Here is a 103706-nt window from a genome sequence, read left to right on the forward strand (position 1 = left end):
AGACCCAATAATGGCTGAGCTTCTGCGGAGAGCTGGACAGCTTTTGTTCACACACTGGTGTTTGAGTGGAAGTGCTCACTTGCTCCTGCAGTGGCCGCCGTCCATTGTTGGGAGGGGAGGGGGGGGGGTCAAGCTGGCTGCAGCTTCAAATCTCTCGTCCCATGCAAACAAAGGAGCCCTGGCATTATTATAGCTTATTTTCAGCATGGAATTCTGCAGATAAGGTCATTCTGAGTGCTTCCCAAACACACATCAGAGACCCGCTATTGTAGTTCTGGATGATTGCCTTGTTGGCGCCGGTGACAGTCACCGCAGAGTTCAGCCTTTTCTCTCTGGCTGAGTCACGTCCAGCCGATGGCACAGCTTAGAACTTCATCATCAAACACAATGAGGATCAATTTCTATACGCAAACAGTTTGGGGAGTTTCCGTGATCCGTTTTGTCATTCAGTAAATGCAGAGTGTGATCTGGAGCCTGGGCCGGCACGGGAGTGAGCGTCTCTGCTGCAGTACAATAAACCTGATTAGATATGACATGGGGGGGCTGTTATCTGACCTTCCACCTGGGGGTCTGGATAATCTCCCAGGTCAGCATCAACTCATCTCTCATGATAGCGCAGAGTTAAACACAATAATGTTGCCTCCCGGCAGCCCTCTGGTGAGAAACGCCAGTGGAAGTCCAATCCCTCAATCCTCTTACAGCCTGAAATGTGTGTTTATTATGTTTGCCTTTGAGTGGAACAATGAGCTCATAAAAGACTTTTATGAACCTGAACATAAAAGGGATTCATGTTTGGAAAATGCGACACAAGTGAAGGCCAAAAGAGAACTTTGAAGGGACACGTGCACGCAGAAAATGTTTGTTTATGCGAAAAACACCCCCCCCCCCTCCACCCCACTCCAGTTGGATTGTGACTTGAGCTCAGACTGGTTGCTGTAATGTAGTGAATTAGCTTCATGTGAAAGACCCTGTCTGACCCCCATTATACAGCCAGGGACACATTTAATTAGCAACAACTCGTGTGAAACGACAAAATGTATTAATATTAATGGAGGTTTAATTGAGGTCGTTTTGGTCCCCCGCTGAGGCTTTCAACCTCCAAAATGGCTGACGTGTGATACTGTGAGGAGAAGGGGACCCACAGTCCGGTTCACCATTTTGTACGTGACCCCGCAGAAGATGACAACCAGTCCCCATAATTCATCCGAGGATGTCACCTTCCTGACAGATGAACAGGCGCTGTGGGCTGCACGTGTGAGTGTGTTGCAAGCTGGCTTTGGTCACACTTGCAGGGACGCGTTGGCCCGCGCTCTTAGGGACCCGATTGATTTTTAGGTTGGATCGTGCGCAGGCATAGATACGTGTGGGGTGTCCAGACATGAAGGTCAAATCCACCAGGATAATTAATGTCACCACTTTTTATATAATGTTAAATCAAACCTTGGAACTGCTTCCTCTGGAGGATCAACTGTTCAATTTAATTTAGGCTGCAGAGCGAGTCAATGAAAGCAGAAGAGCCATTTCTCTTTACCCTTGGACACTGTCCCCATACCTTTAATCTTATTTTCATCAAGACCCAACAACAGGTAGACAGGGAATCTGTCATGTTTCAACAATCAGCCCCAAAGGAGCCGTTGTTTCAGAAGAGAGTCATGGTAAGGATAAACACAATCCCAGACGCCCGCTGCAAAATAAGTTTTCTTTCTTGACTTTTTCATCACTGCAACATTTTAACAAAAAAGACAGAATTCACTTGCTCTAAATAAATCAGTGGTTGTCAATTATTTTTTGCAAGGCCCCCCCCTATGAAAAAGAAAATGCCCCCCCCCCACACACACACACACACACACACACACACACTCGCCATGTTGACAATAAATAAGATCAGTATCTATAAAAATTGTGTAAATATACCTAAAATTGTCTCTTTTAACATTAACAAAAAAAGAAAGCAATGAAAATCCACTTTCAACAAATATTAACTTTATTTTGCCACACAGAAACCCTGTTATAGTCTAAAACAGAAATAACCACTGGTTACAATCGAAGTCTGCAGGAGAGCATCTCTGAACATACAAACCTTGAAGCAGATGGACTACAGCAGAAAACCACACTCCTGTCCTGGTGCCACTCCTGTCAGCTAAGAACAGGAAACTGAGACTCTAATTCACACAGGCTTACCCAAAACTGGACTCTAAAAGATTGGAAAAGCGTTGTCTGGTCTGATGGGTCTCCATTTTTGCTGCCACATCCAGCTGGTAGGGTCAGAACTAGACTTCAACATGAAATCATGGATCCATTGGGTAAAAAGTGAATAAAATAGTTGAGCTCGGAGGCGTGAGTCTGTCCGGTATCAGCACCACTGCTTTTCCCTCTATCTCCCATGATGCATTGGGTTAATGTGACGGTGTCTGTTACTGCACTGCTGTTAACTGTAATAAAGCACAAAAAACACAAACATCTGCTCTAACAGTTTGCAAATATTTATGATGACAGGAGGAAAAGAGTTTATTTCTCTTTCAAGGTTTTTGTTGGAGCACAAAAGAATTAAAGTCAAGGATTCCAGGTTTGGTCCTAGTCATCTTTAAAAAAGAAACAGTTGCTTCCTAATAATGTCTGGACTAAAGAATAAATTCAATTTCAGACTTTATTCACTGTTGAAAAACTTGAACTTAAGTTTAAAAATATGAGTAATAACAAGATCAAAGAAACAGCATTACGATTAAGTGGGCAACAGACAAATTTAACTAACAACTGACAAAATTTAATAACTAAAATGAAACAATTTAATCACAGAAAAATAAAAATACATTTTTGTTAAAGTTACATTGTTGATTTCGACAAAAGAAAAATTGATAAAATGTCAGCATGTTCACTTTTCCTGTAGTTAAAATTAAACTTATAAACATGAGTATAATGTTGTTCCTTTTGCTGTAAAATTTATCAAGCATGTTGTGATTATTTATTTGTTTAAAAATGGCTTTTGCACAGTCATAAAAAATATTTTAAAATAAATTACAGTTTAGTTTAAAAAGAATTTCATTTTATTTGTTGTTTTTGTTGTGAGGTTTACATGAAATTCCATTTTTAAAAAACTGGGGGTGAAACAACTACCTGGGCAAATTTAGTGAAAATTTAGTTGAAAATTATTATTGAAAACTATTGCAACTTCTAGGAAAATCAGGTGCAACTTGAAATTTTTTGTGCCTCGATTATTATGTTAGTTGCTGGTGTGCCGGGGGTTTTTTGTCAAGGAAAAAAGCATACCTTGAAAAACACTAATCTAGAGAACAGTAAAGCATGGAGGTGGTTCCTTGCACGTTGAGGGCTTTTTTCCTGTAAATAGAGTTGCAGATTTGGTCAGGATTATTGGTGTTCTCAATGCTGAAAATTAAGGTAGATACTCTTTCATCATGCAATACCATTGAATGCATTTGAGGCCAGCATAGGATAAATTTACACAGCAGCAGGACGACCCCAAACACACAGCCAAAGTAATTGAGAAATGTCTTCAGAAAAAACAAGAAGTTCTGGAAGTGATAGAATGGCTCCCACAGAGCCGTGATCTCAACATGATCGAGTGTGACTGTGATTACACAAATCAACGAAGGGATGTGAGAAAGTCTCCGTACAGAGAAGGTTATAGGTTTAGTATTCCAGGATGATTGGAACAATACTAGCCAGGTTCCTTCAAAAACTGGGTGTAAGTGTACCATTATGCTGATTTGAGGGGGATCAGACTGAAAATGATTTGACTTAGATTTCTATTTCCCTCATCTAGTGTGTTGGTTTTTGATTGATGGTTGTGAACATGTAGGTATTCTGGAGTGGGAAATGAGTATATGCGAGGGTCAGAACAAATTATATCGTATGTTCTGTTGCATAATTATTAGCTAAATTTCACACCCACAGGATATGGAAATGATTCCATTTGAACACTTTGTTGAAAAACACGCAGCACAGAGCAAAGAGGGAGAATTAAAATAAAAGAAATCTGTGTTTTTTGTAGCAATAGGAATTGCTTGTTTTGCGACATTAAACATTTTTGAGGTTTAATCATTTGCTTTTTTTGAAACAAGGCTTCTTGGCACTGCAGCCCGTCACATTTGCATGTTACTAACAAATGTGTTACCACACAAACGCTTTCCGATTGTATAATGTATTGCCAAGGAAAAGTGTTACAACAAAGAAACACTACCAAATGCAACATTCACTGGATTTTGTGCAAAGTTACGGGGGTAGTGGGGGGTGGGTGCTAACGAAGAGGCAAAAAGTAAAAACTACAAATGTAAATACCACTATTTTAGTTTACTGTTTTTTTCTTTTTGTTTTTTGTTTTTTTTATTAGAACTTCAAAAGATGACACACATATTCACATAACTATAACAGAAAGAAATAAAAAATTAAGAAAATAATAAAATACAATAAAATAACAGTAGAATTGTAGTCCACAATACTAGGGATTGTCATACAACTTGCGATCTTCAATGAAAATGGACAGTTTTAATTCAACAATTATAAAGAAATCAAATTCCCAGAATTGTTGTATCAGAAATGCATTTTCTAAGAAAAGTTTTATTAAATCTACGTAGGTCAAGAATTTTGATCAGGCAGTGTCGGCATACCTATCGATGATGACAGGAGGACCCTTCCAGGCTCGCGAATCACGGAAGCTACAGAGCCGGCTTTGCTATTAGGAAGACAATTATTTGTTTATTTCTGCTGTTAAACCTCAAATGTTTTATTTTAAAATTGATATCATTTTTTCATAGGAACCATGAGGTCTATTGTCTTATAATAAGGAAAAAGAGCCTAAATATCTTCATTCTTTAGCAGACTGAGTTAGCTAGTAGCACCTGCGGTTGTGAAACTAACTAGCGGCAACACTCAGGTAACGTTAGCTCATTTCGAATTCATATATCTGACTTATTTGAATACGTGCTTAACGCACCACTGGGACTTCCACTGCTGTTATGGATTATTGTGTTTGTGGTTAGGGTTAGATTCCTACTTAAATGACAGCTGCTACGATAAAACAGTCCGGATGTTTAAGCTGAATGCTTATTGGATATAGAGAATCCACGCTCAACTTTTCTATTGGACCCTTTTGTTTACTATAAGAGAACACTGAACATCCAAGACATTGATTTAGTTTTAAAATATCTACAACTTCTATTAAGAGTTTGTGATTTCGCAGTTTCTCGTCATTTTTATAGAAATATGTTTTAAAATAGTTTAACTCAGATTGAATCTTCAGATGTAAAACGATCTTGCTATTAGATCTGTATAGAGCTAATAGACTTTGGGTTTGTGTTGCTTAACCCTTGTGCTATCTTAGATGACCCCCCCTTCCATTGACGTGTTCTCCCTACCATGACAAAGGCGGATAAAGGTGGAAAGATTTCATGTAATCCATGGACACCAGTGAAGATCACAAATCATTGAAGAAAAAGGTTCAGAGCACTGTCTAGTGGGTCTAGATGACCCAACTCCCAATGTTAAAGTGCCTAGTATAGCACAAGGGTTAAGAAATCAAGAGCAATGATAGAATTCCTAAACTAAGAGGGCAAAATATATATATATAAATAATAATAATAAAAAGTCCTGAATAAGAATTATTGTACTGGGCATGGATGATAAAATATTTTGATTGTTTGATCAATTGTTTTTTAAGAAAAAAGTAACAATTGGGGGTATAATTTGAACTAAAAAGAAACCAGTGAGTGGGCCAATGGGGTATGTTTTAGCTATGAAAAAAGTATTAATAAAAATAAAGAACAATTAGCTGCATTGATTGTGGCTGTTTTTCCTGACTTGTATCACAAGGAACGTATGTCATAAATGAAACACAAAATTAGTAAATAAAATAAATAAAATGACTGGTGGTGGTGGTGGTAAAAAGAAAACCTGTTTGCAACATTAAACTTTGGTCTTGTTATTTACTTTAGTTGTTGTGGACAAAAGCTTTCCTTTTGCAGCTAAGCTAGCCCTATTTGTATAGAGAAGCTCTGTCAATAAGGCTAGTCTAAGCTTTATGGTTGTGCAGTACGGTAATCTTTTTTGCTGTGTAGAAATGCACACTATCGACATTATAAGAGTATTCAATCAATAGGAATTTTTTTTATTTAGTCTGTGTTTCCATAGTTATTAAAAGTATCACTAAATACTTTTTGGATTATGACCTTGTTGGGCTGTGTGGTGGCACAGTGGTGTCCTCACAGCTTCCTCCCATTATCCAAAAACATGCTTCATAGGTTAATTGGTCACTTTAAATTGTCCCTATAGGGGTGAATGATTGTGTCAGATTAGCGACCTGTCCAGGGTGTACCCTGCCTTCGCCCACGGGAGGCCGGGTTAGGCTTCGTGACCCCAAAAGGGGCAAACCGGGTTCAGAAAGTGGATGGATGGACCCTGTTGGTTCACTGATTGATTAAAAGACGCCAACCAGATATTGTTTTAGGAATAATGCATTGTGGCAACCAAAGCACAGAGCCATCACTCCCTAAAATATTTGTTTATATGATAAAAATCTTCATTAAACAGAAAAGCAAACATTGTATTTTTTTCTAATATATGATGCATCATTGATCTGTCTGACGGCTTCCTCCCTGGTGTAGGTTGGAGGATGTGGTTCTGCTGTGTTCTGCTGCTTTCGTTGTTATCTGATGTTTCTGGGGCTTCAGATTCAAAGGCAATCACAACCACGCTTACAACCAAATGGGCAAATACACCACTGCTTCTGGAAGCCAGGTATGACCTTGCTCTGCTGCACTAGTCTCCTGTTTTGACTGTACTTTGGGGCCAGAGTCACACATTTTGTTTCAGCCCTGTGGTGAAATGACAATAAAATATAATTGAATCGTTGAATCCAGTTTTTGCAACACTTCGTAAGTTAATTAATGTCCAAAGACAACTTAAGTTGTCTGCTGTGACCGTGTTTGAACTGCTGTCACACCTAAGAGAGAACAAGAATTTGATTGGTTTACAGTGTTAGATTTTGTGTTCTTTGACTTATTTTCTGACTTTGGAAGGCAAATTGAAAACTGTATATTTTAATCTGCACATTTTCTGCTTTTGACACTGACACGCTTGGTTTCTTTTTCTTGTCAGTGAGTTTCTGGCTGAGGAAAGCCAGGAAAAGTTCTGGGATTTTGTGGAAGCCAATCAAAACATTGAAGGAGAGCATGATGGTAAATTGGACTTTGACATCCAGTTTTCACTTTCGATCTGTGCTGAGAGCAGCTGCGTAAACGATGCGTGCGCTGTGTCCTGGCAGTAATTACAGTGTCGGTGCATCCTTGCATGGAGCTGAACGCTGTAATTTCATTTCTATCAAACCATGACAGCTTTACTTCTTTTAAAATATCAAATTAAAGTTTAAAAAGGAATGTGTTGCTTAATATAAGACATCAGGGTGTTGACTCTTACCTTTTTTTGGACACAGATACAGATCAGGCCTACTATGAGCTGATTGTGAAGAAAGCTGGTGCCTTGCTCACCTCCGTCCAGTTGAACATGCTGAAGTTTGCCCTCTCATTGAGAGCGTACTCTTCCACAGTACATACCTTCCAGCAGGTAACCGGAGGATCACTTGAAACATCTTATTTGCCTATTTGCTAGCATTTTGATCACACAACTCATATTTGTAGATAGCTTCTACCGAGCCTCCTCCTTCTGGCTGCTCAGCTTTTATCAGCGTCCATGGAGAGAAGACGTGTGATGAAGAAAAGTTGGAATCACTGTTGAAAACTGCATCTGAAAGGTGAAAACGACAACAAGCAAGTAACGCACATGTGCACACGCTTCAAGCATTGAGGCTAAATTGTGAAATTATGTGTTTCTTTTAGGCCAAAGCCGTACTTATTCAAAGGAGACCATAGATACCCCGGGTCAAATCCAGACGCCCCTGTAGTCATCCTCTATGCTCAGATCGGAAAATCCGATTTCCAGCAGTTTCATCGAGTCTTAACATCAAAAGTCAATGATGGTTCGGTCACATATGTGCTCCGTCATTATGTGCCTGTAAGTGAGAACAGTGCCGCTTTAGATAATATTTGTCCACACAACCTGAAATGAACACAATTTTCCTGTTGCTGGTGCCAACTATACTATATTTTGGTAAAGTAACACAAGTTATTTGACTAGAATATGGTCTGTTTCTGAACAGTCTGTCATTCTAAAATATCATCAGTTTTTTTTTTCAGTAAAGGAGCAAATTTGTTTACATTTTGTGAGTGGATCCATACAGGCATCACAGAGCCTTTGTTTTCTGATACCTAAAATATTGGCTTCTATGGGGCAATCATGCATTAAATATTTGCTGCTTACTGTACTGAAAGTCTCATAATTGAGTTTTCATAAAAAGTTAAATAAAGCAACCTGATTGTTTAACTACTGGATAATTTAGTTGATCTTATCTCATCTAATAATCTAAATAATATGTAATTTATTATATGTAGGTTTCCTGTTGCAAACAGAACTTTGTCATGATCTAAACAGAAAACCTTCTCATAGATGGGGATTATTGCACCTTAGATGTCTGTTAGTTTGATTTCATGAAATACAGAGTTTACAAGTTTCATAGAAACATCTTTTTTTATTTGAAATTCATGTAAAACTTTTTTTTTTACAAACAAGCAAACATGAGTTGAGCTGTTTTACAAATTAAAATTGCAACAATTCAGGATCAAATCTGAGAAAGAATAAAATTCCAAAATTTGTCAAAAATTAGCTAAAGAAAATACTTAAGACACGCAGATAATTATAGTTAAAAAAAAAGCGCTTAACACTTTTTAGAAAAAAAAATCATACTTTGGTTTAAAGTACACAGAGAGTAAACATTTTACACCAAAACAGGGAACTTTAGAAGAGCGGGACCTGAAATCCGAATATCCTGCAGCTGATTCTGGACCTAAGGGTCCTGTTTAGTGATGATGCAATGATGAGGAGATGAAATGTATTTGATGTGGTGTGGAGTGAGATGATTGAGAGCTTTAGAAGTCATAAGGAGAATTTGAATTAGATTTCTGCGCAGAGGCAAAAAAAAAAACAGGTTATGTTTGGCTTCTTGAAGACCATCGCTGCTGCACTCTTGGTTAAGTGGAAGAGTTTTATTCTTAATCAGATTTTATTGACATTTTTACTCATGTATACAAAACAAACATACAGAGCACATAAAGAAGTCTGAGGTAAGACAAAAGAAAAGCAAAATAAATGAAGCTAATCTTTATTCGAACATAGTACAAATACCTGCATATATTTCAGTCTCATATGTATACAAAACTTGAGAAATATTCTAGTTAAAATTGAAGTTGATAAGGATATGTGAGACGGGTTTAGCAATCAGTCAAACTCAAACCTCTTTAGATAATTCCAGTTGATTACTGAACAAGTGTTCCTATAGAGGCCACCACAAACCCATAAAGATATCATCATTAATATTTAACTTTTTTCATTTTGGTTTTAATAAGTATAGCTTACAAAGTAATTTAGATGTATTTGTATCTGCTAGTTTGTCTAAAGATGGCAGCCCAAGTAAGATCTGACCCGGTTCGTAATAATAGAAGATTTGCATTACAGTGTGGATCCGATTTCTTTTATAGCACATTGCCAGAATTTTGAGATTTTTATGGCAAGTCCACAAGCAGTGCATGCATGTCCCAGTGGAAACTGAAAGGGATTTTTACTGACTTCTACATCCTTATGGACTTGCACTTGTGTCCTTAAAGGAAAGCCAGAGAAGATTTCTGGTTTTCATCCCAACTTTTTCTCTTTTTTGTTCAGTCTAAGTATGCTAAAATATTCTCAGCAGCTGAGAATATTCAAGTCAAGTTTCTGACTATGACTCTGCATATCTCTGAAGGTGATGAGGTGTCGGCTTCTTCATCGCTTAGCAAGCAACAGCTGACATTGATCGTTGAACGTTGTTGCTAAATCATCCTCCACGAGTGTTTCTGTTGTAGGTAAAAGAACGAAGACGTTGATGGAACTTTTTACAATAAAAACTTTGTTAAACGCAGGTGTGGAAAATTAGACAGCGACGTGGTTTCTGTCACAGTCCACCAACTACTGTTCAATCCTCTTTTTTTTAAAATTATATTTAAGCATTTCTTTAATTTAAGGCACCAGTTGCTTGTCAAGACGAATCCAGGGATATGACATGCATGCATTAAGGACCTATTCCTCCTCTTATTATCCCCTCCAGAACTCAGATGGAAAGAGAGTCCATCTGTCTGGATATGGAGTGGAGTTGGCCATCAAGAGCCAGGAGTACAAAGCAAAGGATGACACACAAGTCCAAGGTGAACTAACTAGGGATAATACACTCTTAATACATACATTGCTGTTGTTCTGACACGATATTTGGGTTTATTGATCCTTGTTTAGGGGAGGAGGTGAACGCCACCGTGATCGGGGAGAACGATCCAGTGGATGAGGTCCAGGGATTCCTGTTTGGAAAACTCAAGTCAGTGACTTTATGTTAGCTGGAATATCAAAATCTCACCATATCCCATCTTTGTATTATTTTTGTCTAATCTTTTGATCTCTTCAAATATGTCAACTGCTCACCTCATCTGCAACAAACTGCATCAGTCAACTAATTTCACCTCTTCTTAAGCACTGTATTTCATGTTTCCCTGTTGTTTCTCTCCAGAACCCTTTATCCAGAGCTGAAGGAGCAGCTAAAAGAGCTGAGGAAGCATTTGGTGGAAAGCACCAATGAAATGGCTCCTCTGAAAGTCTGGCAAATGCAAGGTAGACCTCCCTCCAAGCCATGTTTCCCTTTATGCCTGTGCAAATGTTATGGTCGTTCCCTTTGATTGACTAGATTTGTACGTTCAAACAGACCGCGGTGGGAAGTATTTGCTTGTGGGATTATAAATATGTTCAACAGACCAAAGTGTAAACTGTGAGGCTGTGTTCTCTTACAGTAAATTCCTACACTTTTTTTTCCTACTTACATTTATGAAATCAGCCCTAGAAACGTGACAAATATAAGAACTGCAATGTTCTAACCTTCATAACAACCAATGTAGATGGTTTTTTGAAACCTGTAAAGTTAAAGATTTATTTACTGTCATATGTGCAGTATATTTTAACCTATGGCACAGATAACATTACTGTCCTTGCAGACTCTGGGGCAAATAATAAGTGCAAATCTTAAATATTAAATACATATCCAATCTGGAGGCTTAGCAAATGTCAGTTTCTTTTTCTTTAAATGATACAAACCTGATATGGTTTAGATTTGTTTGTAGCCTGGAGCCGTTTTGATCTTTTTGTTCTACTTTACAATTTGCTTTATTGAGTTAGCATTAAAACGTTTTTGTGGTTTTGTGTGCTTGAAATTCATTTTTTTAGTACAACCCCAGCTTCTGTTTTCTTTTACAGATACTTTTTAGATTATACTATAGAATAATTTCACAATGAGCCTAAAACTATTTAAAAATAAATCTTAATTCCTAGAAGTGAATTTTGTCTTCTTTTTTTTTTTGCTGCAAAAATTGAGATTAAACGGTTTTTATAACAAAAGATCAAATTGAAGAGACAGATTTATAAATGTATTAATCCACAAACAAAGCAAAGTAGAGGTCAAAACAATTTAAAAAATGCCTTAATAAACAGGCAAAGCTACAAGGTTTCAACGATGAATCCAATGGAAATCACAATTGTGTCCTGCGATGTCCACATTTCTGCGTCCCATTATGTTTAATTTAAACCAAACATTCGAACAAAAACAATGTTAATTTAATTCCTGCGTCATTGTGAACAGTCAATGTGTTTGGAAAAACCCACCAGTGAGCTGTGGGGGTTAAACTATCAATGCAGTATACGCATAATATGAGCTGAAAATAATGTTTTTGAGAACACAACAGTGGCAAACGTTGCACATTTATTATTTCGTTTATTTCCATTAAACTTGATTGTTTTCTGGTTTGAACCACTGAAGGAAAAAGTCTTTTTAGAGATGAACAATTGAGTTCACCTTAATTGCAAGCTCATAGTTTCTAAAAGAATGAAGTGAATCATGAAGTGTGGTCAGGATGTGAGCCTGCAGCTGCTTTGATTGAGCGGAAGAAAGGATGCGAGGTGATGAGGGGGCTGAGCTCGACTGTCAGACTGACATGCCTGCGCCTGTCTTTATCTTCCAACCCACTGGGGCTCATTAGCTCAGCCTGTTTACAAAGAGAGGGGGACCTCAAGGGGCTGATAATCACACAGGCTACAACACCATTACAGGGATGCTCGCTGCATCGAATTAATCCTCACTGCATCTTTTCTTTTCTTAAAAACTCAGCTTCTTTGTGCGTCTTATACTTCTAGACCAGGGGTATTCAATTAAAATTCAAAAAGGTCCAGTTACTAAAAATCTTTCCCAGCAAAGGTCCGGATCTTATGTTTTCACTTAACATAATGTACCCTCATGTTAATAAAATCAATAACGCACATACATTTCTACATAATTTATTGTTACATTTCAAGTGTTTTCAAAGTAATATGCTTTTAACATACCGAAAAGTCTGAACTTGTATGGTACTTGAATGGAAAACAATACTGTAGTTCTCTTTACTACATGTCAATTAACAGACACTGAAATTATTCTGAATAACATAAATAAAAAGTGCAAACACAGCTTTGAGCAGCCTGAACTTAGGGCCTATTTCAAGTAATGTAAAACATTCAGAATATTTTGAATAAAATAAAAGTGCTTTTAATCTTCAAGAAAAAAATAAACAAGACATTTGAACTGCCACCTTTTTAAAAAATGAACTACATTTTAAATAAAATAACACAGGAAACTTTTCAAGTAAAATAGAACAGGGCAGAATTTACTGAATAAAAAAAGTGCAGAACTTTGAGCAGCTCCCTTTTTCATCTCTCCTTTCAACCTTTCCTTACTCCCTTTCAATCTTTCTTTCCTAGTGAGAGAAATGGGCATGTAACTGTCCTGCCAGCAGTTTGAATCTTGGCTTAAATGGGGTTAGTGCAAGTCTCATGCTCATGTGGAGATGCTCATTGGTGAGCCTAGAACGGTACTTTGTTTTAATAATATTCATTGACGAGAAAGCTGTCTCACAGCTGTAAGTTGATCCAAACATGGTCAAGGTGTGTAGTGCTACTTTGGTTAGACCAGGGAACATCGTTTCTGGCACAATCTGTAACCAGAAAGTAGCAGAGTCAGTTGTTTCAAAATGCCTCCTTAGAGCAACATCTGCTTGCAAATCAGTGAGCTCTAACTGTAAAGATCCAGGATGTGCCCACTTGAAGGTCTGTGTCACCTCCTTTGAAAATCCTCTGATTTCTCTGATAAGGAATGGATTCTCAATTAGCAGGAGGAGCTCGTGTCCAAGGTTGAAGCAGTCAAATCGTTGACAGAAGTTTCCAATCAGCTTGTCTATGAAGCCGACATAAGGGGAAATGTCTCTCTCACCCTGAATTTGTTCACGCATTTGTGGGAAATGCTCACAATCTGCTTGGAGATCTTCTTTGAAAATGTCCAGCTTAATCTGGAATGAGCGGACAGTTTTCATCAAATCGCAGATAGAATTTTTCTGACCCTGCAGCTTTAAATTGAGCTCATTAAGGTGTCCTGTGATGTCCACCAAAAAAGCCACCACATCCATCTTGTGCTGATCTTGCAAAAAGTTTGCAAACTGTGTTGCTTTTTGACTCTTGAGCTGCTGTAAGAAAGCAGCTATTTCCTTTCGGATGGACCAGAAGCGTTCCAGTGCATTGCCTTTACTCAGCCATCTCACGTTGTTGTGGAGTAGTAGGTCATTTGCATTTGCATCCATTTCCTTCAAAAATTCTCTCAGCAGTCGATGCTGATGGGATGAGGAAGCCCTCAGGAAGTTTATAAGTTTCATCATGGTATTCATTACTTCAGCAAATTCTTCAGACAGAATGGCACAGAGAACAGTCTGATGTATGATACAGTGGTAGGCTATGAGATCAGGGTTGTCTTGTTTCATCCGCGCAACAGCCCCCTTCTCTGTCCCAACCATGGCAGGTGCACCATCCGTGGTGACTGACACTACTTGCTTCAGATTAATCTTTCTTTTTGTGAGCATCTCCTTTATCCCCTCATATATATCCTCTCCTCTTGTGTGTGTCTCAAGTGGTGTTGAACCTAACATGTCCTCACACATCTCTTTCTTCTCTTTGTGAGGAAATCTCACATACACCAAAAGCTGGGCATTATCTGTTACATCTGTGGACTCATCAATGGCTAAGGATATGCATGCTGCGTTCTGAACAGCTGCATCAAGCTGTGCCAGCACATCCTCTGCTAATAGTTCAGTTTTTCTAGTTGTTGTTGTAGCTGACAATGGGATTTTTTTTATTTTTTCACACATGTCATCTTTTAGTTTACCATCAAGTAAGGTTTCTGCAGCCGCATTTAAGCACTCCTTTACAACTGTCACATCGCTGAATGCTTTCTTGTGTTGCGCCAAAATCCACGCGATCTTTAACGAACACTCATTTGCACGTTGCTGCCCGGTAAATGCATGCGTGATGACACGAGTAGACCTGTCATACTGTGCTTTCAATTCGATGATTTTACTTGCCCTCACTGCGGACTTCTGCAGGTACATTTCCTCAAACGACCCGTGTTTGGTCTCATAGTGACGCTTAACGTTGCCACTTTTGATTAACGCCACATTTTCACAGCATATGAGACACAAAGGTTTAGAACTGGCTGCAGGCAGAATAAACATGTATTTGTCCGTCCATTCATCTTTAAAAGTTCGGTTTTCAGCATCTACTTTTTTCATTTTTGAGCAAGCCATTTTCTCTCATCTCCTCTCCATCTCTCTCTCACACTCGCTGTTGCTGAAAGGTAAACAATCGATTTGATTGGCTTGGCTATTGATGACGCTCCTGTCATAATTACTAGATTAGCTGCGCATGAACAAATGATTTATATTTTTATTAATATCAAAAGTTTTAACGGGTCCGGGCAGACTCGTCACTCGGTCCGGACTCGGACCGCGGTCCGCCATTTGACGATGCCCGTTCTAGACTATAAAGGAGGTGTTTGTGTGTCTGTGTGTGTATGCTGCATGTAAACCACTAATGAGGAAAAACTGCCCCTTTAGGTTTGATTCTTTGCCCTTTTGCATTCAAATTCTTACACTTTCTCAGAATTATTTCAGGTTTTGTTGATCTTGAAGACAAACAATGGTTTGAAAAAATTGTATTTTTGGAAGAAAAATATGAACTGTAAGCATTAAGGATCTTGTTTTAAAACTACCTGCAATGATTTCTAAATTGGGATATAAAGTTGAATTCATTTTTAATTTGCTTTTACAACCTTTTTACTGCTTTGGGATTGTAAACTTTAGCACGCATTTTTAATTGAGCCTCCCATGTTTTCATGCTTAAGGATAATTTTAATTAAGATGTGAAGACAAGCATGATAACTTGAAAAAATTGTCTTATTAATATGGTAATTTTGTTGAATTATGACTATTTTAGTCATGGATGTCCATATGGAAGTGTTTTAACAGCAGTTAGATGAATTACCATGACATTTCTAAACTTTAAATTGACTGTAAGCCTAATATTTTCAAGGCATCCTAGTTAAATGTATCCAGAATGCTTGTTTAAAGTAAAAAAAAAAAAAAGAACCTTTGTTTCACTTTTTGACATTTTCTTTTGTTTGTCCCTCCTTTTTTCCTGTCTTTTACTATTTTCTTTTGCAGATCTGAGTTTCCAGACTGCGGCTCGCATTCTTGCTGCTCCTGCAGTCGATGCCCTCAACGTGATGAAAGACCTTAGTCAGAACTTCCCCACCAAAGCCAGGTAGAAGAGAGGGACAGAAATGAAAAAAGGTTTTTCCGTGTTTCAAACTTAAAAGCCGGCGTGCTTCTTTTGTCGCAGGTCCATCACTAAAACAGTCGTCAACTCTGAAATCCGCAAAGAAATAATCGAAAACCAGAAGGTAAATGCTTGTTCAATCTGTCTATTTATCCATCTATGTCAGTGTTTCTGAATTTCTCTTTTTTTATTTTTAAAGTAGTAAAATATTCCTTTTTTATGGCCATTAAAAATCAGGTAAGGATGCACAGCTGTTGAGCTACACATTTATTTATTTTCAAATGTCTGTTAGCTTTGCACATGAATATCTTATTGATTTTAAAGCAATTGAAAGGTTTTCTTTCTTTTACTAAAAGGCGAATGACCCCACATCAACACTTTCCCTTTGGACTAATTGGAAGGGACTCTTAGAAAGCAGAGCTGCTTACAGTTCCTCAAATGTGTTCTTGGTTAGCATTTTTAATGCTGCTGCTGCACAAAAACTCACTGTTGCAAGAATTGTTTCTAGATGAACCTTTAAACTCATTTTGGTCTGAAAAGGGTTTTTATATATGTGTGTGTGTTTTACAGTTTTAGTGCTCTCGGGATCATAAACCTTTAGAGATTTGTTGTTAGCCAGTGAGCAGCACAGCAGACATGATTCATCTTTGGATGCTTCACCTCAGCCTAAAGGTGAAGTGAATAGGCGTTGGATAAAAATACAACATTTTTTTCCTTTCTTTTATAATGACTTATTGATTAAGGAAGTAGTTGAATTGTTCATGTTTTAGTCGACATCTCACTCATTGTGGGATGTTTCCACCTTTTAAACTAACTAAAAACAAACCTTTCTGTAAAAACCCACTCCACTGAAGAAGTTTTTAAAATGTTCACGTAGCATTTTTCTCACTATGAAAGACATATGTTGTAGAATTTAAGCTTAAAATTGCATTTCTGAGTATTTCTTTATTCAAATCGTTGTGAATCAGGAGCAGAAGAAATAAACGTCATCTAAAAAAAAAATTCTGATGCTCCATTCTGATGCATCCACTTGCGGACAAATAGATGCATTCAAGTCTTAACTTTCCTCATCTGAGCTGGGATCTGGTTTGCTGCCCGCTCGGCACGTTTTCTACCCCACAAATATGATCTTTTTCAAACAGCATTTTTTCGTCTTTTCCTGATTAGATTTTAATCAGATTTTATTGTGATTTTAAGATTAATTTTCTTAATACATCTCCTCCATCATCAGAAAAATGCCCCAAGAACATGTAAAAAACACCCAAAACACAATTTTCGTTGGTCTGGGCCTTTATATCCCAACTTCTCATATCCCTTCTTTTTCTATGATACGGCGTGTTCTTATTTAGCTTTTTCCTTCCTGTTGGCTGGGTTTTCTGGCAGTCGAGACTCATTTGGATTTGGCCATTAATCAATGTGAAGAACGGCATGATTGCAGACGAGCAAAAGCACAGCTCTTCTGGCTCCCGGCTTCAGTCTTTAGGGACATTTCTCAAAATGAGAAACTCCAGTTTTCGTTTTTTATTTGCCTGCTCCGTGTGAAAAATTGTAAAAAACGTCTGACTGCAGAAGCATTTCAGCTCTGACAATGGCTATGACTTTGCCTTGCTAATGATGAACAGATGATTACCCCCTTTTCTTGTTGCGCTGCGTTATCTCGCGGCCAGCGTGGGTTCAGACCGACATCCTAATTACTAAAGCGGTGGTTCATTCAGCAGGTGTGCTGGATCCTGCAGCGGGAAATGATTATTGATTGAAACAGTTTGGACAACAGCACTTCTTCCTCTCATATGCATGCAGACACACACAGCTAAGTGGGATGAACAATATTTGTGTTGATCATGTCTTCTTGTAATTGCTGTGTCTGGAGTATGATTAATCTGATGTCTTTGTCTTTCTGTAATGAGATTTGACTGTGCCAGGATGACTCTGTTTTTGCCCATGCAGACAAACTGGGTTAACACACTTTCTCTAATAATTGCATCTGTTTCAAGGGCTCCGATCGCTCCAAACAGACTGACTTTGAACGGAGCCGGCAGCGCTTGTTTGAAACTGTCAACCTGCCTCATTACATCTTTCTGTTGACTGCTGCCTTGAGTTTTACAGCCTAATTGACTCTGTGACTGTGTGGCGATCTGGACTGTGTTGTGTGGGAGCTTTTATCTTTGATGACAACAGGCCTCAGTCATTTTGACTTTTTTTCTTTCCTCTCCTCAGTTCTTCAAAGGAAATCTGGGGCTGCAGCCAGGGGACTCGGTTTTGTTCATCAATGGACTACATATAGATCTGGAAACGCAAGATATCTTTAGGTAAACACACAAGAACCGTAGCTAAATTTAGCCCATTTGTCTCCATTCTAACTCCAGCACAGAAACGAAGCTTTACTCTTGTAAGTCCCACTCCGATCATCTTTTGATCTATTTGAAAATCTTTCCTGGTGGTCTTTTAATTATGATGATGTCGTTTTTAGCCACAAAAAAAGGAAAACAGTCATTTTCTAGGACATAGTTTCTGCAGAGCGGCAGTAGTTCATTAGAAATGTACTAAGACTGTTGGCATGGAGCAGCCCCACCGCCCTTTCCCTCCCCGTTGCTGAGAGCTCCATGTTTACGTGCTCTCTCGTTAGTTTACTGCCCCATCACTGCCCGAACCTAACATTAGCGGTGCAACAATAAGCTTAATTTTCTTTATAAATGTCCGATTACCCATCGGAGTGGGTCTTAGTCAAACAAAAATACTTTTAGCCATCAAATGAAGAACTATTATACAGTTTCTGAGTATTTCAAATGTTTTGATGCAAATGAAGTGTTGCTGTTGGGGCGAAAGCTTTAGCTTGGTCTCTAGCAGCATGTTTGAGGCTAAATGATTATTTTGTCCCTCAGCTTTGACCCTTTGGCCCCTCATTCATAACACTGAAACCCTGAAGGCTATGCATGCATACATGCAAGCAATTCAGACTTGCTTCTAGTTTTGCGCTGTATGTTCCCTATGTTGTTTTATACACAAATTCCCAAAAAAAAAAAACTTAACATGGGATTTCACTGTTAAAGGTTGAAATGTCTGCACGCGGTAAGATGTTCTTCACTGAAATAAGACCACTATTTTGTTAACTAATAAAAATTATAATGATTAGATATTAGAATAAAAATGTAAATAATAGTAATGTTGTCAACTTTACCTTACCTTAAGTTATTCTTCTGACCATATTTCCAGAAAGGTCCAACTAGGTTTGAGTTGAGGTGAGCAGATGTCTGGTTTGAATGTCAAAACTATTCTGTGTTTTTTACTTTTTGTAATTTATTTTACAATTTCACTAACTAAAAACTTAAATAAATACAATTTAAAAAATATATATTTTTAGTAAAATTACAATTAAGAGTTTAGTTTATAACTCACTCAACAGAAAGGTGTATTTATCAAACAATGCAGTAAGTTTTGTACAGTAATCAGTAAAAAAAAATTAAACAATTCTGAAAGTGAATAGTTATTGAAATCATTCTAACCCTCATCAACATCAAGCACGGCATTCTTCGGCCCTTTAAGCTCTCAAGTTTTTAGTGGATCTTTTACTTGTATCTTAATTCTTCTGTATGTCCTACGTCTCTAATGTTTTGCTGACTCTTAATTACAGTGCGATGAAATTGAGATGTCAGAGTATCCGTTTGCACACTGACTGAACTCTGCGGTGTTTCCTGCAGCGTGTTCGACGTGCTGCGCAGTGAAGCGCGGGTCATGGAGGGTCTGCGCTCGCTGCTCATCGAGACGCCCTACATCCACGATATCTTAAAGCTCAACGTCCAGCCTGCTGACTCCGACTACGCAGTCGACATCCGCAACCCCGCCATCTCTGTAAGAATGCAGTCATCTGTAACGAAACATCTTTTACTGGAGGCAGATTTTCATGCATTTCTTCCAGGTGACAATGTCTTGAAGTGGAGACTCATCTTCAGGACGAAACTTCTTTTTTTTGAAAACTTTTAGGCATTAATTCCGTTTTTTTTTACCCAGAAATCCTAGCTTCTTTCAATTTCTACTTCACAGCTACCAGCAGTTTGAAGCTTGTACTTTGGTTGCCATTATTTCACTTATACAACCTTTTTCTTTTTTCTTTTAGTGGATTAACAATTTAGAGACGGACCACAGGTACAGTTCCTGGCCCTACAACGTCCAGGAGCTGCTCAGACCCACTTTTCCTGGAGTCATCAGGCAAATACGCAGGAATTTTCACAACCTGGTAACCTTGTTGGTTCATAATCCCCAGCTAAATCCAAACAAACTTGAATCCTTAAAAGTACCAACAAATGAATTTTTTTCTAGGTGGTAATTTTGGACCCAACTCAAGAAAATTCTGCAGAACTGCTGAGTGTGGCTGAGATGTTTTACTCCAACAACATCCCGCTCAGGTGGGTGTTTGCATCATCTATGTCAGTCTAAACAACAGTCTTCGTGTGATATGGAGCCACACAGTTTAAATGAGTAAAATTGATTTTTTTTTTTTATATTTGACGTTATGTATATTTTACGGTGTAACAGTTGAGGGAAAAAAAGCATTGAAATGAGATGTTGCAGCTCAATGAAACATGAAGTTAAAATGTGCTTTAGAGTTGGAACAAGATTGGAGAAACAAATTGACTATTTCTGTGCAGTGAAGCATTTTTAATGGATTCTGAAGACAGGACTCAGAACTTCAGCTGTTTTTCAGAATCTAAACTGATCTCTGCTTTAGGATCGGGCTGGTGTTCGTCGTGTCCGATGAAGATGACATTGACGGCATGCAGGATGCAGGAGTGGCGCTCGTCAGAGCCTACAACTACATCAGCGAGGAGGTGGACAGCCAGGCTGCATTTGATGGTGTGATCACGGTGAGATCATCAGAGTCCGAAGAACTGAAACTTTTCTGTAAGAATGTAGACACCATCAGGGATGAGACTTCACTGCTGCTTTCTGCCTCGGCATGCTTCTCTCCAGATGTTCAACCGAGTGCCGGCTGGTGGAAAGTTGAGTGTTAGTGATGTAGTTAAGGTGCTGGAGAAGAGGTTTCCATACGTAGAGGTCAGCAGCATCCTAGGAGCCGATTCCAGCTACGACAACAACAGAAAGGTGAGTCTGGAAAAGCAACCAAAACAGGAAGTTCTAGAAAAAGTTAGGGATGGAGGTATTGTGCCGCAGTAATATCTGAAATGAAATAAAATTCTTTGTCTAATTTCTGGCACATACTTTTTTGTTTCCAATGTTCTTTTATATATATATATATATATATATATATATATATATATATATATATATATATATATATATATATATATATATATATATATATATATATATATATATATATATATATTTTGTGAAACCAAAAATAAATAAATGAAGTAAGAAATGAATGCTCATTTCACACATTTAAAACAAAAAGAGGACTTTCACCAAACCAATACTCCTTAAATTAATGTTGTTTCACCTGGTCTGGATCCATAAATTGTCTAAGATTTTAGGTGTGTGTTGAATGGTGAGCTTTAAATATTGGCATAAACATGTTCCATTACCCATAAGCCCTTACAGATGGAGGGACTATTAAAACTTATTTTCTAAACAATATTTAAGGGCCAAACCTCCATCAGTGTTCTATATTAATACGGTTATCATTATTTTTCTGTCTTCTAATCTTTTACATCAAAGAGAGATTAATATAGTTGGCCTCTCTTGTGAATCTATCATCTTTGTTCTTCATTAATCAATTGTAAAAATGCAAAGCATCATGGATTTTGGTCTCTTGCAGGAAGGTCGGGCGTACTACGAGCAGACAGGCGTGGGCCCACTGCCCGTGGTCATGTACAACGGCATACCTTACAGAAAGGAACAGCTGGACCCGGATGAGCTGGAGACCGTCACCATGCAGAAAATCCTGGAGACCACCTCCGTATACCAGAGAGCCGTCTACCTGGTCAGTCAAAACATGCACATGTTTACTACATGCTACTACATGCTACACGACAGTCTGACTTTATTGAAGTGATCTGGACTCTATTACATTATAATCATAATTAATAGTCTTGCCTGAAGTTTTAGACCTTTTGTGCAGCACTTTATCTAGAATATTGAATTGAAAATCAAACTAAATATAAAAAAGCAGAAGATATAAAGATATAAGTATGAAATCCTGTAAGTATTAATACATAAAGTAGCCATACTTTATTCTAACGCTGCAGTAAAGTTAGATCAGATGTGCCCATTTGCAACTAAACGATATTTATAACTACAACGGATCCATCTAGTAGAACAATAAAGTTTGAATATTAACACTGTGTAGAATTAAAATTGAACATGCTTGCAGAAATATCTTTAGGTTGTTTAATTTAATAAACTTCCTCCCTGGATTTCCCTGAGGAAGTCATCTGCTCATCACTGCAGAATTTACTTCATTTTAACCAGAAATCTAAACTTACAAACTTGTAAAAGTCCACTTTAAAAACCACTGACATTTGAGAACTCTTAAAACAGGTTTTTAAGCTCAGTAGAAAATGACCTCCTCCATCATTGTCAGCTCTGCGCTCAGCCAAAACGTATTATCCTCACTTCTGTAGTGAAATGAAATGTGTCTTTCCGCCTGTAGGGGGAGCTGGCTACAGACCATGACGTTGTGGACTTTGTCATGAATCAGCCCAACGTAGTTCCTCGAATCAACCCCAGGGTTTTGTCCACCAGCAGAACATACCTGGACCTGTCTGATACCAGTGAGCTCACGCCGCATGCATCACTCTTTATCATAAATGTTTTCTCCTATTGCAAACTGCAAATGATGTACAAGTATCCTGTCTGCAGGAAAGCAGTGCAGCTACTTGATAAAATGAACATTTGATATTATTAATGCACTAAAGACTGCAAAAATGGCTTCTTTATGATCAAGTACCCATGTTTTAAACTTGTTTTCAGATTTTAACATAAAAATACATGCTGCATTTTGAGTAGCACCGACAACCAGCCTAAAATGGGTTCATATATTTCACTTGATGATGTCATCAAGCTTCTGTTTTTTACAAATCAGAGTAATAAAAGTTTTTATTCATGAATCCAATCCGTTGCAGAGCATTTTTCTTTCTCTTTTTCCAGACAACTTCTTCATAGACGACTATGCTCGTTTCTCGACGCTAAGCTCAAAGAAGAAGAACGGCGCTGTTGCCAACAGCATGAACTACATGACTAAGAAAGGTATGGTTAGGAGGAAAAATATGTTTGGATTTTTAAACCCCCATAAGCTCAAACTCTCCTTGTCCGTCTTCTAACCCGTTTGGTTTTTCAAACTTCCCTGCATTAGGAATGACCGCTGCCAACAGGCACGGTAATCATCCTTTTCCTCTCCTCGGCTTCCTGTTCTCACACATGGCAGTATGACTTTTTAAATCCACGTCACTCCTGAACACACCATACTGCTTTTCTCTGAGAACACCAGTCATTATGCATGTTGGTTCCGTGCATCAGTGCTTAAACCTGTTTATGGAGCTGGAATGCCTCTATCTTTTTGCCGCTCGGAGGAAAGCGCATGATGGCTGATTCAGCATCTGCTAAACAAATCTGACAGGAAAAACTTACAGCTGGGAGACACACTACCACATTTTTGTGTCAACTCCTTTTTTTCAGCTACAAATTTTTCCTCTAAGGTTGAAGTCTGGATCCAAACAATTTAGCTAAAAAACAGAAATAGTCTCAAATTGTGAATATCTGGGCCAGCGATCTCGTGATGACCATTACCGGTCGCTGACCGGTAATGGTCCGTAATATAATCTGATTCTGAACAAATTTTAATATTGAACTAAGGGATTCCTCCCCCCCACAGACGAGTCATTCGAAGTCGCTCGGTCACGTTTCAAAAATCCATCCCCTACCTTCTGAAAGCGGCGGCTTTGACCGCTAAATTGCAACCTCCCAGATAGAAAGTCAAAAAAAATAAACATACGGTATTTGGAAAGTTTCTTTTAGCAAAAAAAGGGCCAGTGAGGAAACAGAAGAAAAGTCTTTGACTTAAAACCATAAAGCTCCATTTAACAGACAAAAAACAACAAATTTATTGTGACAGTTGTTTTCACATACCCTTTTATTATCACAACTTACCAGGTTTTAAGGCAGTTTTTCATGTATTTGTATTAGGCTACATTCACACTGCAGGGCTTAGTGCTCAATTCCGACTTTTGTTTTAAATTCAATTTTTTTTGCAAGGCCATTCACATTTCCAATTAAATGCAAACTTTTGTGATCTCCTGTGTGACCGTGAAATGACGCGGAAGTGACCTGCATGCGCAGAAGAGTTCTCAACAGGTAACGACGTCACTCGTTGTTTGCAGAAGTAGCTAACGTTAACAATGGATGTCAACAACAGTGTTGTCAACAGCGGAGCTCTTTTTGCATTATTAAATTCATTTATTTTCACAAAGGAGCCAGCAGAATTACAATCTTCTCATTTTAAGAAGGCATTGGAGGTGGGATCGTCTGTACCCACTGTTGTGGAATGGGGATGTTTATGTGCTGAGGCCGCGCGCTCCTGTGTAAGAGAGAGGAGAGAGCGCGTGCAGCGCAGGAGGAAGTGAGAGGGCAGCTTTGGGGGCGCGGATTCATGTTGTGTGTTACAGAGGAAGGAGAACGATAATAAAAGAAGGCTCCCCCCAGCAGAACTGCTATTGACTCTTTATTAACCCGCTCTGGAGAATCCAAGGGTTCGAACGGGGAAGTGAAGCCCGAAGGAGGATCCGCCTTCTGTCCCCCGCGCTTCTGACCACGGTCGGAAAGGGGGAAAAAAGTCATTGCGGGAAAGGTTCAACGCCATTTCGCTGGAAATGTTTTCTAAATCGTCCACCACGGTTGATGTTTATTTTCTCGTTCCCGCCTACTACAACACTGAATGATGACGTTTGTATCCGGGTCGGATACATGTGGCCTGGCCGTTCAGACGGATGTCGTATTTCAAAAGATCGGATATGTATCGGATTCAGGACCATATACCCAAGTACCTGGGTCACATTTGAAAAGATCGGATCTGTGTCGTTCAGACTGTCATGAAAAGATCAGATACGGGTCGCATAGGGGCAAAAAATTTGGAATTGGGTCGTTTCAGCCTGCAGTGTGAACGTAGCCTTAGATTAAGAGAAAATTGATATCATGTTTGAACGTTTCCATTCAAAATCTAGTGCACAAAGGAAATTTTAAACCACCTGCAAAGAGTTTACAGAGGATGAAGATAAACGTAACCCTCAAAAATTAAGAGAAACCCGAAGCTTAAAAAAAATCTGGTGCACTATTTGGCCTCGTACAGGCCGATCCTTGAAAGTTTTGTCTGCCATGAAAGCGGTTTGTGGCCTGAATAAGTGCGTCAATCTGTTCTGTCTAAAATGCGGTACAGTCTAACATTTTAGGTTAAATGTTTATTGTTATTTAGAAATGAAAGTATAGTAGTACTATTAGTGTACAAACAACCATGAAGAACAGAAGAAATGGGTGAAAGAAATTGATTTTGATAGAATATCAGAGCGTTGAAATCACATTTTATTCATTTTGGGGTGTTATGGTTGATAGGAATGCACCTTGGAACCCTTTAAAGCATGCTGGTGAAAAGCAGCTTTTGCTCCATCCCCTCCATTCACATGAAACCAGTCCGTCGCTGTAAATCCCACTTTTAACATTTGCTTTTTCTCCTCGACAGATGATGGATACATCCGTCCTGTCACCTTCTGGGTGGTCGGAGACTTTGACAAGCCTTCGGGACGCCGACTCCTTTATGATGCAATCAGGCACATGGTGAAAACTTTATTTTTCAACTCTTTTGTTGACAGAAATGTGACTGTTTCAAAGCTTTTTAAACAGATTTCTAACCAGGCTTGTGCAACACAGTTGTTTATTGGTCTATTTGATATTCTGGAAAAAGTGAACCAAAGCCACAAATGAAATGTTAGTTTAATGGTTTCCAAAATGTCAAACTTCAGAGGAAAAAATGAATAAACAATAGTGTTTCCCAAAAACTCTAATTAACTGCTGTACAGTTGTAGCATTCACTGTTGTTTTTCTCTGACCTGCCTCAAAACAGAAAACCAGCAATAATGTCCGCCTGGGAATGATCAACAACCCATCAGCCAATCCCTCTGCAGAGACGAGCCGGGTCACGCGGGCCATCTGGACCGCCATGCAGACGCAGTCGGCAAATAACGCCAAGAACTTCATCACCAAGATGACAAAGGAGGAGACTGCCGCTGCGCTTGAGAAAGGCGTGGACATCGCAGACTTCAGTGTCGGGGTAAAGAGAGACGCGCCCCCTTTGACTTTACCTAACTGGCTGAGCGGCTGCCACACACACCGTTTTCCACCCCTTTGCCCCCGCCATCCAGGTCAGATCTGCATGTGAGAAATTCATGGAGGAAAAAAAAAGTTTTTCAAAATGGCAGCTATTCTGTTAGTTTTAACTCTATAGCAACCATTTTATGTTTTGATCATCTGGAAATGACAAATACGTCATTTATACGAGCTTTGGCAAAAGTACATTTTTTATTTCCTTGGCAACTGAGGTTTTTTTGTTAACCACGCCCACATTCCTAATGTGTTCATACTGTATATTATGTCGTTTCATTCAGCTTTAGCCAACGATTCATGTATGACATTTTTTAAATAGCCTGATTCGGTTATTTTTAACAGTTGAGTGAGTGGCGGGGGTGAAATTTTGCAATAAGAACTGTGAAAACAATTGAGGACCAGATTGTCTTCACAGTTCTGGACTGCTGCGGCCCATAAAAATGTTGTGTCATCATCAAAACATTTAATTCTCGAGTCATTTCTTCTTTTTTCTTGATCAGGGAATGGATTTATCGCTCTTCAGAAGTGCATACGACAGTCCCAAGTTTGACTTCCTGCTCTCCCACGCCGCCTACTGCAGAGACGTTCTCAAGCTGAAGAAAGGCCAAAGGGCGGTGATCAGCAACGGAAGAGTGAGCCCGTTTTTCAACTACGACCTATAAAATCGTTTTTGTTGATGAGAAGAACATTCGCGTTTTTAAAAATGCAGTTATTCCTGTGTCTTCACTCCATAGGTCATTGGTCCGCTGGAAGAGGAGGAAGTGTTCAACCAGGATGACTTCCTGCTTCTGGAGAATATCATCCTGAAAACATCTGGAGAACGCATCAAGAGCAAAGTCAAACATTTTGGGATTGAGGAGGACAGGTATGTTCTCCTCATGTTCTCCTCTATACAGAGGAGCCGCTGGGCGCTAATGTGGCGTTTCCCCTCAGGGCCAGCGATCTCGTGATGAAGGTGGATGCCCTGCTCTCCTCTCAGCCTAAAGGAGAAGCTCGAGTGGACTACGGCTTTGCAGATGACCGTCACAGGTACTGATGGACCTCTTGTGATTTTGTTTTTTTTTTTTAGAGATATTGAGCCGCTTTACTGAAACAATGCAGATTCACTTCCACTACTGCTATAGAGAAAGGAAGAAAGGAAAATAATTAAAGTCAATGTTATTCTTAGCAGAGCAGGACTCTTCTTTTTGTTTTACTTCACTCATGCATTGATTTGCTTCTCCTTGGCAGTGCTGTGAAGATCCGCCCCAAAGAGGGAGACATTTACTTTGATGTGGTCGCAGTGGTGGATCCAGTAACGAGGGATGCTCAGAAACTGACGCCACTTCTGCTGGTGGGTCGCCCACCGTCTCTTTGTTCATAGAGAGACCCTTCTTCTTTTCTTCTTTCTGTAACGGGTTGATCTGAAGTCTGTCTGGTTCTGCTGCAGTTTTTGTTCTAACTTTTCTTGTTTTTTAGGTTCTGAAGCAGCTGGTTAACGTCAACTTACGCGTCTTCATGAACTGCCAGTCAAAGCTGTCAGATTTGCCCCTAAAGAGGTGAGAAACGCTCCTTAGCCACACCTGCCATACACCTTTTTTTTTAACCAAGTTTCTTTTTATTTGAGTATTCAGCAACATATATGCAGCTGCATTTTATTTTGAAACCAAAGGTCCTTCTTCTGTTTCCTCGCTGGCTATTTTCTGTGAAAAGAAACTTTCCAAATATTGATGGGTATCAATTTAGCGGTTGGTGCTGCTGCTTTAAGAAAGCAGTGGTTGGATTTTCAACACGTGACTGAACGACTTCACATGCATCAAGAATGAGTCGGATGCGGTGGGGGAGAATCCAGTAGTTTTTCAAAATAAAACTTCCTTCAGAATCAGATTGTAAATAAAACGGGTAAAAAATAGGTTGTGTTTTTTTCTTTCTTTCTCTGTGGCTCGGTACCACCTGTCCCTTGGACTGGTACTGGTACCGGTACCAGGGGGGGTTGGGGACCTCTGTGCTAACGCCTTCATGCCACATTCTAGCTTTTACCGCTACGTGTTGGAGCCAGAGGTGGCGTTCCAGGCGGACAGCAGTTTCTCCTCCGGCCCCATGGCCACGTTTCTGGACATGCCTCAGTCTCCGCTCTTCACCTTAAACCTCCACACTCCCGAGAACTGGATGGTGGAGTCCGTTCGCACCCGCTACGACCTGGACAACATCTACATGCAAGAGGTAAACGGTCTCGTTTGATCAGGATTTGTTGGGCACATTTAGGCCGCATTTACACTGCAGGTCTTGATGCTCATATCCAAATTTCTGACTATATCCGATTTTTTTGATGACCCGCTTACATCATCTTTTAAAAGTGACCCGTATCTGATTTTTGCATTTACACCATACAATGCTGAAACTATCAAACGTAGACGTTCTGAGGACTACTTAGCAGTATTTCCGCCTTCCGCGGACATCCTTCTGACTTTTGTGACTGTGGTTGTCATGGAGGCAAGGCAGCGACGGAAGGAGGCGTTGTCTTGGGCGCTCCTGAGGGGATGCACAGGAGAGTAAAAGGGAGGGCTGGTCGGCTCTCTCTGAGTTTTGAATGAGGAAGTGTTTGCAGATGTGCTTTACTAACAGTTTGATCCAAGTGTTGAAGCTTTCCTGCGCGACGACTTCTCTTTTCCGACCGTAGTCAGAAACACACGGGAGATTTCCTCGGGGTTCACTTTTCCGTTCTGAACCCTCAGCCTCCAGAGTGGGTTAAGAAAGACTCCAAAACTTTTGGGCGAGACACCTTATTTTTAATTTACGGTTCTCCGACACTCTCCTGCTCCGCGCTCACACCCCCTCTCCTCTCCTTACACACACACACGCACGCGCTCACACACACACACACGGTCCCCATCATACACGCCCCCCAAAGAAATAAACGGTTCTAGCCTGTTCCATAGCAACGGTGTCCCGCTTCATTAGTTACCGTTTGCGTCCCGACCGGGATCGGGCCGGACATAACAGCGGTTTCCGACTACGGTCTGAAGCCTGAGGCTGAAAGGTAACACGCTGACAGCAAAATCAGCGCACAAAAAGCACCTTAATAAGTCATGTGATCTCAGTTGGTGGTGTCCTGAATTTACGTCACTGACGTACGACTCGTATTGACGGGAATATCCGATTTGTCTGCTTACATGGCACACGCAAATGCACGTATCCGATTTGTTTCCGATTTATTTCCACATATGAGAGAGGCCTGTATCCGATCTGAGAAAATCGGAATCCATGCGCTTTTGTCCTGCTTACACATTCACCGATCAGATCCGATCTGTGCCGCATGAGAGGAAAAAATCGGAATTGGGTCACTTGAACCATGCAGTGTAAATGCGGCCTTAGTCATTTTAGTCTTTTTCCACATTCTCTGACACATTTATTCCAGAAAGCTGTTAATATACTAAATAGCCAAGAAGACTTTCTTCTAAATGTAAAAAAGGAGAATTTTAGCACTAACTTTATATTCTATAACCTCCACATGAAATTCTGTGTTTCTTTATTTTGTTCCATCTCTACTGACTTTTTTCTAACCTCTTGTTCCTGCCAAGAAAAAACACTTTTTGTCTTGCAAAGTTCAAAGTTTCTCCTGCTGTCTTTTCTTTCTCACACATAGTTTAGAAAGCCTCCTCTGTCTGCATGCCCCCCTAACAACCCCTTCTTCCTGGAGAGGACCTTCACTTTCCTTTGCCTCTGCGCTCACAGGTGGAGAACATTGTGGCAGCTGAGTACGAGCTGGAGCATCTTCTGTTGGAAGGCCATTGTTTTGACGTGAGCTCAGGCCAGCCTCCACGTGGCCTCCAGTTCACCCTGGGAACTGCCTCCGAGCCGGTCATCGTGGACACAATCGTCATGGCAAATCTGGTGAAAAGTCAATTCTTTGTTTCGATTTCTTTGTCTTAAAAATACAATTTTCTGGCATTTAAAGCTTATTTTTATGATTTTGTTGTTGTTTTCTTTCTCTGCAGGGTTACTTTCAGCTGAAAGCCAGTCCTGGCGCCTGGATGCTGAAGCTGAGAAAAGGGCGCTCTGATGAAATCTACAAGATTTACAGGTCAGGCATAGAGTGGAAGGGTTTTTGTAGCTCCTTCCATGCTGCAGAGCCTCCGTTCTCATTTCCCGTGTCTCCCTCTGCAGTCATGATGGCACAGACTCTCCCACTGACTCTGATGACATCATAGTGGTGCTGAACAATTTCAAGAGTAGAATCATTAAAGTAAAGGTCAGTTCACCTGGGTTGTTGCCATGACGACCACTCCTGTTTTTTAAATTTTTTATTTTTAAATGTGCATCCACACAGCAATTTACCAGCTTGACAATAAACTTGAAAGAGCTAAAGGCTGACTGTCAACACAGCAAAAGGAAGTTTTTTATTATTAGATCACAATTTTAAGCTTAAATTTATGAGTAAATTTAGATATTTTTAAAGTGGAATCATAAACTAATAAGGTAGAACGCAGAATTTTAGGTGTTTAATTTTCAGACTTTCTTTCTTAAATGCTATGAAGCTTTTTCTGAACTGAACACTTTAAATTAAACACTGATATTGCTCCTTGTCCAAACTGCATTTCTGAGTATTTCTTGATTCAAGTACGGTAGTTGGGAATCAAGAGCAGAAGGAAAGACGTCGTTTGAAACAGAGCTTAGTTGTGATAAAGAAAATACACCGGCCGGACCACAAGCCTCGGCTGGATAGCTCCAATAGTGCATGCCATTGTGTTTCACCGGTGATGTTAGGTTCAAGCAGGAACGCGCGTAGACAGATAGCTTAGTGCAGAAAGCGACACTGGTTTTTTGGATTTTGGCTAAAACTGTCATAATCCTGATAAAAAAGACCACTGGGAACACTTTTAAAATAGATCAAATGATAATCTGACAAAATTAAGTGAAGAAAATCTGTTTTTACTAAGAGTTGATGTTTTTGTCATCTTAATAAATTGCTGTTGTTTGTTTTGTTAACTGAGTTAGATCTGTTTGCTGATGATTAGGTCCAAAAGAAGCCGGACAAGTTCAACGAGGAGCTTCTGAGTGATGGAACAGATGAAGATGACACGGGCTTCTGGAAGTCTTTAGCCAGGTGTGTCTCAAAAACTGTTTTAAAAATGGCATTTCTCTGTTATTTATACTAGGTGAACTGCTTCTATTGACTTGAAAAAACTCAAATGTTGTTAGCTTTGTCTTCTTTTTTCCTACGAGCTGGCACCTCATGTTGCAAATGTTATTTTATGTCCAGAAAGACGATACAGACCACAAAAAAAGCATGGAATAAAAGATGAAATGACTTTAAATGATGTCTTTCAGAGGTTTTACAGGTGGAGGAAAGGCAGAGGAGCCAAAGCAGGAGAAGGATGACGTGATCAACATTTTCTCTGTAGCTTCAGGGCATCTGTATGAGAGATTCCTCAGGTGAGGCTCCACATTCTCCAAACCTGACATCCCTGCCTCCTCTGCACAAAGACCTTATTGATCGGGCTGCTCCTTTGTTCCCAGTCCTGTCCGAACCATTATTTTCATCCTGTTCTGCTTCCCTCAAAGGATTATGATGCTGTCTGTTCTAAAAAACACCAAAACGCCTGTCAAGTTCTGGTTCCTAAAGAACTATCTGTCCCCAACTTTCAAGGTTGGAGTTTTTTTTTTTCTGTCATTAAAATTCAATTATAATTTCCTTTAATGCAGATTTTTTTGGTTTTTTTTTACCAGCTGGCGTTGATTAAATTCTCTTTAACATGGTTCTGTTTGCATATGACCTGACAGGATTTCATCCCACACATGGCAAAGCAGTATGGTTTCCAGTACGAGCTGGTCCAGTACAACTGGCCGCGCTGGCTGCACCAACAGACGGAGAAGCAGAGAATCATTTGGGGCTACAAGATCCTCTTCCTGGACGTGCTGTTCCCGCTGGCTGTCGATAAGATCCTCTTCGTGGATGCTGATCAGGTTCGGCCTCAGAAAGCTTCATCTTTCCTCTTGTAGTTGAATTTGCGTGAGTGGACCTCATGAGCTCCTCTGACTTCTTGCTTCTGATCTTCAGATTGTGCGCACAGACCTGAAGGAGCTGCGTGACTTTGACCTGGAGGGAGCTCCATACGGCTACACTCCGTTCTGCGAGAGCCGCAGGGAGATGGACGGATATCGCTTCTGGAAGTCTGGCTACTGGGCGAGCCACCTCGCCGGGCGCAAATACCACATCAGGCACGTGCCAGCTCACATTCCCGCTTGCCGTCCGTGTCGTAGCGCCTTTACTTCATGGTCTGTTCCCCCTCGCCGTGTGCCTCTGCAGCGCCCTGTACGTGGTGGACCTGAAGAAGTTCAGGAAGATCGCCGCCGGAGACAGACTCAGAGGACAGTACCAAGGCCTCAGCCAAGACCCCAACAGCCTGTCCAACCTTGACCAGGTGTGTCTGTCTGCTCAGCCTCATGGCTACAACCCTTTAGACCTTCCCATGAACTGATCTTATGACATTGTTTTGCTCCAGAATGAAAAGAGCTGGGAAATGTTTCCTCTGAAAGTATCTGGAATCTCTGAACAAAAAGATCACTTCAGTTCTGTACATGTCAAACAAATCTACATTTTCTGTACTTCATCCTTGCCTCAGTCTCCTGCCAGTATTCTGTGCATTCTCATATAACGGTTCCTGTGTTGTTGGTATTTTCTCAGGATCTCCCCAACAACATGATCCACCAGGTCCCCATAAAGTCTCTGCCGCAGGAGTGGCTGTGGTGCGAGACCTGGTGTGACGACAGCTCCAAGAAGAAAGCCAAGACGATAGATCTGGTGAGTGTGTGTTTGTGTGCGGGTCTGTTCACTGTGAAACACACAGACCAGACTTTATTATAACATTTTATTTTGATTTCTGTAAATAACTCTTTTCTTTTTAATTTCTTTTTGTTTTGACGGGAACAGAAAAGGTTGTTACTATGGGAGTTTATCCATCATTTCAACCAAACCTTATTTGGCATGAAGCGATACTGAATATACTAATCATGAAGCCTTTATTAGTATCCGGACACTGAAGATGCCTTTGAAACAACTGAAACTTCAAAAAGCTAACAGCATTATCCTATCAGCGATGTCCCATAAGTATTGTCTTTCATTTTTTAACATTTACCTTTCATTTCTGGACATTTTTAATCTTTTTTATTTCATTTCATTTTTTTAGAAATTTGTTTTGATTTCTAAAATGTTTTATTTTTTTTTATTTTTGTTGTGCTTTGATAATTGTCGTTGTGATCTTTAATATGTTTTTGTGTTAAGTGATTTGTTGATGTGATTTCCAGATACGGAAACTGCAGTGCATCCAAACAGCCACTAGAGGGCAGTACAGTTTAACGTGAAGAACCAAATGAGTTATTAAATCCAAAAAGAAGCCATTAAAGAAAAAGAAGCCATTAAAGAAAAAAATATTGTTTTTAACACCAAGCCAAGATAATGAAACAAAGATTGAATCAGAAAACAAATACGACGGTTTATATCAGCAGATCAAACTGATCTGATGTCTTCGTTTCAGACTAAATAGACTTAAAATGTGTAATAAATTTACAGAAGTTTTTTCCGTTTCTTACCCAACAACAGTGTAACAACCCCATGACGAAGGAGCCCAAACTCCAGGCTGCAGTGAGGATCGTGGCGGAGTGGACCAACTATGACCAAGAGATCAAACGCCTGCAGACGAGGGTGCAGGAGGGAGCAAACCACACAGCAAGGCAGCAGAGCACAGGTACCCAGCATTCATCGCAGCAGCAGAGAGCTGCAGCACACCCGTGTCCTCACACTCACACCTCTGTTTTGACTGTCCCTCTGTCAGACGTCCACACAGAGCTGTGAGGGTCGCCGTGATGCGCCAGGGAGGACTCTGTTTAAAGAGTCTGCGTCTCGAAGAGTATCCTCGTGTGCCTCTGGACTGCTGACACACTCACCACAAAGAACTGATAAAGAACGGATTTTTCTTTTTTTGGGTAAAGGAGTAAAGCTTTTTTTTTAAGTCAATCTTTTTTTTTTCTGTAACTGATTGTCAGACTTTTTCCTCTGAGGTTGAAGCACAATAGGAAAACTTGACAAAAATGTCCTAATGTTTTCAACTTCTGGTTTTAGGAGGCCAAAAAAAAACACTGGAAGAAATCAAAACAACTGCGTATTGGTACAAAACCTGCAGAATGAGTGATTATCAGTTACGAGTTGTAACTGTTGTCATCCAAAACTAGACTTTACAACATGAAAGGGAGCCATGACTATCTGACTTTTCAAACACCTGTTTTCACTGTAATTTTCCTGGGATAATAATCATCATCATCCTGTTTAAAAAAAGAAAAAAGTCTTTAACTCTGGGTGTTATTACTTTTTTGGGGCATTTTTCCTTCATTTACAAACTTCTTTCCATCACAGCCTTTATGTTGATCCATGCAATCTGTCTCCCGTCCACTAGGGGGCATAAACAAATCAAAGTCACATGTTTAGGGCATTTTTATGGTTAGTTGCTCAGTTTGATTCTCGTTACGTTTCTGACGACGTAAACAAAAGTTGGGAAAGAATACTTTTGTGTCTTTTCACAAAGTGAAAGCCGTCTGTGGAAGGTTTCAGACTTTTATTGTGATCCAGTTGAAAAAAGGTTTTACAAAAGGTAACATTCAATTTTTACACCAATTCATTAAAAAAAAAAGTAAAATCACTTAAAATAAGGTTTGGTACAACAAATTCTGTTAACTAAGTAATGGCTTCTATAAACATGGTGAAAACAAGAGAATATACATGTAAATGATGCTACAGACAAGAGAACAAACTGAGGAAATGATTACATTAGTTCAAATAAAACGAGCTTTTCCTTTTGCTTGACATCTGGCCAGAACTCCCGATGTAGACATTTTTTTTACAAAACTATTCCATTTTTGTAAGTGGCGTCCGACTGGAATGATGGCTGACAGAGAAAACTAAAAAAAACGCCTCGGTGGAGTTTCCTCCACACTTTAGTGCATGCTCTCCACCTGCAGCAGCCCACTTCCTTCTGGGCCTTAAAAACGAGTCGGACGCTGTCCAGAGCAGCATGGAGACGTGGAAAACCGAGACGTGGGGGTGAATACAACAAAAACACAGGAGAAAACTCAAAAGTGTTTCTGTGAACAGAGACAAAAGGACGGAGTGCTCGTGAGGACAGATGGGACATTCTGCTCAGAATGACCAGAGAAGAAGCTCTTCCTCTGAGCGGCTTGCATCCGTGTTCCCCCCTCCCTCCCTCCAGAACTGTGGCACCGCCGTCCGGTTCTGACAGACACCTGCGCTCTGCTTGCAGCCGTGCATTATGGGAAACCTGCTGCCTGCTAATAATGGCTAAAACGAGGCTTTGCATCGATAAAAACTGACATCGTGCACTACTGAATAGGATGTAAGCATGAACTCACGTTTGAGGACAGTTTAGAGAGCTTTTTTTTTTAAAAATAACCTTTTAGAAATGAGTCTAAAATGTGTTTCTGGAGGAGCTGCACTAAAAACAGACTGTTGGGGGAGGGGAGGGGCTGCGCTGCTTCAAGCAGAGAGCTGGGTTCAGTCAGAACACGCGTGACATAAACATGATCCCGCTGAGGTTCTACCGCCCGCCCCCCCGCCCGCTCTTTTTACAAACACGATTAACTCTATTACAGTTACATTTCCTGCAAAGCTTAAAAACACATGCACCTCCAGCATCTTATACAAGAGTATCATACAAATTAAGGCATTTCATCTTCTTGAGTATTCACGTTGGGTTTTGAGTGTTAACTTTCTTGTGTTTGTTTACGCTTGAGTACATAGCAACCACAATTTAATGTTCTTTTTGCCCCCCTATAAAAAGACTGCAAAAAACAAAGTAAGATAACTCTCACTTAAAATATATATATATTTGTCATATATATTTACGTATATATTCATATTAAAAAACAAAAAAAAAGGAAGGTAAGAGGGGAAGAAAAGCCTAAGAGGTCCCTGTGATTGGCCAGTTTGTGGAAAAAGCCCCCCCCCCCCTTCTTATTCCATGACCTCACCCGGCGCCACAGTGACCAGCTGCAGAGGGATCTCCTGATTGGCTACGAGGTCGTGGGCAGTGGTGGTCTGGAGGATGAGCGTGGTTCCGTCTGCGGTGATGACGGTGTCCGTGGTGGGCGGGGACGTGGTGGAGGGAACCACGCCCTTTTTGTTCTGGTGAGTCTTTATGTGCTTGGCCAGGTGGTCGCTCCGCATGAACCTCTTGGCGCACTCCGTGCACACGAACCTCTTCTCTCCTGCAGAGGAGGCGGGAGAGAGGAGGAGTCACGCATCAGCGAGGAAAAGAAACTTCCGTCAGGATAAAATCTTCACCCATCAGGGGACAATACATCAAAACTGATAAAATAAAGAGTTCAAAATATGCCATTTTTACGCAATCTAATCTTAATTTCAATTTAAAATCAATATATATTGATTTTAAGTTTAAAATACCTAATTGTTTCAAAAATACTATTACAGATTTCGCGTCAAGCGCCTCCTAGTGGCCATTTGTGCACATACATCCAAAATACTTTAACTTAACCCTTGTCCTATCCTAGGCACTTTAACTCCGTGAGTTGGGTCATCTAGACCCACTAGACAGTGCTCTGAACCTTTTTTTCTTCACTGGTGTCCATGGATTACATGAAATCTTTCCACCTTTGTCATGGTAGGGAGAACATGTCAATGTAAGGGTGGAGTCATCTAAGACAGCACAAGGGTTAAACTCATGTTGGGCCGTTAAAAGTTTTTCAAAACGTGTTATTTGAAAACAAAATGCACAAATATACATTTTACAGTACTTTGGACATAATAAACGACTTGAATGTGTATTTTAAATCTATAAAGGCTGCCAAAACAACCCAAATGTTCTCCATCTGCGGTTCAGTCGTGGAGTTGGATCACCTGTTGTAACTCCATGTTTTTTACTTTTAACCTTTTGTAAAATTACTTATTTTGAAATCTCAGTTATTTCATTTTTTCTCCCTCTTAATTTTTACTGTTTTATTTTTTATAAGTTCACAAAATAAACCATTAAATCCAGATTGAACCGTTTCTAAACCTTTTCTGTGAAAACGATGGTTCTTCCGTGAAGCTGCTTCTAACATCTGCAGATGAGCTTCAAACTGTTTCCTTCCAATTAAAATAATACATTTCCTACAAATATCAGAACAGTTGTTCTGGGTTTTTTCTGACTTTCAGAGCTCAAAATCAGACAAAACAAAACAACAACAAAACTATTACATACTCATTATTGAAGGTTTTTTGAAATAATATTTCACATTTAGAATCCATTTTGCACTTTGCTTTGTTTTATCTTAAACCTAGAGAAAAATAAAGATGGTCTCATTCAATCGTATATTTATAAAACTTAAATTATCTAGGATGTTGATCTAAAACCTGCATTTTAAATCCTTCAGCACAATTTCCATTCATGGGAGTTTATTTCATTGTAAGATTCTAGCATTTAAGGTTCAGCTTTAGGAAATTTTTGGGAGAAACTTTTCATATTTATAAGAAGGTTGTATGAAATTAAAGTGGCGATTTCATTTAAAACATCCTTTTATAGAATGTATTTAAAGACAGTTGGTGATATAGATGAATAGAGAACATTATGAGCAAATGAAAAGCTCCACTCCGCTAACCTGTAGTTCTAGTTCTAAGTGAAGGAATTTAAATCTCTTCAATTCTTTGGTTTTCCCTTCAACCTGAAATGACGGATCTATGGACAGGTAACCTTCAGCCCCGTAGGAATGTTGATGCCCCGCCCCCTGAGTCTGTCTGTGAGGAGGGGCTGACCTGTGTGTGTCCTCCTGTGCCTCTGCAGCTCGTCGCTCCTGGTGAATCTCTTCCCACAGTACACCCAATTGCAGACGAAGGGCCTCTCTCCACTGTGCCAGCGCAGGTGAGCTCTCAGGTGAGACGTTTTGCCGTACACCTTCCCACAGCCGGCAATGTGGCAGATGTGCTGCTTCTTCTTCCCCATGCCGGAGCCTCTGTGAGACGGAGAGCCGGCGTGGAATGAGCGACGTATATTTGTGACGGAGAGGACGCGCTTCAAAGTTCAACATCGGGGATGGTTTCTGCAGAGACCCACCTTCCTCCGGACTCTTTGCAGTTGGGGCAGGTACAGGCTACCCTGCGGAGCCTCTTGCCCTCCCCGCCGGGATTCTCCATGTCCTCGTCTCCCATCTGGACCCGCAGGTTGTTCAGGTCGCTGGGGTTCAGCGTGGAGTCTCCGCTCAGCTGCCACTCCTCCGAGTCCGGCTCCTCTTTTATCTGGATACCTGAACAGGACAGAAGCAGGATGACTGAATGGACTGTTGCCATGGAAACATAATAACCAAGACCTTCTAGATGCATCCGTACCAACGGGACTGCCGGAATTTTCTCCCTGTGTGTACTGAATTCCAGATTGCGTCACAGAGTTTACTGTGACCGTCTGCAGGTTGGGCAGGCTGACCTGGCCCGTCTGGGTTAAGGGAAGGGTCTGGACTGGGGCGAGGGTCAACTGCTGGGCCTGGCCCTGGCCCTGGGGTAACTGCAGGCCCTGGAGTGACTGGACGCCCTGAACCTGTTGGGAGACCAGGATTAAGTCTGTGTTCTGCAGACTTCTGCTGTGGAATTAGAGGATTCAAACTACCTGAAAGGTTTGCCATTGGATCTGTCCAGTAGCCGTGACAGTTTGGGCCTGGATGAGGAAGGTCCCAGGATTGACCAGCTGCACGCTCTGCAGAGTCTGGCCTGTCGCAGTCAGGTCCTGGGCCTGTGCCTGACTGTCCCCGGACAGCTGCAGGATGGGCTGGGAGATTGTGGAGGCGCTGGACGACGATACCTACAGAGAAAAAAAACAGATTCCAATTAGAAACCGGAACAAAAACAACATTTGTGTCAAGCTTTTATCAGAGAGGCCTTGAAGGATGGAAAAAAGGCTTTTAGTTGATTATTTAGTGATAGCCAAACAGTTCTGATGCTCAAAAATACAAACTGAAATAACTGAAAGTGAGTATTTGGGATAGGCTCCAGCAACCCCATGACCCCAAAAGGGACTAAGTGGGTTCTTGATACTTTAAAGCTGGTTGCAACTTAAAAAGTTCAAGATAAGGCTGAAGCTTTGATGAGCGTTAAGTTATTTACAAATATGTAGTTATCTCTTCAAGTGTAAACTAAAAACCCAACAGCAGAGACTAAACCTTTATTATCCAGACCCTGAAGCACTCAGTATGACATTGATGGCTGCAATTTTAAATTTCCAATCATATCAGACTGTCATTGACTATTTTCAATAACTATCTTATCTTATAACTATTATTTTTTTAAGTATTTGCATAAATACATGTTGTTTTATAGGTTTTGTTTTACATTCTTGGTTTTGTTTGTATTATTAACATTAAAATGTAAGTTTAAAACCATTTTAACTTACATTTTTCGTTTAAACTTTGTAACCAAATTTTTTTTTTCCATCTCAGGCAAAAAGTTAACCAAAAATTTCAACTTCAATTCCTTTTCTTGTCAATTTTGTCATCTAAGTTGTGTGAAGACATGACTTGACGCACACGCGTGTATCGTTTAAGTGTCTGTAATCAGAAGCACGTGCTGACCTGGATTTGCTGCATGTGATTGTGGGAGTGGAAGTTTTCGGAGGATGAGGGGTCAGACACGCCTGCAGACACGGCTGTTGCCTGGGTGAGCACCCCGGTGCCGTCGATGGTTTCCGGAAGCTGAGAGGAGTTGGAAGAAGAAGAAGCGGTGGTGGTTGGCACATAGAGATCTTGGTTGGCGTTGGCATCGCTCTGTTTGGCACCACCCTCCTGTCCCTGACTCTCCAGCGTCTGACCGCTCATGATCAGCTGGCCCTCCGCAGTTACCCCCGTTGCAATGGGGACCGTCTGAGCCCCCGTTAGCCCCAGAGACTCCAGGTCCACGCTGTTTATGGGGACGAATGTTATGTTGCCGGGCAGACCCACGGGTACGGTGCCCGTGTAAGCCGAACCCCCAGCCAACGAGACGCCTTGGATTGACTGAACTTGACCCGCCTGTGTCAGGAGATCTGAGGTCGCTGTTGTTGCGCCGCTAATTCCAATGGCGCCCTGGCTGCCATCTTGGAGGAGCTGTATTTGCCCTGTACCGTCGTCCAACCCTTGTGTCTGGAATCCTGCAATTGTCCCGTCCACATTTTGGATTTGGGGGATGACCTGCAAGACAAATGGACACCCGTGAGCCCCTTTGAGTAAATTCAACTCCATTTGGACCAAATGTACGAGCGGGTCTCTTTGGTTCTACCTGATACTGAATGCCGGACAGGCCGTTGGGGGCAGCCTCGCCCCCCGATGCTGTAACATAAATGGGCTGGCTGGGAAGACTCCCGATTGGAAGCACGTACTGTCCATTGGACGTGACGATGCCAGAGTTCGGAATGTGGACAACTCCTTGGTCTTCCTTCCCAGATGAAACGGGGGTCAGAACTTCCCATCGGTTTGAAGCGGTCAGCTGAACGGCAGACATATCTGACGCCTGCAAGAGAAATGGAGCCTCCACTTAACAAAATAAGAGCGCTCTTCCAATTGGAACAATCACGTCAGACAGCAAGTTTATTATTTTGTCATTTGAAAAAAAAAATTAAAAATCACTAAGGCTTAAGCAGATAGTTGGATTTTGAAGTGCAGAGTGAAAAGTCACAAAACAGAAGTGGCCATTCAAACGTGGAGAAGATAAAAGCAGAGTGGGGGATGGGCGGCTATTACAACACTACTGAACGCTACTGTAACGAATATGCTATAATATTACATCCTTAGTCTACGGTAGACGGGCTATCTTCCAGAGAGCCGACCCAAGCGACTGACTTCGGTGTCCTACCCACTATGGGCGGGTTTTACAGGAGTAAAGTGGGTGGCCGTTATTGAGGGGAACACAGGAAGTGTACGGCTTTCACCCCATGCCATCAAAATTGTAAAACGTGTGAACTTCATGCTCTCATAAATCACAACCAGAACCCCGATAGCGATCGAGCTAGAAAACATGGGATACCTGTGTTTCCGCTGCGCCGCCGGCTTGCAGAAACTCGCTTTGACTGCTGTCCACGTCCGCGGACGCCATTTCTCCTTGTTTCAGAGGCTGCTCTGGCGCTAACAGGGAGAGGGGGGGAAACTCAGCAAAACTCTGTAATCTTCAACTCCTGCTTGCCAGAAAAGCCCACAAAGCATCCCCACTCTCCAATCCAAAGGGGGCTGACAGCAAAAAATCTACTTTGCAGCGGAGATTCACGGGGAATTTTGGCCCAGATCGACTGTTTACTTTGTCAACTCCGAGGCCAGCCAGCTAGCTGTGTTAGCTAACCATATCTAGCTAGTTAGCAATAGCGCTAGCGATGAAAAAAGACGCAGCTCGCTCCGCCGCAGCGCTCAAACTCACCGATTAGTTGCAGATTCGATGCGCTAAATCTTTACGTACCAGTCATATCGTGAATGGTAGTAAGCGGAAAGATTACCAGTTGAACTAAACTCCGAACATGATTATTTTATCAAAGGCGGGCTAGTGTTGATTCGGTGAATTCGGGTCGATTTTTTTCTATTTTGATTGACGGTGCGGGAAACACAAAAAGGTGGGACTAACAAAGCTTCACCGTCGAATGTGCATCGCATTCCAGGAAGTCCCGCCTTTCTCCTTTAATCCTATTGGCTAAGTACGAGATTGACTAAAATATAATTGGCTAATAGAGACGTCAATCACTTTTTGTAGGACGTGTGTTTCCTGTTTATTAAACTACACGAAAAGGAATGCAGTTTAAACCCTAACAGACATTACTGCATGTAATGAGGTGTTCTTCAAATGGATAGTCTTTTTACACGTTTTCAAGAACATAAAAGTTAAGCGAGCGACTTTTAAACATTCTTATATGAGCAAAATGCCTTTTTTCCCGGCTAAGTTCCAATAAATGAGCGACAAGAGTTCTTTAAGTAATTAACCTGATGTTCTTTGTTGCTCGCATTTCCCTGAAGCAGAAAATCACTCACGCTCTCTGTTCTTAAAGAATGTGAAGAAGAAAAACGGACACAAAGTTATATCAATTATTTAGAAAACAATATTTTATGATGTTTAAGGTTTCCAACAAAGACATAAGTTACTGGTTGTAATCCCAAGGATATTGTGAATAAAAGCTACAAATAATGGATTATTATAAAAACTTCTTTTCTATAAAGACAACTGCCATATGACCTAATTTATTATTTTATGCTGCGATTTACATCATGTTTTTGGTAAATTACATTTTCCTGACAGTTATAAAGTCTTGTTTTGTACATATGTGATGAAAAACTTTTAATGTTTTCTGCTGCATTGCTTCAGCAATGTTACACTTTTGTATAAGCAATCCTTTCTGATTTGTTTACATATTTAAAGGTTTCAATTATTTATTTCCAAGTTTACAGCAACCTATTTAAATGTCAGGTTTTTGCCTTTTTTCTATTTGATGAGGTTAGTGTGCATGCAAAGCTGGATAGTTTTTAGATTTTTGGTTTGAAGAAATACGTCAAGACGTGTGTATTATGTGCCCCGTCTTCCATTCACTTCCCATTTCTTTAATTTAGATCAAACTGTTTTCAATTTTTTCCAAAAAATATTAACAAATGAGATGTTACCAAAGCAGGAACTACCCTAGACAACCCTCATTTTTATTTTTTTTAAATCACTACTTTTTCCTGAATAGGAATAAAGATGTAAAAATAAACCCTCAAGAAAACACAACCTGCTATGCTGCATCTACAGTTACCAAAACATGTAACTAAAGGAATGCTTCCCCTGAGTGGATTCCTCAGTACACAGCAAGCTCTTCTAACAATCCAAACTAAAAGAAGTACTTGATTCCTAAAGTCTTACCTTGAAAATAATCAATACTTTTTTAACATTTAAAAAGATGTTCCACCCACTTTCTATACCTGCTCAATCTTTAGTCATTGGATCATACCCAGCTACTGTTGGGCAAAACTGGGGTACATCTTGGACAGTTTACCAGTCCAATCCAGGGCCACAAACACCAAAAGGGACAATTTATCAATAATTGATACTTTATCCCACAATGGAGAAATTCTGCTCCGCATTTTGACCCATCCCTGGGGGGTTGGGGCGGTGAGCTGCAGGCTAGCCGCGCTCGGGGGGGCGACAGCTGGCTAAGGAAAGCAGGGATCGATCCGCCGACCCTTCAGTTGCTGGACAATCTGCTCTACCGCCTGAGCTAAACTGCGGCCCAAAGTCATTATTATGTCTTTGGACTGTGGGAGGAAGTCAGAGTGCCTGGAAAAAAAAAAGACCATAAATACACACGAACATGCAAACTCCACACAGAAAGAACTCAACTGGGATTTGAACCAGCGCCTTCTTGCTGTGATGGAAGTGCTAACCACTAGACCCACTATTTAGCCCAGTTTAAATAGTCTTTGCTGTAAAAGAGCTTCAAGCTCCAGTACTTGTTCTCTTTTGCTTTAATCTTCAAAATAAGGAAATTTTCCGGCACAAAAAAAGCACATTTTTAGCATGACCTCGTTTTTGTTAGTAGTTAATAAAAATAAAATAAGAGAAAAAAAACAGATTTTGTTCCCTCTTTTTTATTGGCACATGCACCTTGATCAGCTGACATTACTTTTTTTTTTCTCCATTTGAATCCAGGATGTGCCAGGAGGTTTGAAAGGTGATCGAGCGTAAATAAACACATTCACACAGCGGATGCAGCCAGAACCTACATCAGTGGCTTTTCTGTTCTGCAGTCCGATACAGACCCAACCGGCCGGGTGAGGTTAACGTGAAAAAGTGTTTTTCTTCTAAACCAAAAAGGAGTCCATAAAAGCAGCTTATCTAACATTTCAGTTTGGGCATTTGATCAAGCACTGCTTGGAAGGCCAGACTTGCTCTTTTAAAAACTCATAGCACAGCATTTTCCTCAGCCATACAAGGAATGATGGTTTTCATTCTTTTCTATATAAAAAAAAATAATAATAATTCTGTGACGTTTTATTGGTTATTTATTTTAAAATTTGCTAAATCAACTGAGTCACAATCGAAATGTAATAAAGGAGATCAGAAGAAGTGAGCTTGGAAAAGAAAACGGCTGAATAAAACTTATTTGATCATTCTGGTGTCAATTCATGGCGAGCATTTGGTCTTAAATACTTACAAATGAACAGAAAAAGAAAAGCAGATGACCTTCATGATAGTCAGGAACTTCAGAACAAACAGTGGCTTCCTTTCTACCACACTAAATTTATACTCACACTCTTAGCTCACCTAAGTTGTTCCCTCAGACTGTAGAGTTAAACAGTTTAAGTGACAGACGGACAGGTTTGGTTTGGAAATTGGAAGTCCGTTTACCTGTTCTCAGAACCACGACCACTCAAAATTCAAAAGAGAAGAGTGAAAACCAACACCGCACAACTCCTTGGGATTCAACTAGACTGTACTGAGAGTTCCTCCCCAGGTAAAAAGGCTGTTATTTCTTCTTGGGTGCGTTGGGTGTGTTGAATTTGAAAAAGATAATGTCGCCGTCCTCCACGGTGTAGTTCCTGCCCTGTTGTCTGTATTTCCCAGCAGCCTGAAAGGATGAGGTTCAGATGAAACCGCGAATTGAACAGGAGAATGTTAGACGGGCGGGAACACAACGAGCTCCCGTCCAAACACCAACCTTAACTGCACTTTCGCTGCCCTCCTCTTTAAAGTCGGAGTACTTCATCACCTCAGCCATGATGAAGCCTTTCTCAAAGTCTGTGTGGATTTTTCCTGCAGCCTGAGGAGCTTTGGCACCTTTCTGTTGGAGCACAATATAATTCAAAAGTACATCAGTACCATTACATATTTATTCATTTTATTTAGGTTAAAACTTGTTTTTATTCCAAGGGTTTGTAGATCATCATTGAAAGATCATATGTTGTATGTCAGGGGTGTCAAACTCATTTTCACCGAGGGCCACATCAGCATAGTGTCTGTCCTCAAAGGGCCAGATATAACTTATAAATGTCACTAAATGTATGAAAAATAAATGTAACTACTACTTAATGTTAAATAACTCATTATTTATTTATTGTAACTTTTTAAAATGACAATTACAGTTGCATAGAAAACATGTGTTTGCTTGTTACTTTAGCATAAATCCTTTTAAGTTTGATTCTGTGAGGTTAGGTTATATGCACAGTGTTTAAGTCCTAATGTAAAGTTGCCCAATCTGATATTTCAAGTCAGATTCCCCCTAGATATGAATAAATACACACCAATTTTTTTTTTATTTCAAGAAATTAAAAACTTTTATACCACGGCCCGGGTGAATACTCTATTCTGATTTGCTGCTGGGTGTGCATTAAAAAGTGATATACAACAGGATAACCGCACGGTGAAAAAAGTTTTGTATCAATGTGCCGGTTTCTTTAAAACAACCTTTAGCTTCATCATTTGGACAAAAACAAGCGGTAAAAGGTGAACTTTCTCTCTGAACTGATGCTTTATTCAACCCATCGGGATGATCAGCATGTATATATCGCTTTATAATCACAGAATCTTGACTGCAGCGGTGGTGCGGCGCGAGGCGGACTTTTGCACAACGTAACAAATAGTCCACTTTTTGTGAGAAAAGCAATCCAAATCGGAAAAAAAAAAAAAGAATTAAGGACTAAAACTGGTTACTATTTATTTCTTTTGTAAGTGACCATGATATAAGCAGGTTAATGGCCTTCGAAGTATGCATTATTACTTTTTAACGCACTCCGCGAAAGCAACCGACCGAAGTGAAGGCTTCCACGGCGTGTTAAAAAGTGATAATGCACACTTTGTCGCCATTAACCCTTACTTATGCTCTCCCGGGCCACATATAATGCCATGGCGGGCCACATTTGGCCCGCGGGCATTGAGTTTGACACATGTCTTGTATATGATCTTATTTATTATTCCTCTGCTTTTGATTTAATTCACATACAATTATAAATCTTGCATTCAATTCTTAAACGGATCTTTTAGAAACACCTCACAACTGCTTTTATTACATTAACTTCAAATGAGCTTGGTTCTAAAAAGATCAATCAGCTCAATTACAAAAAAGTCTTACATACGAATTTAACATTTTAGGTCAATATTTACTTTTTTTTTTTCTTACCCTGATGGTCCACGCTCGCACCTCATCTGGCCCCGCTGTGAAGAAGTATTCCAGCTGCAGCGCGGCATAACCAGTCTTTATTATTTTGGTCAAAACACTAGAGATAAAAAAACAAAACAAAAGGAATATAAAAACTATTAAACCTGCAGTGTAGCCAAAAGTCTCTGTCAGAGAAAAATCATTTAGAAGTGTTTAGAGTGTTTTATTGTCTGTCTTTATTTTATTCAAAGTACCGGTATCTGCACTGATTTATAAACTTCCTTCCTAGTTCCATAGTTCACAATGATGCTCTTCAGAACAGTGAAAACTTAATGAAATCCCCTCTTAATAATTTCCCCATCATCAAAAGTCCATTTTCCGAAGCCTACATAAATGTCAGAGTAAAATATAAGATTGAATTGCTTTTAAGTTTTGGTTTTTAAAGACCCACTGAAATGTAAATTGTGTTTCAAGTCTTAACGCATTCTTGTGGCATTTTTCTGACGATGGAGGACATGCGTACAGAAAATTAACCTTCAAATTGCATTTCAGAGTATTTCTTTATTCAAATTGTTGTAATAAGGAGAAAAAAGAAAAATGGAGTCGGAAAAAGAGCTTATCCGTTATGTAGAAAATACGGTGGGCGTGCCACAAGCTTCCTGCTCCACTCCATTCTGATGCATCCACTGTCAGACGACTAGATCCGTGGACGTCTTTATGTTCCTCGTCCCACCTAACATCTGGCTCTAACCCGTGCGGCTGGATAGCTCAGATATTGCTAGCCATTTCTTTTGCACCACTAATGTTAGTTTGGGGCTGTGTGGGGACTATAAGCTAGTAGGATAACATGTAAACAGAGAGCTCTCAGCAACGGGGAGAGGAGAATTTCTAATGAACAAATGGCACACACATCTTAGAAAACAGGTTTTTTGATTTTGGCTAAATAACAGCATAATTATAATTTAAAAGACCACTTTGAAAATAGATCAAAAGATGATTGGAGTGGGACCTTCAACGGAATCTGTGAAACAAACTAGCACTGTGCTTTCACAGACAAAAAGTCAGACAGTTGGAATAAAGTTTGAAGTATAGAGGCATCCGTTGTCTTACCTTTGTGTTTTTTGTTCCTCGCAATACTTATCCCTGTCCTCCTCCTCCATGTCCAGCAGTTTGGACTCCAAAGCTCCACTCAGGGGAATGACCATGGCACCAGGATCATGAACGTCTACCCATTCTTTGATTTTTGCCAACCTGAAAATAAAAAAGGTCCCATATATGCATCACATATATAAAAAAATAATTAAACAATCAGTTTTTTTAGAACATCCCAAACATACCACTTGTTCTTTTTTCTGATGTAATCCTTCTCTGAAAGATTAACCAGGTAGATCATGGGTTTAGATGTCAGAAAAAGGTATTTGTTCAAAACCTCGATCTGCAGAGACAGTCAGAAAAATCATGACTTGGACTGTTCTGGATCTGAAACTTTAGACAAATATTGTGTAAGATTCTAAGAAATCAACATAAGAAAAAACAGAAATGAATAAATACCTCTTTGTCATTCCAGTCATGGTAAAATCGGACGTGCTTCTTCTCATCCACCACCCAGTTCTTTACCTTCATCATGATATCCTACAGGGGAGAAATGACAGATCACAGGCTCCAAAGCTGATGCAGATGGGAACAGGAAAGTTGTTGTACTCACATATTCAGGTTTGAGTTTCTTATCTCCTCCCCTCACAGCCGTTTTCTCGAGCTTGTCGATAATCGGAGCGATCATTTCTTCATCCTTTAGTCGTAACTCCTCGTGGATGATCTCAATGTCTCTCACTGGGTCCACGTTGCCCTCCACGTGGACAATATCTTCATCGTCGAATGCACCTTAAATACAAAGACGTTTCAAAATCCCCTAAAATCACTCTAAACCGACGTAAAGCTGAAGGGTGCATTAATGGCAACTCACGAGTCATGTGAAAGATGGCATCACAGGCACTGATGTGGGACAGGAAGGCGTTTCCAAGTCCCTGCCCCGCGTGAGCTCCTTTCACCAAACCAGCAATGTCCACGACATTCAGGAAGGCAGGAACTTTACTGAAGAGATGGACGGGATCAGAGGCGAGGCCCACCAGGGCAGCCGAAATACAGCCGGCTGTCAGAACACTCACCTGGCTGGTTTGTGATACTGGCAGAGGAAATCGTAGCGTTCATCCGGTACCGGCACCCTGCTCTCATTTGGGTCGATTGTGCAGAATGGGAAGTTTTCTGCTGCCGCTTGACTTTTAGTCAGAACGTTGAAAAATGTTGATTTTCTGCAACAATGAAGAGGTTTCACAGACAGTCAAGCAGCCTAAGCAACCTGATTTAAGCATACAAAACGTCACCACAAATGTCCATTTACCCAACATTAGGCAATCCCACAATTCCAATTTTCAGAGATGTTCCAAACCGACCGATTAATGGAGGCTGTTTCGGGGCTTCGGTCTTTTTCGGAGGCATCTGCAAGAATTGATTTAACTAACAAATTGTTTGTCTCATCTTCTTATTACAACATTGAGATGACAATTTAGTCTAAACTGACCAAGCAAAGGCTTCATTAATATTTATCAACACTGCGGACATGTGGACGCAGCTCATTCATACAGCATGATGATGCTAGCATTAGCTCGTAACTAACAGGAGCCACCCATCTCCAAACAAGAAAATAGGACTAAACGTTCTAATTTTTGTGTCTTCCAGTCGTTACAAATAACTTAAGTTTTCTACATCTGAAATACACACGTGTCTGTTACCTTTATGAGTGTTTTTAGCCTCAGAGCTACGTGGATGTTCAACTCAGATGTGTGCTCACACCGACAGTTACGCTGGAAAGGCAAACTGGTTAGCAAAGCGGAAGTGTTTTGACGAGGACGACGCTGATTGGTCAGATGGAGTCACACGTTACGTAAGACGCGTGCCAACCACCGTCTATAATGATGCAGACGAAATTAAAGGAATAAAATAACAATAGTGCCAACTGTTGAAACCTACATAAAATCACATTTATGTGGCTTAATATCTAAATACTCTATAACTGATATGCATAATATCGGAGATAAAAGTGCATTTTTGTCAGGCCGTTGCACGTTTGATGGAAAATATGCACAATTGGTCAAACGGAGTTAAAGCTTAATTTTCATGTTTAAAAACTTTTACAATATACATTCATTTTAGATTCTAATTTAATGATGTTGCATTGTTGAATTAGTCTGCATTTTAGTAGTAACATTGTTTAAATTTACAGTCCCACTTTGACAACTCTTACTGGATTTTGTTTTCTGAAATATTTGACCTCTCTTTAACCCTTGTGCTATCCTATGACCCACCCTGACATTGATGTGTTCTCCCTACCATGACAAAGGTGCAAAAAGGTGAAGAGGATTTCATGTAATCCATGGACACCAGTGAAGATCACAAGTCATTGAAGAAAAAGGTTCAGCGCACTGTCTTGTAGGGTCTAGATGACCCAACTCCCAATGTTAAAGTGCCTAGGACAGCACAAGGGTTACATAACTGTAAATAATGTTAAATTTAGACTGTAAGAATAAAAGGGGGGCTTTTAAAATAAGATGACTTTTACTAGCAGTAACAGCTGCATGTCTACCTAACATTTTTTTTAAATGTATATCTTTGTTCTTACCATTAACAAATCGATAATTTACATAAATATTTTACAATTATAGAATGTTTTGCTAAAACAATAAAAATTGTATTTTTTTTTACTTTTAATAAGGGCAACACTGGCAACAGGATGACAGCTATTGACTTTATTTACTTGTGTACAAAAACAAAGAAAAAATAAAACAAACAACATCTAAAATATGACAAACTAGGACCATGACACTTATCGTAAAAAAAAAAAAAGGAAAAAAAAGAACAAGTGACAAAAATGCGTGAGATAAAAAGAAAATCGGTAGAGCGAATGTTTAACAAATTCAGCAATTTATTTTACACATGGTAACAGGTTCCCTGACAAATATCTGTCTTATATCCACTTTAAGAAAAAAAGACTTATTTAGGAGATAAGGGGCACACCTGATCCACACCATGACCGGTTCTCACATGATCCACTGTTTTCCCACAATAAATTTGTGACATTGAGCGACTATGTGTAACATTTTAATGAAAACATTCGCATGTTTTATATACCAACATGTCCAAAATGACTTTCCATGTAAAATCTGGTCAAAACACTGAAAAAAAGGAAAAAAAGCATTGAGAAGTAACACCGATGGCCACTGAGGTTCAGTAGTGACCTGCAAAGAAATAGTCAACAAGTTAGTAAAATAACAATATTTCATGAAATGAGTCCATAACTAATTAAAACTAGCATTTCTGCAGTTTTACTGGTGTTAAAAATAAAATACATACGTGGTGAATAGGATCGAGATCTGGATCGGTATCCCCTGCTGTAGTATGGAGACGGAGATCTGCGCCTAAAACCAACAAAACAAATCTCATTACAAAACTATTTCTTTTTTCACAGAAGTACTACAATGCGATAAACTAACCTGTATGATCGGTACTCCCGATCATCATATCGATCATAGTCACGATCATACCCTCTATCATAACCTCTGTCGTAGCCCCGGTCATACCCTCTGTCATAATCTCTTGAACCACGACGAGAACCACCACCACCTCCACCGCCTCCGCCACTGAAAATGGAAAAGAGGGTCATTATTACTCCTCACCAACAAAAATGATATATTTTTTTTTATATGTCTGATTCTAGAACACTCACTACGTGGGACGTCCCATGTAGATTCCAGGGGTTGGCGTGTGGGCTCTTTTGGTAATGGAAAAATCCACCCGGATCCTGCGCCCATCAAGTTCCATTCCATTAGCTTGCTCCTTGGCCTAGAACAAATCATTGCAACTAATGTTTTTAAACGATTAAATTAATAAAAAATACACATGTTTGGGTTCAGTTTCTTTTTTTTTACCTCCTTGGAATCCTCAGAATTTTCAAAATAGACGAAGGCAAACCCCCTCGAGCGACGAGACTGTTGGTCATAAACTATGTTCACTTCGCTCAGTGGGCCGTACTTGGAGAAAACTTCGCGCAGGTCTCTCTCTGTGGTGTACAGGCTCAGACCAAACACACCCAGACAGCAGCTAGGGTCCGGGTTCCCCTGTGGGATAAGAACATGGAAGGAAAAGATGAGACAAAAGATAAAACGCTTCATGACTTTACTTAAGAAATATTTATATATATAGAGAAAAATACCAATTCAGTGGACAAACATTTTACCCTGTTGCCAATATGTCTGCGGCGATTTGACATCGGAGAGCGGCTATGGCTCCTATGTCGCCGGCGGTAGTCTGAGCTACGAGACCGGCTTCTGGAACGCCGGCGACGGGAATGGGAACGAGAACGGGAGTAGCGCCTGCGCGAACTGCGATGAGACCGAGACCTAAAAAAGAAAATTATTTAATAATCAAAACACATTATTTAAAACAAAAAAGCTTTAAAACAGAAAGGAACAGTTGAAACTGTTATACCTAGATTTTGATCTTGAACGAGAACGAGATCTGGACCTCGAATGGTGGGAGCCATCTTTTGAACGCGCTGGTGAGTGGCTAGTAGATTTAGCAGAACCCCGAGGGGATGCACTCCTCGAGTGACCTCTCGAATCCTGATCAGAGCAGAAATTAAAGTCAGGTGTCGGAAAAAAAATCTACAACAAAGAATAAAATTACTAGCACAAGAAGAGGTGGTGCTTGCGCCTCAAATGTTCCAGTAGTAGTGTTTCATGTTGTTTTACAAATTTAAAAATATTTTAAAGTAAACTAAAATGAATTTTTAACAAAGACAAAATGTATAAATAATTTAGCTGAGAGACTGGATTTAAATGAAATCTACAACAATGGAGGGATTGATCAGTGATGTGTCTGATAAAAAGAAGAAAAAAGGAAGCATGCTAAGGAGAAAGAAACAGGGTGAAAGAGTACAACAAACAGACTGTTAGGAAATAACTCATACCCAGGTATACTTCTGATCTTAACTTCATTACTTCATAACAACCCTTCATTTCTTCTTTCTTCCGTTTGAATTTCTGACTTCTTTTTTCCTCTTCCTCTTCCCCATTTTTACCATCCCATCGCCAATAACAACACTAGAAGTGGGGTCAGATCTTGATCGCTTCTGTTCAGTCTCCAATACATTAGCATGCATCAACACCATCAGCTTCAAACATTTAAAACTTCACATCTTGAGCCTTTTGCATTCTTCCAACCTCAACCTTGACAAAGAACAAACAAGGGTGATAAGGCATGTTGAGTTTCGTTTAAAAACAAAAAGAAAAAACAACAAAATACAAGAAAAAACAACAAAATGTTGCATTAGCTTAAACAGTTTTTAGATAACATTTAAATAATGTAAAGACAAAATATTTTCATTTTAACTTTACAATTAATTACATCTAAGATAACAAGGTACTAGCAGCATTTAGCGGCCACCTTCGACAGAAAATGGCTGAAGGCCGCATGGTTTTTCATTATTTGATATAAATATACATATTTACAGCTAGAAATACAAATTTAACACGAAAATATATTTAAAAAATGCAAAAAACAAATAAACTTGGTAAATATGTGACTGTAGGTATTAAATATTTTACAGTGTTTTCGATCAAAGGTTTACCGCTGCATCGTGATGCTAAGCTAGTTAAGCTTCGTAAGCTAATCACATCCAAGCAGATGTTTTAAACGAATATAATCAACTCACCTCTTTCTTGAATTCTTTTTCGGTGTCACTCATTTTGAAACTATGAAATTTGATAAGGATTAACAGGAATGATAGCGTAACACGCGAGATCACTAAATTTAACTAAGCGCTGCGCACACCGACCGAGCCACCTAACCGACCTTCTCCAATATTCTATGGAGTGACGTAAATGACGCACGTTTCCGCTTCCGGTGAGATTTTCCCTCCTTTTTTTTAAAGAAATACCTAAACCAGTAATTTTTATAAACTTGAGATCAAAATACCTCACTTTTAATGTATTCTTCCCTTAATTATCAGCCATTTTTAACAATAAGAAAAAAATTCTCCAAGAATAGATCATAAAATAAGTCAGTGTTTTATCTTTTTAGCAACATTTACTAAATATCATTTTTTTAATGAAAAAGTATTGATGCTTTTTAATTCACAATTTCTACTAAATGTCCTAGTAGAAATGTCTGCAAAAAGACCATTACTTGGATGAAAATTAATGTAATTTTACAATAAAGTCTTAATTAATAATTTAGTTATAAAATGACACTGCATTAAATTTGGCAAAAAAAAAAACTCCGACTACATGTTTTGGAAGTACAACTTTATACAAACATTTACACACAAAGCAATTTCTCATCCAGAAAATTAATAAATAAATGTTAAGCTCTCAGTCATGCTTTTTATTCAGAAATGAACATCCAAACATCAAGTGTCTCCAAAGTTTCACCGTCTGTCTAACATAAAAGTATTTAATCTTTTGTAATGTCATTGTTTTCCTTCCACTTTAACTTTCCTGGAAGGAAAACAATTAGAAAGCAACACCAGTGAACTGCAGCAATTGTATTTATTGACTTGTGAGTCTGGCTCCTCTGAGCTCAAAAATCTAAACATTATCCCAAATATCTTACGCACACTTAAAATATGTGTTAGAGGGCTAAAGGCACTTTTAGCAACACATTATGGCAGAACATTAACTTGAACTAAGTCAATAAAAAGCCATTCATTCAGTCAGTAGTGCCAAAGTTTGCGCAACCCATTACCACGCGGCAAGAATCTCTAATTCATTCAGATAATGGTGTTTAATGTCCCCATCATGGGAAGAGACAAACATAATATTAAGACTAGTGTTTTGCTTGTATGTTCTTGGATGAAATTTCAACCAGTCAAGTCCAACTCTTTGGTCCATTCATTCTTCATGACATCCGTGTACAAATCTGATGATCCCACTGAAAGGACCTTTTCAGTGCAACCCTTTATAGCAGCTTCTGATGGAGGATCTCCCAAATCATTAATTTCCTGAAGAGAGGCATGTGGCACTGAAAAAGAAAGATGATATTTTCAATTTGATTCAAATTTGCATTTAAAGTTTAACAAATAGTCAACATTCCTTTAGGAGTTTCAACTTTGTGGGAAAATGTGCTTTAAAACACAGGACAATAATCTTTTAACAAAACCCCAATAACACTACTTTTATAGAAGTAAATGTAGGTACCTGCTTAAAGGTGAAGGACTTTTCTTTTGCAATAAAGTCTGCATATTTACAAACAAAAACACCGCAGTCGCTCCCGTTTTTCTGCTGGGGAATTTCCTGTTCAAACACCACAGGTCATTAATGTCACAGTGACAGGAAACCGCATGTGGTTCTTGATGGGTTTACTTACACAGGCCTTTAGGCTCCCAATCGTCCATTTGGCACTGTCCAGTTCTTTGCCTTTTTTTGCTTTGTGCTCCTCCTTAATGTAATGTCTGCAAAAGAATTAAATACAAGACATTTTCAAAGCACAAAAAAACAAAATCTCTCAAGCAGCCAAAGAATGGATCCATGAGACACAAATAAAAGCAAAGGACTCACAAAAGTAGACTGCAGATGTCATCGTGTCTCTGACCCATCGAGTCATATGATTTCACTGTTTTTGACCTGAAATCTATAACCTAAGAATAAAATGTTAATCAGGACATGGAGATCTTTATTGTGGGTTCCCATTTTGATGCTCAAATTATTATAGTGTCAATTTATTTTAAAGTCCCACTCTGATCCTCTGTTGATCCATATCAAAAGAGTTCTCAGGGTTCTTTTACTTATTATCAAACTGTTTTAGTCAAATTTTAAAAATAAAACCTGTCGTTTTCTAGGTTTAGCAAAGCGGCAGGAGTTGATTAAAATTCACTTCTGAGTTGTGGGCGGGACCACACTCCCGTTTGCTAAGAGCTCTCCGTATACACGTTTTCCTGCTAGCTTACAGCCCCTGACACACTCATCCTAACATTACTGCTGCAGCAACAATGGTGAACACTATTGGAGCTAAAGCTTTGAGCCAGAAGTCAGCTCAGGCGAGGAAAACAAAGACGTACATGGGTCTATTTGTCTGCAAGTGGATGCTTCTGAATGGAGCAGAGCAGGGAGTTTGTGGTACGCCCAACACATTTTCTGCAGAACAGATTTGATCTTTTTCAAACATTGGGGCTTGGTATTTTTTTTTTTGTCTGCTCCCGATTCACAACGATTTAAATAAAGAAATACTTAGAAATGCAATTTGAGCTTAATTTTGTTTTTTTATGTCCTCCGTCATCAGAAAAATGCTACAAGAACACATTAAAACACCCAAAAAAACACAATTTTCATCAGAGTGGGTCTTTAAAATAGATTTATGTAAAAATAAAAATAAACAGTTTCTACTGTGGTGAATCAACTTACAGCCATTGCCCAGTGAACACCAAGATGCAGAGGAACCAGAATGAGATCAAACAGGAAAAGGTCGACAGTCTTAGTCCAGCGCTTCACAGCAGCATGCCCTCCAGCCTGCCCTCCTCCCCGCAGCTTGGGGAAAAAGAAGGTGCTAAAGGAGTACACCTTCAGCCTGCTCGGCTCTCCGGAGGAGCGCTCCATGATCAGGGAAAGATAGAAGTTTATAACCTTTAATCAAAAAACAAACACACAAAACAGAGAAACATGCGTCAGTCAATGTACATTTACACTAACCTTGAATAAATCAACATCTTTATAAAGAAGGATGATATTTTAATGTAAAAAAACATTACAAGAAAAAAAATGTACAGAGATTTGCAAACTTAATATCTTGCAGTCCAATTCATAATACTTTCTCACAACTGGAAATAATGTAAAATAAAATACACAGCTGATACCGGTAAATATGACACAAAAAAACCTTTCTTCCAATTGAAAACAAAAACAAAGTTTAACACACATGTCACCTCATCATTGAGCCAGCCTCCTTCCTGCAGCGTGGCCAGGTCTCGTTGTGTGATTCGCAGCTTGAAAGCGGAACTTAAAACCCGGTTGGGATCACTTTGGGTTAGAGCTCCACTCACCTCTGCTGCCATTTCCTGTAAAGTGACAGGAGATGAAGCTGTGCATTTCTTCTGCCAGCAGCTGAGTAAGCTGAACATTTTCTCTCACCCTGGTCAGCCTTGGTAAGTCTTCATCACTGTGTCTTGCATATGTTGTGTATAAAGGTTGTGCGTCATAAATGCTCCCAGCAGAAGAACTTCTGTCCACTAAAGTCAGCCGTGTAGCTACTTCTGCAGAAAGGTCCAGCTCTGCCGTTTGTTTAGCCTGCAACACAATTATTCACAGGAAACATGCATGATCACCTCCAGATATGCAGAGATTTAAACAGGTTCAGATGCTAGAAAAGGAAAGAAAGCATCAGCTACCTTTGCACATCTAACAGGGTGTGTGTCTTCAAAGCTTCCAGTGACTGATTTACCTAAGGTCAAGCTCCCCCACCTGAAGAAAGATGAAGTTTGAGTAAACTCTTGATCATTTTAGACAGAACTTGAAGGAAAACCTCACTAACCTGTTTGTAGTGGCTGACATGTTTCTGTGTGTGAACACGTTTGGCGCAGCTGTAAAAGATAACATCACTGTTCAGCTGGAATTCATGATGAATAATGGATTGAACATATTAATAGAGCTGTGATGGTGTGGGATTTTTGATCACCGTGGTGATGAACCAGCAGGGGCCGCGGTGTCGTGGTTACCCCCCCCCCCCACACGCACACAAACACACACACACACTCTAACAGTGCGCGTTCATATTTGGTGTTACGGAGTGAAGGAGACCAGTAATAAAAGGTTTCCAGAATAACAGTGACTGATTCTTTATTAAACCGCTCTGGAGTACAGCCGCGATGGTGTGGGATTTTTGGTCACCGCTGTGATGAAGCTACAAGAGCCGTGGTGTGATTCCCCCCCCCTCCCCCCAACACAAAATCCTCCGGCGGGTGGCCGCGTTGCGCACTCAAGAACGCACGCAGCTTGTAATAATGATGAATACAATGGAAATTAATAATTACAACATAGTAAATTTGTCGTATTTCCTCGCGAGGTGGAAAATTCTGTTGTAGAATGAGGATGTGTATGTGCTGCTGAAACCGCGTGTGTGTAAGAAGAGGGAGCGCGCACAGCACAAGAGGGAGTGAGAGGCGCGGCGCAGGGAGTGAAGGAGAACAGTAATGAAAGGTTTCTCCCAGAAGCCCTTGAAGTCTGAAGACAGGACTAGCAGAAAAAGTAAATTATCAGCAAATATGAGTGTGTTTAATGCGTTTATTATAGTTCCAATCACGCACCATATGCAGAACTTTAAAAGAAAAGAAAAAAACGTTTAAAAAAAAGTGCGAGGATGAGGTCATCACACCGCGGTGATGCGGTTATCGTCACACCCCTACATATTAACAAATGGTCTTTTGACGTACCGAAACTCCTCAACTGTTTGTGCGATTAATGATAATCAGCTGATTCTAACATGACAGAATCAGCTGATTGAGTAAAGTGTGAAATATGAGTTCATGGCTTATTTCTTCCCTTCAGAATTTGCTGGAATTACGTTCATTGCGTTAACAGTTAAAGAATTACAATTGTCCAAAGAATGTAAACAAAGGGTTAAGAGCTGCAGCAAATATGACAAACCATCTAAGATGAAAGTAAAAGTAAAACAAAAAGCTTAAGACAAACCAATTATGGTAGTGACTTTAAGCTGGAACACACAGGATTAAGTCATTATTTAAGACTAAAAAAAACAAGAGACATGACCCACCTGGATTTCCCACTCTCCAGGACACAGAATCAAAAGATTTTCCAGAGGCTTCAGTTTTGTGGCTAACCTGTGAGAGCAATTCACTACAAGCAGAAAAGAAATCCAGGACTAATCAGCAATAGATTTGAAACGTGTCAGCCTTCATTTGAATCAACGGGGATGCTCACTCTTGTGGTTTTGTTTGACTAAAGGGTAGAGGTTGACTTTTGCTGTATTTTTCTCTCACTGTTTCCAATAAGCGCCTGTAGTGCTCCTTGTCATTCTGTTTTATGGCCTGGTGAAAGAAAGCAAAGAGCCAGGTAATAAATCTTGACAAGTTTGTGTTATTTTATAACACATCTTTAAAAAAGCAGTTAATCTAACCCCTTAACAGTAAATATAAAGGCACTTCTGCATAAAATAAAGGTGGAGATAAAGTTACCTCTTCGACAGTAAGACTTGGTTTAGAGCAGCGGTTGTGTCCAGTGGCAGAGCACATCAGGTCAGGGTTAGCAGTCCCCACCCTGAACACTGGTCTGGAAGGCAGCAGCTGGAGAGAGCCTCTCCTCTCCTTGTCCCTCCCTCTGTCTGGTAGCCCTGCAGTAAGAGCCGTCCCACTTAAATCAAAAAGAAAAAACGGCATTAGTAATACAGCACAGACAACATGTTGCTTTTTGCATCAAAGATGAATGAAGTTGATCTAAAATTCAGAATCACTTACCTGTATTTCCTCATTAAGGGAGGCAAGGAGCTCTGAAAGGGATTATTCCCGCTCTTCTCATTGAACCCACTCACTGCCTTATCTGTGACAAAAGAACAAAACATGCTGATTATTTGCAGACAGTACTTTTACTCTGTAGTAAGATGTATGTTTACGTACCCATTCCAGACTCAGTACTGTGGAGCCATGACATCTGAAGCTCATCAATACCCATCAGAGTGACAGGCTGGATTAACAATGGAAGAGAAAGATAATTAACGATAATAGTCAGGGTTCGACACATTTTATAAGAATATCATGTACCAAACAACAAGTATTTTGTGTAAAATGCATTTTTAGCTAGATCAAAACCTTCATAAGATATAAGTTTAAAGTCAAGTCAAGTGTTTCGCATCAACACTTGATGCAAAATATCTTCTAAGAAGTTGTGACACCTTCATTTAAAGCCCCACTCTGATCCTCCTTTGATTTATTGTAAAAGTTTTCCCAGTGTTTTTTTTTCATGAATATGACAGTTATAGCCAAAATAAAAAAGAAAAACGTGTCGTCGTCTAGGACAGCTTGTGGCCGTTACGATTGTAGATTTTACAAACTTTAGCAAATGGCATTTTTTCCACCTGCTCATGATTCCCAATGATTTGAAAAAAGAAATACTATTTTAAGCTTCTTTATATATGCCCTCCTTTATGAGAAAGATGCTACCAGAACATGTTAAAAACACCATTTTCATTAGAGTGGGTCTTTAAACGTTTAGTCAGATCATCATGAATATAATGGAGTCTAAGCCAACATCTGAGTGTAGTGGACACACCTGCCACCCTTCATATCCATTCCGTTTCTCACACTGGGATGTAGGAGGTTTATGTAGCCTGAGTAGACGGGTCACCCCAGCAAAAGTCTTCTTCACAAAGGTGATCACTACATCTGAAACACCATCAGCAACAAAACGTATAATGCGTCTTTAGAGATTTTATGAATTAAAGCTTCAAGAAATATGTTTGACAAACCTCGCTTTCGTCTTTTCGCTTCTATCTGGTCGCTCTGGCAGAAATCCTCTGTGACGTAAACACTGTGACAGTAAAACAATATTTAAATAAGCATACCTTATAATAGTCAAAAAACCCTATTAAGATGTATCAGAAAGCAGTTTAACATTTGTTTTGTACTAAGAGAGAGGATACTTGTATATCACTCACTTAAAAATATAAATGTATCACTTCTGTGATTAATTATCACCTTTACTACAATATCTAGATTTCCAAATAATCACATAACGACTAATTATACCAGCATCATTTTCTGGGGAAAACTAGTAGAAGAAAATTCAATTCAATTAATTTCAGTAAGTAAATGGTATATCTCCAACCAAAACTAGAATTATCAACAAAACAATTAAGAAAATTTAGTCTTTTTGATTTTTTCAGCAGACGGTTAAGAATCCAGCAAGAGGTTTTTAATAGATTTAAAAATAGCTTTTTTATTTCTTGTTTTGGTAGTAGTGTTACTTTGATGCTAGCTAGTTACGCTGCTTTTTACGTGGTTAGACTTTCAAAATTAGTGTGCGTAGTTTTGTTACCGAAAAACAATGCATTTAAGTAACATCTGACTACACGTTTGTTGACATTTACCGACCTCTGATAGTTCCGTTTTGCCGGTCTCGCGCTGCTACCCAGCCGTTGTCCAGCAGCTTTCACGCAGGTTCGAGTGAATTCCTCCTCGCAATCGATACTTTCCCCGGGTAAGTCTGGTGTGTTTTGGCTCGATATGGGCTCAAACAACGACGAAATGGAGTCAACTATCCATTTATACATCCCAGACAAATGCGAGAAAAGTGTAACGAGGTCTTCCACGCGGGCCAGGACGGTTTATTTGACAGGTAAGGTGTTAAAATAAGAACCTACGACACGCGCCTACTGTTACTTTAGCTTAGCATTGCTGTACCGATGCGAAATTCGTGCGTCACTTCGCAGACTTCAGCGAATGGCGAACGTTGTGAACGTTAGAGGAAACCGGGGAGGGTGGAGTCCTGCGGTGACACGTAGTTGTGTTTTCCGCCCGTCCGCGGTATCTTCTGGTATAGTAAACGAACAATTCTTGAAGGAGGGGGTAAAACGTCACTACAAACGCTGATGCTCATTGGCTGTGTTGGGCAACTGTTTACATAATTATCAACAAAGATTTACACACCTAAGCAATATCAAAGGCTAATTTATTGTAGTTTAAGATAAAGGTACTGTTATGAAGGGCCAAAATGGTTTTCTCCAACAGATACATGCTACTTAGAAATAACCAGTTACTCTAATCTGTGTTAGTTGGTAAAAATCAATAATCTTTGCCAATTCATCACATTTAAAATAATCTTGAAACAAATGAACGTCTTTTGATAAAGACCTGGATTTGAAATCAAATAAAAGGTCTTTAATAACTAAAACACAACTTATCTTTATTCAACAATACATGTCGAGTGTTTTCCAGTATGGGGGGGGGGGGGGACACATGTTTACATTTATACAGTCAGTCTTATTAGAATAGTACTAAACATTAGTTTAAAAACAATAAAATCACAGAAAACATTTGCTATTACAGCATCTTATGTGGACATGACAAATAAAAATATGTAAACTGTTTAATAATGAAATAATAATAAAAAATAATCCCTTAGAAAACATGTTTAAAGTTATGACATCTGAACAAAATTGAACAAGGGTGATATTTTGGTATTTCACAGGAGTAAGGCATGATACATTGAACAATATTAGGGCAGGCAGACTTCAGTCTGAGTAATCAGACTACTTTGGCCGGGTCTGGAGGACAGCTGAACCTAACAAGATACAAAAAAAAAACAAAAGTAAAATTAGTAAAACAAGCAACCATCATTTTCAGTTTTCTGCTACATCCTGTTACCAGTAAAGCTACAGCTAGAATTATAACCATTTTTTACCTGCTCATCAGTGTGAAAATGGAAGCGCATACCAATTTCTTCTTTTAATGTCAGCTTAACTAACTGCTTTAATTATTCTATGACATATAATAATTATTTTCAGTTTTCTAGCTTGATGAATCACTAAATTTGCCATGTGATTTGTAAGATTTAAATAAGTTGACTACTTCAAAACAGCGCGAATGACTTTGAAAGACCCATTCAGAAAGAAAATTTGTGTTTTTAACATGTTCTTGTGGCCTTTTTCTCATGACCGGAAATGTTGGGTTGGGGGTGTGAGGGGCTGTAAGCTAGCGGGAGGGTGTAAACAAAGAGATGATGGGAAGTAGGATTGGGTTTACGGTACTCTGTCCTGCCCACAACTCCGTGGGGAAATTTCACATGAACTCCTGCTGCTCTGCAGAAACTATTTCCTAGAAAACAACAGTTTATTTTTTTTATTTTAGCTAAAAACGGCGAGTGGGTGGGTCTATACAAAAAAAAAAGTATTTTAAAAGTTCGAATGAAAAAATGCACACCCACTGAACAAAAGCAAACTGTTTAGTCAGCAGAGCTGCTTAACGTGTTCGGTGAATGCAGTTGGACTAAAAGCCAGTCTTCAGATGCATTAGTCAGTTTTGTCATTTGGTGGGTGAGTGTTGCACTCACACTCACCTGGACCATATAGGTAAAGGGGTGACAAGCAGCTCAGGTACAGCCATGTCCCATTCTCCTGCAGCCAGCGCTGCCGATAGCCAATCATGTCAGGGGAACAGGCTGACTGTGTCCTCCTTCCCTCTTTAGTGGGCGGGACTAAATTAGTCTTGCTTACTAGGTTAGAAGATGGTAAAACACAAATTTGGTTGAATTTGAAAAATAATTACCAAGGTCCCAAAATTGCCAGATTATCAATGGTAAGGCCAGTATCAGACTACACATTGTTTTTGTTTGATAAATGAATATAAATTAATTTTTTTGTAGCTGTCATTATCAGCTTTTTCATTAAAACGGCTTTTATTTTTGTTCATTTGGATCAATGTAGTGTAGTCTGATGTTTCTATAGGAGTTTTCCAGAGTGATGGTAAATGTGACCATTCCAATCTAAACCCCAAATCAGAAAAAGGTGAAATCTTTGTACCAATATCAGTCCACACTTTATCCTACAGAGTTCCAGGAAGAGGGCATGTAAAGAATTTGACCAACAAAATCCAAAATTTAACAGGTCTGCATTGCTGTTGGAATGAAAACATTCTGGGAACTGTAAAGTAAACAGAAAAAATGTAAAAAAATGAGTTTCTTTCATAATTTTTATTTGTTTCATTCAGAACTTTTCCTGATTTGAGGTGTACACAGGTGTTCAGAACCCACTAAGATTCAGTTTTGCGGCAGTGCAGCTAGCAAAGGAAATGCTAATAAACCATCACCATTTCTGTGGGTATTTTTTGTTTCCATCTTTTTTCGGCAACAAATAAACTAACAGGAGGAGACGGTGAGCTGATCCCTTGACCTGTAAACCATATTTTATCTACCAACGGCCTTTGTCCACCGAATAAGTAAACGTGTAAAATTCCAAAAAGAAATTCTCCTGTCCTGCAAACTTTCGCTTTTTCTTTTTTTGAACTTAGCATTGCTCACTTTGCTTGGCTCCCACCAACCGTTGCTGGACTTTCTCTAGATGGTGGATGTATTCTGTCAGCGATTGCTCTGGATCCTGAGATGTTCCATCCAAATGCACTGAGGCCATGGTGGAACTGGAGTGGGACCTGGCAGGGAAGATGAGAGTATATCTAATTTTACTCAAGTGGATATATAACTCGTTGAGTCACTCACAGTACTCTTAAGAAAACAAAATTCTAACCTGTTGTGCAACCTGAAGGGTGATTTACTTGGAGGCACCAGAGCTGAAACAGTGGCTCTTTGGACGGCATTACTTGCTCTGTTCTGGATCAAGTCAGATTTAGATATTGGCTGTTGCTGCCTTAAGACATCCACTTTAGGTCCTTTAAGACACAAGAAAAAAAGAAAAAAGTCTCTTAATCACAATTAGAGGTTTAATATAACCTGTGTATAGAGAACTAACCAGCATGTCCAGTTGCAGACAATGATGGCCTTCGGATCGCCTTTTGCCATTTCCTGGTCAAGAACTTCATTCTGAAAATAAAGAAAAGCTCTGTGTTCATTTTGTAAATGTGATAAAAAAGTTGTTAACCCAAAAGAACCCATGGTGACATCAGTGTAAGAAAGAGAAAAAAAAAACGTTAGAAATGTGTTATGTGGTATATCCACTGGGTTCTTATGGGGTTAAATATGTATTCCAGTAAACAATCTTGACCTTGAGAGTGCAATGATGACTTGAACAGCAGCTCTGAATCGTCTAATGGGTCTGCGGGGGGCTGAAAGGGGGGTTGAAGGTCGCGCTCCCATGCGAGCAATTAGACACAGAGTGGCCTGTTCGCACTCCTGGAATCCTCCCAACAACAGTAACAGGTAACGCTTCTGGTAAACGAGAGCTTTCCTGAAGCTCTCAGCGCGCAGATAACGCTCATAGTAACGCTGCAACTGCAAAGCAACAAATACAACTGGTCACTATTTTTTTTTCTCCTCAAAAAATACCTAACCACACGCTCTTTAGACTTCCAAATATTTAAACCATAGAAAATATAATTTAACAACATTTTTCAAGTTTGTCTGAGGGTTCATGCATGCGTTTACTGACCCTGCTGCAGCTCGGGTCACCGATTGGCCGGTTCTCCCTTTCGGTGTTCGCAGCAGAGAGATCGCTTTCTGTGCGACGAAGCTGTTTCTCCAAGGTGGACAGTCTATGTTTGTAGGTGGACCTTTCCTGACTGAGGGAGGTTATGCGCTCATTCAGTTCAGAGTTCTCCTTCAGTAACTTCTCCAGCAGGTTAGATGATGATGCGGAGATCTGTTAAGACAAATGTAAACATTTCAAGTTGCTATATATAATGGTATAAACAAAGACAAACTATTAGTGTTTCTAGTGGTGAGAATTTTTGAAATACCTGTTGGGGTTTTTGTGAGATGCTTGAATGAGTCCCTTCAGTTTCAGAGTGCAGATGAGCTGAAGCAGATTGTTGTTGCTGCCCTGAAGTTTCTATGATAAGCCTTTGAGCAGCCATTTCTTTTTTGTCTTTTTCAAGATGTGCCAAAGTTTGCTGGAGCTCCTGCACACGCTGATGGTCCTGCTGCCTCAGTGACTGCAACTCCAACTTAAGTGAGAAATATAAGAAATTGTCATGTTTGTAAAATATATATATATAAAAAAAAAGATAGCTGAGGTTCTCTCACCAGTTTGTTTTTGGTCTTCTCTTGTCTCCTCTCTCGGTCCATCTGCTCTTGCCTGGTCTTTCTCCTTTCCCTCTCCCACTGCTCCTCCATCTCCTTCTCCTTGATTTTCAGCAGTTGGAGCCTCTCCTTCAGCTCAGCCACTTCCTTCTCCTGCTGTCTGCGTCGCTCCTGCTCAGCCTCTAAAGCCCAACTGATTTCACGTTTTTGTTCCTTTAAAGTCCGAATCAAAACCCTGAGCTTTGCAGCAGCTTCCTGCTCCCTCTGAAACTCTTCTCTCTTAGTTTTATCCTCTTCTTCCCATTTCCTTCTGCTTTCCAGCAGCTCAGTCCTCAGTTTCTCTGCAGCGTCTGCTAAGCCTTCACCTTGCCTTCTCTCCTGCTCCAACTGGGAGCGTAAATCAGAGATGAACTTCCTGTCTCTGGCTGCATCAGCTTCGTGTCTTCTGCAGAGCTGATTCATCTCTTGAGAGCAACGTTCTCTCTCGTCATCGATTTTCCTGTGACAATCCGCGAGCTTTGAGTGCATGTCAGCCAGTCGTGACTCTGCTTCATCCAGGAGTTGCCCCAGGTGGTTTTTCTCCTTCAGGTTGAGCTCTTGTTGTTGGACAGAATGCTGGCGTCCATCTTCAAGCATCTTCAAGGTGTCTTCTAGGCGTTTTTCCAGCAGCGCGCTGCGGGACTGTTCAATCTGGAGTTCTTGCCTGAGGTTACTGCAGGTCACCATTTCCTGTTTCACCTGACTCTTTAGAGACAACACCTCTGCCTTCAGCTCCTCAGAAGACACTTGCAAAGCCTAGAATGTAAAAACAGTACATTTTTTAAGCAAAAGCCTTTTCCCCAAAAAGAGCCAAAACATTTAATTTCTTTACAAACAAAGCACTAACTTCTCTCTGTTCTTCCTTATCTTTTTCTTTGCAGAGATTTAGAGCCTTTTCTTGTTCCAGTTCACACTGGAGCTCCTGGACTCTGGACTTTTCTCTTTGTAAGGCCTCATCGTTTTCTTCTATAGTAAGCCTGCAACAAAAAGAAAAAAAAAGATTTATATAACTAAGGCAGCAAATTTCCACATAAAAAAAACAAACGGCTCAGCTTTTGATGAAAACAAACCGTTATCCGTCTGCTGAATAAAATATTCTGGTGAGAGCAAATGTCTGAGATTTAATCAAGTTAAGAGATATAAAGCTTTGATGATTTTCTTCATTACCAGAGGTTGCAAACTTCAAGTTTCCATAATTAGATTACATGACACCAAGTCTGATGCAGTTATTTGTTGCCTAAATGTGTTATATATGGAAAGAAATTTAACATTAGTCAAAAGTTTCCTTGTTTTACAGATGGCATCACTTACCTGAGAGAAAGTATGTTGCTCTTGTGCTCCTTCAGAGCATCATGGGCACATTGTAGCTGCTTCTGCTTCTCCTCCAGCTCTGTTCTCATTTGAACATCAACTGTTCCATCAATTTGTAGCTGAGCCGTCCGCCAGTTATCTTCACAAAAATCCATCTAAGCGAACAAGAATAAAGATTAAAACATAAATTCAGCAGAACAGCAAAGGTGGCACTTTTTTACTCAGAACCTAAACACACCGGTAATAAAAATGAGACCTTTCACTGGGACCTCCTTAAATTTTTGCTTAAGAACCAGAAAAACTCATAAAAATCAAATTTTCACTATAAACCAGTAGAACTCACTTGTGAGTGCCTCTGTGCCATTCGACAGAGCAGCTCTCTGAGAGCAATCACAGTCTCCTGCAGCGCTCTTTTCTCCTGCTGCCAGCTCATGGGAGGATGAGGCAGCTGTGATTCATTCTCACAGTCGACAGGACCCGAGTTGTCTTTAGACTGAGTTTGACTGCACGAATAGGCCAAAACCTGTGGTTTGATTGAAGCGCTGACACGGCGCTGGCTTAAAGTGAGAATTTTACAGCTTTCGTGATAGACCTTCTTCAATAGACCCTGAAAGAATTTAAAACCAAGTGAAAAATATTTCAAAATATCTTAAAAAAAAAAAAGGTACTACGAATCATGTGCAGACCGTACCTGTAGCTCTGGTGACAACAAATCCTCAGTGTAGCTCATACTGCCAGCGGCACTATCAGTGTTCACCGTGGGATTCATTCCTCTACAGCGCAGATACTCAACAAACTGAGCATCGAGTCTTTCGGTCTGTTCAAGCTCCACTCTCAGCCTGGCACCCAGTTCTGAACTCACATCTGAACCACAAGAACACAAGAGTTACAAGTTACACAAACACAAAGGAGGCTACAAGCGGAGTGGATGTAGGAACTTCCAAATCCAACTGATAAGAACCACAAAGTGAACTTTTGAGGCGTTGTTGTGCGGCACTAAACTTTGGAACAGGTTAGGCAATGAGCTCAAACAATCTTCAAATATTCATACATTTTAAGAAAATGCATAGAGAAACTTTTGTTTCACAATATGAAGATGACGGGGCTTAAAGATTATTGGGTGTTCAAACTCCAAATATAAGGATGTTTGAATTTGGGCAGTATTACTTAAAATCTGAAATAAGGGTTTTTTATTTTTTTATCTTGCATTATTCCATCATTTTTTATGCTTGAAATACAGAAATACATCAAATAAAATACAAAAAAAACAAAAGATGGAGAAAATGTTCTCAGCTGAAAGATTATTTATTTCCACACATTAATTATTCAACTATCTCAAAGACGACCATTTTTCTTTCTTTTTTCTTTAAATAAAGATCGAACATTGTAATCGCCTCACAAAACAATACATTCCATTAAAACAGTTTAAAGTGCATCATTCTAAGAAATAAAAAAAGTGTTACTTGATTATCCGTGAAGCGTTTTTTTTAAAATAAAAGCTACGGTAAATGATTATTTTTCTCACACCACAGATAAGTGATATTAAATGTTCATCTTTCAGAAATGCAGATGTTAAGAGTGCAGAAATACGACTTACTGCTGCCGTAGCCGTCACTGGCCCATTCCTGTGCAGACATGGATGAGGTGGAACCAAGTGGAGATGGAGGTGCTGTCTGGTCTATTCCCTCCAACTCATGCACCTAAGAAAAAATAATTACTTGTGAGGATTTTATGAAAAAAATAAGGCGTTTCTTCAAAAAGAACATGTTTGCACAGCATACCTGTTCAGCATCAATTGAGTCAACCAATGAGAAGTTGTCAGATATTGACAAAGAGCCGGGGGAGTGGGTTCTCTGTGTAGACTGATCAGGTGTGATGGTTCTGGATTGCAGAGGCTCCATTACAACTCTTGGAGAGATTTTGACCTTATGGGGATCCAGACCACTGCTGTTTAGACCGCTGAGCCCAGACAGATGACAATCAAGGACAGAGGTGTGGAACCGTTCTGGGATTCTGTCCTCAGAGCATTCGAGTCTCCGCAAGACTTCTGGAGAACTCAAAAACGCTTCATTCCGAGACGCAGCCAAAGTATCCTTGAAAGCTGCGTGAGAAATATCTGACATTGAAAGCAAAATGATTAATGTGGGTTCTTACTGCAACTTCATTTTCAAGAAAGGTTTATTTCACCCAATTTATTGAGTCTTTGGTGTTTTTAACATCTTCTTGTGGTTTCTTTCTGATAATTGAGTACATATATAAAGACATTTAAGTTTAAAATGGAATTTTTGAGGATTTCTTTATCAAAAACATTGTGAAATTAAAAAATGCAGTTTGAAAAAGAGCCTATTTGTGACATAGAAAATATGTAGGGCAGGCCACAAGCTTCCTGCTCCAGGCTCTCAGCAACAGGGAGGGGAAGTGGGGCGGGGAGACTCTGCAGCAACGGTCCCACCCAAATCCCAGAGGCGAATTTCTACTGAACTACTGCTACTTTGCAGAAACTATGTTCTAAACAGACAGTTTTTATTTTTATTTTGGCTAGAAACGGTGTACCGGTAATAACTAAAAGACCACTGGGAATTCTTTTACAATCAGACGATGAATGGAGTGTGTCTTAAATATCACAAAATAAAGATCTAATCGACCCACTCAACGTTTATTATGGAATTTGAGATAAATAAGACAGAAAAGCATAGTGAAAAATGTTCAAATAATGTAGACTCAGAAAATAAACACTGACTTTTCTGTGAGTATTCTTGGTGATGAGAAAATATGTTCTGTTCATGACAATGTTGTCGCAGCAGCTGTAGTTCTCTCTTCTGATAGGCTACTTCTTCTTCCTGTACGGTCAGGTCTTTCTGAAGACGCTGGAGTTCTGCGTTGAGTCTCCGATTGTCGGTCTCCAGATCAAAGAGAGCCCTGTCTTTAATCTTAAAACAAAGTGGAAGAACATCACTAGAAGTTTATATCTACAGAAATATCATCTCCTATTCTGAGTTTTAGCTTTAGTTCTCACCTGTCCTTCTTCGTGGAGTTTGTGAGCCTTGTCTGAGCTGGTACTCAGTCCTTGTTTCACTGCAGTTAACTCTGATCTGAGTGCTTGATTCTCTTTCTTTAAGCCATCGAACTCAAACTCTTTTTGCCTCAAAGCAGCATCTGCTTTAGCTCGGGTCCCATCAGCATGAGTCTGTGGGAAAACAAGCAGTACTATTACAGCATCATTAGAGTAGTCTACGCATCTTTAATATGCCATCTTTTCTAAAAACATTGAATAGACACCAGTTTCACATTTCAAACTAGCGCACAAAGCATACGAGTGCGCTTCAACCACAACGTCCACATTTGCCAAAAGCAAAAAAACGGCTGGTAGACAAGTAGAATTCAGACACGCTACAACCCAAACTCCTGACATTTCTTTTCAAAAACCAACTCTGCTTCTTACCCCATCCTCTTTGAGCAGAAGACTTCAACAAAACGAAAACACAGCACAGCTTTAAAATCCAACAGCTACCAGAGATTCTCTCCTTCCCCATTTTCATGTCACTTCCTCTCTACAAGTAAGACTCTGCAGTTGCTGAGTTTTCACCACACGTCATCAGCAACGCCTCCTAAGCACAACCAGATGTGGTCCTGCATGCAGTCGCTCACTAAGCTGCATGCTACAGGGAAATTAGTAAGAACTATTTACTGACTGGAAGTTTCTGAATAAATTAAACTATTTTTTTTAGTCCTTTATGGAATTTAAAGTAAAAAGGCCTGAAGAAAAACTTTACTTTCTGTGGTTTAACTAATTATGCATTTACACTTAAGATGTCAAACCCAAATTATTATAAAATGTTAAAAAATTAAGCTGCAAAGTGACATGAAGATGGTTGTAACAATTTTGTTTGCGCCTTTAAAAATTGGAAAAAGTCTCACCAAGACTGGCTTTTGATCCTTTTCTTGTCTTGCTTCTTGATCTTGAAGCTTCATGGTCAGGTCCTGGATAAGAGCTTTCATTGAAGCCGATTCAGAATCCAACTTTACAATTTCCTCCCTCAGCTGATCTTCTCTCTTTCTAAGCAGCTCACACTCAGCAGAGAGCTCTCCTTTTACAGTCTCAAGGGATTTAATCTGTGACCGCCCCTCAGCGACCAGCTTCTCCATGTCCACCAGCTCTGCCCTCATCTCCTGAACTTGCCTCTCAAGAGTGTGCCCAGCTTCTTGAAGGACCTCCATTTCTGTTTTCATTTCCTTCTCTTTGGTTTTTAACATCTCAATCTCTTTTCCGCTGTCCTGTTTGGTATTTTGCAATTCCAAAACCAGGGATTGAAGGTGGGCCATCTTTTCATGTGAGGGGCTTACATCTTCAGCTTGGGCTTTCCAACGGTCTCTCTCCTTCTCTGCAAGTTTCCTTGCCTCCTTCTCCTCCTCAGCTTGAGCTTTCACCTCCTCAAGTTCAGCTTCTTTCTGTTTAAGAAGATCTTGGATTTCATCAAGCTTTTTCCTCTCCGCTTTGAGCCTCTTTCCAAATTCTTCTCCTTGTCCTCTGAACTCTTCCTCCTGGGTAAGAAGAATTCTCTCCAGACTCTCCTTCTCCGCTGCAGCAGTCTCAAGCTGACTCTGAAGGCTTTTAAGGCGAGATCGAAGCGAATGTGAGGACCCAGAATGAGTCTGGTTGAGCTCGTGCTTCAAGCTGCTGGGCTTCCCTCCCATCTCTTGTTCTTGGATAACACAGCGAGGTTCTGGGCTGGGTGCAGGCGAGGGGTTGAAGCTGTCTCCATCCTGAGAGTCACTGACTTCATGCAGGTTGGGGCCTAATGTGGCAAGCTCTGCTTGAAGTGTACTGATGACTTCATGAAGGCGCTCCTCTTCCTCCTGTTTGTCGTGGCGGACTCTTGCAACTTCAGACTGAAGACGCTCAACTTGAGAGCGTAGGTCTTCAACTTCACCCTCTAGAGCCTTTTGTAATAAAATAAGACGACAAAAAATGTGCAGGTTTATTTGAGATCAAAAACATGCAACTAAATCCCCGGCCATTCAGTGTGATCTTACACTGATTTTGTCATCTCTTGCACTCTCCAGGTCCTGTTCCAGTCTTTGGATCTCACTGCTCAGGTGGTCAATCTCCTGGTTTTTTTCATTCAGAAGAGCTGAGGGAAGAGTCTCTTCCTCTGTTTCTTCCATTTGGATGCATTCCTCCTCCTCCTCCACATTTATAGTGAGGGTGGAAGCCTTTTCCTGAAGACAGTTTTACATACAGATTTACTTAGAAGAAAACAATGTTTTTTTCCTTAAAGTTATTGGCTCATTTCAGAAAAAGAGGTATGTTAATTTGACCTGAGACTAACTACATTTGCATTGTGTATTTCAGACTGATTTGATTTGAATTGCAGGGTTTTTACCTGCAGGTAAGAAATCTGCTCCTGGAGCTCCTGAACATGCGCGGTGTTCCTTTCCGTCAGTAGCTCCAGCTGCAGTGTCAGGTGCTTCAGTTCAACCTCTTTTATAGTCAGGTCTTTCTGCACAGTCTCCAACTGGTCAAGCAAAATTTCAGCCTGAAAAGATACATATCGAATATTTGTTTAGACAGACATTTCTCCAATTGAAAACTGTAAAGCGGTCTAAACAAAACACAGTAAAGAGTTCTGGTTCCTAAATTCTGGACACTGTGCTTACTTGTACCAAAAGGTGGCACTCTAATCACACATGAGTTTTTATACAGCATCATCAGCTGCTTTTACACAAATTCTGACCTCCTGTTCTTTGCTGTGTAGTTTCTGCTGAGCCGTGTCCAAGGCATCCCTAAGCTCGTGGGTGGGGTCGTGTGCGTTGTCATGGTAACAGTGTCGTGTCTCATCCAGCTTGGATTGCAGGGCAGAGATTTGAAGCCTGCTGGACAGCTGCTGCTGCTCTAATATAAGCTTATCCTGACGGGAAGAGGAGGAAAATATCAGCGTGCGGAATGAACCAGGAAGTTAGAGGAACATTTTTTCATTCCTTCTTACTTGTGTGAGCTCTTGCTCTCTTTGCTTCGCTTTGTGCAGCTCTTGCTCCAGCTGCTGGAAAGTTCTAACACTCTCAGTGCTGTTGAGGAGAGCTTGTTCCAACTCTCTGATGCGCCCCGCTAGCTTGTCTATCTCCTCATTGCGCTCTGTAAGATCGCGCTGGGCTTGCTGATTGGCTGCCATGAGACTATCATAATCCTCGGTTTTGTCCTTGATGATGGCATGAAGAGTCTCCAACTGCAGAAATGGAAAAAGAAAAAAAAAAAGTTAAATACAACAGAAAACCAGGCTAAAAGAAGATTTAGGCAGCAAAGCAAAGTTTTGGAAACCAAATAAATAAATCTACTAGTCTGTACAAAAAAGGAGGAACACATATTAAAGACTAATGTGAAGCCAATCCAGGGAGAAATGGCATGCAGCTGAAGAAACAAAAGGAGCAAAAAGTGATTAAATATTAGAAAATAGATTGAAGCTATAAGATTGATGCATGCAGAAAAAGTAAATAAAAAACCTACAAACTATTGCACAAAAGAAAACGTGGGACAAGTCAAGAATTAGCGCCAAAGGACCTACAAGAAATCAGCTAAATTTAGAATTCATACCTGCAGAACCAAGTCGTCAAACTACAGCAATCCATCCAGGACAGAGACAAACACATAGCAACAGTCAGCGACAATGACAAGCAAGCATTCATGAATAAACCCTTATAGGCAGTCCACTAAACTACAAGTATCTATAACTATAGATGCAAGTTCCAAACAGTCTCAAACCAGCTAAGTCACATACTGAAGACATCTTTGTTTTGTATCTGGAATTCCTGTAACATCATGTAATCCACAAAAACTTAATATTTATGACTTATTTTTTAATTAATAAACACCAGCGCCTTTTATTATTGTGGAGGAATTCAGATCCAATTCACAGCTCGGCTAAAGTTTTACTACTTTAGCAGGTTTTTACACATTTATTTAGACCGTTTGCCAAGTCAATGAGCTATGGTCTGGAAATGTGACTGGCCAACATAAAAACAGTGACTTGTAGAAACTAATTTAAAATTTGTTATAATTCATAATTTGAAGGATTTCAACCAGAATATTAAAGACTATTTTGGCCTCATATTCCCCGTCAACCAGGTGGTCTCACACTCAATACATTTCGGCAACAAGTTCAGAATAAGATTTCCATGTTCAGTGACCATGAAATGCACCCAAATCCTCACGGCTGTTCTTCTCAATGATCAATAAATTCAGACGATCAGCAGCGTCCAGCTGCTTTTGACATTCTTTTTTGACATTTTTCTTTCCACTTTTCTCTTTCAATCAGCTTTTTTTTAATGCTGATAAAATGTTTAACAGTTTGTGTTTATCTGAAATGATCATTTTGCAGTTGCACATCTTAAATTTTAACATTTCACAAGGTTTTCTTTGTCCTCTTCCGGCCCTCACCCTGCTTCCTCTGTGATCCACATTAGTAGGTTGTCTGAGTTGAGCCTCAAGCCTGTGGATCTCTTGTTGGAACTCGTCTCGCTCGTGTTCACGCTCCACAGCTTGCTCCTGGAGGCAGAAGAAGAATTTACATCAGTAGCCATATAAGAATAACTGCAAATAAAACTCCCTTTAAAAAACAAAAATGCAAGATGCAACAAAAGCCGATTCATGTTTGGATCTGCAACTAACAGGTAAAGCAGCAGGTAGGAAATAAACAATAAATTGACTTGTAAAATAATGAATAAACTTGGACAAAAAACCCACTTCTATGAATTGCCTGTTGTGTTTTAGCTGTTTCTCAAGTGCTTGGACACGCTGGTTCAGGTCTTCGGTGTGGGTCTTGTTGTGCATCTCTGTTTCCAGGACCATGGTTTCCTGCTCCTCAAGTTCTCTCTCCACGTTTCTGAGGCGCACTGTCAGAGTCTTGTGGTCTTTTTCTGCCTGCCGCTGCAAATCCAGCCTATCTTGGGTCAAACGCTCCGTCTCTGCCAACAAAGCTTATGAAAAATAGAACACTGTTTCAAAAGACGTTTAAAGGTCAACTTTTTAAAGATGACAGATTTAACAAGGTCAAAGAGCAAAAACATAAGCAAGCTGGACTTAGAAGAAGAAAACGACACAGCACAAAGGTTAAACCAAAAAAATAAATACAGAATCCTCTTTCCTCTTGATAAAATACCAATATATTGGTTTCTTATACTTATAAAGCAAATATGCTAAAACACGCGTTTCTTGAAAACAAACAGAAATTTGTGAGCAACAATCTGCAGTAAAAGTGTAGCAACTACAGAAAAATTATTACAACTGCATTTTATTTAAGTCTTAAATCTGCACACACAAGAGCTGCTATACCTCTGATCTCTAACAGACTTTTTAACAGAGGAATGTCCAAAGTCCGGCCCGCATTCAAATTTCCACAGGCTCCTTTTGATAAAATCAATAATATGCAGCTCCCAGTATTTTCTAAAAACTGTGCGATGTGTGTGCGATTTCTTGATTGCGGTTGGCTAAATTACGTTTTAAGCTGTTGTAACCTCGTAGCACAACTGTCGTGCAATCCTTCTGTGATACTTTCTAACTCGTTTCTAAAATGTCTAAAAAGGTTGACGTGGGGGCTACTGCTTCAAGGACGAGTTGAAATTGGCTGTGACTGTTTTCAAGGAGTTCAAGGAGGCAGATGAGACTAGCTAACTCTGAAAGAACAGTGTGAAAAATTGACGGTAATTTAGATAAAAACGTATTTAGAAGCATTTCTTTTCTCTGTAAAGAAATGAAAAGTATGTCATTGCAATACAATGTTCATTAAATAGTTTATTTAGATCTGTGAGATACTCAAAGTGTCTTCAGAAAACTGCACACAAACAAGATCTGAAGAAAATAAAAGCCGCAAACCAAAACGTTTCACATAACAGCAGCTTTAGAAACGTCACACACCACTGCAAAATACAAAAATACACAAACATCCTCTTTTTTTAACTCACAAACCTTTGTCAGGATTTATAATGAAGCAATGGTCTACGGAGAAAAAAACATCTCTAAGCAGAGATTTTACAGAGAAGTGTAAAACTTAAATATTTCTAGAAAAACATTTAAATTATTTCAAACATTTTGTGCTCACCCTTTTCCCGTTCCCCAAGTCCAGCTGAAAGATGCTCCTTCTGGCGAAGGAGAATTGCATTCTCTTCCACGAGTTCCTGATGCTTCAATCTGAGGCTTTGCACCTCTGCAGCAAAGCCTTGCATCTGCTGAAGCTGTGTTTTCAGGTCCTCCAGCTCCTCCACAAGCCTTTCTTCTTGATTCTCCTTCTGCTGGAGAGACTCTTCTAGAACAGCTTTTTCAGCCACGTATCCTTCCAGAAGCCCTGAACACAGACATGGGCAGAATACGCTTTTGTGAAGAACAAATTTGTGACTTTGATTAAGACTTAAGCAGAGCCTGTGATAAATGCAACAAGGATAGCTTTTATAAACGACATAATTACCCTCGGCCTTGTGGAGCTCCAACTGGAGTTGACTCTTCATCTTGGCCTCCTCATCAAGCTGCTCCAAAAGGAGCTTGTGCTGTTCCAACAGTTGGACAGAGTCTTCTTTACCTTTGGAAAACTTCTCCTCCAGAGAAAGATGGACATTTCTAGTCTCTTCAAGCTGAGAAACAAAAAGGCAAAATCACAACAAAGTTAGCATGTTCGGTGCTGGAAAAAGAAAGATTTCATCTTGGAAATATGAACCTACAAACAAACATTTTATTTTACCTGAGTATTTGCTTGGTTGAGAAGGTCAAGCAGCATGTCCACTGCCTGACGTAATCTGCAGCAAGCATTCAAAACTGATTCTTCTCCTACAGGATTGATCTGAGAGTCGGAGACCAGCAGACTCTCACAGAGGAGTTGGGTCATCTCCAAGTCATCAGATGTTAAATCTGCTACTGAAATACCTGAGACACAGACCAAAATCATTAATATGACTTTACAACTGAAATTAAAAATCCAATCATTCCCTCATTAAAAACCAGCACATCAGAGAGTTAATGTAACACATTATACCTGACTCTTGAGCATCTTTGTTCTCTGTTGAGCTCCTCTGTTGGGTCGCCTGCTCAGATGATTTAGTTCTAACATTGATCTTTTGTCCGATCTGTTCTTCTGTTGCTCTAATGCCACGAAACATCTCAACCAGGACTTTAGCCAACTTTTCATTTGTATGATGAAGTTTGAATCTGGTGAAAAAAGATTAAACCATATATAAGAAAGCACACAAAAAATGAATTCACATATAAATACAAGCCGATTTACTTTTCCTCTTTGGCTGCCTGTAAATCATCTGTTAGCATCTTCAGAAGGTTGGCTCCTTCCTGACTTTCTCGCTCCCGTCGCTGAAGAAGGGTGTCCATCGTCTCCATTTCTGCACTTTTTCCTTGCAACTCTCCCTGCAGACATCCGACTTCTGCTCGGAGCTGAGAACAAAAATTGGCAAACCTTTTAAGATGGTTATGATGCTACTTTTTTTTTTTTACAACTTCAGGCAAAGCTTACCACTCCTTTTCTATTATCTACAAAACAAAGTATAGTATATTATAGTACTGATGCAAAAGTTACATAGTTTAAGTTTAAATCTCAGAAAAATCAAAGACTGAAACGAGTTAAAAACATTTATAAAATGCTCTTTAATACGATAACAGAACAAATGAGCAAAGAGTTTACCTCTATTGCTGATCTATACTAGAAGTACATTAAACCATCCATGATGGAAGTCCCACAATACAAAGATTAGAAAAACACAAAAAACAATAAATCTTTGTAAAGAGCTGTTTTCCAGATCCTCATTTCTTTTCCTCCCCTGGCCTCCGTTCTCTTGCCCCTTCTCTATCACCAACCTTCTGCTCTGGTTTCCCATCTCACTCCAGACTCATCTTATGCAGACACCTGTCTCATCTAAACAATGTCATTGCCATGACAACAACCCCCTCCCAATGGCTTTTAAAGCCCTCTCAGTAATGGAGACCTGAGAGCATGTTAATATCTTACTTAGCTGGACAGTGTCATGGAGATAAAAGAAAATACAAACTTTAGACTTTTTCATTATTGACTGCTTACAGGACAACATGGTGAACAAAAAAGAACATATTAAAATAATAATAAAACATTCAGATTTTTCATTTACAAGAACCACAACAAAACCAAGATTTGTTCCAGGAAATAAAAAAATACAAAGAAAAAATAAGTTATGCTAAAGATAAAAGGTTTACTTATTGCATAAAGATGATTAATGAACTATTATTAAAGTTCTGCATGTACTGACAAATTTAGAATATATGAAAAAATTATTTAAAGCACCAGAAAAAGAACCCCAAAAAGCAATTGAAAAAAAATATCGACATGGGAAATAGTGCAAAGGTAACATTAAACTAAGTACAACAACCTAATCACCTCTCAAAATATTTCTTCTAGTTCTAGTATTAATCTAATTAGATGCAGAGGAGAAATCAAATCTATAGTTGCTTTGCTTTTGTAGAAATGTTAGTATTTTTGTTGGTACACAGAATTTGAACAAACATTCAAATTTATTGTTTTTATTTTATTAACCAAAAGTATTAAGCAAATATTGTATCTCAGGCTGTAAAGACTTGGTTCAAACTTAACATGCGATTCACTGCTGGAGTTTAAATCTGTGCGACCTAAAGAAAAACTCTGTTGTAGTTGTAGAACAAACAGAGATTGTTGTAATGTGCTGTTGTGTTTCCAGTACCTGGGCGACCACAGAGTCAAGTTGCTGCAGCTGAACAGTGAGCTGGCTCATTTTGTTTGTGTAGCTCTGTTCCTTTTCCTGTTGATCAGATGCGAAGCTCCGCCTTAACTCTTCAAGCTCCACCTCCTTCTGGTCTTCAAATTCCGTCTTAGAAAAAAAAAAAAGGAAGAAGTGATGTGGTTATGTCAATGATGAATTAATAAATATTAAAAATGAGAAGAAGATTTGTTTACAGAAATAGCAGTAACCAGTAGGCTCATTTGTTTCTCATATCCAACTGACAACAGACTTGTACAAATCAAATGATCAAATGTGAATCTCTATTAAAAAATAAAAAAGCCTCCAGCTTTAAAATCTTCTGCATCAAAGGATAAACAGCTTAGATCCATCCCATTTAGCCACTGTTCAGATGCAGCAGCACAAACCACAATCACACAGATTTAGAGCATACTGACGTAAACACTTCTAAATGTATGACAGCAGGATTATGGGAAACTGGGTTTGAATGAAGCAGAAGTGGGACAGAATCCAAGATTGAGAACCATCACTAGACCGGTACAGCTGGAGCTTAAGCAGAGCAATGGCACTCACGAATAATCCACTGCTATTACATAATGCTTCCAACGCCCAGCCTGAATTACAAGTATAGACTGCAATGCAAATAATGTGCAGCAATGTGAAAAACAATCTCAAACTTGAGACTTTTTGCTTCTTTATCTTTTTGCAAAACTTGTTTGTTGAATAAAAAAAGTTTAATTTAAATTTAATTAGTACAGTAATCATTTTATTAGTTAAAATCATTGCCTGTTTTACCATCAGCTGATTAATCTTGTCCTGCAGCTTCTCTTCTGATCTGACTTTGAGAAGCTCCACCTCTTCCAGGTAATGCTGCCGTTGCCTTGACGACTCCTCTTCAAGCTCCCGCCGAGCTGCCTGCAGTTCCCGCGCAGATGTCCCTCTCAGCTCCTACGGCAAAAACATTCTTTTAAAATGATGCGCAGTCAGACAAAGAGTCTAACCCTTTGTCATTGCTGGTAGAACAAAAAAATCTAAAACAAACAAACCTCTGCACTGAAAAACATTACTACACAAAAGGGAAGGAATAACTCAGTTGTGGTTGTCTATAAAAGCTATAAAGGGTCAAACCAGTGATAACAATAAAAGGCAAATGTTAAAACTCAAAACACTGGGTGGTCATACACATGTGGAGATGAATTTGTAAAACAAGACAGTAGATGGTCATTCAAATGAAGTACACCTGAAGTTGGAGTTTGAACTGTTGGGTTAGCTGGTCTTTTTCCGCAGCGTAAGTGTTTGTCAGATCCTGCAGGGCAGTATTGTGCTGCTGTTCCAGATCAAAAACCTTAAGAAAAAAAAGTGACAGGACATTAAAAAAAGTAATATGTTTGGTGTACAAACAGAAACACCAATGAAGCAGAAAAAAAATACAATCAGCAAATACTTATTAAAAAATGTTCAGCATTCATTGTAGATTTTAGCATCACATCCAGTATGACTTTTGTTCCATCATATTTCATCTAATTCAGCAGAATTTAAAATTTAAGTAATTTAACACCTTGATATCTATTAATGCAAATATGCATCAAACCACTTCTGTTCCAAATTTACCTTAATTTAGCATCTACTTGAAAAAAAAAAAGCATAAAGGAATTCATTTTTTTCCATCACTGGAAATAAATTCAGCCGTCAAGGGGTTAAAAAAAAAAATCACTGAAATAAAAGGTTCTGCTTTATATAAGTACATTTTTAAGGAGCTGTCTTTAACGCAAACCTACGAAGTAGTGATGCAAAACAAAAGAACAAATAAATAGTCATAATAAACACAAACTAAGACTTAGGACTTTATAGTATATAATCAAAGAGCAGTTAATTTGGTACCTGCTTCTTTAGTGCTTCCAAAGCCTTGCAGTGTTCAGCATCCAGGGCTTCTTTCTGAGAAGCTAGTTCATTCTATGAAAACAAGTCAATAATAAATGAGAACAAAACATTCAAAGGATGCTGCTATTTTCATAATTGGCTATTGATTTCTGCCCCTTCTCTTTTCTCACCTTCTGAACGAAGCTGAGCTCTGCTGCCATGGCTTTAAACTTTTCCATGTGAAGCTGAGCCAGCTCTTTCCGCAGTTCCTCTCTGATGGACAGCTGTTCTCTAGCAAGTTGCTCCAAAATATTTTTGTGTTCTGCATCCTTGACAATAAGCTCTTGTTTATGCTTCTCCTTGAGTTGAACGATATCATTTCGAAGTGCCTAAAAAATATTTTGTATAATAACCAAAAAGAACACAAACTAGAAAACCAATCAAAAAATGTTTCTTTAGGCCTCTTCCTTAGACTTACTTGGACTTCCTTCAAGTAGGTGGCTTCCAAAGTGTCCATATTACCCAGCATCCTCTTTTCTAGCTCATCTGTCTCTTCCTGATGTTTGCGAGACAATTCTGCTTCTAATGCTTCCAACTGCACCTGATTGGTCTCCTGAAAAACGGCCTCCAGGCGTTCAAGGTCTTCCTTTCGTTTGGAATGGAGTGTTGCCTCCAAGGCAACAAGCTCTGCACGGTGCTTAGATTCAAGCTCCGCCACTACAGCTGCAAGCTGGCTTTTGTGGCTGGCATTGAGTGAATTCTGTTGTGCAGTATGTGTGGCATTTAGTGCATCCATCTCTTGAGAGTGATTGTTAAGTTGTGCCATTCTTTCCTGCTCCCACTCTGCTTTGCACTTGTTTTTAAGTTCGGCCAAAGACGATTCATATTTCTGGACCAGATGCTGCTCCAGGGCTGTTTTTTCTGCCTGAAACCTGCACAACAAAGCAGCAGAGGAAAAGTCAGGTTCTCAAGCACATCTCTATGGGCCTGGATCCCCATTAGATCTCACCTCTGCTGGGCTTGGTGTAGCTTCTCCTCACTCTGCTTTTGAAGCTGAATGGTGAGCTCTTTGATTTCTGCAGACATGCAGGTCTTTGCTTTTTCCAGTTCTATGTCATACCGAGTCTCCGGTTTCATCATAGGGGACTGTGGGCCTTGAAGACAAAACAAACAAACAAAACAAAAAAATCAGAATCTGATCTAAAAGACTTTAGCTTCTTTTCTTTCTTGGGATTTCTGGTCAGAAACTTATTCTCACCCTCCTCTGAGTTTATTGCAGAGACTTCACTTTTAGTCTTTTGCTGAAGCGCTTTTAGGATCTCTCTTTCTTGATTCAGAGCTTTCTCAAGCTGGTCGAGCTGTTTTGAGTTAGAGAGAAGATGTTACAAAAGTTTCCCTTCATGTATCATATAATATGTACATTTATTGTATCCAAATGACTTTCATTTGCCTTTTGTGAATTCTGCTGCATCTCTTCATCATGCTGCTTGCTGAGGTTCTCCAGGCTTTTCTCCAAAACGTGGATGATTCGTATCTTTGCGTGAAGCTCCTCAGTTAGACACCACATCCTTTGCTCTATTTCCACCTAAAGAAAATATTAAAAATAATTAAATGCAGTCTGTGGTTACCGGATTAACTAAAAAAAGTATTATAAAAAATCAGTTTTCTCACCTCAGCTTGCCTGGCTGCCTCCAGTTGTGCTCTAGTAAGTTGTTCCTGTAAGTCTATGGCGGATATTTGAACATTGATTTTGTGACAGGTCTCATAAATTTAAGATAAAACTGTGTGTGTTTGTGTGTGTGTGTATGAAACCTTTTAAATGAACGTCAGAGACTTTGGCTCTAAGCTGCTCTAGTTCCAGGGCGTGCATCGTCTTTTGTTCCTGCAGCTCTTTATGATAATGATGAGTGATGTCTGACCGGGTCTGTTCAAGTGAAAATTCATAGCCCTTAGGCTAAATGGTAAAGAATTTAGCTTATAATAACTTATAAACCTGAGTCTGACCTGCTGCAGTTCCTCTTTAAAGGAGAGAGCCATAGAAGATGTTATATTAGAAAGCTCCAGGGAGTGTTTCTCCTCCAACTCCAGCTTCAAAGAGTTTAGTATTCCCTGAATGAAACAAAGTAACATGTTTCAGATCACAAATGACAAAAGAAACAACTATAAAACATATAATACGACTGGCAAAAGGTTACATGTACATTTCTTACCACTTGTTCCTCAAATTTGGCAACATCGGGAACATGTGTTTTCTCTTCAACTTGAACCTGAGATAAAGTACTAAAATACACACCAAACAGAGAGAAATTACATGGTGGATACAAGACTACAGAAGAGACATGCATCTATGCAACCTTCATACCAATCTTCTGAAGTTAAAATGACAGACTCCTCCAAGGCGCTTTCTACAAGTCTCATCTGTAGCAGAGCAATTTCCTCTTTGTAACTCTCTTCTGATGCATGCAAGCGCTTCTCAAAATACCTGGAAAATGACAAACATCCATTGTTTTATAAACAGAAAAAGTAAAATGACTAAGGCAAATCAACTGAAGTATAAATTACATTAAGCTTCAGATCTAGACGAGATAAGTTTACATAATTGAATAGAATGTCCTTGCAGTTGATGTAAACTTTTTTGTGTAAGCCCATGTCTGTGCTCCAATACCTCCTCAGGTTTTCCAGCTCAGCTTCATTCTGCTCCTTGATTTCCTTCTTTTGTTCATTAAATTCTACCTTGAGGCGTTCAATGTCATCAACATGAGAGGAGCGAGCCAACAGTTGCTCCTTGAGCTCTGAAGACAACAAATTAGGCAGACGTAAAAAAATGTATTAATAGAAATGCACAGAGCCCTTTGATGTCTTAGCATTACTTCTTTATTTTCATTCCTTTCATATTTTCTTCATTAAAAATTAGTCTTTGTAAAAAATTTAAAAAAAGGTACATTTCATTCTCTAAATATCACTAAAATTGTCATTAGGACAACAAAGCTATAAGCCAAGCAGATGTCTTGCTGGTGTACGCACCTCCAAGCTCTCGCCGACTGGCCCGCATGCTCTCCAGCTGGGTCCATAACTGACCCATTTCTTCTTCTGAGTTTTGTTTAAGCAAGATCTTTTCCTCTTCCAGCAGAACAACCTGGTTGAGAAAGAGGAATCATCTTTTATTGGTCGTTTTTTTAAGGTAAACCCATTTCTCTTTAAAGAAATGGGTTTACCTTCTATTTATAGTGTGATTTTACAAAATGTATTTATTTATTTTTAACTGCAGGGTTTGCACAGTTTTCTGACCTCTTGTTTCAGTTGCCGCTCTTTTTCTTCACAGCGGAGGGCATGTTGCTCCTTCTCCTGGAGCTCAGTTTTGTAAGACAAAACCAAGTTCTCAAAGGAATCTGATTAATATGAAAAATCATGTTTTTAAAAAAGAAAAAACCCAACCAGCATAATTTTACAAAGATTAACGTGACAAATACATCAAATTCCACTAAAAAATAAAAATAAAAAAAACAATGCAAAAATGTTTCAACGACAATAAATTTGCAGTCTTGCGAGCCAAAAGCAGTTGCTCGTTTTTGCTGGTCAGCATATTTTCCATGTGTATTTTAATGCAGCTTACAAAAAAAATGTTATTAACATCTTGACTAGTTGGCTCTTATGGATATTTACTATAGTTGATACGTGGAGAAATTGGGAAATAAAAAAAAGCAAGTCACAGGAAGCATTACCTCTTTCTTTCAGAACTTGCTTCAGTTCTTCTTGTAGTTTATGGAGCTGTTCCTTACTGGAGGTTTGGAGTTCCTGCATTCTCGCTTGTGCCTGTTGTAGCTCTGCCTGAACCTCCCTCAAAGTTGCTTTGGCTTCAGATAAAGCTTCTGTGGTCTCTGTGAGAGAGCTCTTGGTGCTGGTCAGTTCAGCCTGAGTTAATGTGAGAGTATTTTGAATGTCAGAGAACGACTCCTGGAAAGCCTTTTTCTCCATCTGCCACTGAGCCTTGAGAGCCTAAACACATAAGCAAAACTTCTAAATTAAAAGCAAATGAGAGCCAAAATGCAATAATAAAATGTCCTGAAGTTTGACCTGCATATCTTTGGAATGCTTTTCCTCCAAGAATGCCCTTTCCTCAGCAACACGGATGTCCCACTGCTCTTCTAAACCATCTGAGCACGCACACAAGAAAAAGGTCATTAGTTGCAAAAGTGCCATCAAAATATGTTAATAGCATCCAAACCTCTACACTCACCCATCTTCTGTTGGTGCAGAAGTCGCCCCTCCTGTTCCTGACTCTGTTTGCTATGGTCCACATCCAGCTGATGCAGAGTTTGAGCAGCAGTTTGATCCTGCTTCACGTTTTCCTGACAGTGCTCCATGTGAGATGTGTGCAGTGAGGTCAGGCTCAGACGCAAGGCTTCGAGCTCCAGGGCCTTCTGGACCTAAATGCAAATAGATGGTTTGCCATTTGACAGCTTTTCTTAGAGTTTTAATAAAACACTGAGCTATGGATAGGACCGGGCTTAATAGAATTTACATTGATAAGTGATGATTAATGAAAATCACTCTAAAGATTCAAGAAAAATATCTAATGAAGCAATACGAATACAATTCAATATGAAGAAGCTGAGCCTGTGAATGACATACTTGTATCTGCTGCAGCTCAGCCTGGTGAGCAGCTTCCATGCTTTCCCTCAGCTCCAAGGACACTTCAGCCCTTAGTTGATTCAGCTCCTCTTTGTTCTTGGCTGTGAGCTCTGATATCACTCTTTCATGTTCACGCTCAGTGACCTACAGAGAAAATAATGAGTGCTAAAAAACTTGGGAAAATTATGTAAACTACTTCAAACATGCAAGAACTTATACCTGTTTGATTAGACCAATTTGTCGCTTTTGTTCCTCCTCCATACTGACTTGAAGCTTCGTTAACTCCGACTCTAAATGAGCGTTCAACTCCAAAATCTAGGCATTCATGCAGATGAAATAAAGATATAATTACAGTAAATTAAAGGAACAATAATACTGGAGCATTCAAGTCTGATAAAATAAACATTGTTCTTTTTATTTGCCTCTTGTTGATGTTTCTCAGTTAGGAGCTTGATCTGTTGCTGGTGAGAGGAGTTGAGCTTTTCGGTAGCCTCCTGCACAGCGAGGACCTGCTTCTCCAGGAGAGCCTTCACCTCATTTTCTTTCTCCTTCAGCTGCTCCCTCAGCAGACCGGTCACATCAAGGAGTTTTTCCTTCTCCTGTTTCTCCGTCTCCCATTTCTCTCTCTCATCAGCCAACTTTTAAAAAGTATTTGGTGAATCATATTAGTTGTTAGAAGAAAAAAAATCACATCAAGTATAAAAGACACAAGTTATTACTTTACGAATCTCACCTCGGCATCCTTTGCTTTTAATATGTTCTCAAACTGCTCAAGTTCCTCCTCCAAGACTTGCTCCATCTTTTTGATCTGTTCCTCCATCTGCTGCTCTTTTGCCTTGACCTCCTCCCTCTGTTGCACAGATTGAGCTTCAGCTTCCTCCAAACTAGCGAGGTTTTGTTGCAAACATGAGATTTGAGCTTCCAGCTCACTTTTGACTTTTCCAGCCCACTGCAAGGAATCGTGGTTGCTTAGCAGTTCTTTCTGTAATTTCTCCACCTCTTTCTGGACATTTACAACCTGAACACGGGTCGTTTCAAGTTCTTTTAATACAGTCTCAAGCTCAATTGTCTTTTCACTCAACAGTGCTGATGTGGTTTCATATTCGGTTTTTGTTTTCTCCAGTTCTGACACCAGGCAGTCACTGTGCTCCTTGAGGAAAAAAAGGGGAAAAAGCAGGATTTGAATATTCTTTGCCATTTTAAAGTTCCAAAAAAGGTCAAGTTTTTTTATTTACTTGTTAAGGTGTTAACAAAAGCCCTCTAATTATAACTGTCTTACCAGCAAAGTTTGGATGTTGAAGTTGTCTCCAATCTTCTGGGTCTCAGAAGAGCCTGCGGTCATATTTTGCAGATTTGATAGCTCCTCTTGCTCATTTTTATAAGCCAGTTCAGATTTGTTCTCATTTTCCTTGACCTCATTCACTAACGTATTATCATCTGCTTCTACAAAGGTGAGCAGGAAAGTCTCGGTAGAGCTCTCAGCTTCTTCTACAGTCATAGCTTTTGAACCGTCTTCTTCCTCTCTTTCTATTAAGGTGCCAGTTTCCTGAAGATGGTCTTCCTTATACGTCTTCATCTCTTCCTCGATATCTCTTCTCTTCTGTTTCTCTTCTTCAAGCTCCCAGAGAGCATGTCTGAGCTCTTCTGTTACTTGGGCCCACCTGGAAAGAAGTTAATAATTATTTAATTCAAGCAAATACTGGACATATGTCCATATTTTTTAAAAAAATTCTCATTTTTGACGGCAACATCACTCCTACATTTATTTAATCAATAAATGGCTCAAACCTGACAGAGACGTTGACTAAGCTGTTAAAAGACTTCCATCAGAAACTGAATCACGATAAAAAAACTCCAACGCTAGTTTTTCCTTCATGACATCAGATGCAGAGCAGCACCTGAATAAACTTAATGTGGACTAGCTTTAATTAATTAATCATTATGAGGTTGATACAGTTAGAATAATCTGTTAAGGTATACAAGTAATCCTAAAAAAAAAAGTTAGTTCAGTTGATATTTCTAACTTTATGATGGCCTTTGAAAGTAAAAATTAAACAAATGAATCACAAGTCGTTTGGATTTTAAATTGTACATTTTATATGCAAGCAGAGATTATGGAAGGCAAACAATAACATGCAAAGTACATCTTATTACACACCTGCTCCTTGCTTCCTCCAGCTCTTCAGCACTCTGGAGGACCTCCTCCTTTAAGACTTCCAAATCCCGCTCCTTCAGAGCAAGTTCCTCTTGCAGCTCCAAACACTGCTGGTTCAGCAAGTCCTTCTCCAAGTCTGTCTTTTCAAACTGCTGCTGTGACATCTGACTCAAGTCCAGATCATCAGAACTGAAGTTCTGATGATCCCCAGCTTCCTTGATACTGTGTTGGGATGAGATGTTTTGCCAGTGCTCATTTTCTTCATAGGGACGGCTTGAAATAGACAGCAGTGGTTGATCTTGAAACGGATCACTGTTGAGCTCAAAACTGTTGAATCAAAGCCAAAAACCAGTCAGTTGATTTCAATATTACACACCTAAATTAAAATGCAAAGTTAAAACCTACAGATCCTTTCCTTACCTGTAGTCTGCAGAAAGGTCCAGCTGACTGCACAGTTCAGAACTTTCATTAACTACTGAAGATTGAGAGTATGCCAGGGGGGCTGAAGCCAGATATCGCTCCATTAGAATATCTCCTTGTATTGATGCATTTATGCCGTCCTGATCAAGTCCTCTTTCAACATTGGCTTCCTCTACAGAAGTCCTCTCAGAGCCAATACTAGCATTTGTGTGACTCGGATGATTTGCAGAATCTTTCAGTACTTTGACCTCCTCCTCTCTTTGCTGAAGTTCTTGTTCTCTTTGTTCCAAAATCCGACGGACAAGCTCAATCTCCCTTCTGTGTTCCTCCTTTAGCTTCTTCATCTCTTCCTCTTGTCTCTGCCTTTCATCCTCCATGTTCTGCAGGTAAAGGGCAGAGCCGGGAATATCCTCACTGGATCTCCTTTCCCCATTTTCTTCCTTTTGAAGTATTTGTCTCAGCTCATTTATCTCTCTGTCTAGCTTTGCTTTCTCTTCTTTGTGCTGCTGAACTGCAAGGCACTGAGTTTGTACTTGGCTTAACTGAGTCTGAAGATTTTGTAGCGTTGCCTCATTTTCCCTTGGTTCCTCTTCTCTGCCTTGCTTTTCTTTTTCCAGTAACAAAAGCACGTGGTGTTTTTTCTCTATCTCCTCTGCTAGTTCTGAATTGATACGTTGGTTCTTCTTTTTTTCTTCTTCCAACTCAAACCTTAACTTATGTAGTATAGTGTCAATCTCAGAGTCCCCATCAAGATTGAAGCCTTCAGGAACAGCACAAGAGCCAGAACTTTCATGTGTCGGATCTTCTGTCTGTTCCTCAACTAGGTTGTTTTTGAGATCTTGTGAAGGAAGTGAATGATGATGCTGACTGACACTGGAGACCTCAGCTCCTGACTGAACTTTGATTCGCTGAAATTCCACACTCGTCTGGGTGCAAAACAATTTGAAAAACAGAGTGAATTAAACAGACATGATGGCAATTCAGACAGATGCCAAAATACTACCATTAAAAAAAAAAAAGCTGTCACCTGCTGGAGTTGTTTTTGCAGAGCTCGAATCTGTTCAGCTAGAGAGTGGGCCTCCAGTTGAACCAGGTCTCTACTTGCCAGAGCCTCCTGGAGGTTGGAGCTGAGTTTGGCAATGATATCATTACGCTTCTCAACAGCCAACTGCAACTGCTGAAGATGCAAGGATGGAGGTGTGAAGAACTAAATTCAAAAAGATTATATTTACACCACAAGTTTAGATAATGGGCTGCATGGTGGGGCAGAGGTTAGCGGTCTTGCCTCACAGCAAGAAGGCTCCTGGTTCAAGTCCCGGCTGGGGGACCTGAAACAGAACACCAATGGGCGACCTTTCTGTGTGGAGTTTGCATGTTCTCCTCGTGCATGCGTGGGTTTTCTCCGGGGACTGCCATGTGCCCACTTTTAGATTTGTATGAAACATTATCTCATGTGTTACAGTGAATAAAAAAAAATCATGCAACACTATGGACAAAAATATTTTTCATTTTAGTCAAAAATGATACCTTGAGCTGTTCTTTGCCAGTCAGGGCAGCTAGCTCTCCCTCTCCCAAAACTTCCACAGGAGATGGGCTGCGCTCTGGAGTGGGAGGCTGTTTACTTGACTCATCCCCTTCAACATCTGAATCATCTGGCTTTAAGGCGTCCTGGAGAAATGAACCCAAACCATAAAGAACTCCTATTTTCATTTTGTCAAGAGTCATTTTAGCATTAGTTTCCGCCAACTTATATTTATGATTTACTAAAGTTGGTGAACCTTTGTAACAACAAAAAAAGAAACTACAAACAGCTTCAGTTAATCATCATGGTCACGTTGCTATGACAACATGCCCAACAGACAGTATAATGGTTAGTGACCTAGTTCTCCATTCTACGTTTATCGAGAGGAACAGGCAACATGTTTAAAAAAAAAAAAACATCCAACAGATTTGAACTACAACATAAAGTGAAGAGGATTTTGAAAATATTAGTAAAAAGTTAACTGTGAAAAGTGATCAACGAAAACACAAAGAATATTAATCAAGAGTCTGATGTGAATATACCTTGTGGTTGGTTTTTGTGGCACTTGCTGATGGAGGCGTTTGTTCTACGTGACAGTCTTGCGCTGGGCTGTCATTCTTCGGGTCAGTCGGACCCTTCCTCTTCTGCGTCTTTTTCGCCTCCCCCGCGTTGCTTTTCGCGCGCTTCTGTCTGAAGCTAGCAAGCTGCGCAGGAAGGACAGCGAGAGGTAGATGGACACGTAGGTCAAGACGACTGAGCACCAAACTATGAGCATGATGACGCTCAGGTGTCAGGGAGCAAAGGCTGAGCTTATCCAGTTAAGATTTCAAGCAACCAAAAAAACCCCTTGTAACATTATTATGCACTTTATACATAGATGTATATTTAAAAAGAAATGAAATATTAATAGAGTATGAAAAAGCCAGCAAAGCAAGAAGAAATTCCTAATTACACCCAAAATAGAGAGCACCTTAATCTGCAAAGACATGCATTTCATAATGAGGTGAAAATGCCAGCAATTCTCAGATCTCTTAAGAGCACAGCAGCCCCATGACAATCAGCTTTATATAACCCAGAATGAACAACTTCTGCAAACAAGACATGGAAAAAGACAGAAAAGTAGCCACATCTCTGCCAGTTTTCATTTTCTATCTTTGGGGGGGGGGGAAAGTCCAAATCAAAGTGATGCCTGCTACTTTTGAGATAATCTTGAAGTCTTTTACAAAAATCATCTTAACGTGGACATGGGACGTTACTCCTCAGCAAAAATACAATCCAGAATAAAGCAGAGTAAAATAGCCTGAAATCCAGAGCACAAAGTCAATCCCCTTCTCTGCTGAAGACCTCTTGTTGTATTGCAGCTCTCTTCTGGTTTGTCTCCTTTATAGTCTGCGCGAAACAGATTACAGCAGTTCTCATTGTGACAAAAGACACTGGATCATTTTCTGACAGTGATTCACTTCTTTCTATCGGTAAGCACAACAGTAAATTAATCCAAAAAATGTAGTTTTTTTACGGCTCCAGATGCAGTTCTTGCAGAGAGCTGGCAACCAAAGTGTCTTCTCTCTATCATATCCTAAAATTCCCAGCTGAAGCAAATGGACAGAGCTGAGAAATCTTCAAACTGTGTTGAGGCATATGTCTAGACCAAGAACAGAGGGTGGAGACAGAGATGCATTCATAGAGAGGAGGAGACAAACCTCCGTGTAATAAAAACAGCTCCGGATCAGTGCGCTCAATTCAATGTGAGATGACGTGGGATAAACATTTATTACTTTATTTATTACTCCCACATCAATCTTGAAAGACCTTCTTAGTTTGCAAAAAAAAAATTTCTCGGTTGAATGAATTGAATTTTCAAAGAGGAACTATTACTTTTGTATTTTTATTCTTTAATTACCAAGAAAATAACTCAATTGCTGTATATTTGCTTCCATATTGCCATCACACTGGCTGCCATAGAATATCAAATTGTAGAGAGACATCTGCCTGATAAGCTGTGTGTAGCCCAAGGCCATTTCCACACCACTGACATTCAGAGTTTACTCCAGCGGAATCAGATGTAACCAGGCAGCTTAATGCTGCTCCCATGTTGATAAAATCTAAACAAGAACATTTCTGAATTCATCAGGCCACATTTCTAGTCTGTGTTTAACTAATCTTTACACATTTGTGACGCCTAAAACAAAACAGAACAAGAGATTTTAACAGAACAAACAGAAGGCAACCTTCAGGTCTACATTACCATAGCAACATCATTTGCCGGGCTAAAGCACATTAGTTTAACCTCGTGAAATCTCATGAGCCCAGTGCACCACCTGATGGCTCCAAACCAGCATTACAAAGCGCACATTTCAGTGACACAGCAGTTACTACTTAAATGGACAGAATTCCTTCCAGCTAACATCGCTGATAATGTGAACACAAATATTTTGGTAAAGTGACGTGTGTCATAAATGGTAAGTTTCTGTTTCAAGTTCATCATTTTAGAAAAGAATAAAGCAGAAGAAAAAAATACATAAATAAGCAATTTTAGCATCTTCCTAAGTAGGCCTGTCTCAATAACCATTTTGTCTGAATATTTCTCTGCTTCTTTCTTAATTAATTATTATTGAAACAATGTTATGAAACTGAAGCAAAATTGATACCAATGTTTCATTGACTGACCAGACATGACATTGTGAGACTTAATGTATCATCAAAAATTTCCATTTGTGGTCAGTTCCAAAGATCTTTCAAAGAATTTGAACACACATAAATTCAGAATGAAGGTGTTGAGACAGGTCTGCATCCCAAAAAATGATTAAGAAAGAAAAAAAAAACAAGGACAGAAGACTAAGAAATAAAGTTCTATTGCTTTGCAACTGTAAATCCCTCTGCCAACCACACACATCGTCAATACTTACTGACTGGCGTTGTTGCAAAATAGAAGAACTCTGGTTTACAAAAAACAAACAAAAATAAACCCACAATATTTGTGTAAATTGATTAAAAATTGTATATGATATACCAATGTGGCACACTGCTATACATTACATATTTAACAGGATAGATATTAAATGAAATAATTTGAGAAGTATGCATATAGTAAAATTATTATCAACATGATCATAGAATTATAGTAGGCATATCTTCTTAATTGTTTGCCAATTATAAATGTCCCTTTTAGATTGAAAATGCAAAAAAAAAATAAATAAATAAAAATGTTTGCAAAACAGTTAATACACTTGAATTCATTGTTAAGATGAAGACCATAACGTTTATAAAGGTAATTTACTGTTTTCAAGACTGGACCACAGTTAAGTTAAGTTTTCCTACAGTTTACTTTTCCATTTGACTCCAAAGTTATGCTCTGCTCAAATATAATTTACGGATAGTTTAGTCCAGGGGTCGGCAACCTCTGATGTTAAAAGAGCCATTTGGCCCAGGTTTTTACAGACCATAACCCAGCCAGAGCCACAAATCACACTTTCTCTGTTAAAAAACTACACTATTTATGTTTTTGTGGCCACTAAAATATTAATTCAAAAAATTTAGCTTTTAAATACAATAATTGAACATCAACATAGTTTTTATTTTATTTGTAACAATTTTAACTTCTTTTTACTTAAGACAGCAGCTCATACAAGTTCATTTCAAAATAAAATACAGTGTGTCAAATAACATCATCCACTCTGAAAGTAGGTTAAACCTTTTAACCAAGTTACATGCCATGATAAAATTCTAAACAGATATGACAAAGCCTGTTTAACTAAAACAAAGGAAGTAATTAAAAAATCATTTTTTATTCAAAATGCATTTTTATTCCAGGCCAAAGAGCCACAATGGAGAAATAAAAGCCTCCAGTCCAGGCAGAGCCGCAGGTTGCAGACCCCTGGTATAATCGTCTAATAAAGGCTCACGCCAAAGTTTTTACTATGAAAAGTCCAGATGAAATTGCACAAAAAAATTCGGGAAACTCGGAACTGTTTTTTTAGCTTAAAAGATTTCTCGATTATTTAGGAACTTAGTGAATGTATATATTGTATGCAAAACATTACCCTTAACTCATAAGAAAACATTCGATTTATTAGCCAACCACCCAAGCAAGTAAACCGATTTCCCGAAGAGGACATCGGCAAGCAAACAATTGTAATGCACCAACTATGTGTGTTATTAAAAGGGTACAATAACCCCTGAAAATGAATAACTTTGTGGTAAATAAACGTGATGCTAGCCGTTAGCACTAATGTGTTAGCATGTCTTCAATGTTCACAAACCTTAGCTCGCCCAGCTTCTAACTTCCTTTGCCGTTCATCTTCATCCATGACTTGATTTTATAAGGCTACCAGTTAGGACATTGTTCAAAGGAAAATAAAAAAGTTAAATCGCACATCAAAATAACTTGTCTCAACAATGTTTGAACCTCTATGGCTACACACAACTGTCAATAGATAAGATTCAATATGGCCGCCAAGACTGTTCAACTCCGCCCTTATCGGGTTTGTTTGGAAGTAAGAACCAATCAAATAGCGATATATTTTGATTTCAGCCAATTAAAATAGACTATACTAGGACAACTTACTCTCCTTGTACTGCGCACCAATCAGAAGTAGAGCACTAATAACCAATAAGGATAGTGAATTGAGCCGCCGGATTTTAACAGACGACTGATTTAGCCAATTCAAAGTTAGGCCCTTTAACAATAATAATAATAATAATAATAAATAATAATAGTAAATTGTTATTAATGACTGTTTTCTCCTTTGTGGGATCAACAAAGTTTTCTATTTAAAAAAAAATATATGATTGAATATGTCCTTCTATACTTAAATATTAAATATATACATTTAAAGAGATGGAGCCGGTTTAGCTCGTGCTGGTTTGCGGCGCCTTCCGTCCGTGAAACCCAGGTTCAAATCCGGGCTGCTCCCTGTTCCCCTCTCTACCTCCGTGCCGGTCCCAAGCCCGGTTGCCTTGAGAGGGTTGCGTCAGGAAGGGCATCCGGCGTAAAACATTGCCAAGTTTACCATGCGACTCGTTCGCTGTGGCGACCCCTGATGGGAAAAGCCGAAAGGGAAACAACAACAACAACATTTAAAGAGATAATAGTTTTGCAAAAAGATTTGCTGCCAAGGATTTTCTTTTTATTTACATAGTTTAGATGAGATTTTCAAGGCATTGCATTTAGTTCATACCTTTTTTGCAGAATAAGGCCTGACTTCTTAGACCATAATAAAAAAACATAATGTCTAAGTTTTAATGTGTCTTTCTCCTGATAGACTTTATGTATGCTATTAATCCAATAGTTATCAAATGCTTCATTGCCTAAAATTAAATATTAAAATAAAATAAAAAACTGAAGGTAAATATTGTTTTATAAACCATAAAAAAGTATGTAAAGTTTGTTTTTAAACTGATCTAAAAGATCCTTACAGTTGCAAAAAGCCCGGAATTGCCAAAATTAAAGACATACAGTAGTTTGTGAATGCACAGACAAACTATGGCCAGGTGAACACATTTTAATGTAATTTTGTTTTTTCTGTAATTGATATGTGGCATCCCACACCAAGGTAGTGGGAATTTTACACATTTGATTCAACAAACATGAAATTTAATAGTAGCCATTTTAAAGGTGAAATCTTATTTTTCATCGATAAAATAGTAGTGTTTTTCAGAGGGGTACTTTTAACAACCTATTGTCATTTAATCTAAAATGAGGATAATTGAGACTTCCTATCTAATTTGAGATTAATACAATAATTTAGACAAGAAAAACAAAGTTGCAGTGCATTTAATAGATGAATTCACAACTGTACAAAATGGCATCATACAGGATTTATAAAACAATAATATTTAAAAAATAAAATAAAATAAATCACTGCATCCTTAACCATCAAATCCCTTTACATGAAATGCACCAATGCTTCCCTATTTCTGTCCAAGTTTACTTAACTCACAGCTGTCGGGTATCATGACACTCCTTTTTTAAGGTAAAAATAACTTAAAAATATGTATTTGAAAATATAAAATGTAAAGTCGCATTCTCTTGATTTACAAATCATTAAAGTGCTTAATTTTTCAACAACATCCATCAACATCAATTGGCTTAAAGAATGATATAAATAAAATCTGACGTCAAGTAATTATAAAAGAAGTGAACGTGGGGTGGCTCTTTCAAATAGATGAATGAGCAAATGTTCATGCACTTGAATTTGCAGTTGCTCTAGTGGCAAAATTAAAATGACATGCATAAGAATACCTTTAAACAAACCACTGAAAAAAGTCCTTTGAAAGGTAAAAGTAAAAGCTAAAAATGAAATTCTTTGACTAGAGGACACAGAATGTAGCCAAACAGTTGTGTGAATCTTATTAGATCAGGCATGTCCAAAGTCCGGCCCGTGGGCCAAATGTGGCCCGCGTTCAAAAATTTATCGGAACTCAGGCTCCTGTCATGAGATCATTTATATGTGATCCCCGAACACTTTCTAAAAATTGTGTGTACGATTTCTTGACAGTGATTGGTCAAATTCTGGCATTCTGTTTTTCATTAAATAGTTCAATTGCATTTAATTCTAAAAATAGGATTCAAAGAATGATTGGTTAGCCCTCACACGTTTTCACTTCACCAAATCTGGCCCTCCTTGCATAAAAGTTTGGAGATCCCTGTATTAGATCCATGATCTGTTTTGTGATTAATGTAAAATCAAAAAAACATTTGTGTCAGTTATCTTTTACAAAAGCATATTTCCACACCAAAGGATTTTCAGCTAAATTAATCAGCCAAGAACATTTACTAGTGCAGCCACAGATTCAAATGTCATGTAGATTTAATATCAGTAAACATCCAAAATGTTTGGGGGGAAAAAGATGAGGCAAAAAGCAAGTACAGACAGAGGACAGGCTGTGTACAATACCCTGCCCCTATTTAATTTTAACAGTTTTACACAAAACAATAATAATAAAAAAAGAAGTTCTGTGTACCCTCAATTCTAGAAGCTCCATGATTTTCTTTGTTAAAATGTGTCTGGTTTTTCTGCCGCTTGAAATGCTGTAGTAATTAGAGCTGATATGAAAATTAAGATCATTACATGAGCTAACTGCATTTTCCAATCCTGCAAAAACGTAGACAGACGGCTACCCCACTTGAGTTTTGGAAGGATGGCAGACATTGCACGTATATATCTCTGTCAGAAAAAATGTCAGTTCTGGGAAACATCTGAACCAGGATGTGGATGAGTTGGGTTAACAGTATGCCACAAATGGCTGGGTTACGTAACCTGAAATGAGACAAAGAGAGCATTTATTGAGGTCCAGCACATGCAAGCAAAGCAGTTATATCTATTGCATTAAGGGTGCTAACCTTGTGGATGTGAGGAGGCATTTCATCCTCAGAACTCTCTTCAGGCACAGCCTCGTGGTGTCTTGGTGCTGCTTGACCATCTACTGCCCATCCACCCATAGGTACACGAGCCACCCTTACTGGTCTTCCCACCGCATTGAAATGATCTAAAAACAGTTACAAAGACAAAAAAATGATGAAGTGCCAGGATTTTTCATAGATCTTTATACCACCTAAATACTGTTCGGTTAATTCTATAAGAAAAACATTTTAAAAAAATGAAAAAGCTGTTTATAATCAAAGCACAGAATACCTGTGGCGGGTCCACTGTGGCGCCGCTGACTCTGTGATTTTTCTTCCTCCTGGCCTTTGGGCTTACTGCTGTTAGCTGAAGTTGAAGTGGCACTTGGGCTGGACACCACGGTGGGAAAAGTGTGCGAGCGGGGGAAACTTTTCGACTGAGGATTGTGGTCGCTTCTTACTTCGTCTGGGATGCTGTCGCTGCTTTCGTCGCTCTCTCGTCTGTGCCACGTGTGGCGGGACAGCTCACCCCGAGACTGTTGTTTATGGAGCTTCAGGGAGCAAGGCACAACGAAGGGGATTACCGGTAAAAGTAATACGATTGATCAAATGAGTGACATATTCATAAACGGCAGGGGATTTACCTCATGTATGTAAAGTGCATGAATGCTCATCTCAGTAGAGGCGTACTCTGATAAAACCATGCTAGTAAGCTGGCCCTCCCATGCACTGCTGCCTGAGCTTACAGTGTGAGCATCAGTTCTGAGGAAAGAAGTAGAAAAATTTGAGGAAAATATAAAAACCGGACAAGCTGTGCACTAAAGAAGCAGCCAAATTAGCAGATTTGCTCACCCTGAACCACTCATTGCTTTGCCAGTGAAGCCACTAGCTCTCTGAGCCATACTCAGACTGCCTCTCAGATGAAGACTGCTGCTGACAGGAGAAAGGGAACGCAAGGCAGATGCTCCATCACTGCCAGCCACTGCATGGTTGATCAAAGAGTTGTCACAACCAAAATGAACTGAGGCCAGACTGGAGGGTCCTGCTAAGAGGTTTGCTACAAGGCTCCTTGGCTGTGACATGCAGAAAAGGAGAGCATTATACCTCTGAAAGGGTTAGGTTCAAACAAATATGCTTGAATCTTAGTTTTTTGACTTACTTCAGACTCTGACAGAGAGAGCGGATGTGTTTCAGAAGGGGCCCCTGCAGCCTCTCTGTGAACTCGCTCTTTCAGCTGGCTAATGAAGTGTGTGGTCTCCTGAGGAGGCTGCCAGTGTGGGTTGGTGATGGCAAAGTGCATCAGCGATAACTCTGTTTTCCCATCCTCTGCTTGTTGGTAGATAGAGGCCTCCGTCTTTCCCTCCGACATCCACTAATAAAGGAAAATAAAACAACAATTAATCTTGACATGCCACAATTTATAGTTTAAAAAAAACAATTGAGTTTTATCAGTAAAATCACCGCAGGATGTCCATGCTGCCTAATGTCCATCTGAGCAAAAGAGCAAGTGTCTCCGACTCCAATAACTTCTACAGTAAAGTTTCTGAAGAAATCGATGATCTCCAGAGATTTCCTCCTCAGACAGAAGATGAGAATGATGGGAGTCACCACAGGACTTAGCAGCTCTTCTAAAATAAACACCTGGAAGGAAATGAAACAGCAAAATAGTGCAACAATATAAACGGAAATGTTCCAGAAAAGATTAGTTTTCAGAAGAAATTAGGACTAAACTCTCCAACTTTTACATGTTGATAGTTCATTTGACTCCTATCTTGTTTTTAATGAAAGAAAAGAGGTTCATGAGAGTCACCTCATTTAAAGCTTAACCCGAAAAGGATCTAAAAATTGTCAATGCCTTTTGGAAAGCTCTGTCACTTAGCCACAAAAGTCAAATGTTTTACAGTGTGTGTTGATATTTGTTGCAAGAGCTTTTCTAACTCACTGCCTTGTACTGGAAGAGCTGTGAGAACTGGTCTCGCGTCTCATATCTGTGCGCATTGCCCTGCCAGTGGTCCGGCATGTAGTGAATGTGAGCCAGGATGACCCGCAGCAGCTGCTCAGGACAAAACACCATGTGCTTATCCGGGATAAAAGATCTGTAGGGAAACATACCAACAACCACATGGACGTTATTGAACTATTAACACTATTTTTTGATTATTAAACAAAAAATCAATTTACAGATACAGAGAAACAAAGTTTTAGTCTAAAAGTCCTAAAAAATTCCTTTTCAATTTGTGACTTTAGATTATTCATTAGCTGAAAAATAAAAGCATCTTTAAAACTTTAAAATTTCAAAAGATTTTTACAATAAGGCTTTAGATCTAAATAATTTTCTTAAATGACTAATTAATTGGGAACACTTTTAGAAAATAAACCAACATGAGATTAATAATAATACCTCTTATTTTCCCCTCAGGGGTCGCCAAATCAGCTTCCTTCATCTAACCCGATCTTCTGCATCCTCTAATCTAGCACCTTCATGTCCTCATTTACTGCATCCATAAACCTCCTCTGTGGTCTTCCTCTAGACCTCAAATCTTATAAAAGGATATCCCAATAAATAGAATTAAGATTTCCTTAGTTAAATGATACTGTTGCTTAAGTATTTGACTGTGTGTAATGCAAAATGAACTACAAACCAGCTTTAGCTTTAAAAAAAAAGAATACAAAATAACTGATAGGAAAATCTGAAAGGGCAAACTGATCCTTACCGACAAATGGTGATACACACTCCAAGCAGAGTAATGGATGACAGCACATGCTCTACTGCAAGAACATCCTCATCGTAGATGGTCAGAGCAATGAGAACGGCCAGAAGAGATCCAGCAAAAAACGCAATATTTTTGGCAACAACTGTCAGCAGCGGGGAAAGAAAACAGTTCATGTACTTAGAGGAAGCCTGAAAAACAGAGGAACACAAAATGAACAGGGAAAATGAAGAATATAGTGAACTTTATAAGCAAGAACAAGACAATGGTATAGATGTAAAAAACAAAACAAACTAAATAAGCAAGTCTGCAGTAATCAGTCTGCCGTAACCTTGTAGCCTTTACTGAGGCGTGACATGAGCTCATGGTCCAGCTCGTTAAAATGACGCAAGTAACACCGACCGTAGAGAGACCAACATCTTGCCCCAAGAGAACCGGGCTCTCGCTTGATCACCTGCACACATAAACAAACAAAAACGCTCAAAATAATCACCAGCTAAGTAACTAAAAAACTCCTGTTTATTTTTTGGTGGGTGGAAATGATTTACCTCAGTATAGCTGAAGAAAGCATAAAGAATTTGCCAAACCAAAATGACCGGACACAGAAGCAGATTGGCAATTCCAATCCACAGAATCCGGGATGCCAGCCTGTCTGCAAGCTCAAGCCTGTTTCCTCCTCTCTTATACTCTGACTTTAAACTCCACTCATTCTCAAAAAGAGAGCCTACAGGGAAACAAAAACAGCATAAATAGAACTTTTATTCACCTGTAAATAGTGTAAACATGACCTTAATACATTGATGCATTTACATGAGTCATAAACCAACATGAAACTTTTAAAATAAAAGTCACAAACAAACAAACCTGGGCCCCAAAAGAAGATGAGCTCAAAGTTGTATTTGAGACCCCGAGTGAAAAACACAACTTCTCCGAGAACAGGAAGTCGAAATCGCACAGGCAGAAGAGATTTATTCACCATGGCAACCTGAAGAAGCACAAGAATAAAAGTTTGCTATAAAAGTCACTGAAAACATACACAGGTCTCACTACGATTCCACCACAAATGTACACACCATGTAGTTTTTAAAGCGGAGGATGCGATGATAAATGTCGAGCTCTGTCAGTTCCTTCTTGTGAATGCAGATCTGGTGCTCCTTCTGAATCTCTATGATCCTGGCCTGAACTTCCTGCCATGTTGCGTAGGGAAGCTCTGACTGAAGCACAAAAGCACCAAAACTGTAAGAGGTTTGGCACTACGGCTTGTTAACATCTCATGTCCCCGCAGCAACTAGTGGGAAAATTCCAACATTTGTCCGTCTCACCATAGACATCTTCAGGGCGTTTTTGTAGAAGGATCGGATCTCCCAGTAACAGCAGACGTTGTAGAAGAATTTGACCAGGCGATGGAGCCAAAATACCCCGGAGATGATCAGGACAAAGATCACAAATCCATTATCTCGAATACTGAGGATAAGAAGAATGAATTCAGTTTTCTTAGACAGATGTGAAAATTAACTAAATTGATTCATCTTTAAAAATATCTGATATTTATCAAAGAGCTTAAAAGTCCCCTAAAAACAACAACTCTTTTTTTTTTTTAAAGACAGCAATGTCCCTTCAAGATAAAACTTTTGTTTTTTGAAATATTAATCATTAAAAATAGTTTTTGGTTTAATAACCAAGGGAAATTATACAATTAATGATAAAAGATAAAGCTTACAAACAAAAAAACAGCTATAGTGGTTGCCTCTGGTAACAGTTTTATGATCCAGGCTTGATTTAGGTATTTGGGCAAATGTTCGTAAGTAAAAACTAGTTGATTTGAATACAAACATTAGTCTTTTTCTACAATAATTGTTCTTGTCAAATACATTTATACTGAGAGATGATCCTGCTCAGACCTGGGATGCTCAGATTGTTAAGAGTGGTTCAGAGAACATGGAAAAACTAAAACATCACATGCTGCAGAGATTAGACTGAGACCATGATTATCATGTCTTATATATCATTTGCAAGGAAAGATTTCCAAAAAGAAGATTCTTCCAATGTCAGGAGCTTGAAAGAAAATTAGACCTAAATTTGGATGGAATAAAAATGGTTGTGACATTCCATTACCTTATCAAAATCACATTTAGATGGGTAATGTAAGCTGGTTTCTAGGAGTCGAGTGATTAAAGCTACATTTATTTGTGCTAGAGTTATGATTCGGTATAAAAAGCTTTACAAACGAAGCGTCAAACTCACCGAGCACTGCAAACATCCATAGGAATCAACGCATCTGGCAAAGTGACTTTAGAAGAATCTGTGTGGTTTACAAACTTGTTGGCAAAGAGGACGTCATAATCCACACAGTTGGCAAGGAACACAGTGAAGCAAACCACAAACAGCAACTGACTGCACAAAAACAGAAGTACGGAGGCGAATAAAGGGGTGAGGGGGGAAAGATAAAAAAACTGGAATTTAAAATAAAAAGGTTTCAAATCAGCATGTTGGACTACTGAAGGGCAGAATACGTACACCAACTCAAAGAGCTCTCCCAACAGCATGCAGGTGAATCCATTTTTCTGATGGAGGTTATAGACGTAAAAGTAATTAAGGAAAAGTCTGAATGGAAATGTACAACAAATTTCAATTTGCTATTTGTTGGAACAATTAAGTATAAGGATATTCTTTGGAAAAACAGATCCAGGTTCTCTATGTGGTGCCAGTGGGCTGCAATGGAATCGTTTTGAAAATTAGTACATCATGAAGACGAGTCTCTGTTTCTATGATTTGTCTAACGTTTGACCCAGGGGGTGTCATACATTTGGCTCCTTCTGCGACATGCATTAGCAGGTTCTCCTCTCCAGGAGGAGAGTCGCTGTAGGACGCTTCCAGACGCTGGTACTCCGTGTCAAAGTGTGCCATGGCGACAGCAGCTTCGGCCTCACGGGGCAGCCACTGCTACAGACTGTCAAAAACAGAGCCCAGAGAGATTCAAACACAATGGATGGATAGATTTATGTAGCTAATTGATAATGAAATACTTTCTCTCTCTAATAGGTTAGCAGTGGGGGTGTTTCTACATACTTTTCTGTCTCAGTTTTTTTAATAAACTTGAAAGTACTTGAAACTTTTAACCAAAACTAAGTGGGCGTTGTCTTAAAAGATGTGTACTTAAACAATGCTATAACCATAACCCTTAACCCCAGTCAGATCAACTGTTTCCTACATGTGAGTTTTGATTCATCAGGGTTTTTTTTTCCTGTCAAGCATTTTTAGTCATTTTGGGGTCAAAACAGGAACCTAAGACTGGAAAACATGAGTCTATGAGTGTGATGCTTCATTATGCAGGTAAATAAATCAAATTGACTTACATCCTTATCAGAGTAGTGCAACCCATCCTGCTATGGGAGGGAATGGGGGCCACATTTCCAGCTGGAGAAAAATAAGAATGATTACAAAAAAAACTCAAAACAAAAACACAAAGATCCTTTGCTGCCTCGTAGTGATAGGAGGTAGACGGATTTCGCATCGTGGGAACAACAATTTAAAGCTAACACACCCTAAAATACAGACATAGCTACATTTTATTTTTACATTATATTATCTGTGATTAGGCAAACCAAGGAAACAACACAGAATGGTTCGTGCTTTGTTGTCGTGTTTTGACAGCGCGGGCCTACCTGCCTTTCTCAAAAAAATAAAATAAAAAAACACCTTTGACGTCCCGCAGCATAAAGCTCTAACCGTCCGGTTCTCCTTCTTCCCCTGGGTCACTCAAACATGAGGAATTTCTTTCTGCGATTTGGTCCTAATTTCGATTTTCCGACTTCCCAGCTGAACTCAAACACTCGCCAGTTTCATTTTCGAAACAGCAAACACTGATGCCTGTCAGGTTTGAAGGACGGAGACTCCGTCCAATCAGAAAGAGAGATTCCAGACTCAAAGAAATTTGAGCCAATCACGTGCTTAAGGAGGCGGGGATTTAGAGTAGCGTTTTGTCTCAATGACAAACCCCTGTGGTGTCTACTGCCACCACATGGTAGATTGGTGATACTACAAACATTTCTGTCAAATTGTCTCAAATCATAATTGAGTTGACGTATATTCATTTCAATAAAGATATTGTAATAAAATAATAATTGAATCCATAAAAATACATAAAGCTGTTTTAGGTATTTAGAAATAAGATATTAGTATAACTAATATAACCAATTGTTTCATTAATTTCAAGTGAAGTTCTCATTTAATTAAAAACAAAAAATGGAAAATAATAGGGGTGTAATGATTAGTAAAATAAATTGTAAAATTGTTTTGTATTCCTACAATTCAAACAGATTGATCTGTCTGAGGCAAGTTGTTTCTTAAATAAAATAAATTAGTTACAGTATAATCGATGTCAGAAAATACCATTCGGATTGAGGCACTGTTGGTTTATTTTACTATAACATAAAAACGATCAAGTGACATCACAGAGGCAACACACATGTGATGGCGGCAAAAAAGATAAATCCATCATTACAGTCCACTGTGTGGAAACACTTTGAATTTTGCAAAGACATGTGAACATACAGTGTGGCAGAATGTTTGAATAATGTTCCCTTTGAATTATTTTGATTTAGAAAAACAACATTGATTGTGCACGCATTTAATTTACACATGATTATCTTGCCAGAAATAAAGGGAATCTATAAAACTTCACTTCACCGTTCAGTACCCAGGTATTTATCTGAGCCACACTGACTAAAGATGATTTGGATCGATTCTAGGTCAGTGAATCGGATCGTTAAAAATGAACCAATATCGACTATGAATTGCATCGGCAAACACAATATACATCAAATTGTTGAAAATATGAATTGTCACCCCCCTTATAAAATAACATTAAACAATTTAGCTACATTTTACAGATGCATTTTTATGTGTGAGGTTAATAATAGGCTTTGTATAAAACAATATTTGCCATCTTTAAAAAGATATGACTAAAACATATGATG

General features: G+C 39.4%; 7 protein-coding genes across 23 annotated transcripts; 1 reads left to right on the forward strand and 6 right to left on the reverse strand.

The window, feature by feature from the left end:
* The first annotated feature begins 4608 nt into the window (after nucleotides 1-4608).
* Nucleotides 4609-34485, forward strand: uggt1 (UDP-glucose glycoprotein glucosyltransferase 1). Of its 2 annotated transcripts, XM_078940613.1 has the most exons (41): nucleotides 4609-4891; nucleotides 6618-6750; nucleotides 7111-7190; nucleotides 7445-7575; nucleotides 7650-7762; nucleotides 7848-8022; nucleotides 10205-10301; nucleotides 10387-10465; nucleotides 10655-10755; nucleotides 15708-15807; nucleotides 15886-15946; nucleotides 18040-18131; nucleotides 19521-19671; nucleotides 19937-20056; nucleotides 20140-20225; nucleotides 20549-20684; nucleotides 20791-20922; nucleotides 21599-21763; nucleotides 22433-22553; nucleotides 22930-23028; nucleotides 23135-23158; nucleotides 25511-25605; nucleotides 25892-26098; nucleotides 26652-26783; nucleotides 26886-27016; nucleotides 27085-27180; nucleotides 27382-27484; nucleotides 27610-27689; nucleotides 28164-28353; nucleotides 29866-30024; nucleotides 30129-30214; nucleotides 30298-30382; nucleotides 31149-31237; nucleotides 31462-31566; nucleotides 31696-31780; nucleotides 31915-32097; nucleotides 32192-32352; nucleotides 32441-32555; nucleotides 32819-32935; nucleotides 33734-33878; nucleotides 33966-34485. In XM_078940613.1, exons 2-41 carry the CDS (start codon nucleotides 6626-6628, stop codon nucleotides 33983-33985), a joined length of 4572 nt encoding a protein of 1523 aa, XP_078796739.1. In that variant the 5' UTR covers nucleotides 4609-4891; nucleotides 6618-6625; the 3' UTR covers nucleotides 33986-34485. The 2 variants fall into 2 exon arrangements, with proteins under 2 accessions (XP_078796739.1, XP_011488564.2); XM_011490262.4 differs by lacking the exon at nucleotides 23135-23158.
* Nucleotides 34486-34725: 240 nt separating this feature from the next.
* On the reverse strand, nucleotides 34726-41813 carry LOC101157986 (transcription factor Sp3). 2 transcript variants are annotated; one of them, XM_020713548.3, is made up of 9 exons: nucleotides 41564-41813; nucleotides 41180-41277; nucleotides 40436-40666; nucleotides 39754-40347; nucleotides 38796-38987; nucleotides 38522-38726; nucleotides 38250-38439; nucleotides 37952-38148; nucleotides 34726-36408 (listed from the first exon to the last, which is right to left on the reverse strand). In XM_020713548.3, exons 2-9 carry the CDS (start codon nucleotides 41246-41248, stop codon nucleotides 36155-36157), a joined length of 1932 nt encoding a protein of 643 aa, XP_020569207.1. In that variant the 5' UTR covers nucleotides 41249-41277; nucleotides 41564-41813; the 3' UTR covers nucleotides 34726-36154. The 2 variants fall into 2 exon arrangements, with proteins under 2 accessions (XP_020569207.1, XP_020569208.1); XM_020713549.3 differs by lacking the exon at nucleotides 41180-41277 and having other exon boundaries at nucleotides 41564-41786.
* Nucleotides 41814-43736: 1923 nt separating this feature from the next.
* LOC105356914 (obg-like ATPase 1) lies at nucleotides 43737-49183 on the reverse strand. 2 transcript variants are annotated; one of them, XM_023951847.2, is made up of 11 exons: nucleotides 49049-49183; nucleotides 48658-48755; nucleotides 48425-48568; nucleotides 48223-48350; nucleotides 47965-48140; nucleotides 47811-47891; nucleotides 47597-47694; nucleotides 47370-47510; nucleotides 46281-46377; nucleotides 44823-44945; nucleotides 43737-44732 (listed from the first exon to the last, which is right to left on the reverse strand). In XM_023951847.2, exons 2-11 carry the CDS (start codon nucleotides 48753-48755, stop codon nucleotides 44631-44633), a joined length of 1188 nt encoding a protein of 395 aa, XP_023807615.1. In that variant the 5' UTR covers nucleotides 49049-49183; the 3' UTR covers nucleotides 43737-44630. The 2 variants fall into 2 exon arrangements, with proteins under 2 accessions (XP_023807615.1, XP_023807616.1); XM_023951848.2 differs by having other exon boundaries at nucleotides 48658-48773; nucleotides 49049-49162.
* An 864-nt stretch (nucleotides 49184-50047) lies between these two features.
* Nucleotides 50048-53199, reverse strand: LOC100049284 (transformer 2a). Of its 3 annotated transcripts, XM_023951232.2 has the most exons (9): nucleotides 53026-53199; nucleotides 52282-52540; nucleotides 51801-51934; nucleotides 51550-51712; nucleotides 51242-51430; nucleotides 51040-51155; nucleotides 50807-50953; nucleotides 50667-50731; nucleotides 50048-50551 (listed from the first exon to the last, which is right to left on the reverse strand). In XM_023951232.2, the coding sequence occupies exons 4-9, from the start codon at nucleotides 51580-51582 to the stop codon at nucleotides 50541-50543; spliced, it is 561 nt and encodes a 186-aa protein (XP_023807000.1). In that variant the 5' UTR covers nucleotides 51583-51712; nucleotides 51801-51934; nucleotides 52282-52540; nucleotides 53026-53199; the 3' UTR covers nucleotides 50048-50540.
* Nucleotides 53200-53602: 403 nt separating this feature from the next.
* On the reverse strand, nucleotides 53603-60842 carry senp2 (SUMO specific peptidase 2). The gene is made up of 17 exons (XM_011490259.4): nucleotides 60406-60842; nucleotides 59781-59842; nucleotides 59585-59697; nucleotides 58933-58999; nucleotides 58774-58855; nucleotides 58495-58669; nucleotides 58241-58347; nucleotides 58074-58156; nucleotides 56835-56883; nucleotides 56692-56764; nucleotides 56435-56590; nucleotides 56230-56361; nucleotides 55712-55930; nucleotides 54869-54948; nucleotides 54678-54762; nucleotides 54509-54604; nucleotides 53603-54332 (listed from the first exon to the last, which is right to left on the reverse strand). The coding sequence occupies exons 1-17, from the start codon at nucleotides 60582-60584 to the stop codon at nucleotides 54270-54272; spliced, it is 1821 nt and encodes a 606-aa protein (XP_011488561.1). The 5' UTR covers nucleotides 60585-60842; the 3' UTR covers nucleotides 53603-54269.
* A 353-nt stretch (nucleotides 60843-61195) lies between these two features.
* pcnt (pericentrin) lies at nucleotides 61196-93132 on the reverse strand. 6 transcript variants are annotated; one of them, XM_023951919.2, is made up of 62 exons: nucleotides 92934-93120; nucleotides 91581-91610; nucleotides 89217-89378; nucleotides 88680-88820; nucleotides 88180-88329; nucleotides 87153-88078; nucleotides 86736-87059; nucleotides 85857-86238; nucleotides 85311-85727; nucleotides 85000-85215; nucleotides 84797-84892; nucleotides 84578-84721; nucleotides 84183-84372; nucleotides 84020-84099; nucleotides 83668-83941; nucleotides 83234-83334; nucleotides 82970-83081; nucleotides 82611-82737; nucleotides 82308-82427; nucleotides 82156-82225; nucleotides 81950-82054; nucleotides 81758-81869; nucleotides 81617-81669; nucleotides 81396-81530; nucleotides 81204-81303; nucleotides 80955-81099; nucleotides 80424-80877; nucleotides 80137-80334; nucleotides 79967-80038; nucleotides 79326-79430; nucleotides 78881-79033; nucleotides 78068-78214; nucleotides 76615-76775; nucleotides 76366-76538; nucleotides 76075-76256; nucleotides 75805-75967; nucleotides 75442-75684; nucleotides 75309-75338; nucleotides 74088-74320; nucleotides 73782-73889; nucleotides 72939-72959; nucleotides 72337-72573; nucleotides 72085-72258; nucleotides 71734-71886; nucleotides 71384-71569; nucleotides 70268-71290; nucleotides 69366-69536; nucleotides 69090-69279; nucleotides 68131-68465; nucleotides 67947-68049; nucleotides 67041-67213; nucleotides 66693-66956; nucleotides 66350-66504; nucleotides 65886-66015; nucleotides 65003-65794; nucleotides 64717-64923; nucleotides 64410-64619; nucleotides 64026-64252; nucleotides 63774-63844; nucleotides 63552-63693; nucleotides 63329-63456; nucleotides 61196-61594 (listed from the first exon to the last, which is right to left on the reverse strand). In XM_023951919.2, exons 1-62 carry the CDS (start codon nucleotides 92979-92981, stop codon nucleotides 61563-61565), a joined length of 12306 nt encoding a protein of 4101 aa, XP_023807687.1. In that variant the 5' UTR covers nucleotides 92982-93120; the 3' UTR covers nucleotides 61196-61562. The 6 variants fall into 6 exon arrangements, with proteins under 6 accessions (XP_023807687.1, XP_023807689.1, XP_023807688.1 ...); XM_023951921.2 differs by lacking the exon at nucleotides 91581-91610 and having other exon boundaries at nucleotides 92934-93132; XM_023951920.2 differs by lacking the exon at nucleotides 75309-75338.
* A 1302-nt stretch (nucleotides 93133-94434) lies between these two features.
* On the reverse strand, nucleotides 94435-102637 carry atg9a (ATG9 autophagy related 9 homolog A (S. cerevisiae)). Of its 7 annotated transcripts, none has more exons than XM_078940246.1 (20): nucleotides 102427-102637; nucleotides 102084-102144; nucleotides 101532-101677; nucleotides 101396-101439; nucleotides 101245-101309; nucleotides 100972-101121; nucleotides 100050-100191; nucleotides 99801-99941; nucleotides 99592-99712; nucleotides 99276-99451; nucleotides 99059-99181; nucleotides 98731-98918; nucleotides 97959-98112; nucleotides 97478-97657; nucleotides 97176-97388; nucleotides 96869-97089; nucleotides 96661-96778; nucleotides 96309-96567; nucleotides 96017-96162; nucleotides 94435-95933 (listed from the first exon to the last, which is right to left on the reverse strand). In XM_078940246.1, the coding sequence occupies exons 3-20, from the start codon at nucleotides 101632-101634 to the stop codon at nucleotides 95925-95927; spliced, it is 2553 nt and encodes an 850-aa protein (XP_078796372.1). In that variant the 5' UTR covers nucleotides 101635-101677; nucleotides 102084-102144; nucleotides 102427-102637; the 3' UTR covers nucleotides 94435-95924. The 7 variants fall into 7 exon arrangements, with proteins under 7 accessions (XP_078796372.1, XP_011488404.1, XP_078796373.1 ...); XM_011490102.4 differs by having other exon boundaries at nucleotides 102393-102637; XM_078940247.1 differs by having other exon boundaries at nucleotides 102397-102588.
* Nucleotides 102638-103706: the final 1069 nt, after the last annotated feature.

This window comes from Oryzias latipes, chromosome 22 (assembly GCF_053564925.1).
Source record: "Oryzias latipes strain Hd-rR chromosome 22, Olatipes_Hd-rR_3.1".
Classification (NCBI taxonomy): domain Eukaryota; kingdom Metazoa; phylum Chordata; class Actinopteri; order Beloniformes; family Adrianichthyidae; genus Oryzias; species Oryzias latipes.

Bases quoted from the DNA above. Each gene is read 5' to 3' on its own strand.
- uggt1 (XM_078940613.1), top strand. From the start codon at position 6,626: ATGTGGTTCTGCTGTGTTCTGCTGCTTTCGTTGTTATCTGATGTTTCT. The intron at 15,808-15,885 runs GTAGAAGAGAGG...CTTTTGTCGCAG, and splicing joins AACTTCCCCACCAAAGCCAG to GTCCATCACTAAAACAGTCG. The intron at 22,554-22,929 runs GTGAGCTCACGC...CTCTTTTTCCAG, and splicing joins CCTGGACCTGTCTGATACCA to ACAACTTCTTCATAGACGAC.
- LOC101157986 (XM_020713548.3), bottom strand. From the start codon at position 41,248: ATGGCGTCCGCGGACGTGGACAGCAGTCAAAGCGAGTTTCTGCAAGCC. The intron at 40,667-41,179 runs GTATCCCATGTT...TTTCTCTTGCAG, and splicing joins GCGGCGCAGCGGAAACACAG to GCGTCAGATATGTCTGCCGT. The intron at 38,727-38,795 runs GTAGTTTGAATC...GTCTCCCAACAG, and splicing joins TCCAATGGCAAACCTTTCAG to GTTCAGGGCGTCCAGTCACT.
- LOC105356914 (XM_023951847.2), bottom strand. From the start codon at position 48,755: ATGCCTCCGAAAAAGACCGAAGCCCCGAAACAGCCTCCATTAATCGGT. The intron at 47,511-47,596 runs GTATGTTTGGGA...TTTTATTTTCAG, and splicing joins ATCAGAAAAAAGAACAAGTG to GTTGGCAAAAATCAAAGAAT. The intron at 46,378-47,369 runs GTAAGACAACGG...TTTTATCTCTAG, and splicing joins GAGGAACAAAAAACACAAAG to TGTTTTGACCAAAATAATAA.
- LOC100049284 (XM_023951231.1), bottom strand. From the start codon at position 53,058: ATGAGTGACACCGAAAAAGAATTCAAGAAAGAG. The intron at 51,935-53,025 runs GTGAGTTGATTA...TGCTCTGATCAG, and splicing joins AAAAAGAATTCAAGAAAGAG to GATTCGAGAGGTCACTCGAG. The intron at 51,431-51,525 runs GTATTTTTCTCT...CTTATCCCACAG, and splicing joins AATGTTTGTCCACTGAATTG to GGGAACCCGGACCCTAGCTG.
- senp2 (XM_011490259.4), bottom strand. From the start codon at position 60,584: ATGTATAAATGGATAGTTGACTCCATTTCGTCGTTGTTTGAGCCCATA. The intron at 58,856-58,932 runs GTACGTAAACAT...CTTTTGTCACAG, and splicing joins CAGTACTGAGTCTGGAATGG to ATAAGGCAGTGAGTGGGTTC. The intron at 55,931-56,229 runs GTGACATGTGTG...TTTTGATTAAAG, and splicing joins GAGGCTGGCTCAATGATGAG to GTTATAAACTTCTATCTTTC.
- pcnt (XM_023951919.2), bottom strand. From the start codon at position 92,981: ATGGATGAAGATGAACGGCAAAGGAAGTTAGAAGCTGGGCGAGCTAAG. The intron at 85,216-85,310 runs GTGAGATTCGTA...ACTTTTTAAAAG, and splicing joins TAAAAGCAAAGGATGCCGAG to TTGGCTGATGAGAGAGAGAA. The intron at 84,722-84,796 runs GTATAAGTTCTT...TTTTCTCTGTAG, and splicing joins AAATTGGTCTAATCAAACAG to GTCACTGAGCGTGAACATGA.
- atg9a (XM_011490101.4), bottom strand. From the start codon at position 101,634: ATGGCACACTTTGACACGGAGTACCAGCGTCTGGAAGCGTCCTACAGC. The intron at 99,182-99,275 runs GTAAATCATTTC...TTATGTGTGCAG, and splicing joins CTTTCTTCAGCTATACTGAG to GTGATCAAGCGAGAGCCCGG. The intron at 98,919-99,058 runs GTTACGGCAGAC...TCTGTTTTTCAG, and splicing joins GCCTCAGTAAAGGCTACAAG to GCTTCCTCTAAGTACATGAA.